Here is a 121,580-nt window from a genome sequence, read left to right as displayed (position 1 = left end):
GATGGATTACATGGAAATTTTGTACATTCATGTTCCTCAGAGGATAAATCCTACTGACTGTTCCCAGGGTTTTCATCTAGTGCCATTTAATTAGAAACCGAAAACATGCTTTTAATTCCAGGCTTTTTTAGGGCCCACCGCTGCCCCAGGTAGTTAGTTCCACTATTTCCTGCTCTCCAATGAGTGGGTTTGACTGCTGCTTCAGCTGAATGAATAAATGACACACCACTGTCTTGTCCTTTATACATTCCAAAGACATTACACTGAGAGTATGTTTGAGTTGTATTTGTTTTGACGCATAAACAGTACAACATCATATCTGCTTATCGCTGAGACACACATACATGGACACACACATACGCTCACTCAAACATGCTGACAGTCATGACGTCAGTGTTATAAATAGGTTAATGATGAATGTGGAGAAGCATTTGACTTGGAAATGGAGCTTAACATAAATAGACTAAACCACAGACTCAAATTCATCAAAGAACTGTGGCTTTCTTTAGAAATATGTCTTTTGATTCTGCTTATCGTCCATGAAAAGAAATCATGCTGTGGCTGGTTAACATGCATCAACACCTAAAACATAAGCAATACAACAAAATGTAAAAGTATGAAAATAAAGTCATGCAATGGAGGAAGTGTGACAGGACAACAGCATAATGTGTGAATTCAGTGCTTTAGCACCTGATGTTTCATTTTCACATTTCACAATTATCAAGGCCACTGCGCTCATGGGAACACTCAAAGCCTTATAAATGATTTTATACCCTTGCATTGAACTATGCCTCACCACAACTTTATTGCAGAGGTCTCCAGAGAATTCTTTGGATTTCATAGCTTGGTTCCTGTCCCGAGATGTGTGGGATCTTATATACAGGTACGTGCCTTTCTAAATTACATCCTGTCAGTTCAGTTTGTTATTGGTGGACTCCATTCAAGTTATAGACACATCCGAAGGACAATTAAAGTAACAGGATGCAAGGGGTCTGAATACTTTTGTAAATGGGATATTTCAGTTATTGGTTTTTAAAAATAAATGTTTTCACTCTGTCATTATGGATTATTGAGTGTAGATTAATAGGCAGTTTTATTAATTTACAATTCAAATTACAACACAGTAAAGCTGTGGGAAAAGCAGAAAGATCTGAAGCCACTGTATAGAGTATATCATCATCATCATCTCTGTTGGAGGCACTTCCGTTTTATATGTCTTAATCTTTTTCCTATTTCACACTGAGCAGGCAGCATATACACATAAATGTCTTGTTAAAGCTTGTGACCTGATTGGTTGTCACAGTTGTATACTGTATAACAGTTTGTGAGAGCTGAAAAATGAAATGAAAAAAAAAATCAACTGATCTGTTATTTATTTGGGATGGTTTCTCTGTATTCAACTGGTTTTAAGTGGAGACAAGCCAAATCTGAACGCAGACGCTTTGTTTGCCATCTCAGTGGTTTTGAATGAGGGAGGTGACTCTCTGTCTGCTTGTCAGCTCTGCTGCTAACTGTGTCAACTTGAACATGAGTCACATTGGTTCCACTGGCCTACATTTAGCTCTCATCTCTGAACAGCACTTCTTATTAAAATAAACTGAATCCAGCATACAGACACAGATAAAAGAGATCAGATGAGAGACGATCATGGTGGCTACTGTTGACAACACATAATGGCTTTCTGTAACAGAAGCATAATTCTGAATTCATGAAGATGGATTCTAGTTCTATTTTCAGATTCACATTAGATTTTAAATTGTGTCCAGTGCTCCAAGTGGGCCAGTACTTATGTACATACAGGTAGTTTATATTTACTCTTATTACATTTTACTACATTAGTCAAGAAAAGCTGCCCAAAAAAGTTTCAATTTGACAAATCCACCACAATCAGTAACAAGCCTGTGCTGCTGGGTTGTTTGATTGCAGCTATTGCTAAGGCAGAGTGAAACACTATACTTCTTGAGCTGATCAAATTGGACTGGATGACTGCTGATGCTGATGATCACAGTGACGTTACTAGTATGTTTTCATCAATGTGACCTCATGAGTGTTTTGTGTCCTTTGCCTGTGATGAGGTATCAGTAGAGAGGAACAAGCCAACATGAGTTATATGGCAGAAAGTTGCTGGTGAATCAGGTCTTAATGTCCCTAAGGCATTTTTTAAGTTTAGCTAACTGGTTTCATCAGGCTTCTTTGATAATGCTTCTCCACATTCATCATTGATCTAAGGCTTCTTTGACAAGTATAGTAGAGTATCATCTGCATAAAAGTGGAAGTTTATGTGTTATGTGTGTCCTAATAACATTGCCTAAAGGAAGCATATACAAAATGATAAATTGGACATAAATTGGTAAATTGATAAATTGGGCATAAACCAGTTTAGTGTGGTTCCTTTAATGCCAATAAAATAGTCCATGTAACAGGATGTGATGGTGAATAGTATCAAATGCAGCACTAGATCTAACAAGACAAATACGGAGACAAGTTCAATGTGCAATGCCATTTGAAGGTCATTTGTAACTTTCACCTGTGCTGTCTCTGTGCTGTGATCCACTTTAAATCCTGACTGAAAATCCTCAAATAAACTGTTGTTCCATAGGAAGTCACACAGTCTGATTTTGAAGAGGACGGGAAGGTTAGATATGAGTATATAGTTGGCTAATATGGCTGGATAGAGAGTAGAGAGAAGAGGTTTAATTACAACTGTTTCGACTGTGGTACATAGCCTGATATTAAAGACAAACTGATCATATCTAGTAAAAAAGTGCTGACTAAGTGTAAAACTTCCTTAAGCAATGTGGCTGGGATGGGGTCTAAGAGATAGGTTGATGGTGTAGCTGAAGGATTTTGTTAAATCAGTCCTGGTTGAGAGCAGGAGGTGGTAAATTTTGTCCCCAGTGGTTAAAATTTTATTGTTAAAGAAGCTCATGAAGTTGTTACTACTGAGAGTTATAGGAATACAAGGATCAATAGAGCTGTGACTCTCTGTCAGCCTGGCTACAGTACTGAAAAGAAACCTGGGGGTGTTTTTATTTTATCCTGTTAATGATGACTAACAGGCAGGCTGGTATTACAGAGGGCCTGTTTATATGGTTTAAGACCATCTTGCCAGTCTAAGTGGATTTTTTACAGTTTGGTGGAATGCCATATCCTTTTAGGTTTTAGAACTTCTGGAATCTTGGAGTTAACCATTTGTTTATAACTGTATTTTTTTTAGAGGGGCAGTGGCATTGAGTGTTGTTTGCATTGAGTGTGCAGCACTATCTACAAGATAATTAATTTGGGAGGGACTAAAGTTTGTGTAGGAGTCCTCTGTTATACTGAGACAAGACATTGAATTAAATGCTGATGGAATCATTTCCTTAAATTTAGCTACAACACAATCAGATAGATAATGAGTAAGCACTTTTTTTGCCTAAAGGCACGTAGTCCAGTAATAGGAATTCAAAAGTAACTAAACAGTGGTCTGATAGAAGAAGGTTCTGTGGGAAGACTATTCGAGGACTATTCGACAAGGTCGAGAGTAATATTTCAATAACAATACTTACTAAAATGGCTTTATCTGTATCACAGACTAAGCTTGATAGATTCAGATAAAATCACAGAATGGACCAGGAGCATCCAGAATCAGAATCCTTTATTCATCCCTCCCGGGAAATTGTATGGTCCAAATAGAATTCGTCACTTTGGATGTGACAGACTAAGAATAAGGCTTTCAAAAGCATTGTAATTTAGGTTAAATTTAAGGTTCGATTAATAAACTGGAGTTGAAAATGGCCACAAATCTACCTCCTTAGCAGCTACTGAATTTGCTTCCATGGTGTGGAAATGGGTCTCTAATTCACTAAGCCTTGCCTTGAACAGAGCAAATCAACTGCATTTATTACACATATCATTATCACTAAACTGAGCAGTAGAGAATGATCCAATGGGGTCTTACCTTTAAAAAAAGTTTTAAAGCCCCTGAAAACCTGGTTTCCAATCTTAAATATTTCTTCACAGTATTTTTACTATTTATTTTAAGATTTAAGTTGACAAAGTTACGGTTTGAAAATAATTTTTTTTAAGGTTTTAAAAACTCTGGGAATCTGCTTAATTAGGACTATATGGGTGTAATTTCATCACAAGTGAGTGACAGTTTTTGCCAGAAAAGCAAACAACCCACAGGGCACATAGAAAAATACATTTACTGAAACAATTTTAACTGTTTTAGTTCTCCCTGTGCCTGTGTGGGTTCTCTCTGGGTACTCCAGCTTCCTCCCACTGTCCAAAGACATGCAGATTAACTGGTGACTCTTAATTCCCCTTGGGTGTTAATGTGAGTGTGAGTTGTTTGTCTGTACATGTAAGCCTCCTTATTGGCTCCAGCCTCCTCACACCCCTTCAAGGATAAGCAGTATAGATAATGGATGGATGGAAGTTTTAACTGTATTTAACTTTGGCTCAAAATTATGAGTTCGTGTAAGACCATTTCACTCATGGTGAGAAGCTGATTGAGAAAATAAATTTTTAACTAATGTTGGGTGTTGGACACGTGGCTTACACTCAGCTTGTCTACCGTTTTATATGAGGGTTGATGAGATTTGTGAGACTCATTCATCTATGTACAGGCAAGGAAACAACAAGAAAATCAAAACAGTGAGCTGAAATTGCCCATAGGTGTGAATGCAAGTGTGAATGGTTGCTTGTTTATATATGTTGGCCCTGCAATGGACTGATGATCTGCCCAGGGCGTACCCCACCTCTTGCCTAATGTTAGCTGGGATAGGCTCAAGCCCCCCCACGACCCTTAAGGATAAGCAGTATAGATAATGGATGGATGGCAACAGTGAGCTATAATAGACCAATTCTGCACAGAACTGGTGAATGAGTTGGTGAAGGTTAAATTTATGCCACATTAATTAACCATGTAGATTGACCAATGCAGTGTACTATGAGTACAGCCATATCAGGCTGATTAGATCCAAGCTTCTCAGAGCTGTGGACCTTAAATATGGCTCCCATTAGTAAAGAAATTATTGAATTGAGGAAAAAGCTCTGAAACACACTGGTTGATAATCCAATGTTTATTTTAAGAATAATACACAGTGCTGAGTTAGAGTCTTGGAGTTGTTATAAGAGTGCTGTCTAGGATCATTTACCCAACAGTTATCACATATATTGTCTGAGACAATATCTAAAAAGGCGTTCTGCTCAACTGCACATTGAAAATTACAATTATACTACTTAAAGTAACATGTTATATGTCAGTGGCTTAAACTTCAAAACAGTTATGATCATAAAATACCTCAGATACAGAGACCATCCACACCTAGCTCTGATCTGAACATTTGACAGAGAGAAAATGTTCCTGTCAGTGTGTATACTCATATCTTTGTGTGTGTGTTAGTGTTTGTGTGCTCTGTATGATTACATCTCTATGTGTATATGGGTACACCTCTTGTGCATGACATCTGGTATGTGGGTATTACTTTAAATTATCTGCTCTCATATATTGTTGTCACATACTGCTCTGAACTGCATAACTCATAAGAAATATATATACTTCATCTAGTATGTAAGGTGTATGTACCATTACAGACAATGACATATTTTCTTAATAAATTTAAGCAATGGGTGGTACTTTTACAATTCTATGGATGATCATAAGCAGGTGTGTGTGCATGTTTCTGTTCTGTTTCTGTATACTGTATGTGTGAGGATATGCTTTATCTAAACAAGGACTTTATATACTGTAAGAGCAAAAGCTAGCAGCACAGCACTGATCTGGATACTCCATGGTGCTCCACATGTGACCTTGTGGTTAAAACCAAACAGGGCTGTCATAGCAATCGGGTTGCTGCAGATGTTTCTGGATATACAGCCAAGCTGCAACACATCTGTAGAGTTTGATGTAGCTGAGGAAAAAAGACACAAGGAAGGAGAGAAGAGAAATAACACATATTAGAAACAGAATGACAGGTGTGTTTGGTCAAACTGGGGATATGACTGTAGCGTGATGATAAGTAGCATGTTAGCTGATATACAGCATGCAACTACAAGGTGCATTTGGCTTGTCAGATATGTCATTAATAATTGCTTCACTGAATTATGATAATCACTGGAACAATATGGCAGCAAATAAATGAATAATAAGCTGAAAATAAATTGAATCTTTTTATCTTTTTAACACCATTCTAGACAGCACAAGGGTGGTCCACAATGGTGGTCTTAGCACTGTCACCTCACAGCAAGAAGGTTCTAGATTCTAACCACGACTTTTCTATGTGGAGTCTGTTTGTTGTCTCTGGGTACTCCGCCTCCCTCCCACGGTCCAGGCATGTGTGAATGGGTGTTTGTCTATATATGTCAGCCCTGTGATAGCCCGGTGATGTGTCCAGAGCGTACCCTGCCTCTTGCCTAATGACACCTTATAAATTAGAATTATTACTCCAATCATAAATTAAGGACAATCATAAAACGACTAAATGGGTAATTATTTTTATAATCAGTATTAACATCACTTGCTGTGAGGCACACTGAGTTGCTCGTGTATGAAATGTGCTTCAGTGGTAAAGTTTGCTGTGCTAGCATGAACATCAGTGCCCACTGTACTTAGGACCAACTGAATCATTGCACATCATTCCACTGCACAAACTCACTGTTGCCACTGAAACAACTGTCCTCAACTCCAACACAGGACAAAGTGGCATTGCAGGTCCCTGCTAAGCTGTCATCTGAGCTCGCACACGCAGGACACAGCTTTCCATTCATTAAAGAACTGGGAGCTGGAAACAAAAAAGAAGGCAATAGAAATTGAGACAGGCTTATTTGAAATGCAGGTCTTCACTACATGAATGAATCTTTAACTGCAGCTGTTAGCATTGGATCTCCCCTCATTGGTTACTGAAACCTCCATTGTTATGATGTGACTGCTGGTTTAAAGTAACAGTTTAACATTTATATATTTGTATATAATATGCTTATTCTCTTTTTCTTGAAAACTTAGACGAGAAGATGGATGCCACTCAAACCTCTTAATGGATGAGCATAAAGATTGGAAACAAGAAAACAGATAGCCTGCCACTGTCCACTGATAAAATCCATCCACTAGTGACAAAAAAGCTCTAGTAAGTAACTTCCTGGAGTATTTGCTAAACTAGCTGTTGTTTTTAAGACTGCCAATCCAGATCAGTGAGGAGCCTTATCAGTGTGATGTGATGTTTTTGGCTGAGGTGTATTTTTGAGCAGTGGTGAAGGTATTAGCTATTTCCTCTTACTTCCAGCCTTAATGCAGAACTAGGCTAACCACATCCTGACACCAGTTAAAATTGGTATCAAGCTTCTCTTAGTCTCAGATAAAAAGAAAATAAGTGTATTTCTCAATATACACTCAAGTGAAATTTAAGATTAGAATGAAATGTGACATGCAAGTACAAAAGGTTTTACAGATACCCCACAATAAAATTACTGTAGCAGTAGCTCTTACTGGCCAGTGTTTGAAAGTTGCAGTTGTCAGTAATGCAGCAAATCTGAGTTAGGGCCACCCGTATGAAACCTTGGTTCACAGACCATTCAGTCTCAGTGTTGATAGGAGTGATGCAGGACAACAGTGATGAACAGTTTTTATTCACTGTCACACTAGAGGATGAACCAGTCCCAACCACTGAGAGAGAAAAAAACAAAACAAACAAACAAAAAAAAAAAACAGGAATGACAACACAAACAAAAGAAAAATTAATTGTTAAAGGATTCACTTTCTCCTTATCTTGAAGCAAATACCCACTCTATCTCATCATAACAAGATAGAATTGTTCATTTACTTCATTAACATGGTTGAGGTAAAAGCATTGAATTTATATAGTATAGTATAGTATAGTATAGTATAATAAATTACTGGCACCCACCTGCAGTGACAGTCATGCATGCTGTACTCAGGGCAGGACACTCGACTGAGGTTGAGTTGGAACACATTTCATTGGCACACGTATGGCAGCGCAGCAACTCAGCTGAAATGTGAACAAAATCATTTACAGTGATCAATTCATGCCTGAGGTGGCACGGTAGTGCAGTGGTTAGCACTGCCTCACAGCAAGAAGATTCTGGGTTCGAATTTGCATGTTCTCCCTGTGCCTGTGTGGGTTCTCTCTGGGTACTCTGGGTTCTTCCCACAATCCAAAGACATGCAGGTTAACTGGTGACTCTAAATTGCCCGTGGGTGTGAATGGCCGTTTGTCTATATGTGTTGGCCCTGTGACAGACAGCTGGATCACAACTGATGTCTCAAACACATAGAGAAGGTAAGAAATTCAACAAATTAACCTTTGACAAGGCACACCTGTTAACTGAAAACTATTCCAGGTGATTACCTCATTAATCTGACTGAGAGAATGTCAGAAGCTGTCATCAAAGCAAAAGGTGGCTGCTTTGAAGAATCTAATAGAAAACATATTCTGGTTTCTTTAACACTTTTTGTTTACTACATAATTCCAAATATGTTCTGTCATAGTTTTATGTCCTCAGTATCAATCTACAATGTATAAAAGCACTTAAGCACAGTAATATATGTGATTTGATCCCCCCCGCATTTAACATTTGCAGTTGCAAATGTCAATTGCTAATACAGAGATGAAAAAGCATGCAAATAAAAAAAAAGATTCAAGGTTGAGAATTGTGCAAGGCTCCTGCTTTGTGCAAAAAAAAAATATCTGTTCCTCTAAAAATGCAGATAAATCAAATAAAATAAATATAGACAGACATATGCAATATTTTCTGTTTTGATACAGAAGTAAATATCAGGCAAATCTGTTGCTCAGAGAAAGTTAGTTACCTTTGTAGAGCAGAGCTGAGGTCAAGCAGACAGTCAGCAACAGTTTCATGTTTGATGGATGTTGGCAAGCATTTGATGTTCTGAGGCAGAAACACTACTGCTTATATACAGTTGTGCAGTGCTTTCTGGTAGGTTAGAAAAATCCAATATCCTTATCATTTTCTTCTGATCCAACAGGAGGCGGAAAAGGGCAGAAATGTCTCTGGGTGGCACCTGAACACAACTTGATGTCAACTCTTTCAGTTCTGGAACTAGTTTTACTGCTGTTTATCTGATCATTGTCTAGTTCATTTCTCTCTCAGGCCCATGAGCTACAGCTTTTCTGTTTGTTAGTGTAGAGGCAGCTAAAGTTTCAGTAGTTAGCCAAACACAAGGTTTCTTTGAAAGGAAGACAATGGCCAAGCAAGGTGTTTCTGGACAGTCCATTCATTTCCTCAGTTATTTATGGTTTTCTTAAGTGCTTTTGAGATTGAGATAGATTTTTTGAGAAAATGTGACTGAGAGATGTACTGATAGACCTGTCTGAGGCAGATATCAAATCAGGTATACTATGCCTGTGCCCTGCACATACCCATCACATCTTTGACTATCATCCTCTGACGCACATGTGCAATCCAAAAATGAATCTGAGTTTCAGTCAGGATTCCTTTTAAAACCATCTTCAGATCTTGGTGTTCAGCAAATACAGGCAACACATAGACCTGCTCTGCAAACTCCTATCCATTCCAGACTGACAGAACGGCATGTATTCAAGCTTGGTCTTAACAGATCATGATACATCTATTTTCTGCTGTTAATGTTGACCAGGTTTACAGTGAACGTATGCAAAGCAAGGTAGCACAAATGTGGTGGTCCCAAGATGTAATCAGATGTCTGAACAACAGGGTCTTTTCAGTACAAAAGAGCAGTGTCTATACTCCAAGCCCCTCCCCTGATCCTGAAGGTTGAGTCCAGCCATCTTGGAATGGTAACTTTCCTCTGCTTATCTCTTTACACTTCCCAAAGCTCATGACTTGGTGAGGAGTGGAAAGGCCTCCACACACTGCGCATCTATGCAGTCAGTCTGATGACCAACAACAGAACTACATTCATGCTGCAAAATATATCATGAAAAAAAATATCATGCTATAATATGCTATACCCATTCTATTCAGGACAAAAATGAGGTACACCAAATTGACAAGATACAACCACGGTTGAACCCAGTGGCCACAGAGAATGCGCTTGAGATCAACTATACAATATTAGTCTGACAATGGCCAAAACAGACAGATGTGGGCCAGTGGAAACAAAGATGAGTGTTGGATGTGGCAAATACTTGTTTTATCCCATATACTGTGACAAAATGTTTGCCTTCTCTCGCTAGATTGACAACTTCTTCAATGTGTTTTGTGACACTGACTCATTGGAGTACCATTGTTTAACTAAGTAATGAAATACTGGAGAGCCCAGATGAACTAAACAGACCATGCTGAAAATTAGAAACACTTAAATCATCTTGTACAAATAATAGTACAAGGGAAATGCACACTATGTGCTAAGACAGTACAAACATATCATAAAACAAACATAGTACACACTACAGATCTCTAACAGTATCACTTACCAATGAATGAAGTGAAGACAATAAATGATAAAGAAGCAACAGATCTGATGCAGTTAGGTGGTGAAACCACATTCCACTGTGGCAATCCCTGTACACACATGTTGCAAATTGTACACAGTAGCCTTTCACGAGAGGGTTCATGAATACTTTCCATGCTTAAAGGATATTTAAATGAATTTTACTGTTTTTTCTGCTTAGCCAGATCAAGATTTATGTTGCTTTCATTATGCCTATATATGTGGATTGAAACTAGTTATCACAATTCATTGATTTCTATGGGATCATGTCTGGTGTGTGTTCATCTCTTCAGTTGAAGCTTACTGTCTGAGAAATGGGAATGAAATCAACCAGTGTAATAAACCATTAAATGTTTTAACAAACATGAAAATTAAGCAAAAAGTGAAGTAGTTTGAGTACTAAGTTTAGTGTTAAGAAGAGTATTTACTTAAAACGTATACTATTTTGAATTTAGCATAACTATAGTTACTATAGTCAAGTCATCTTGTTGGTGTTTCTGTTCTTGTTGATACACTGACATATTGTTTACCAACCTACTTGGTAAGCTGTCATCCACATGTTGAAATAAAATGCCACAACTTCTGTCCAACAGTTTACTATTAGACAGAAGTACAAAATTCAGCATTCAAAACTCATACATTGCATGGAGTTTGATACAATGGCTGTGATCCAATAGTATTTAAACCATGGATCACATGTTCAAATCAATAGATCAGACTGAGTAGAGATAGAGGATGACTAACTCCTCCTGTACTGATCTCACGGAGGTGTGTCAAAAAGAGATTGATAGAGATAGTGTGATGTTAACATGGCATAATAATATGAAAACAACGTCAGAGTCGTTCAGGTTGGAGGACTTTAAGAGAGGAGTTGATAAAACCTGATAACATTACCCAGGGCTGAGAGAGTACTTACACTTCCTCCCTGTGCCTGCGTGGGTTCTCTCCAGGTACTCCCTCCATCCAAAGACATGCAGCTTAGGTTAATTGGTGACTCTAAATTGCCCATAGGTGTGAATGGGAGTATGAATGGTTGTTTGTCTGTATGTGTTGGCCCTGTGATGGACTGGCATCCGTACAGGGTGTACCCTGCCTCTCGGCCAGTGACAGCTGGGATAGGCTCCAGCCCTCTGTGATGAATAAGCAGTATAGATAATGGATGGATGGATGGATGATTCATCCAACAAACCTGTACACTCAACTACAGGCTATATTACAAAGTGGTACCCAATACTTTAATGTAGTAATGTATTATTGGAGCTATACAATAATGACAAATAAATCTCATTAAATCTCTCATTGAATGACATTTTTCAAACAAAGCTCTTGTAGTGTGGCTCAAAAAACAAGACAGGACTGAGCTTAGTCTCAGTGTAGGAAAGGGTTCCTGCACCGACACCTGTTCATCACCATTAATACTGAGGGAAACTGATCTTTCCTACCTAAACGCCAACACTCACAGACCTTTTGGTTGTTTTTGTGAATGAAAGTGCTTTTTGGCTTACAGCAACATCATAAAGCCCTTGTGGATATCAGGTTATGGGACAACTGTAAAACAGGGAATAAAAGTGATCGAGTCAGAATGCTATCTCAGTCTCCCAACAAAGATGTGCAGTGAGCACCTGGATGCTGTGAGTGCAGAGGAGGGTAGGAGGAGATGAGGTCTATATGAGTAAATGACATCAGGCATTAATGTAATAAAAATAGAATTTGTGTACGTCTGCACAGTGTAAATAAATAAGTAGGACAATACAATTTTCCCCAGATATTATTTCAGCAGTGAAACCTGAATCATTGTACTAAATGTAGAGGGAAAAACTGACTCATCTGCTGCAGTGTAGACTGTTGAATGTTTCTTCACTGATTAAAAACAGAGTTCACTGTTGAAGTTAAGCAGAAAGTTTTTATTATGTTTATGAAATGAGTCCATGAATACCTGGTTTCCTTAGCAACTAGCACACCAGAGTCTACTAATTGGGCTTTATGTGAAAGTCATGGGTTGAGACTTTAGATTAGACTGTGTTCGTTCATTGATTTCCAATCAGTTGTGGGTGCAGCAGCAAATAAGTTACTTATTAGTTGTAGAAATAATAATAACAATCATAAAATACTGAGAAAGAAATCTATGTCTCAAGCAATACAGTGAACACATCTGAAAATCTTTGGTTCTTGTTGATATCTTAATTTCATGTCAGCAAATAAGTTTGACCATGGGTCACTTTTTTTCAGAGGCCAACATAGTTTTAGTGAAGTATTTTATTTCAATTAAGAATAAAGCTGATTTAGAGAGCTTGTTGTTGTAGGTTTGTATCCAGGGGCAGGGGGTCTCTCTAATGATTGTATGATTACAGAAACCATTCAATTATAAAGGGTCTTGAACCCAAAATATCAGTGTGATTCCTACTGTCACCTCACACATTAAATAATCTCCTAATACTACTACCATTATTACAGTATATTGTTATTACTGTAAGAACTATTGAATTAGGCTAAATTTTTGCTTGAAACCTCCAGAGCACATACACTAGTGCATTTTTCAGTGAAGTAGGAGACATCTTGTACACAGCAGTTAACCATTTTAAATATATATGTATTCATTTATATCTGCATAGGGAGCCCTCTTCCACAGAGCTTGCCATGTTTCTACAGAAACCCAGAATAGATTTTCATGTTGATGCCTCAGCCTCAGTATAAAGAAGACAAAGAGGACAAAGAGGAAGAAAGGAGAGAGCACATGCACTTGTTTTACAGACCAACGACTAAATGCAAACTCTAAATATAGCTATATAAACAAACCTCTTCACTTGACAGACTAGCTGATGCGGTAGTTGACACCATTTTGCCAACTGACAGCCACTGTAGACTCTTGGACACAAGGAGGGGTGAGGGGACAGGTATTCAACGGGTTGCAATCTGCATTCTCACCACTAGATGTCTACAAACTGGTCCATCAAGTAAAAACAGCTCTTCATTAAATGTAGCGTGCAGCTTAATTTTTGGCACTGAAAGGTTGGTGGGCCCTGCACTCTTGTGGCTGGAGAGGTGCACAACATCCATTAAGTCAAGTCAATTTTTGTTCATATAGCACCAAATCACAATAGGCATGGTGCACCTGGGAACTCTCTCAAAGCTTTAGAAATGGGTTTATACCCTTGCCCTGAACTATGCCTTGCCTCAGTATTTGTTGCAGAGCTCAGAGAGTTCCTTTGACTTCATGGCTTGGTTTTTGTCCTGACATGCAGAGTGAAACAGCATCATGCATTAGGTCAATGGCAGGTCCCCACAAAGGTAGTTGTACAACTGTATAAGTGTGTGTATGTGTGTGTGTGTGTGTGTGTGTGTGTGTGTGTGTGTGTGTGGTTTCACTGAGAGGGGAAAGGTTCTATTATATTATAATGAGCCTTCCATTCATTTGCTATGATGCATTCATTCTAGAACTGACTGCTTCTCCACAGAACACTCACCTAACCAGAGCCTGGACTGAATAACACTTATCTTCAGTGGAAATTTACATCCATCTATTGTCTAGCCATATGTTTCTTAATTGTCTACAGTGTCTTTGTTCATTTGACTTGGAGAGCCGACGCAGAGGAAGAGGCTATGTAAGATTTTCTAATTTGACCAAAGCAAACCTTATGACAAAGATGTTGTTTAGCTTTACATGTATCTAGACCAACTAACTACTTTCATTTATTTAATTTTATCTTCAAATCAACGACATCCGCTCTGTATTAATTTTCAACATAATAAGTTAGTGTTTCACATATATTATTATTATATTATTTCACATCCAGCTGGTCAGTCTGTGTAAGTACCTGCTTACAACATAAAAAACAAAATCAAGAAATAACTTGGAAATATTTGGATTAACATACAATACAGGACTGATTTTATGACAGCAATGAGGTTTTTCTTTATAATTAAGGCATTTACTTTGTCTTAGTATCCTGGGAAGGTGGACAGGAGATCAGATGTGTGATGGTACAATACGTCCATCACAAGCTCATCCCAGAAATGAAGAAACAAAGGAGGTTGTGGAGCCTCAGAGAGAAGGTTAAGTCAGACAGTGACAGCAGGCACTGTGATGCTACTGTTTGACTGGCTCCAACAGGAAGTAGGAAATTATTTTTTGCTACCCCTTCTTTTTTTCCTCTCCTTCATCTTCCTCCTGTGACCTAACCTCACTTCATCTCTGTTAAACTTTTCTCTCCTTCATTTACGCCATCCATTCTTTCCATCTTTTATTGCCTGACCTTTTTATTTATTCTTTACCTCTCCAGATTTCTTCTCATTCCATCTTTCTTCTGCTATCTCTCCATCCTTCTGTCCTTCATCTTCAATTAGTCGACATAATCAAAAACACCTGATTATAAAAATTTGTTGTCATGGAATAAAACCAGAGACTTTGTAAGAGAAACCATTACTGCAGTGCACTACAGGAGGTGCTGGGGGCATTATTGCTTCCGTTGAATGTAATGATAGCATTACTAATGAAACGTGACCCCCCACCCTCCCACGAAAAACAAAGAAAAAATGTAAAAATCAAGAGATCGTTGAAGTTTGTGTTTCTCTCCCCACTTCCTGTTTCTCATGCATCTCTGTGTGTGTGTGTGTGTCCACACACAAAAGTGAAAGAGCTGCAGAGGAGACGGGTTGACAACTCCTACACGTTAAAAGCAAGAAAAGCTCCAACAAGTGTTGGTCTCTGCAAAACTGTAGATGAACAGATGTTGACTCTAGATGTCGGAAATGTCAGATCAAAATATCAGTGTTTTTTTTTTCTTTTTCATACATGCTATCTGCTAGCGGCTAGCTCTACTCCTCTCTTTAGACACCCATATGTAACAGTATAGATATCTAACAACCCCCCCACACACCGCAATACTCTGCACTTGGGCGTAAAGTAACCTTGGAGCCATCCTGAAGTGAACTGAGTACACAAGGGATGTATATATACAGATACCCTTCTTCTTCTCTCTCTCTTCCTTCTTTTGCTGCTCTGCCCTTCCTGACCTTTATCTTCCTCCTTATCCCCTTCTACTTCCCTTCATTTATATTCCCTCTTTTCCATTCAAAACAGACAAACATCAAGAAGCCCACAACTGACTTTTTATTCTCCTCTTGTACCAACCTTTGGGGCAGTTTTGTGTCAGTTGGCCAACTTTACCACATGTAACACCATTGTCGCTGTGGGTGCTGTAGCAGGCTTTGTTAATACACTGATGAGGACACGCAGTCTACACAACACCTCCCACCATCAGGCTGAACTCCCTACAAAATTCAGAATTGGGATTATCAGGTTTCAAAGACAGACGCTCTGACAATGCATAACATCTTTCCTCTGCTGTAACTGAAACTCATCCCACTCTGATATTATTGCTATTGATGGCTTGAAATGATCCTTTCATATTGATAGGATATGTTGATGTTGTCATGTTTTCATGTTGTCTTCTTGTGCAGTTCCTCCACTGGGGCACTGGTAGGTGGTAGTGCATAAGGGAGAGGAACACTGTTCTCAAATGAGAAGAAGTAGAAGTAGGAAGTGCAGGGGGAAGACCATTTTTTCTCTCAGGCTTTGAAGGGCAGCTAGGACAGCTAGGGCCCCATCCCTCACGGCCCACTCCTTTATAGGGAGGTTCCATAGTGCACACTTGGCCTTTAACAGATGCTAAACTGCTATAAACATCTGCATACTTCTGGAATATTCCTTCCCTAGTCACCCTAACCCCTCTAGTTTGCATAACCTAATGTAATACTGTAACCTACTGCAACCTAACCCATCCAGCAACTTAAATATGTCTTCTTCTTTTTCTTTCAGTTACTAACATTGAGCTATAACTGTGTCTTCAGACTTTAAACCTTTTTGTGTTTTTAAAAAAATCATTTGTTTCGAGCCTTCTTTCTCTTTCTTCTCCTGTAGTGTTTCACACATACTCTTGGACATTTTCTTTCCCTTTTTTTCTTTTTTGATGTCTGAAGTGTTTCTCACCCTGTTCAGATTTATATAGCAGCACTATCAATAGACAGATAAAATCTGTAACATACTCAGGTATGCATACATTACAAAGACAACTCATACAAACTACTACATACAACTTTCATCCCTTATTTCAACAACAGCTGTAAGCCCTAAATCCTTCTTTGGAATTCAGCCCACATAATAACTTCACTATCTCAGGTATGTCAGTGGTCACTATGTAGGATCAAATTTTTAAATATGGTTTCTAATCCAACCTGGTAAACTTGTCACATCAGGCTATCATAGTTATTGCTGCTATGTTTTCATCACCACTGAAAACTGTGCAAATGGTATATGGACTGCATTTATTTACCACTTTTCTAGTCACATCGACAACTCAAAGCACTTTACAATACAGATCACATTGACCCATCCACACATATTTATACAGCACTTCTCTAGCACATACAGACACATACACACTGATGGAGGCAATTTGATGTTTATTATCATGCCAGGGGTCAAATGTGGTATAATGTATGATTTTTTTTGAGTGGATGACCCATTTTACCTCCTGAACCATATGATCAATTACAATCTCTAAGACTAAGCTGGGTTTTCCCCTTCTAAAGCAGTCTTCCACCATGCAAAGATACTCCTCTCCTTCTCCCTGCCACTCTCTCGCAAGCCAACTCTCAACAGCATGAACTTTATTCAATTCAATTCAATTCAGTTTTATTTATATAGCACCATATCACAACAAAAGTCATCTCAAGGCACTTTTCATATAGAGCAGGTCTAGACCGTACTCTTTAAAATAGGTATTTACAGAGAGAGACCCAACAAATCCACCATGAGCAGCACTAGGCGACAGTGACAAGGAAAAACTTCCTTTTAAGAGGCAGAAACCTCGAGCAGAACCAGGACTCAGGGTGGGCGGCCATCTGCCTCGACCAGTTGGGTTAAGAAGGAGTGGGGGGGGGTATAAGTAATTTACTTAACTTAGCAGTATATATAATTTCTATTTATCTATATATCTAATTTCTAATTATAACAGCAGGTGTTGAGTGGAGTTGTAGGGGCAGCAGGAGACTTGTCATCACAGATCAACTTTATCACCTCTAAGATAATAAATGCATTTCAGTGCCCACCAATTTCTGATTTAGCTCACTTGCAACGTGGGTTAATCATTTATAATTGTAAGAAGTATTTTATTTTACAAGATATCCATTAACAACCATAGTGCAACTAGACATTACATTTTTGGTTAGTGGTGTCAGTCAGTGTGGCAAAACAAGGTTGTCATTGTGATTTACATGTGGACAAAGTCATAGTCATAACAATGATTTCAATTCAATTCAATTCAGTTCAATTTTATTTATATAGCGCCGAATCACAACAAAAGTCATCTCTTAAGTCTTGGTAAGAAAAAGGTTAGGTGGGTGGTACATGTCAAAGTAACATCCAGAGGAATTCCAGGACCCAAGGTTTCCGAGCAGAAAACAGTGGCCTCAGTGTATGGTAGAAACTGTTGGGTTTCTCTCTATATGTTGTAAGGTCTTGACACTCTATAAAGTGCCTTCATTTATCTTCTGTTTTTTTGTGAATTGTGAACTTTTATCAGCTCAGATGTGAAATTTGACTTTTTTGTGAAAATAGCATAAGTCAAAAATGTTTTTGGTGATCTGGTAGATACATATAGGCCTATTTGTGAACCATTATGTGATAACCACAAAATTTAAGCTATCTTTTTATTCTCCACCTCCCTTTGAACAGTTATTTCCATCAGATTCAGGTTGTGATGTACTTAGCTCATATTTCTGAGAAACATGTCGTGTGTGTGTGTGTGTGTGTGTGTGTGTGTGTGTAGTGTACCTGGCAGTAATCTAAACTGTAATGCATTGCCCCTGTTGTCACCCTCTCAAGTGAACTGTAAACAAGCTATATATGGGGATGCTGAAAGGGGCTGGCTGTCTGACACAGGAACAAGCTCAGAGGGTCACAAATAGATGTACTGATTACATTTACAATAACAAGAGGTAGTATGATATTATTGAGAGGGGAAAAGTTCCCATTATTCTAAAACCACAAAAACACTGAAATTCACTAGAATAAAATAAACAGACCTTTATTGTCTCACAGATATTTGGACAGATATTTGTTTTTGGTTCAACAATAAAAATAATGATGGTATGCCTGTTTTAGAAAGAAAGCAGATATTGTCTTAATGACAAACCACAGACTAACATTCCTTGTGTTGAAGTTAGGAAAGAGTTTGGACTATTATCATAACTAGCTGTCTTCCCCATGTTCAGCACTGTACTGTGCTTTTCTACCTCTCTCAAAAACTTGGTGAATTGTTGAAAATAATGTAAACTGATCTTTAACACTGGCATATTCATTATGTATGTTTACAACTGTCATGAGTTCAGTATTGCTTATTTTGTCATTGACTGTAATTTGTATATATACTGACAGGAAGTGAAAGTCCATAGCCTTTATTTGTATGGTGTTATATTGCTCGTATGAATTTTGCCTAACGAGGGTCTGAAGACTAAATATCACCTAAATAAATTGAGCTCTAGAGATGGAGAGTATGTGGAATCTTTTTGGTTTTCTTTCAAGAAGAAGAAAATGGAACTGCTTCTGTCATATTGCCTGCACATTCACAAACTACCAGGTGCTCATTTTAGACACACACTTTCTGACAGTAACTAAGCATTGGAATAAATGTGCATACAGCACCATACCATGCAGAAAAAAACTGAACCTAATTTCAGTGCCGCCCTAGAGTGAGTACTGGCCTTGACCTGGCCACCCCTATGAAAATGATGTCACTTCGACCACTGACATGCAGGACACAGAGTGTACGGATGCCCACAGTCGCCACCCAAGTGTGTGCGTGTGTGTGTTTTAAACAACAACATGGTGATAACCTGGTCGGTTAGATGACAAATCACGTACAGTCTTAAGTGACAGAGTGAACCTTAGATAGGTGGTGGTGGTAGGAAAGTAAGAAATTTGTAGTCTGGTATGCCAACACAACAAGGACCAGCATCAAATCGGAGCGTGGTCATTGACAATCAAATCCACACACAATGTGATTATACACAGACACTGAAACGAAAAGAAGCAACACACAGTCTTTAGAAAAACATCACACCACATGTTCACATCATCATATTGCACTGCCATGAGGAATAATATATCTCCCTGCTTGTTCTGCACAACCTAAAACCAAACCAAAAGTCTATCACCAGTTATATTTGTATATATTAATGTTGCTCCCCAATATTTTATACTTTAACACAAAACCTGTTAATATCTTGCTTCTGTATCACAAGAGAAGCAATGATATATATTATTTCTGGCTACCTAGACTAGGTAATAGGAATCTTTTTAACATGCAACAGATGGACTATATTTCTATCATTAAACTGACAGTAGGCTAAATAACAGAAATACCTCTTTGTATAATGCAATACAATTCAACAGCACCACAAACTGCACAAAATTCTCATCCAGTTGAAAAAGGACCTCTCCACAGCATTAGTTTTAGCTGGGTGTGGTGTACCTTATCAACGGCCAGTTGAATGTATTTGATAAAGCTGAAGTTGTTATTGTAACATGAGCATTGTACATGTTGTGGAAATAGTGTTTCTGTTTTTATGGTATGTGTTACTGTGATGACGGCACACACTCTTCTCTGTCCAAGCTGTTTATCAGACAGAGGAAACGTTATGTAAAACACAATGTGACCAGGTCACTCACACACACACACACACACTCACTCACACACACACACACACACACACACACACATACACACACACATACACACTTCCTTGTTTACTATCTTCCTAGAGTAGGCAGGTGGGATTCCTGGCTCCCGATTGGCTGCCTGCCGCTCACTGCGCTGTGCCGTTAGCTGACGTCGTCTATTAAATAACTCTCATGTGCAGCAATGCAGACTCCAAACGCGAGCATCCTTTGGGCTACTCAGCTACACAGCCATTTGTTGTTGCCAACGAACTCTTTTAACGCCAGAGGATCTTATAGATTGTCTCCATGTGCTGTTTGTCTTAAATTCTGCATTCGGACCTTTGAGGATGACGAGTAAGATGAAGTTTGTTCGGTCGCTGATGAAGACCTGCAGCGCTGGCCAACGTGCCCAAACACATAGATCATTTCTCCAAGTTCTCCCCGTCTCCTCTGTCAATGAAGCAGTTCTTGGACTTCGGTGAGTGCTCCTCATCTGTGAACAGTCTGATTATAATTTTCTTTCATTTCTTTATTTCTTGATTTTACTATTATTTTATTGACTATATTTGTTTCAAATTGAAGTTCAAACGCATTGTTTATGATAGACATATTCCATTCAGTTATTTCATATAAACCACTGAGGTTGATTTGTATCTTTGAGCCTCGGTCTCTGTACTCGGTGTATGCATTGTGCAGTAAACCGTTCAGGACTTCAGAGACCAACAGCACATCAACAGGAAGGAGCTAAAACCAAGAAAGGGCAGTTCTGTTAAAGTTTCCCAACATGTCTCATTGGCTTGATTTCACCATCTGACCCCATCACTGAAGCAAAACAACGTGTCAGCTGTGACCTCTCAGATCTCAGTGATGATGTTTGTGGTAGTAACTTTGCTGTTGCTCATGTTATTCCTTTTGAGTGATGATAATAAATACAGTGAAAGCAACCAATGACTTTTGTTTAGAGACTGCAGTGTAGTGTGTAGAGGAAGATCATTTTTCATATTTAGTTCCCCCCTGAATTTACAATATAATTAATAATTACATAAATAGTTACATCAAAAAGACAAGAACTTACAGCTTCGTGGCTTTCCAGAGCTTCATAATGATTTTTAATGTCTGGCCTTCAAACATATTGTTAACAGATAAGCATTTAGCAGGTTAAGAGCCAGATATTTCCCTCAAGAGTTAGTAGAGCCCAAAAACAAAAACAAACAAAAAAACAAAAAACAACAAAAAAAAGAAAACCATAGATTTCTGGTCCTAAGTGACAAGAAAACAGACAAACAAACAAACAAACAAAATTAATTAATTACACGAAGAGAGGCTTTACTTTTTTTTTTTAAAAACAAAGTGAAGGCTAAGACTCAGCACCCCTCACCATCCCAATCATTTTTGTACAGTTGCACAATTTGCTCTAATTATCTAAAATAAAATTCTCATGAGTCAATCAATTAATTCTTGAGAGTACCATAAAAAGCTGTAGGTTATAGTTAGATTACATAAACCCATATTAACTTGTTTGTAACCTCGTACACTGAATTATAATGCTATTCTGTCTTCCAGGATCAACCAACGCCTGTGAGCGCACATCATTTGCCTTCCTTCGTCAGGAGCTTCCTGTCCGTTTGTCCAACATCATGAAGGAGATCAACCTGCTGCCGGACCGGCTGCTGGCCACATCCTCTGTCCAGCTGCTCCAGACCTGGTAAGACCTGAATACTCACTGAATGATTGACGGAATGATTAGCAGAGTATGTGATTGATTGGTGACTGATTTACCGACTGGTTTCCTAACTGACCTCACAAATCACTGCTGTCCAGCAAAGAACTCCACCTCACAGAACATCTTAAAAATATAAAATATCATAAAAATACTGTCACTTTTATTTTTCCAAAAGGAGCTGATTACAAAATAGCCTTGACATAGAAACTAAGTGGCATTTGATTTACTTGATTTTATAATGTACAAGTAACAAAATTATGTGTAACTTTGTACCCTTGGAAATTTCCCCGTTTTTATTTCTGGTACAACTGTTGGAGTACAGGAAACATTTTCAACACTCTTTAAAATCCTTCATTTTTAGCTCCTCATTTTTAAGCATTGAAAGCTTTTTAATCCAGCTGCTATGAATAGCAGGCCAACAGTGCACTGTAGGCTCACATGTAATCCAGTGTTACATTACAAAGTGAGGGAGGAGAGAGAGAGTGTGGCTGAACTTTGTCCCAGTTCCTCCTTTAACCCCCGCCTTTCTTCTTCATTTTCCTCGTCCTGCCTGCTTGTTGTTGCAGCTGAAAGGAACGGCATGTTCAGATCAGCAGCTTCACCACTGAGTGACAGCGATAAAGTCAAACTTGAGCGTCATGTAGAAGAAGGTGCTAAAAGATTGAGCTTCAGTTAATTAAATTAGACACTGACCACTGGGATTTTTTGAAAGTAGTGTTTTAGACATAAACTTCTGAACTCAAAAAAGTTTGTCACATACAGAGAGAAAGGTAATTTAAGGACTTTAAAACTGACATGATCTCATAACAAGATAAGCGCAAATAAATCTCTGTAGTGGACTGATCTGCTCTGGTCTTTTCAACACTTTCAGTGTTTTTCAAAATCCTGACATCATGCTGTTATGTCTCTGAGGACTTTCTAGGAACTGCTTAAATTACAGATGGTCTATTAGTGTCATGGAACGTGCTAGACACAGGGAGTTTTCCAGAATAGCAGCTGAGATGTTTCACTTGTTGGATCACACTCAGATCGCATTTCCTAAACATGGTTAACTTCTAGACAGTCAACTGACGCAGACTGAGAATCCATGCTGTTGCTGTTTGGATCTTAACAACACTTTTTACAGTGTGTACACTACAGGTACATTTTATTTCACCTTATCAAAGATAAGAGGTAAAGCAAATCTCAATATAAAACAAATGCAAACAAACAAACAATGCAACAATTTCCATGCTTTTCTAACCTTTTACAATGAAGCTGACATATGCAGTGGTTCAGAGTCTTCAGTTTTTGTTTCTGGTTAGAAAGAAAACCAACATTGTTCTCACTGACTAATACACAGACACTGGGCATTGTTATGAAAGCAAAAAATCTAAAATACAAAGATCTCCCCTTCACTTACAGATTTAGTTTTTAGAGGAGATAACCCAGAGCAGATATGTACACTCTAACAGGAAAAGCATGGTACTGCCTGTCAATTAGACTCTAATAACAAACAGCACGCAGCAATAATTGAATATCAGGCGGCTGACTGCTCGTGATCTGCTGGGAGGTGGGTCATCTACGGGAACAGGAGACATATTGGAGTTGCATCAGAACCACCTACATGCTACATGTCAGGTCTGGTGATGGATGGCAGTGTTTACATGTGACTGCACGTGACCCTGCGGCTGCAAGTGTGCTATATAGTCAAGGATTCTCTTGTGTTTGTGTTCTCCCAGGTACATCCAGAGCCTGATGGAGATCCTTGAGTTTCTGCACAAGGACCCTGAAGATCAGAGAGTCCTTGAGATGTGAGTGCAACACAGGGCAGGACAGAACTGGACAGGAGAGCGTTACTTTCACTTTCTTTTTCTTTAACATAATATCTGCCTTCTTCTTCACCTCCTCCTGTCCTTTCCCTTCCTCCCTTTTCTGTTGCCCTCCTCCGTCCCTCCAATTCCAGGTTTGTGGAGGTCCTGGAGGCCATCAGGAACCGACACAATGAGGTGGTACCCACCATGGCTCAGGGAATCATCGAGTACAAAGATGCCTTTGGCCAGCAGGATGCCGTCACTGACCACAACATCCAATACTTCCTTGACCGCTTCTATACCAGCCGCATCTCTATCCGCATGCTCATCAACCAGCACAGTGAGCTGCCCCACACACACACACACACAAAATACAAGCCTCTGCCTCCAACCTGTACTGTAGTTGCTACTGTAGTAGTTCAGCTGACCTCATGACTAGAGATCAATCATCACACATTCTGATAACACACTAATAATCTACTAAAGCTCATAAACTACAGAAACTAGTGGTAGTCGTGGTAGGAAGAGTAATAACTGATTCCTCTTCCTCTACTCTCTTGCAGCTCTAGTCTTCAACGGAAACACAAACCCCGCCCACCCCAACACCATTGGCTGTATTGATTCCATGTGTGATGTAACAGAAGTTGCACGAGGTAGAGGAGAAAGAGGAGAGAGGCTATCACAGTGTGGTTTGACAGGTGGTGATTAGGTTTAGATGGCAGTTCAGAAGATTCATACCCTTAATTTCATTATGTTGTCCTGCAATCACTTCATCAATGATTATTATGTATGTAGACTGTTTTTAGAGTGGTATACAGTGTATATCTGGAGGTTTCTAATATGCTCGCTGCCAAAATAATGCAGTGAATTTTAAAACTTTGTATTTTTACAGTCTGCATTTTATTGAAGCAACCAAGCACTACATTTCACCATGGTCATTTCATAGTTAAGTGTCTGTTTCACTTTTTGTAACTCTCATAGAGGAACAAATCTCCTCACGACATCAAATGAAGCAGGTCTATATGTGGGACAGAACTGGCAGGGGTTTACTTCGGGCTGCTTGTACTTAATACTGATGATAACCTTGTATTTATCACATCTGTTTATCTTTATGTCTGTTTTATCTTGTCAATACAGGGCAAAGAATAGAGTTGTTTTCTCTCTCTCTCTCTCTAGATGCCTATGAGAGTGCTAAGTTGCTGTGTGAGCAGTATTACCTGGGAGCACCAGAGCTGGAGCTGAGGCAGACGAATGGTGAGACACACACAGGCATAACACTGTGGCAAAACACACAGTTTTTATCAGTTGTTGATGTGTGCTGACAGTGCTTTTTTTCCCTCCCTTAGCCAACAACATCAGAGAGCCTATTCAGATATCATACATCCCATCTCACCTGTACCATATGCTCTTTGAACTCTTCAAGGTAATAAATCATATTGCATCTGCATATAAAAAACTTTAAATCATCATCAGGTCTAAAACTAACAATTAAATTCATGATAATTGAGATGATAAATTTTGGGGACTTAGCAGTGATAGATTAAAAAAAAAAGAGGTTAGAGAACTTAAAACTGAAGCAGGAGAAACTGGAATACCCTGCCTGTTTTTCTGCATTACCTCCCAAACACTAAAATAACACAGTACCTATGAATACCTGTTGCCATGGAGAGGCAAAAAACTCAATTAAAGCACTGAGGCATTTTTAACAAACCCTTTATTTTTGTGCTAAGGATATAAATACCACATCATAGTTGCTAAATACATTCAAAATAACTTCAAATCGTAATGAATAATAACATGTATTGACATGTTAATAACATATCTATATTAGCCTGAATGTGCAGTTTGGGTCCCACTCTCTTTGCGAACTACTAAACCTCACTGTGTTCTTTCTGTAGAATGCGATGAGGGCAACCATTGAGAACCATGAGGCCAGCAGGACCCTCCCACCTATCAAAGTTATGATTGCTCTTGGTGGGGAGGACCTGTCAATCAAGGTGAGTAACTCATCTGCCAAACTCAGAAACTCTTGAAACATCATATATTTAATTACTGTGAAAAACTAATCTTCGTCATAGTGAGCAAACAAGACATGTTTCTATCCTGTCTATTTTCTTCAAACTACAAGCAATGCATGCTGGGTACTTTTGTTCAATTTTATCTTTTTAATAACTTAATTAAGGAGTTCACTTCTCTGCAATGCATTCATTCAACTCAAAATTTAAAGTCCAAAAGATGTACATTTTTTTAAAGATTGAATTGATTTGAAATGAATAAAACATACAGTTACAATGCTGTTGTGCTTGCTTTGCAAAGGAACATTGGCAAACAAATATACCATTCTTTGTTATGCTGGTAGAAGTGGCTATAAATTGCCACAATGCTTCAGCAAACATATGTAACACAACTTTAAGTAAGCTTTGTAGCTTGTCACAATTAGAAAAGTAAGCATGTTATCCGAATGCCTCAAATTCTCAAACCAAGATAGAACCAGATTTGCAGTAATCCATCCTGTACTAAAGCCATACTGAAGTATGTTACATATACATCATGTAAGACACTAAGGCGATAACTGTATGTAGGGATTGTTAGAAAACTTGTGAAAAGAAAGAGAATATTTTCTTTCCTGTCCCCATTCTGAAATGACGTGTTTTCACCCTTTGCCCCATTGTTCATGTTACCCAGACTTACCTCTGTTGAGCTGAGTAATTAGGTTATATAAACCTCATAAACTCTCATTATCATCAAAGAATCATAATCCACCCTTATACCAAGCCCATTCAGTAACGTCATCAGCCCCTGGCACACCATGCATCCATATTTAGACAGGATTAACTCAGCACACCATTAGCTGATACCTGCAACCCTTGCTCTGCTCCTTAATTGGAGACATGCACACACACACACACACACAAACACACACACACACACACACACAGTCACTGTATGTCTATTTAGTGGTTGCTTTGCCTCCATCAGTGCTGCTGAGCCCTCACTGCTGTGTTAAACTCTCCATAATCTCCATCTCTCTCTCTCTCTCCAGATGAGTGACAGAGGAGGTGGAGTTCCCTTCAGGAAGACAGAGCGTCTGTTCAGCTACATGTACTCCACAGCGCCCAGACCCTCCATAGGAGATAAACACAGAGCCCCACTGGTGAACAAATAACACAAAAAAACCCCAATTCAAACACAATATTAATACACAAGGGGAGTTAACGTGTGTTTGTGTTTGTGTTTGTGTGTAGGCTGGGTTTGGCTATGGTCTGCCCATCTCTCGGCTCTACGCTCGCTACTTCCAGGGAGACTTGCAGCTCTACTCTATGGAAGGTTACGGCACTGATGCTGTCATTCACCTAAAGGTAATATACAGTTAGAATATACTGTATGACTTAATTAATTATAGCATATTAGCCAGATAAAGATATCCAGCTACATCTTTAGTCAGCTAATTTAATTCTAACTTCAAACGTAACAGGATCAGGATCACAGTTAAAGGCTCTCTAAAATCAGATTAAACTGACAGATGTTGTTCAGTAATCATCTCAAAATATCTGTGATTCACTTAAAATATCTGTGATTCATAAAAATATTTCAGCATTTTATTTGCCCTCTTGCTGAGAGTTATGTGAGAGGACTGATACCACTCTTATGTGTGTACAGTAAATATCTCCTATCTCATTGTACTTTTAGTATAATGACATTAAAGGGCATTCTATTCTAATATGTAGCTAGAGTCAGTTGCCTTACCTTAGGAGGAGTCTTTGCTGTTTGCCTGACAACCAGAAAGTCACTTCTGCCTAACCCCCCTAAAACCATCTAATTCTTGATAGGAAAAAAATAAAGGTATTTAGTAACATGGGACTGTTCACTCAACAAATACTTCCTGTTTCTGTAAAGCTGTACCTGTGATTGACATAAATTTCAAAGATTTTAACATTTAAATTATAAATCATCATCAAAATGTCATAATTGAATGGCTTATTGTTCCACTGGTCTTAGGTGCTATGTCAGATATTTGAAATATTTGCAACATTTTCCTCATAGTACTCCAAACTAAATTTGAATTGGCCATTTTTATTGTGTACTGATAGTATTTTATTATAATCACCTATATCATTGATTAAAATAGCCTTGCTGAAACTGGAACATCTAATTAGGTAAAATCAAACTAATTAGGTTAATTGTGTACAAAGAAGAGGGCCCAAGTCCAGAGTGAGTCAGATCAAAAACGCATAGTGAGTAAACCTTGCATTTAAGTCCATGCTCTGTGTCTGTCTCTAGGCATTGTCTACAGACTCTGTGGAGAGGCTGCCAGTTTTTAACAAGTCTGCTCTGCGTCACTACAAGCTGAGTTTGGAGGCAGACGATTGGTGCATTCCCTCAAAGGAGCCTTTGGACCTGGCTGTTTACCGTGCTGCCAAGTGATTGAGTCAAGACCTGATGTGACATCTTACACAAACATTTACAAGATGACCATAAAATGTCCCTTAAAAGCAGGGCATTGTGGGACCAGAATTGTTAGCCCAGCAAGGAACAGGGGCTGAACTGATCAAAAGTGGCCAAGAATGAAAGAGAAGGCCCGGCATTGATGTCCTGATTGTCTAGGAATTTTCTTGATTAGAGCAAGTTCCTTCCTCCTGTATCTCCTCCTGCTTTCGTTACATGCACCTTAGAAAAAGGAAGAGAAAAAGTCAAATATGAACCCAGACAGAGAGAGACATAGAGACAGAGAAAGAGAGGGACAGAAAGAGACAGAGAGAGAGAGAAAGGAAAAGAGATGGTGAGATGAACTGGTAGCAAAGCTAAACAATTTCTAGAAAATATCTAAGTGGATATTTTCTGACCAATATCCAGATTGTGGATAAAATACCAGCAATCATCAGTTGTAGTAGTAATTGTAGTAAGCAATAATTTGTTGTTAGGAGCTGCACAGCTGTCCCTCTGCACCCAATAATGACAAACTGCTGGGAAGAGAGGCAGCTCTTCTCTGCAGCTCCTAATGTTAGCTTCACATACTAACTTCACACAACATTGCTTCACAGCCTTGAATGCTAGAAGCTTAAAACAACAGTATGATGTACTTACAACAGCAAGTGTTTCACTACCTGACATCTTTCTGTTGTTTAAACTCAAGAGCTTTGCTAGTTAGTGGCACCAGGTCCAAACATTCCTCAGCTATCTAGATTGTTTATGTCCATAAAGACACAAAACATCAAAATGATACTTACAGTGCAGTTACTGTTGCACGGAGAGCAGATTAACCAAACAATAGCCAGAGTTCCACTTTGTAGTTTGACTGAATTCATGTCATTTGGGCCAGCTGGCCAAGTTGTCTTTATGGTTGGTGAATTTGATGGTTACTGTAACTTTTTTACTGATTCTTAAGATGTTGAAGTAAGCTAGATTGAAAATGGTCTGTGAGGGTTGGAAGTTGTTTGTGACTGGCCAGTGAGCCTGGTCCCATAACATGCACACAGCACACGACTTTTTGAAGGGCCACTGGGCCACAGCTGGGATTCTTCCTGGTAATTGTTGGTGAGAACAGAAAAAGAATGTGTGAGAGTTTGAGTGAGTTTTTAGATGGCATCAGCGGGAAGGAATACCAGGCTGCAGCACACAAAAAATAAACTTGCTTGAACATGATTATGTATGAAACTGTCAGATTTATTAATCGAAGGTTTTAATCCTCGGTAATAACATCTGATGACATGGATCCAAGTGGCTTTTATATTTCTTGGCAGCAAAGAAGTTCAAATGAAAGAGACTGTGGTGTGATTTGAAGGATTTCAAATGCATCGTCTAGCTTTATATTCCAAGTCTTACCTCTCAAGAAAAAAGTTCAATAAGTGCCTGTGCATATTGACGGAGAAGTGCTTTTTTTTTTTTTTTCTACAAGAAACATAACATTCTTTCTTTGTGTGACTGGTCTGCTTTTGTGTGAATCACTCAGGGGGAATGCTATGCAGACTTGTGTTGTTTTTAAATGTTAAGTTTGTCTTGATCAAATTGACTTAAGTAAATTCTTTCTTGAATTCTCGCTTTTTGGCAGAACAGATGTTCACCTGCCCAGTTACTGACAGTACACAAGGATTAGGGGTCATTTAGCAGAATGGTGTCACACTGTCAGAGAGTTATGTAAGCATGTCTCCTGTTGACAGTCATGGTTATCCATTAATTAGCTGAACTGAAAGTATGGAAAGCACCTCAGTCAGTGTGTTGTTAAAGACCTGTAATGAGTCCTAACTGAAATGTGTGTATGAAAATAGTAACTCTGTTATACTGTGTTATATTGTGATTGAACAGTGTGTATAATATTTACAGATACAAAATGTGTGTTATCCATTGTGTTTTGTGGCCTTTGGAGTGCCTGTATTCTATTGTAAATTTGAATTGAACTGTTCATATTGGAGGACTTTTATTTTTTATAAAGAAAGGTTTGAAAAATAAATTGTTACTGGATTACATGTTGTATGATGAATGTGTGTGTTCAGCAGCAGGTAGACTGTGTGTCTCACAGACCAAGAACTGTGCAGAAGGAAGCAATAAACCTGAACACATGCTGAATTATATAACACGAGTGGAAATATGTACAGTAATGTGTGTACATACGTGCTTGACTTCGTGTGTCTCTTTGTGTGGATGACTTGGAACAGCTCACAACACTGCCAGTGTCAGTGCAGGGACTTTGGCCACCATACAGGGTGTGTTGGCTGGGACTTAACACGCAGTGAGGTTCTCTCTGTGTGTGTGTGTGTGTGTGTGTGTGTGTGATTGATTGATTGGACTGATAGACTGCTGGGCTGTAACTACGATCCTGTTACACAGCTGTAAAGATTACAGGTCTGGGGTCAACATCTACTATAATCATAAACTAAGGCCTCAATCTAGGCAGAAGAAACTGGTATTATTCTCCAGTTTTCTCACTGCCCAACGTCCAAAAGCAACAATGTGTTATTTAGCCTAAATGACTGTAGAGTTGTCAAATGAGAGGAGCTATCTCAGGCATCCCTGGTTCATAAAGTAAAAATATCTGTCATCTGTCAGTTTTTATAATTTGTCAACTGTGGCTCTCGACTATAAAAACCATGTGTTCTAAATTTCTTACCTCTGTGGTTTGCATTTCTGACTGGCACAAAACAAGTTCAAAACGAGTTAAATCTCTCTGGAGTATAACTGACCCCAAACATAAGTGACATGACTGAACCATTTCGTACAGGAAGTTGGGTTCAGTATGAGACTTCCTTGGTTTAGTGTGGAGCACCTAAACAATTACTATCTTAGCCATTCACGTTTCCTTTAAGATGAATAGCAACTGATTTCAGTGTACTGCCATCAACAGGTCAAATTATATTTTATCCAGAACTTTGAGTTATTAACAAATACCTGCAAGTATGGAGACATTCCCATCAGAAATGTCAGCACGATAACATGCTAAACAAAGACGGTGACCGTGGTAAACATTATATCTGCTACACGACAACATGTTGTTGCTGTGTTAGTATGCTAATGTTGCATTTAGCTCAAAGCACCATTGTGCCTATCCACCTTATTCCTTGCCCCCCATGATACTTTACTTATCCTGTCACTGCAATGAAACCAGCATTTGCTGGGCTAACAGGATGCTAATCCTCTTTCCCTGTGCTTTTGGGAAATAAAACAATGCTAATTGGTTAGTGTTACACCTTAAACGGGATAATGAGGTCATATATCAGTCCTATACTAACGTGGGATGGGGAGATGACCTAGAGGAAATGGACTAAGACAACATACACTTGTATTTAGCTTATTTATTGACTCTGCTGCTACAGACGGTAAAGTGATGAGAAATCTGAAAAGCTCTCAGGCACATCAGGACTTCCACAGTAATATGGTCAGTTGTGTTTTGTTAAAGAAAGTGGGACATAGCTTTATCTTAAAGCAGTTTCCATGTCAGGTGAAACAGAAACAGCTGTGTGCTCATGTGTTGCAAGAATAGAGTGATCTTTGAGCCATGCAGCAGCAACACTGTGAAAGGTCAAAAATAGTGACTATTCTGTTAGTTTTATTATTGTTTTTTCCAAAACAGTTTGCAGCTGCTGATTGTATTTTACAATGGACAGTTTTCCAGTGTAGCTGAGAATGCAGTCAGACAGGGAAAGACATGTACTGGAAGGGATATGAACTGATGTGCAGATGAAGTGAAATTCATGGACAAGGAAGTAGTTCTCTCTTGCAAAACAAGATTCATTCAGACTCATTCAAGATGCTCATTTGAAGGCAAATTACTATCAAAAGAACTGCTGCTGGCAAGCAGGCACTGTGGTTAGTCGCTGAGATGAACTAGCTTACTGCTTCTTTCGCTATTGCACCAGAAGCTGAGAGCATTTCTACAGTAGTGAAATAAAATAGCAGGATAAGGTGCACAGGTGCAGCCTCACAGAGCTTCTAGCTCGACAGGTGACAGTAAATTTGATTAACAGCTCGACTGAACTACTTGCGTTATTAGAAAACAGGATTAAAAAAGCATTTCAATGGGACTATTTTCAATGTATAGTTGGTGCTCTAGTTCTGTGTGACAACAAATTCTGTGGGGTCACCAAAACAAAGGTTCTTCCTTGGAAGGAAGATGCACATATTTTTTTCCTTTGGTAGAAGTAATTTGATATCAGTTTCTAATATGGCATACATAATGAACAATTTCATAAACTATAGGTAATGATCATAGCTCATTTGTGTGTTTTGTAAATCAGTAATAGGACTTCAGTTTGCAGTTGTTGCAGATGCATGTTCACATGTTGTTAATAAATGAATTTGGTCAGGCTGCTGTGGTCAAATCGTTTATTTCCCTGAAAGGTTTCCTATAACTAGCCAAGGCAGCACAAAATTATTCTTAAAAATGGCAATTGATTTATCAGCATGGCCAATCTGCAACATTACCAGCAATGCCTCAGGATCCCACTGGAGGAGCTGGAAAGTGTTTCTGGGGAGAGGGTTGTCTGGAATATCCTGCCCAGCCTGCTGCCACAGAGACCTGACTCCAGATAAGCAGAAGAAAATGGATGGATAGACGATTTATCAGCCATTAATTAATTTGTAATATAGAACTTCACTGAGGTGCTCCGCCCTAATAACATCAATTTATTCCATAACGTCTTTGACCTGACTGTGCACACAGCTTATGATAAAATGTGGTACAAGGTTTTATAATGATGAAGTCAAAATGTCCAAATGTCCTGTGAGGAGACTCCTGAGAGATCAGGCTGAATATCCAACCATGAACAAGATTAAAACCCCAAACCACACAAGCAAAGCACATGATACATTACAGGTATGTGTCAGCAGGAAAGTGCTAATGACCTCAGCCTGATACATATTGACTGTACACACACAAACACAGAAATGTACCCAGTGTATTTGACTAAGACAGGTTCATGGCAGAAAGCATGAAGACTGGCTTGAACCAGTTATGCTGGTGGTGGATGAGCAAGAACCTGGTCACTGCTGCAGTAGAAAGTTACACTGTTCTGCATTTCTCCTGCGTGTACTGTATGATACCGGACACATCAAGATACCTTACACACACACACACAGACACACACATACACACAAAACTCTCTCTCACAAACTCTCTTTAGTTTGAGTTTGAAGTGACGACATGTTTTAGATGTCAGCTACAGGAAATGATGCATTACATTGTAAAACCAGTTTAAAGACAAAGGACTGCCATTGCTCTGTATATGTGATTGATATAAACAGTTTGCATGTTCTCCCTGTGCCAGCATGGGTTCTCTCAGGGTATTCCAGCTTCCCTACACAGTCCAAAGACATGCAGGTTAATTGGTGACTCTAAATTGGTTGTGTGTCTCTCTATGCCCTGTGACAGACTGGTGAACCCTGCCTCTTTCCCAGTGTCACCTGAGACTGGCTCCCAGCCCCCTGCAACCCCACCTAACCCTCAAAGGATAGATAACAGATGAATGGAATTAATCCTGGAGTTTTCAACAGCTTGGTCATAAGAACATGACTCTGTATGATGAGAAACTGTACACTTACAGTTTAGGGGTCCAATGATACATGCATTTATCCTGGACCATCCATCCTGCAATACCCAGAAACTGCATCTTCTCTGCTCAATTGACTGGCCATGATGTGGAGCTCACACTGAACTAAGTAAAAAGGCCTCAGTTGGTTTTGTCCAGTGACAATTCCGGAATTCCAGAGTTCTTGCCATTTATTTCTTCTTACTTACAATATGTTACCGTTTAACTGTAACAGTTAAGGTTTTACACTGGAAGGTTTCAAAATGAGCCTTTCTTCAAATGATACTTTTCATTCAATGAACCAGAAAATCAAATCAGTATTTAGTAACAAGCAGGACATTTGTTTCCAGAATATGCTGACATTTAGTGGAATCTGTTCTTTTCATTCTCTGTAATATTTCCTGTACCATTGGCTTCCACACAGCCCCAGTGGCCTTAGATCACTGCAAGGTCGCTTTACTGGACGTTTGTGCTGTTTGTTCAACAGGTGTTTGATAAATTGCTCATATTGTCTCAGTTTCTGATAGATGTTGTTACACATTTGGTTACATTGTCCACTTGCGTAAATGCCTCTCTGCTCTGCTGTCTGCTCAGCTCAGCCCTGTCCTCCTGTCAACACTCACTGACAGAGACGTAGAATATTTCATATTAACTTTTTTGAGCACCCTTCACATGACTCCCCCCAGAACCACCTTATGACTCCTCTTATTTGTTTAATATTAAACCTGCAAACTTACACAGTCACGTTTAGTTTTTTCTTTCCATAGCAGTCTGTTGTAGGTGTGATTACAGACTGAGCAGTGACACCATGTGGTGAGGTTTACAAATGACCATTATTACATGATTACGTGTATATACACAATTATTTAGTGCAGTTTTATATTCATATTGCATCAGTTAAATAATAAACTAATCCCTCCCTCCACTCAGAAATTTATCTTGTTTATTGTCACATCATTGTTATGCCACTCTATCATCTTAATGCCGAATTTGGATATACCAGAAGAATCTATAACATCAAACTACTTTGGAGCCAATCATTGTGCCGTATGCAACTCACAAGTGTGATTACACCTGAAGCCTCTATGTTACATAGACTAAACAGACATGTGTCCAGCAGTTAAACTTTTTAAACTAAACATATTTTCATATTCATGCGAGTGAGAAGGAGAATTTTTAAGAATTAAAAGGTTATGTCATTGAATTTTTTTTTAAAGGCAAGTCAGACACAAATACTTTCATGTCCTAAAACCTGTCTGGATGGGACCTTTAATCAAATGACCAAAACCATTGACATGCAGTCATCCAGGGTCTGGGGACCTGGAGCAGATGCTTGATTTGCACGGTAAATATTCCAGCCTTGTGTGACGTTCCTCTCCACGGGAGCTGTAATAGTCAAGGACAGCTGACAGAGTGAAGGGTTGTACCTGAGCTACCTTCCTGTCTCTCTCTTCAGCTGGCATCCATCCTGCACCAACCTCTTTTACATTTGCAGCTTTCAACCCCAGCATAACATGTACCCCACCCATGTTTCTACGTGGCTCATCACATTGTTTAACTCAGTTCATGATAGTTCTAATAAATGATGTTTGTGAGGTGTACGTCTTCCATGTCACATTCCTTGAACCAGCTTGTGACAGTTACATACTTCAAACATTGTGTGTGTGTGTGTGTGTGTGTGTGTGTGTGTGTGTGTGTGTGTGTGTGTCCACTAGAGGGTGTTGTAGTGATGCAATATTAGCCTAGAATGTGATGTGAGAATGTGTGTGAGAATAGAAGACACAAAGAAGTAAAAACAAACAAACACAAACAAGCAACAAAAAAGGCTCAAGACACAAATGGAAAATTTTGGCATAAGCTTTTAATGTTTTTATTAAGTTTTTTAAGGTTTTCTCTTTAAATTTAATTTGTTTGCTTTTTCCCAGTGGTTTTGTGTGTTTTTTTTTATTATTTAATATTCATCTGTTTTTTATTTATCCTATCAGTAAATGAGGAGAGTTGCTCAGGTAAATCAGCATTCACAGTCAAACCTTCATACATTTTAACAACAGAACTGTTTTTTTTATAAGTCTCTATTTCACAAATGCTGTTGAATTACTACAGTTTCACCTTTTTTGTTCTTTTACATTTTTCAAAAATAGAAAAGGTAAATAATAAACATTCCATTGAAATATATTTTATACAGTTCTTTATTCTCTTTATTTTTGTTGTTTTTATTTTTCTCTCTCCAGAGTAGTGACAATAAAATTATATCCAGCATCGGTTTTTATAGCATCATCCCCATTTATTATGGAGGGAAGCCTCTCATCTTTCTGCACGTCATCCCTCTTTTTTCTCTGTTTCTTTCCAGTGGACACATACCAACAATTTATCCCTGTTGTGGGAGAATCAATTAATCAGCTGATCAACCGACTAATCAGTCAATCAGTCCACAGTGATATGAACCCCAGAGTGTTAAAAATCCAACTCAGTAAATAGCTGCATCTGGAACTTGTGGCATGATGTATTTTTCTGATTATGAAAATCTGCAGCATTAGGAAGATGAGTAAGAGAAGGCACAGCAAAATGAAGAAACCTGAACAGACAGGTAGAGAGGCAGCTAACGAGTGGGCAGCTTGCTTGACAATGAATAAGAAAAATAGTTTCCATGGTGTCAGCATCCATGATTCAATGAAAAGGTGTGAAAGCAGCGTCAAAAGTAGAGTGAAAAATTACCCAAGAATATATGTTCTGAAATGGTTACATGGATTTCCCAAACAAGCATCAAAGCCTTGACGCCAGGTGTTGGGAAGCTTGATTGGAAACCATGACAAGACTCATGAAACTGAGTCTGTTTTGCCCCCAGACAGTGATCGTGTCTCACTCTGCTGCTCTGTGAAAAGTGTTGATACCAGTGAAAAATGTCCATGCCTGAATTATAGAGTGAAAAGCAGCACAGGGATTTTTAAAAAAATTAATTAAAGAAAAAAATTTATGTCCCACAATGTATCGTCTAACCTGACAAAGAAAGTAAGAAGGGAGGACAAGAATCTTTGCTTTTTTTCAATGGAGGAGAGGCTTCCCTTCACATGGCCATTCACAATTAAGTTAAAGTCATCATTTTTAAAGTTTCCCATGCATGCATTTAGAATTCATCTTGAAAAATTTGGATAGAAAAACACAAGAACAAGGGATGCAAAAAGAAGCTTCTTCCTCAAAATAACTGAAGGAGGAGGTGGGAAAAGAGGAAGAGAAGGAAAGGCTGGAGAGAGAGAGAGGAAATGTGAGGAGCATGGGATGAAGAGGAGAAGAGGTTGCTGCAAGATACGCAGACTGGAGGTTTAGAGCCTAACTTGCTAGATACAAAACATTATCTAGACTGAGTATGAAAGCTCATTCTTTACCCTGGGAACAGTATTTTGACAAAATACTCTTATTAGTTGTACTAGTGAGAGTTTATATATGATTTTAGGTTAACTAACTTCTTTATCCAGACAACGTAGGCTAATAGAACTAGGCTATAACTGAAGCGCCACCCATTAGCTGTATACTGTCACATATTATTCATGATTTTAGGCCAGATAACTAGTTTATTCAGACCTCATACATAAGTAGAATTAAGCCACAACCAGCTAGCCAAGACAATTTTAACATAAGCTTTTAAGAAGATTTGGCTGAATTAACTTGAGTTAATTATTTTGTCAAAAGTCCAGCTTACCTAGTTTTGGCCTAACTCCACTAGTCTATAGTGTCTGGTTAGACTAGTTTGCTTGCTTAAAATTGTAAAATGCAAAGTAAAACTTGAGTGACGCTCCTCTGCATCTTGTCCTGATATGTTTGGTTGTCAGTCAGGTTTCAAGTAAAGTTGCACTATTGGTTAGCTCAGATGTCTGTCTACTCACATGGATGTTGCTTAGCTCAGACTGCACACCATTCTTCCACTCTTACACACATGTCATTTAAACAGACAAACACACACATTGTTACACACACTCTTATATACACATAACCAAAAGCAGAGACCCTAAAAGAGAGCTTTTTTCATTATTGCTCTATCCTGACTACACTGCAGAGGACTAATCAAGGTCTTTCTAGAACTGTGCAACAATCACTACTTCTCCTACTGCCCAGCAAGACTTCATTATGTCTTAGTTAGGCTGGTTTCTGAAGCAATGTGACTTCCAGAATATATGGAGGGAGAGGGGTGAAGGCAGGAGAGGGTGGATCCTGAAATTGTACCCATATTCTATGAACTCTTAAAGCATTTCTTTTTCATACATTCAAGTACCAAACAAGAAACTGGAGACACAGAAAACCTTTGCTCTGACAGCTTGGTGTTCTCAAACTGAGGATGAAATAAAAATCATTTCTGTAGGATGCCAGAGGATTGAAAATAAAAAATAAAATAAATAATAAAAAAAATCAACTTTTCAATAATCCAGTATGTCATTCTTACTTGTGTGCTTTTTTGTTGTGAAATATAATGACAAACACCATGAAGTTGCTGTATGGGATTTGTAGGATCCAGTGTTTCTGAAGGTAGACATGATAGCTATTGGTTACAAGTCAGGATACCTGGATATGAGCCTCTGCTGCTTTGAGTTTGACCACTTTTAAAAAATCTGTCTTACACAAATATCCAAACTTTATGGATGACCAGAGGCTTACTAAATGAATGGAGTACCCCTTTAATGCTACATTACATTTGAGAATATTTATTTGTGTTTATGTAAAACCCCTCACCTGTGTGGACTGCAGGCAAAACACAGAACACAGGAGAGTTCTGATGTGAATAATACTGTCAATATGATCACCACCTGTGAGATCATCTTATCATTATTGTTGTAATTATGCTGGAAAACCTTTACGTTTTACATCTGCAGTGAAGGTTGAGGGCCTTTGTATCCATTCACTTTGCACTGACAGGTGTATAATCAGGTTAAAAGTCATGATGGCCACGTTCACTCTGTGACCCCCACCCCCAATTCTCCCCCTGACTAAAGCCTGCAAAGCCCATCTGAGACACACAACAAACTTTTTCCAGCAGCATAGTGACATGAAGCCTGTAGCCCAACTGGTGCATGGCTCTCTTTATGTTCACTGTATGCTTGTATACAAAATCAGTCTTTTATATGTATTGTTAGAATCTTCATGACCATAATTTCATGTGTTAAATTAAAAACCAAATTATATATTAAAGCAAAAATCTGTTTTAGCAACAACAAAAAAAGATGAAAGCAATACAGACAAAATTAATGACACTGTTAATAACAGAAGAAGTTGTTTACCTTGGTGTAGATACAATACAGTACATGGTCAGCTATTATTATTTTTGATATTTCTGGAAGCTGCACTGTATATTTTAGGAAGACAAATAATACAAGAAAAAAAAAAAAGAACAACTGGATGCAGTTTGGAGCAAAAGGCCAGAAAAATCTTTTCCAGGGTTCAAGTAGTGTTGTAGAGATTCACATTTACTCACTGAAATGAAAAGATCAGAATGTTCATTTGAAACTACTGTTTGAAACTTGAAACTTTCTTAAGAGTACATACTGCAGCATCACAACAGCTTGATGTTCTACCTCTCAGATTTTTGATTGAGTGTATTCCTGAGAAAGGCCCCTTTTGCCTCTTTGTTAAGATTCCCCCAGAATGATAGAGAAAATATCAAAAAAAAATCACAATGAAGAAAAACACAACAAGCAGTAATTTGAGTATTGATACCAAATAGTTGATTTTTTGGTCTACACAGTGTAGTGCAAACCAACCTTCACATATGAGGGGATTAATTCTTTGTTCCTGCCATGGCCCTTCATGTTATTGGATTCAGTTACCATGGCTGTATATGCTCCGATTTATATTTATAATCTTCATTAATCCTGATTATGATTATGTGTCTTGCATAAATTGCCAATGCCAACATTAAGAAAAGTTTAGAAACATATTTTGATATATGTTAAGGGTTCAAAAATATTAACATTAATATTTTATTAGTTATTAATATTTGTATTAATAATATTAATAATTTGGTCTTGAGTTCCATCTTATAGCAGTTATTTTCCTTGCAGCCCGACAAAGTGACAATTATTGAAAATATCAAGGCTCAGATGAGTAAATTTTTTGAGGTTCCAGTTTACAAGTCCCAAGGGTAGATCTTTGAGCATGTATGTCTGTCTGTCTATCACTCTGGGAGTGCCATTGTGATGTTTCCAGAAAAAGCTCTTTTAGCTTTATAGCCCTTATTGAAAAGCATGCAGTTCAGAAAAGTACAGCTGATGAACTTCTCTGGCTGGTGAGTTTGGCAAAAGCAGTGACAACAGGAGAGAACAGAGTTGTCTCCAAATAGCTGGACAGTTGTCAAAATGTTTGTTTTCTCTAATTTGGAAGCATTTACAAGACATTTTAATAGGGAACAAGCTATCAGGAATATTTTGGATTGTCATTTGACATAGCCTAGAATCGTTTGTTTTGCATCTCTTTCTGGTTGTTTGAGTACAGAATGTGAAAGCAGAACAATTACCATAAATAAAACAGAATCAAAAATGAAATGAACATTAATGCACAGGAGATGCATTAAAAAATATGAGAGGATAAGAAGTGGGAAGTACAAGCACAATCCAAATCCAGATATTCTAACAATCTACAGCTTTTTTTGGTAATGAGAAATTTGTCCTGTGACTCTTAGTTTTCACTCACAGTGCATCTGCTACCTTTATGTGTATTTCACTGTTAATCTCATCTATCAAAATCTGTCCACAGATTGTGCAAAAATAGTTTGCCCACAGCTCAGCAGCACTTCCTGACTTCTGCTGTTCCTAACAGTAGGGGTACTTGGCCAACCCTAAACATGGAGCCAAGATGGCTGCTTCTCACCCTGGGGGAACAACCACCACCACACAAGAGCTGCTGTTCATCATTAATGCTGGTCTGACCAACACTGCACACTAAACATTTGTGCCTCTTCTGCTGTCTCACTGAGGGAAATGATACTGACCAGATCATATTTGAACATGACAGACCCCTGTTGCACTCCAACAACAGGATGCTGATTACTATACTAGCCCTTTAGTTATGGTGATCATATTTTTTAGCAGCAGTTTTATGGATCTTTTTCCCTAAATATATATCATTATTACTGGAAGGAGAAAGTTGTGCCAATTTTATCAGTGTATGTACAAGTTATGTGTTTTCAAATGTAACCGGGTTGCGACCCTGATAAGATGTGGTTTGCTGTGGCTACATTACAGCTAACTCAAACAGAGTAAATAAATCATCAGTCCCATCATCACATAAGTTACAAGAGATTATTCAAGATGAAGAAGTAATCATACATGGCTGTCATTCACCATGGAACTGTGTGATTCTTTGGCAAATCTACACCATGAAAAAGCTACTGGATCAAACATTTGCAGATGACATCCTTCACTGCCTGTTTATTTTTTGGCCAAGAGAAAAAAAAAAAAATAAATAAATTAAATTTAATGTAACTGAAAAGTGAAAATGTAGGATCTGAATGCTTGGAAAATCTCCCAGAATATCTGGTGGCCAACCATTAATTTTCTTTGGTAGGTGAAGTTGAGCTGGGTGAATTTGGTAAATCTGAAAACCTGGCTATGGCCTTGTTTGTTTTGTTTTGTTTTTCATACTTTAAATGTCAGTCCCTATACCTGACTTATAACACTGAAAGGAATGACAAAAAGCAAATTGCTGCTCGGGATAAGATCATTCATTCTTATCAGCCATACACTCAGTTGGCAGTTTTTGTTTTTCTTTTTCTTTTTTTGTTTGTTTTTTTGGCTCCACCTAGCTAACACTAATGCAATCTAATACAACAGTCCTACAATAAATCCTCCCCTCATGAAAGTTGTAATGTTTAGTTTCTCTGTATCAGTGAGGTTAGGCTAAATAACAGAAATACTTTCCCCTATAATGAAATACAGCTCAACAGCAGCATACATATATACTCAGTTGAATCAATACCTCTCTAAAACAATTTCAATACAAACTGTACATTATATCTATTATGCTGATATCATGAAGGAAGGGTTTCTTGCAGGACTGTTGCAATAGACTACATTAGTTTTAGTGGTAAAACGAATAAACTGCTAACTGAGTGTAAATCTCAGGTAGTGGTATAACAGCCCTGGGTGATGAGGCAGCCATCTTGTATCTTTTCACCTGAGGAAGGAAACTGACTTGTCTGGATCACTGTGTGGATAAAAAAAACTCCACCTGTTCCTTTTCCTGTTGTATTCTTGACCCAGACTTCAGATTACATGTTTAACCTTGAAGGTGTGGTGATGCCTTGGACATCAAGGTCAAGACCAGGGACAAGACCAAGACATTTTCAATTCAAATACATGGAATCAGTGACATCTCAGAGCAGACAGAACAGTTCAGTTCAGACAGTTTGATAGTCCTGGGTCCAGATAGTGACGCAGATACACACAGCTGCCATTGGAGAGAGTTATGTATAACGATTCTGGTAAAAGGCTACAAGAAGAAGAGGAAAGAGAAGAGGAAGAGGAGGAAGAAGAAGAAGCAGAGTAGCAGTCAGGTGAGAAGTTGAAGTTGTAGTAGTAGACAAACTTGCAGTAGCATAATAAATACTTGTAGAAGTTGGGAGGAGTCTTCTCGGATTTTAGAGAGCTGGGGTGGGAGTCCCCTAAGATTTCTTAAAGAAAACAAAATAGGGCAGATGTTGCAACCCTTTTTTTCTTAATTATATGCGTTTTATCATTAAAACAAAAATTGTGAAAATCTTTTTTAAACATAATCCTACTTTTTTAAAAACTTTTTTTTTTTTGCAAATAACATCATTTTGTTATATTTTCACTTTAAATTCTCAATTTCTAGCCCTGTTATTCATGGGGGAGATCAGAATGGCTTGCAGAAGTCATGCACAATATTCATGCTGGTAAACAATGTCATAAAAATGCATTTCTAATCATTGCCATTTCCCCCCTAAAATAGTTTCTCAAAGATGTTCTCCCGCTGCTGCTGAATACCTGTTTTCCTTAAAAAGCCTGTATCTTCTTGCCCCATCCCCAGAGGTATAGAGTGTATGGTCTGCAGAATCTCCTTCCCCCCTCCCTCTTTCTCATAGAGGAGCGTGCTCCTCCTTATCCATCATGCCTTCTGAGAGAGCTTTTTGCTGCAGGAGATGCTGTTTTGCACATATTAGCAGCCAGTTTTAGGATTAAAAAGTAGCTTGGATGATGGTGATCATAATGACTTTGCATTGACATTGCTAGGAGAGAAAAAAAAAGAAATCTACTGTCTCTCTCCCCCTTTCTCATGGACTCCCTCCCTTCTCTCTCCCCCCTTTTTTAATCCATCCATTGTGTCTTTTTCTGTCTTTCTTCGGGATTTAATTAGTTTCATTCATGCCATGCAAATTTGCTAAAGAGGAGCTGCAGCAGCAATGCTGAGATGGGGCAGGGCAGGCAAGGGGGTGGTGGTCAAGATACTCGGGAGGGAAAGAGAGAGTGAGAAAGAGAGAAAGAGGGTCAATCACATCTTCCTTTTCAGTGACACCTCCTTTTTTTTTTAGCAGATGTTATGGCCAGTTTTGTGTCTTTGAGGGTTTCTGTTCACCCCAGTTGGTACGTCCATCCACATGTCTGTCTTTGGGTTAAATTCCATCTCAAAGTGGATCAAAACTGGCTCTTTGATGTCTATGGAGATCTCAGTGTTTAAAATGATCAGCTGAACTTGAAGTCCCAAGATGTCAACTGTCTTGGAAGGTCCAGATGATATCAAATAGAGAGAATCATGTCAAATATACATATGATATGGCTGATGTTTTCTGATATGTATGAATAGATTTCCACCTGCTGGTAGAGGTCCTGTAGTTCAGCAGAGATTAACAGGACAACCCAGACTCTGCAGCCCAGCGGCAAAACTGGATCAGACTCTGCTGGAGTCTTTCGACATCATGATGGACCACCCTGGACCACCTTGCATAGTGCTTGAATGCCAAAATAATGCAACATTCACTGGAAAGCAATAGTTACGCGTGCAGCTTCTTGAAATAAAAAGTGATCATTAAAGGAATAACACAACCAAAGCACAGACAGCTGTGGAAATCGAGGGTATCCTTGTTGCATGGTTTTCAAATCCATGTCTGTCATAGGTTATGGCCCTCTTGCTGCTGAGCTGGGAGCATCCATGCTGTGGGTCTCTATGAAAATCAGTTCAAAAGAGGTGGAAATGTTTTGTCACTCCCATCTTAAAATGTTACATGTGGTCACAAGCATTTTCGTCACTGGGTTGCATATCAGTGTGTCACATAGATGATGAAAATGTTAAGGTCAGAGGGTCAGTGATGGTGGTGGTTTCTCCCTCTCATCTTCTTTTGTTTCTCTTTCTCTCTGTCTCCCTCCCATTTTCTACAGTGAATTCCATTGGGGGAGATGGAGGAGCAGTGCTATAAAGTTTACTGTTTTCCTCTTGTTGTGAGGAGGGGAGGGTTTAGAAACTCAGCACTGAAAGGGAAAAAGAAAAGAGAATTTAGTGAGAATTTGAATGAATGAATGTATTCACTTTAAATTGACCATGCCCTGATGAAGCATGGTCGAGAAGTTTACATCATAAGTTAACATCATAATTTAAGTCCTAACACTATGAAACAGGTGATAAAGGCTTTAGATGTTTCAGATGCAGCCTTTTGGTAACCACCTGATTTAACTGCATACCAGTGAGATCTAGTATCCAGGTCTGGTGCAGTTCAAGGTCAAAGTCCATTTTATACATACTGTCAGTCAGTGGAATGATGCTGGTGGGTAAAGTAATATTTTCTTTGCTTTATAAGAATGGCATCAGTACAGGTCCAGAGTGCTGGAGCCAGCAGCACTTATCTTAGTTCTTGAAGTTTCATGCATGACTTAATTAAAACAGGTTGCATTTTTCAATCTACTTTTTATTTATATATAGGTTGTGACTTCCTGTTTACATTGTGTTTGAGTGAATGGTACTACAGATGCTTTCCTAACAACAGACTCACACATCACTAAAATCTTTACAAGCTGATACATCATTAACACAAGTGTCAATGATGCAACATGATTTCACTCACTTGAAACTAGCTAGTAGTTAGCTTAGATCTTAGGAAAGACTTTATGAATAACTGATGCAACCCGGTCTTCTCAGATGGGTACTAGCCAATGACATGGTTCTATCAAAGATTCACATTTTGCAACTAACAGTTGATGAAGAACCAATTTTACCTACATGTCAACAGAGAGCCACTCATCAGGACATTTCATATATATAGATACAATAACCAAAACTGATAATTATTTTACCCACCATCACAGAAAAATGACATTTTGGCTTTAATTTCCATTTCCTCTGCTCAAAATGATTTGGTGTCTTTCTGAGGTGTGGTGTGAAACCACAGTAGTTATGGGCCTGTTTCCCAAAGGCATCAAAATGGGTTAAGATCATTTATTTGTTGGTATACATCTTATAATTTGGCCTTTAATGCAAAAGAGGGTAATAACTTTTGAGAAGTTTAACAAAACAATCTTATCTAAAGTTCATTTACTATCTTTTTATGTCCCCCACATTTTTCATAATCTTATTTTTGTCACTCTCACTTTTAGTGTCAGTTTGAGTAACTGACTAAATCCAACTGCCAAAATCCAGTTGGAAGAAGGTCTGAGTTGATGAGAACATTACAATGCACCTGAGTTGGCTTTAGCAGCTGCCCTCGTGCTTCCAGCAGTGAGGACATTTTGTGCAAGCTGCCCCAACGTTTTGGTGGAGGTTGCTGTTGGTCATATGGAGAAGACTGAAGACACTACTCACTACACTAAAGTTCATTAACTCTTTTGTATTTTCATGTAAAAAACAAAAAAAAAAAAAAAAAAAAAATTTAGCTGTTTTTTTCTGAAGACAATGCATTAAAAAGCATTCCTCTTTGTAGTAAAGATAAAAAATAAAACACATCTTATTGAATGGTAGTTTGAATTTTTGTCACTTTTAATATAATATATGAGCAATATTTATCAAAAAGTAGGGTTTTTAAAGTAAATTATAGGCAGTGATTGATAACCAGTCATAATTGTTAGATAATATTAATTTATATAAATCAAGAAAAATATTAACTGCATATGCTTTTTAAAAAATCATGTATTTATTTTAAAGAATCTCTAACCCCATTGTGCTGTCTGATGAAACCAAACTGATGCCCTTGACTGTAGCAACTATTACTATGTCTAATTCATGACACTAAATACAAACATATTGCTGTAAGTTTTACCACTGTCTATATTAATACAGAGAATGCTGACAGCTATTTTGTGTATAGCTATGACATCAGCACATTTAATCCCAATGATGCTGTTGGCAAAGAGGCTGTGGGATTCCTGTGATGCTATAAATGAGATATATAGTATTAGCCATTATAGAAAGCCTTCTTTCTTTAATGCAACTGCACAACTTTCCAAACAAAATCCTCTCAGGTTGAAGCAACAATGTAGAGATTGAAAGACTTCTACAATGGCAGACTAAGTGTTGATAATCTAATCTGTAGTTTCCAGTGGTGCTCAGTATGACAGAGTTGTTTGTATTAATGGAAACTGCGGCAACAAAATACTGTACACCAGTATTTTGAGTGAATGGTGCTCAAAGGCCAGGAAATGGTAGACCAACCACACCACTAAAGCAAAAACAAACAAACAAAAAAGACATCAAGACTACAAAGCTCGCCCAGCCCAGGCCAGCCGACATGCAAATACACCAAGAACACAGAGCTTGAATGTAACACACACTAACATTTCTTTCTGTGCCTGTAACTCACACACACAGACTGCAGAGGTCCTCGGGGGGCTGCTTAGTCCTCTGATATAACAAATGGTAACTGGATAGTAATTAAGAAGCTGATGAGACCAAAAGACATCAAGGTCAAAGACAATGATATCAAAAAGATGTCAGAGGTCAAAGTTCAAACCAGAGGACTGCAGCCAACCAGGACTGAGCTGAAATTCAGACCAAGAGCTGAGAGTGGAATATCTCAGATGGTTTGTCAGACCTTGGCCAAATATCAACAAATTGTAGCTTTTTGTTTCATCCCACTTTAGCTGTCAGGTAGGCAGGGTTTGCTGTATCAGGTCAGGTCTTCTCTAATTCAGTTAAATCTGATGCGGTTTGTGTTTGCTCAAATGACAAACTATAATTCTCCTGTACCTGTGTGGGATAAAACAAGCCATAGACAGTGTTTGTGAAGGCTGTTTGACCCAGGTGTGGTACACACAAAGGCTACATGAAAGAAAAAGGTGAGGAAATAGAGTGCAGCACACAACACGAAAAACACAGAACATAAAATGTCACACTAACACATAACCACACACAGGTGAGAAACGACAACACAAGAAGCAAACGGTGCACAGGAACAACAGTGAGGTACACATTCTTACATGGAGAAGCGATTTTTGCTTCTTTCTTTCTTCCTCCTCCTCATCATCACCACACTTTTCTGACTTGCCCAAACTTTTCCTCCTCCATCTCCTCCCTCTGATGCTGCTTGGCTGACAATCCACTCAGAACACATCATTTTACAGCACATTTTCCCCTCTTCCCCATCTACAACATATCATTCCAGTCTTTTTTATGTCCATTCCTGTCCTCCTCCCCGGAGAAATCCAGTGGGACAATCTTTTTTTTTTTTTTTTTTTTTCAATTAGGTGTGAAGGTGCTCCAATTTCACTCAGTTTCTTTTTGGTTTTGCTGTGAGAAATTTCAGGTGGGAGAATGAATGGTGGGGGACAAAGTCTCACAGAAAGAGGGTTAAAGTTGTTGGGAAAGGGCAGAAAGGTGAGGGGATGGCACAAGGGGAAGACAGGAAGCACATGTGGACAAGGAAAGCAAAATAGCATTTCTGAATGAGGGGGCAAGAGCCACAAAACAGAGCACAGAAGAGGCAACTTTTTTTCTAGTGTCTCCATTTTCCATACATACAGTACATCATTGAAGAAACATGGTTGGACATGAACACAGGGGCACAAAGGAGAGATTGAGAAAGAGATACCTGAGTTGTGAATGGATGGAAAGGAGAGAAATGCTGGCAACAAGGGGCATCATGTAAGAACCAGTAATCATTAAAAATCCTTAGACTTTGACTTTTGAAGGGCACCTCTGCAGTGTGGTTCCTCACTGGGAGTTAACTTCTTCACAGATATTTGCGTGTTAAATCCATTTTGACCATTTATGAAGCAAAGGTGAGAGATTTAAATCCTGACCATCTTCACATTACAACATATTGTACATAGCATGCAGTAGACCAGCATACATTCTCCACCATTTTGGAAAGAAGTCATCATGGCCAACTGATTTGAATAGTCTGATGTGCTACAGCATTCTAACATACATTATGTTAGAAAAGCAGGTGGTCATAGTATATTCAAGAACTAAACATTTACATTCACAACATCAGATATGTTTCTGTATGGAGAAAATAATGGTGTAATGCTGTTACCTATGTGGAGTGTTGCATTATGGGTTGTTTGTAGACTTAATGCTGTTGGACTAGGGAGTTTCTTAAAGTTAATGTCTTTTAGAGTTGAGTGGTTCTGCAGAGCCCCCAAGCAGGTTAAATTGGCCTTAATTCTCATCCTTTGTAGAAGGTTAGATTCTCACATTGCAGAGGCATCCTTCTGAAATTATTGTGGTGCACAAAGTGTATAGAGTACACGACAGGACAGATGGAAAGGAAAAATAACGTGGACAGGTAATGAAGAAGCAGATGAACGAAAAGGATGGAAGAGGATCTCTTAGGAGGCGAAGGGTCTCTCCTCTCTCTAGCAGAAGAGGAGTTGAGACAATGATGGAAGAAGCTGGATTTGTTTGTTTAGTTTTTGTTTTTTTCATTTCTTAGCATTAGTTCACAGTTACTGCTTCTTTTTGCATATATCTGAGAAGCGCAGGGCTTTCAGAACAGTTCGCTGTGAAAAGAGAAGCAAAAAAAGAAAAGAAAAAAAATCAGAAGCTACGATTGTTAATATGTTTCTCTTATCATAAGTCTCTCAAGATCGATAAGAAAGCAGCTATACAAGACCTATCAGAAATGTAACCCTTCCCCATCCTGCAAAAATAAACTTTCCCATCCCCACCCAGCCCTGTTACAGTACCTAACTTGGTCTGTTTTGACCAATAGCATCATAGCATTTTGGCATGCATAATGTCAGCCCATCCCACCTCTTCTTGCATCCAAAGAGGTGAAGATTTTTTGTCCTGCATGCTTTGTTAGTGCATATGTATGCTTCTAAACACATACATCCATACACACTCTTAGTAATCTAAATGTTATATACACATTCATTAAACTTGAGACTAAAATCTTATAAACCTCCTCACATTATTAGTCATATCAGTATCCTTATTGCTTGCGCTGGAAACCCATGCAGATTCATCTACAACGCAAACTTAACATATGTACATCATCATGACAAAGCGACCAATCAGCAATGGCCTGAAGGAAAGTGACAGACATACTAAAAACAAGTTGACGTTGGGAGAGCTGAATAAGGAAAGGATGAAATGGTGAGAAACAATAGACAGGTTCAGTAGAGACTGGAACGCATGTTTACATCTATGTAAGTGTGTGAGCGTGTGTGTATGCGTGCGTATGTGTGCCTGGTGTGCATGTCTAGTAGGACTGGGGGTTAAAATGATTTTCCAACTGGGAAATTAATCTTGAACTTCCAGTAGATTAAAAACTCAAAATCATTCATTTGCACTTCACACTTCTGAAGCCAAATGGAAAAGGATGTTCAGTTTGAGAATGAGGGCTAAACAGGGAACAGAAAACCCTGCATGGCCCCAAATCATGGTCACACACAATTAACAGAATAGCTTGACACTTTGGGAAAAAAAAAAAAAACAAAAACAAAAAAACAACCTCTTATTCACTCTCTTGCTGAGAGTGAAATTAGGAATCAATAAAAATCTGAAGAGCCAGGAGGCAACAAATGACCTTAGCTTAGCATTAAGACTGAGAGCAGGGTGGAATGGCTAACCTGGGCCCAGGATGTCCAAAAAATCTGCATTCCAACAACACTGAAGCTCACTAATTAACACACTGTATCTCTTTTGTTTAATCTGTGTACAAAAGTAAATTTGTAAAAATGACAAATAGGTGACCAAAGGCCAGGAGCTGTGACTTCCTGAAGACTCACTGTGAGGTTGATCACTTTTACATCTCTGTTCATGTATGTGTCAAAGAAATGAGATATAATGTGTTAATTTGGGAGTCTTAGAGATGTCGACATAGTAATTTTGCATTTGGACTAGCCATTTCTCCCTGCTTCACATCTTACATCTAAGCTAGGCTAATCACAAGCTAGGCTAGTCTGTTTGGAGCAAGCCAGAGCTCCAAACAGACATAAAATTGATATAGATGTTTTTCATCTCACTGTTGGCAAGAAACAGAATAACTGTATTTCCCAAAATGCCAAACTTGATCTTTAAATTTTAACTTATCTCCTCAGTTGGTGCCCTCACTTTCCAACATTCCCCAGTTTGAATGTAAAAAAAGTAACAGGAAGGAGATACCTCAGAGCACAGAAACATTCCTCTGAAAAAGGAAATACATACCTCACTTTTTTTTCATCATTTTTTAAAGTCCTATCTTTAGGCAATGATCTCATCTAAGATCCTGGCCAAGATTTTGGCAGGATTTTGTCCAAGCAAATTCTAATCCAAATCAAAAGGAAAGTTTTTTTGTTTTTGTTTTTTTTTTGCTGAAAGCTCTCTGTTACTTTTTGCAGGGAGAGAAAGAAGGTGAGAGCGAGAGTTGAGGACAAGGGAATTAAACAGACATGAAACTTAACCAACGGAACATAATTACTATCTACAACAATGACAAAGTGTGACATTGTAGTTCTGAAGTCAAGTACATTTCTGCAACATCAGAAAAACCCAGTGTGAAACAAAAAAGTAACAACATTTAAGTCAAAAATTAGATCAATATATATTATAATATATATAATATACTCTGACAGAAAGATGATAAACTGTTAATTATAAATATCAAGACTAAACTGAAATAATTATTTCTTCTTTTCTTTCTTGTAGAAGCAAAAATAAAAGATGCATTTTTCCTAGTTGACATTTGTGCATCTTAGTACAGAGGTAGGTGGAGGTCTGGGCACACACACATACACACACACACACACACATACACAGCCATATGCACATTCGTCATGTGTGCCGCAAATACGACATATCTAAACACACAGATCCAACCACCACTATCTCATTTATCTACATTGCATATTTCTATGTTTGTATGCTGTCTCTGATGTCATGTTCTCTCTCTTCTTCCCATGTGGTGCTTGTCATCTGCTCCTCTTTTACCATGGGCTGTCACTCCAGTAGCCGTTCACGGTGCCTCCTACTGACCATTGAAAACAAAGAAGAGATGGACGGACAGAAGAGGAAGGAGGGGGGTGGGGGCAGAGGGTTTGGAAGGGGGGGGGGGGGGGGGGGGCAAAAACAGGGAAAGAAAGAGAAGCCAAAAAGGGAGAAAACTAAAAATATTGCCACTGGCTGCTTGGTCACACTGGTGTCAGTGCAAGTAGTAACGCTGTTGGCGGCGGTGGTAGTGGTGGTGGCTGAGGTGGTGGGATGAACTCAGACCTAAGGAAAACCACGCTTCTCACACTCAGGCTGAGCTGCAAAGTCTGAAACCTTTCCACATTAAGAGAATGCCTTAATTCCCTGTCTTTCCAGGAATGGTGTGAGAAGATGAATACCAATATCATGTCTGTGTGTCAAGCTCAGAGCTGGAATCAGGACATGGTTAGCCTAGCTTACATTACAGACGGGAAAGCAGGGAGAAACAGCTGGACTCACTAATTAACACATTGTAACTTTTTGCTTAATCTATACACAAATAAAAATGTTTAAAAATACACTTTGTGGTTTTAAAGTGAGTTATGTGTTAGAGCCATGTCTCTGATGAACAATAGTTATCCACCCGCTCAGCACAGTGAGCAGTTTGCTGGGTGATAAGATCAGTGAGTGTGTTATGATGATAGTAAACCTGACAACCTAAATGTGACAACAAGATTCCAGGAGACAGGGACAGTTGCCACACCCAGCTGTTGTTTGTCAAGAAATACTTCCAGCCCATAACACCACCTACAACCAACCACAAACTGTCTTTACATTTCTGTTTATGCACCAGTTTGAAAAACAACATATCCCATGTTAATTAGTCAGCTTCACTTATTTATTTTGGACAGAGTCAGAGTAGCTGTTTCTCCCTGCCTCCCGGCTTTATGCTAAGCTAGCCTAACCACATCCTGATGTCAGCAATGTATTTAACACAGAGATGTGAGAGTGCTTCCCATCTTACTCTCAGAAAACAAATAAGCTTTCTTTGTGCGGTTCCTAATAACTGAATGAAAGCGCAACAAAGAAGTGAGAAGTAATCACCCTTTTTTCGGGCTTTGCAGCTCAGCCCTTTGCTGAGAGCCCAGGTTAGAGTGTATGGACAGGAGGGGAGGATTGATGATGTGGGTAGATCAAACCAGATCAGATCCTACTAAGAGTCAAAGTACAGTATGTATGTAAAGTTTTTTTTTTTTTCATGTTACCATAGCTACTTTTGTGTTATGTGCACCAGCTCTGCAGTGTTGATCCCCCTTGACTGTGATTCCCAACCTTTTCAACTTAAAATAATATATTTCTAAAATCCCGTTCATGGCCCTGTCTCAAAAAATAACAAGTTTGCATTTTTCTTTTGCAGATTTTCAGAAAATTCAATAAGATTTGCTTTACAATGAAAAGGAAGTCCATATAAATATGTACTTATGCTTTTATTAGCCTGATTCACATAATGGGCTGGGTATATCTGCAGCTGATGTAACTAAAGACCCAAAACTGAGAAGTCACAGTATATATCACCTCCCCCAAAGAGGGATTTTTCCTTTTCAAACTGCTATATCTGTGGTCTGAAGAGATAAAATTATCCAGTATACTCATGAGCAAAAAGCAAAGGAAAAAAAAAAAACAGCGATGGATTTAACCTAATTTCATATGGTTTTAATCATCTCACACCTGCTTCAGGTTTATCTTATGATTCCTGAGGGGGCCCCAGGTTGGGAACACATGTCGCATAACCTGCATCCCACCCTGACAGAGATATCCACGCATCTTCACACCTGTTCCCCTGCTGGGAAGCCTGAGGAAGAAGTAGGAGAAAGAGGAGGAGGGAGGAGGAAGGGACGCTACTATTTTCATAAGCTGGTTATGGAAGTGATCTAATGAATCTCATGGAAGTCCCTCTCCCCTCTTTTCCAATGCTAAAGGAATACTCTGAGAACAAAATATGCATGTGTGTGTGTTGATGTTTGCACAAAAGGGGTTGTATTTCTGAACTATATCTATAGCCTACATGGCTTTTTTCAAAGGTGCAGAGGTGCTACAGCTTGGAGTGCGTCCTTTTCAGAGATATGCTTTTGACTTTTAAGTGTATAAAATGTTACTGTTTTTTTTTTTGTTTTTTTTTGTTTTGTTTCAATCTACTTGTAGCCATAGTGTATTTTCTTATTCTGGAGATTCTCATGAGTAAAAACATGCATGCTGCAGTAATACGTTAGCATCTACGTGTGTGTGAATGTGTGCATTCTGAGGCTTAATATTAGAAAAAGTCTCTTATTCATAGCTACTCTTAAGTATCAGTCTTAAAGCATTGAAGTGCAAGTGCAGTCAAGATACAGGCAAGAAGTAGCACAGGGAAAGCTAGAGGTAAACTAACTCAACTATCTTATCAGTCTAAACTAACCTAGACTCTATCCCTGTTAGTAAGGCAGGTGTGTTAGTGTGTGTTTGTGTATTTTAAAATACTGTTGCTTAAGCATCTATCTCAGCTTAATCATTACGGTTTTGCTATCTGTGGTTTTAAAATAGGACCCTCGAATGGCTAGAAGAATGCTAATTTATAATGCAACGGTGAGTAAAAACAAAAACAAAAAAAACAAAAAACTAAAAGAAACTAAAAACTATATATTCATATTATTGTTGCTGCTGTTGTTGACATTTTGTTGTTTGTGTTTCTCTGTAGGCTATGCTACAAGATGGAGGGAATGGGGGAGTGGCATCGCCTGAGGCCAGGTGGTTCAAATGGCTCAAAGGTGGAGTTGGTGATGGGGGTGAGGCGCAGTGGGGCGCCTGTCATCCCGGAGATGTTATTGAGACTGCGTGACTTCTCATAACCCGTGGCTAGATGAAAATGACATGCACAGGTCAAAGGGCAAAGGTCAGAGCAGGGTTATGAAGAGTCATTCCCAGCAGTTATGAGCATAAGTAAGTTTTCATGATATGGTAAAAAGTTGTGATTTAAGGAATGGGTGTTATGGGATGGAAATGCAAATGTTCATGACAGAAAATAATGCCATGATGTATTAGTGTATGTTTTATTATGACAGCATTGCACATCAGAAATAGCAAATATAAACCATTTGTTACAGTTACAAGCATTTGTAAATGAAACAAAGTTGAAAAAAGGTAAATAATTCAAAACAAAACCAGCCCAAACCAAGTAAAATATTTCAGACCAAAGGAGGAAGTTGGAAAAAGACAGACAGACAGATAGATGGACGGAGGGACAAACAGATGGACAGACAGATACAGACAGACAGGGACAGGACAAAACAGGAATATGGGTTACGAAAATCAGCTATCAGTTTCCCATAGTTCCATTCCAATATCCCATAGACACCTAGAGGTGGTGCTCTGAAGCACCAACATGAACCGTGTGGGTGGGGGTGGGGTGGGGGGGTTGGTTGCACTAGTCCAGTGGATGTACACAAAGCCCTTGATCTGAAGACATCCTGTAAGATTACTGTACTTGTACATCCACTGTACTACCTGCTCTGGGATTCCCAAAAGCACATCAGTGGTGCTACATTTTGTTCAGAAAGAAACATAGACAGACCTGATGATCAAATGATTTTTGGGAAACTCAGAGCAACGCAGGTGGGTAAATCATCTGGAACTGAGCACAGTTACAAATAGACACAATCTTGCACATTACCACTCCAATCTTAAAAAAGCTTCACTTCACTAAAGACAGTTGGTTCTCAGAGCCCAGGTGTTTTAGCCAGTCTACCAATAGCAACAACAGGCTGCTGTTAACAGGGAAACAGTCAGTTAGACAGACAGACAGACAGACAGACAGGCTGACTGACTGAAGACAAACCCCTCTCCAATGTCTGGGTTTCTCCTCATTTAAGGGGAATAAATTTAAAAAGTTATGAATATACAGCCACACTAGCTGCTCTGTGAGGCTGTGTTTGGCTACAGCTGTACTTCAAACCAAACGCTAACATTAGCATGCTAATATATTCACAATGATAATTCTAACATGCAGAAGTTTAGCAGGTATAATGTCTATGCTCAACCCATTTGCTTAGTGTGTTAGCATGCTAATATTGGCAAATTAGCTCAAACACAAAGTACAGATGAAGACTGGGAATTTGCTTTGACTTTAATAGGTTGAAGTAGCAAGAAGTGGCCAAGATAGGTGAGCTTTTAACGTGTTGGATGGATTTTATTCTTGAAGAATGTGGTTTAACTTTATAGAAATCATTAACACCTGGCTGACATCTGAGCACAAAACTCTTATGTAATTTATGGAATACTTTGAAATATGTTCAACCAGAATTTTTATTACAACCTGATGGATATTTGAGGGAAATATGACAGAGATTTGAAAGTATACCATTATGAAATACACACTGATGATATTTCATAAACCACTGTTTTTTTTTTCTTTTTAGGAAGCAAAGTGCATGTTCTTGCATGGTCTCTCTGTGCCTGAAAGGGTTCTCTCTGGGTACTCCAGCTTCCTCCCATAGTCCAAAGAGGCAGGTTAATTGGTGACTCTAAATTGCCCATAGGTGTAAATGTGTGTGTGAATGGTTGTTGTGAATGTCAGCCCTGTCCAGAGTGAACCCTGCCTCTCACCCAATGTCAGCTGGGATTGGCAACAGCCCTCGTGATCCTCAGAGGATAAGCAGTATAGATAATGGAATTGATAATGCACTTAAAACACTTTGATCTGAAGACATTCTATAAGACCTTTATACTTGGGGGACCGATGAAAAATAAATGATCAAATCTGAAGCAGCAGAGGCAGAGATATTCTGACTTTTAGTCTCTAACCCTAAACCCCAATCCCACAGTTTGTAATGCAGGCTTTCTAAGCTGCCACCAGGATTTGGACAATGTCATTTACTCATTTGGTAGACAGTTTTTTCCAAACCTATTTACAAGTTAAGGACAACACTGAAGCTTCTGTGTAGTAAGAGGCCTTGAAATAAGTACTGAGTCTGTAAGATAAGACAAAGTGCAATGAGATCATGAAAAGAAGTACACTGAGAGTGTTATTTATGTTAGAGTGTTGAGGTGTCAGGAGAAGAGGGGCTCTTCAAAGAGATTAGTCTTCAAGAGATTCTTAAAGATAGAGTGATGCCTCTGCTCTGACAGTGTTTGGGAGCTCATTCCATTCCATTTCTTTGGTTACTTCCACTGATTTTATTACTGTCAGGGATTTGAACTGTTAAAAATGCAACCTTTATAATGCCATTATAAATGAATTTGGGAAGCCAGTTAACCAGTCAAGAACTTGTTGCTGGATTTCCTAAAGATACTCTACATTGAGATACTTTTGAATTTCTCATTACTTTACAATGGCATCCAAATTTCCTCCAATTTCCATCCAAAGAGAATAATATCTTAATTGACTGCTTCGAATTTGAATAGAAAGTGACATTCCCCACTTATCAACTTCCTGCCTGAACTCCATCCACTGACTCAACGTTTACAGTCATCAGTACTGTAACCCACTAACACGTGACGTAATTTAAAAACAAGTGGTCATGCTAAATTCTTTTTCTCTCTGTAGGGCCATTGCAGAGTGGTAAGAGAGATACCCCTATTCTGCAGAAAAAAGGACTAAGAACACAGGACCATGTTTACCACTAGCCTGGTTTCATTTTAAGACTACCTAATTTTAGCAATTTTTCATCTGCTAATTAGGTGCTGTAAAAAGTTTTTTTTTCCTGCAAACCACACAGATTCAAAGATTTTTTTTTTAAAAAAATCCCTTTTATTTCATGTTGGTGACTCTCTGGATCCCCTCATCACTTTACATATATTGGACCTGACTGGAGACACAAGACCCAATTTAGCTGGTGAGCTGGGAAAAACCGGACTGCACACCTCCGCCATCTGCTGGATTTGCTCAGTGCTATTCAGTGGAAAAGAGGGACAGTCACACATCTGGTCACTTGCAAGCACAATCATCAAGTAAGGCTGATATCTGGGCAAAGTTAGTTACAAGATGGTGTTTACAGATGCTAAATGGTTGTATAATAATGTTGTAAAGTTTTGTGAAGTCTGTGTCATTAATATCAATAATTTTTTTTCTTATTCTGATTCAGATCAGATAGGTCTTGCATCAAGGATTTACCATCTGTACCTTGTACCTGTGGTGTGTAATAACACCTTTTATATTTTATATTTAAATACATGGCTGTGACTGTTGTTGCTGTAATAACTATAGCCACCCTCTACCAACAAAGTTATCCAACTGCCTGCCTTACATTATAATATAAAAATAATTACATTTGTAGATAACTTCTCTAGATTTTCTATTTATTATTTATTTTAAAATTTTTGATCATTTATTTCATCAATCAAAATTCCCAAAGTTGTGGTTAATCATTTGAGACTGATCTGCATACATCAGTTGCACCTATAAAAGTGTTTATTTAAAGGTCCTGTATGGAGAAATCTGAAAACCCTTGTTATAACCTGTGGCTGCTGAAGTGCAGCCCATGACTTGTTGCTTGCGCTCACGCTCACGCACCCACACTCTGTAAGCAGGCAAGTGCTAGCATTCAAAAAGTTGTCACCCTGTCAGTCTCTTTACTAGCCCTCACTTTGTGCTTCAAATTCTTCCGTACAGTATCTTTAAGTCAAAGACTTAAAAGAATTTTTTTTTTAGTTAACCTGCTTCAGTGTCTACTTCAGTGACCAGGTACAAAAGTATCCTTGGAACTACATTATGGTCAACTGAGGATACAGTCTGCCTCTATCATGATGGATTTTTATTGTTGAATATTGACACAAATTTCAACTTTAGGGATTTTGTCATTCTGACAAGAACCTGACACATTTTTGGAGAGATTTTGGAGCTGGCATGTTTTGATTGTGGCTTCATCACAATGGCTACAATAAGAAATAAGCACAAATCAGTGGTTATAACACCAATACATGAACACCTCTCAGGAGGGATATGCTCTTGAGAGATTAGGTGGACAGTTGAAGTCGTAAAGTTTTACTTCCCCTTTTAAGTGTCAAATCTCACCACCTGTAGGCCTGGAAGATGATAGTTATCAAGCATCAGTTCATGGAAAACTGTGGCAGTGGACAACTTGAATTTATGTCACTTAGAATAGATTCCAGTAGAAAACAGTCACTGTAAATAGGTATCAAATTATAAATGAAACATGTTTACAGGTTTGCATTAAAAACTCTCTCCCATCCTTCCTAAAACTTTAATGTCAGACTAGCCACTTTACTTTGGTTTTACAGTATTTGCTCAGAATGGGGATTCAATATTTGTGTCCCCATTTTGACAACATGCACTGTAGTACACTGTACACTACAACAGCATGAGGTCTGTGGTGCTAGATTTAGCTGAATTGGCCAATAAAAATCTCTCTGTGCGATACTGCTTAAACCTCAGGAGGCTTTATGGGTAATGGATACCACAGTGACAGATCTGGGTCACAATGTTCTAAGGACCTGGCTATTGAATACACTATATTTGTGTGAGTGCATGTGTGTGTGTGTGTGTATGCAGCACGTGGGTTAATATGGACAAATGCTGAAATCTTAAGTGAGGCATCTTATATGTGAGAATGGCAAATACTAAAACTGGTTTTCGAGCATGTGCACTGTGTGTAAGTAGTGAACAGTGTGTGTGCATGTGTGTGTGCTATGATTCTAGAATGTCACTTTGAAATTAATGACCAATATCTTTGTGTAAATTACAGCTTCATATATGCTTTGTCTGAGCACGTGTGTGTATTTGTGTGTGTTTACTGTGTAACTGCACACATTCTGCTCTGTTTAAATAGCTGTGTTTGCAACGTTAAGTCCTGTAACCACAGGAATAAATCAGCAACACTGTGGCTCTTAGCTGATTGGGACACACACACACACACAAACAGCAGTAGTGGTAGATTGATTGAGATCAATGAAATACAGCATCTAACAAACAGCAGCAATTTATAGTGACCTGTAATCCCTGCCCAGCAATGCTATCATCAAAGATCTTGTGAATATGATTCTAATTATGATCTGCCTCTGTAACATTTACTACTAATAGAAAAACAAAGGAAAACACATTATTGATCAGCACTTACATGTCTCAGTTCTTTAAAGATGCAAATGCAGTGACTGCCTCTGGTGCGGCTCTCACTGTATACAAAGTCGAGTTGAAAGGTGCTTAGCATCCATAATGAGTGCCTCTCTGCAGTTTGCTCTGCAGCAGATGCAGCATGAGGCAGCTTCAACTATGATCTGCTAATGCACATGGTGCCATGCGCATGGCCTTTGAAGCCATTTCATACTATATTATTTTGTTCTACAACTGATGAAACATCTTCATTGACCAAATGGCTTTAGTAATGTAGTGTGCTAGGCAGCACTGCATCAGTGAGAAATGTGTTAGCCTGTGTCACCCAATCCAGATCCTTTACTTTGGTAAAGGTAGTTAGGTAGAGGTTCAACGTTTGGATAGTTTAATCTAAAGCAATCATATGTTATAAACCTGTCGTAGGTCTTGAACATAAGATCTTTATCTGCAAAGTAAGTGTAGTAGGTATAGCTAAAGTAAAGTAAGCAGCTATAGCTGTCAGAGAGAGTTAAAATAGGACACTGAACTTAGACACTGAATTATAAAGGAGTATGTATAAATTAGCATGAATATGAAAGTACACATGCATCAAAGGTGTATTACTGCGTACTCATTTCAAACAGCATTTTTCAACACTGCTTAGTAGATATATGGTATGGTTATAGATATACATTTAAGGTAAATTCTACCAAGATAATACTTGGTTACATAAACACAATCAGTTTGTTTGCTCTCAACAGGAACTGGATGGGAGGGTAATATATTGTATATTTACTATGTATATCCAGAGACCACTTTGGGATGTGTTAGCTTGATGTGGCATTGAACTTCCTCCAAAAGAGGAGGAATACACCTGCCAGTCATTTTTTAGCCAGTAGTTTTCTTATTAACATGTTGCGTCCTCTGAGCTGGCTGGCTAGCCACTGGTAAGCGTCCATGCAGGAATGGTGCAGCTGGTTTTTGTTCGGTACAATAAAGCCATAATACCACTTAGCTAAGTGATACATACACACACTCCAAGTTCAAACTATGCCTGCAAGCTGTAGCTATTTAGCTGAGCTAGCTTGAGAGCTCATGGATGCCATGTCCATGGATGAGTAAAATAATAATAATAATAATAATTTCAGTCGTTCTTCTTCTGCTCTGCCTGTTCTGGTTGAAATCAGCTGCTTATATCTCAACAGGTTATATCTGGGCCCAGAACAGTTTGATGTTTTAAAAAGTCAAACTTTGATTTCTTATTGATTGTCTTGAAAGCCAAAGCATGAAGCTAAGCAAGTGCTCACAGTGTAGCAGCATATCTGTTAGCGTGGGCTGTGATGGTGACTTGTACATACCTCCACTCAGTCAGACTTTAGTAACACAACGAAGGGGTAGAGACTGAGGAGGGTAGCCTGAGGATGGGATGGATACACCAGTATTAGAATGGGATGGAGAAACATGAGGGAGGAGGGGAAGGAAAGGGAAAGAAGGGAGGATCAAGGGATGATGGGAAAAGGAGGAAGGGGAAAATCGGGGAAGAGAGAATTGGATGTAAAGAGCTAACTGAGTGCTGTTATTTTCCCTTTTCTATGACTCTGCAGAGGAAGGAAGTATATAACTATACAATACTCAAAAATAACTGCTATATCAGCTAAATCTGTTTGCAATACACAATGTACTTCATACAATAGTGTGATCTTGTGTCAAACTTCCAAAACTTCTCAGTAAGTGAAAATGAAGTAATACAATATATAAAAATAGTACTGACACAGATACCATTCATATGTGATGTTTTTACATTCCAGACCAATATTATCAAATGTAAAGAACTTGTCAGCATTTACAGCATATTTGCATGAGTAATTAGAGATCTCTTTACTGTGTGTTATATATTGAACATTAGTTTGTTAAAGGATAAGGGCCTGATGGTGCTGCTAGAGGAAAGATCAAGAAAGTATTATTTCAACATTGGTCACTTTTATACAGACTGAGTCACTCAATGCTTCAAACTGTCCAGCATCTAATTGTTTGAATTCTTGAATTAAATTTTTTAATAATAATTAATTGAAAAAAAAAAAAAATTCTCACATACCCACATATGTAATTTAACATAATGCTGCTTGCCTCTTTCTTCATTTGAAAGTAGGGCTGAGTATGGGAATGAGGAGACAGAGCTGCTGAGATTGACGCATCTGTCGGGCCTGGCACCAGGCAGAGGCAGGGACAACTGATTTAGTATGAATAGCTTGATAAAAGTTTTCCTGCATTGATTAAATGTCGGCTAAAAGCGGAGCAAAATGCAAACACTGAAGATATAAAGTAAGTGATGTTGGGGGAGCAAAAGTTAATTAGATTAATTTCTAACTCTCATGGACTACACCCAACTTTCTTTCTCTGTGAAAAACTGGGAGGCCAAATTTTTCTTTAGGAGGCTGAGACATGATGCTCTCCTCACTAGCATGTCTATTACCATTAGTATCTGTGGGGCCAGGACTTAGCTATTCCATATAAACAGAGGGGGGTTGGGCAATACAGAAGCTCTCTGGATATCTGGATATAACATATCCTGTTAATGATGATGTGAGAAATGTGAGTTAGCTGAAGGTTGAATAGGTCGTTCAAAGTAATTTTCTAAGTTTTGAAAATGTAAAACTAACTTCCCTGAACTTGAGAAAACGAGTCCAATAAACTTAAGACATTGAAGTGACTTAAACAGAAAGGCTGTGACAGAGACAGCAGGTCAGTAGTGTTTTGTCTTATTTGTTCCTGGTGTAATGTTAATTAGACAAAGGGGAGAGCTGTAAGTATTGCTGTCTGCAGCTACTGTGCTAGCTCTTTCTCCAGGATGCCTTACTCTGCCTTTCAGTCTCTTTGTGTCAGTTATTATAACTGAATTATTGCTTATTAATTAAGCCAGCTCTCAACTGTAGTATAATGATTGATTGTTCAGAGTTTTAACTATGATCATCTGTGAACACTGTAATGGATTAAAATACTTCTTGCAGGGAAAGGGAGAATAGAGAAATATGAGAAAGGAAGGAGGTGATGAAAGAGTTGTGGTGGAACAAGGAGTGGAGGGAGGCCAGGAATTAGGAAAGGGGAGGGTGGGAAGAAGGAAGGGAAAGAAAAGGATTGGGGGACAGGAGTACATAGACGGGCACAACCAGTGCAAATATCATCCCAACCACAATCTGCATGCAAAGAACATATCAAATCAACATGTGTTTCCATTTACAGCAAAGGCTCATTATTTTAGCTATTTTGGATACACAATTAGTATGAGTACACTAATTGTACTCACACACACTCACCTATATTATTTTGTCATTTGAAACCACATGTGGATTGGAGATTGTCAAGAAATAATATTTGCATCAAATACATACATATAAAAATGCAAAACAGATTAAAAAGTACATACAAACATCCATTTAACGTGTATGTATGTGACATATGGCATAGCTCATTCACAAGTGAGATAAGTAGAGGTCAGAAAAAAGAGGAAAGACACAGACACAGAGGAGTAGAACATGGGAAAGAAAACAGAGAGTCTCTAGAAAGTTTCAGTGCTATGTCATATATATGAGCACAGAGACACACATTAAAGATAACAGTATAAAAACAAAGATGAATACACAAACCATAAAAAACACTATGGTTCTACAGAGGAAGATGGACATGCAGAACATTTGTAAGGATGACGGTTATATAAATGATCTAATAACAAAGGTCCTGTTTACTGGTCAAACAAACAAAATTCTGTTTGTTTGTGGAAATGGATTTGTATTTCACTGAATAAAGAACAAGGAAAAGTCATGACATTAGTGCAATGCCAGGGGAAGTGAAATTAAAGACGGCTGAGTATAAAATTCTATAAAGACATTTTTTCCTCATTAAATTTCATGTACTCAAGTTGCATCTAGCTTAGACTGAAACAGTTAATGAGTGCAGAGGTTTATGGTGGCTGAGAGAGCTCAACGCACACAACTTAAGAAAGCACAAGTAAATACACATTAGACAAGCACATGAAGAAAGAAACATCTTAGCAACCATAACTAGGCACAACAGTCTCTCAGGCTTTGGATTTCTTGACATGTTGAAGCATTGTGCATAGGACTGTAATAAGAGAGATTCTTAGCATTTAAAGAGTTTGGAGAGTGGCATTTTTTTTACCTTATTAAAAGTTTACTCTAACCCCAAAATCAAAAACACAAGAGGAAAAGTGTAAGGACAGGAATGCTCTGATATAAACTGTGAATGTTAGCATGTCTACCTACAGTAGTAATGTGTTTCTTCCAAGATTCAGCATATCATTAACTAACTACATGAGTTTATACGATTAAAAAGAATTTAAATTAAAAAAGCTCTAGCCCACACCTCCTATCTGTTTTCATTGATTGGAATCCAGGTTTGCTAACTCCTCATGCCAATTAGCTTTTATTGACATTGTTAGCCTTCAATACAGCCAAGAACAATACAATGATTTGTGTGTTATCAGTTAAAATAGGTTGTATTTGTTCACTATTGTAACTTAGATCTCACCATATTCCAAAACAAATGTATACATAAATGCAGATCATTCCAAATGAGACACTTAGTTTTTCCTGTCACTGTATAACGAGAGTATAATATCATTTTCTAACATTACTGTTGACTGGGTGCTTTTGGGGCGGCATGTGGTGCAGTGGTGAGAACCAGTCCCCCCACAACCCTTAAGGATAAGCGGTACAGATAATGGATGGATGATTGCTTTTGACCGCCAGAGCATAGTCATCAGTTTAACTTTACAGCTTGTGCTATTTCTGTGTTTGCTTGTGTTTACCTATACACTTGACAAAGGTAAAGTTTCGGCTCCATAATCATAATCCACATAACCGATAAGTTTACACTTCCCTTAGTCAACATGATACTCCCCCAGACACCATTGTGTCTCAACTGTTGTACTGGCACTTAGGAAATAAAATAATGTTAGTGCAATCCAATAGGCCTCAGGGGATTCTGACCACCAATAATGATTAAACACAAGCTTGAAGGCTATTGATCATGGGTGGAGAAAAAGAAAATGAAAAACAGACCGTGTGTGAATGAGAGAGAGATAAACAGTGGAATCTGGTGAGGAAAAAATATATTTCAGATGAAACTGCATCTTGGTGGGAAAAATCAAGGACAAGGGAATGAAAGAGAGAGAGAAGGAGAGCTCTTAGACTCTGTTACAGCACAGCATATCTGCTTACATTAATAAGCCTCTAAGTAAGACTCAAGAGTCAGTTCAGGCCAGTGGTATCTGTCTGTCAATGAAATGAATCAATACTATTCCTACTGAGAACAAGGAGGAGGAGGACAGAGAGAAATAGACAGGGAGAGAGGGAATTATGGGAGGAAAAAAACAAGGGGAGACAGGACAGCAGTCAGAGACAGCATGAAATACAAAGCAAGAGAGTTAATGCAACATTTCATTCCCTTATTCAGCCTCCGCCCACTCACTGATTAGATTTCCAAATGAAAGGGGAGATAGACGTGCACAGTATCATAATGCAGAGTGTGTCTTCTGCTTTTGAAACTCATGCAGTTAAGAGGAGAGTGTAATGTGCAGTCTTGGCCTTTGGAGGCAGTAGCAGCACTGCACCAACATTCACTCTCCAGCTACCTTTCTGCAGATTTTTTTTTTCTTTTTTTTGCAGCGTTCTCCTCTTTTCAGAGGCACTCTCCCTGATCATTTATCCTGTTTGAGACAGTCAGAAAGCTTAACAGTTTGAAGAGTCGCAGGAATTCCTTCTTGGAGCAGCAGGACAGTAATGTGATTAAAGGCCTCAGTCTGACCACATCTAAGACAAAAGGTTTCGTACCCGTTCTGAATGATCATGCTCAAAGTCCAAACCTACTGCCAGACAAAAATATACTGATATTGGGTGAATCTGCAAACATTTTTTTTCATATACAATGGCAATGTTTTCAAAATTGTTGCTTTCCAAGGTTGGGGAGAGGTTGTGGCTAAAGGCCGATTTCGATACTGCATAATACAACGTAGCTACAGTGTCAATTCAGCACAGACAAATAAATCAAGCATTAATCTCATGACAAAAATGGACATATGTTATCCTAGTTTTAGTCAAATTTTAGTCATTTGTGCAGAGAAGCCAGTGATTCTGAAGATACATTTAATCACTTTTTCAATGAACTACTGTTCACTGTCTGTGTTTAGCCTAAAAGGAGAAACAGATAACCTTAAAGATATACTATAAAGGATTTTCCTAAAAGACAATGTCTAGACTCATACAAATAATAATCCCACTCAATCATCACTTACGACCCATTAGAAGTGTGCTGCAGTGTATTTATCTGCAGAGACCCTGCTCTCTGCCTGTATTTTCTTATTTCATTCTGATGTGATGTGTGTTTCCAGCAAATAACAGTACACAGGGTGTGAGGGACTATAAAAATGTAGTGACCAGATTACATTGCTGTGTCTGTCTCTCTTCTTGCTCTCCATCACTGTCATGGATGTATAAAGACCTGCAGGTCTGTTTGAGGGAGTGGAGATGTGGGCATGTTTATTTGTACTTAAGAGTGTAACTGCTGTGAAACAATCAGAAAAATAACATCTTATTTCTCTGATTTACCACTTTGTTCTCACTTATGCCGCTTCCTCTCTTCATTCACTCCTAGGCTCGCTCGGCCAGCATTACTCACCCTCTCTCTCGGCTCATCTAGCCGTGGAGGAGGGGCAAACTTTGAAAGCTGTGTTTACAAACAGTAACCGACAAATCCTGCATTACACCTTTAACACAGTTATATTTCTTTAGCAAATATCTATCCATCTGAAAGTAACATTAACTTTACATTCACATCCACAGCACTCAATAATGTTACAGTAACTTATTTTTTTACAACTGTCAGCGTGCTGCCTCATGTTTTTGTAGCATGTGTCTGCTGCTTTGTTGCTTTGTTTGGTGTAATTCTAAATGGACTATAGATAAATTCGGTCCATTAATCTGCATCTTCCAAAGAGTGGTAACGCCTTATAACATCACCGAGAGAGACAGAAAGTTACTACATGCAAGATAATTGTTATTATCCTTAATCCAACAGATCAAACTGCTGAATAACAATTTGAACAAGAGATGGGCTTTGGAGGATACTGTTCTACTAATCACAAGCTAGTGTTGTATTCTGTAGATGCATACATTCTTGAACAATTAAACAATAATTCTAAAAAAAATACATTAAAACAGTAGTTAATTTGTTTGTTTTTCACATTGATTTATTTTTTACTAATTGATGGAAAATGTATAACAGTTCCTGCGTAGGTCTCATGTTCAGAGGTTACTTTTAATTTCATTTTAGTTTTGTGTTTGTCATGGAAAATACATAGTCGACAAATGTATTTCATCATAGTTAGGATTAGGCTAGGCTCAGGCTGGTGGAGCACAAACCACTTATCAAATTGGCCACATGCCCAAATTACTACTTTTCTTACAGTGGTTTACTTAGATTAATTTTGCCTGATTGAAAGGGCAAAAAGGGACTGAATGAAAAAAAAGAATGATGAAATAGCTGAATATGAATATCAGTCAATATTACTGGTTTACTTATTATGTAGGCACTATGCAGGTTCTCCTATATTACCTACAGTTCATATGCTGAGGCATGCCTTGAATAATACCAGCTTACTCCTTATACCCATAACATTTTGTTTGGCACTTTCTTTTCTTCTTTGGTTTGAATTATGTTCCTGCACTTTGTACATTGGCATCATTTACCTCACAAAAGGTTATAATTTATCTCACCATTTGTTTCCCCTGGCTTCACTGGATGGTGCATATCAATATGAATCAATAATGCAATCAAACACCAAGCTTTGACCCAAAATGCTTTGCTGCACAAAGTCCCAGAATTCCCCTGTCCACTGTTTCCGTAGCAACAAGGGTAAGGAGAAAGTGAGGAGAACAAGGAGAAACAGAGCAAGAGAGAGGGGGAGAGAGAGAGAGAGATGGTGGGGAGATGATCAAAGGAGTGGAGAGTAAGACAGAATGATTAGGACTGATAAACTTAAAATATCAAAAATAATATAGGCTACTAAACCAAAAAATGCTTTTTCAATGAGCTAAAAAAAAAATCTAAAACATGGGCACATTTCCAACACTAACATAAATAAATAAGTAAATAGATAGATAGATAGATAGATAGATAGATAGATCAAGCATAAAGATAAGAGCAAGCAAAGATGAAAGCAAAGGCCTCAGCCTCAAAGGACAGATAATCAGACAAGCTGACAAGGAGAGAAACAAAGAAAGCATGTGAAAGGTCTTCTCAATTGTTTGACCTCATGTGACTTGTGCCCTTGAGCCAGAATCATCAAAAGGTCAAAGCACTGCATTTCATAAAATAAAACCATGACCAAGCAACAACAGGAATCCCTCTGGCAGGGGCGAAGCAAAAGTGGATGTTAAAGAGTTTTGCACTGATAGGGATTTTTATAACATTGCTGTCATTTTTCAGTCTTATCTCAGTTTTTTTGGAGCAGAAGTAGCTTGCGCCCCTGCCCTATTGCTCACTCACACAAAGGAACACTAGGAAAAGAGCCAAAACAAGAAGAGAAAAAAAGTTACATAGCAGGGAAAAGGAGTGTTTCAATGCGCTGTTGCCCTTTCAGAATGAATCCAAAATGCTCAAGTCTTCCGTTCTTCCCGCTCTCTGCAACCACAGATCTGATGGTGTTGAATTATAGTGACAGCAGTGATATTAAGATCTGTAATGAATTCCATCGAAGTACAGCACGATCTGTAATGTCAGCGAGAGAGAGGCAGGGAGGAAGGAAAGAGGAGTGTTGTAGACGGATTGGAAGAGAGCCCTGGTGGCACTTTTAAAGCAAAAGCCTAGCGACCATTTTGAAATGTATGTGAATTTGCAAACTGTGAAATGTTCAGATGTGCTTGATTTATCTTGCCAAGAAACTTGACCAGCTACAAATGTAAGAACTAAAGAAAAGATAAATAAAGCACTTTTTTTCCAGAGGTAGTCAGCTAATAGTTTCTTTGTTTGTGCCCCTCCCCACCCCCCCACCCCAAGGATTTGAAGCTTTTGGAGTGCAGAGAGAGAAAGCTAAGAGGCCATCGCAGCACAGCCAACAGTGCCACCGCTATGCTAGTCACCACAGCCCTTCGAAGTTGTTCTTATACTTACCTGAATGTGTGTGAGTGTGTGTGTGTTTGTTTTTAGGATAAGAGTTTTGTCTGTTCTTTCTTTCTGCCTGCCTGCTCATCTATCTGTTGGTCTGTCTGGATTTTTCGTGTCTTTGTCCTTGAAATAAAAACATAAGCTTTCTTGTTAGCTAACGTAGACCTTCGAAGCACTACTACAGCAGTCAGTGTTCCAGCCCAGCCTGACAGAGAGTTAGACGCAGCTCAACTACAAAAGGCATTGTACTCATTTGAAAGTACAATGGGAGCTTTTTAAAAACCTTTTTGTAAATCAAATATACAAAATTGTTTCTTGAAATATCATATCAATCTGAGCCCCTTATGCAATGCAATGGTTGGAGCCAAGTCTGTTGTTAAACAAAACAGTGCTCTCTGTGGGCTGCGCTGTAAAAACTGACCTGAGCTCAGTTCCAGAGAAGAAGACAGAGGAAACCAACCAACCAACCAATCAGCAACCAACTCTCACTCTCCTGGTGGGGCAACAACCCGACCAGTGTGCAGTAGTCGCTGTCACTCTGGCACCCATCCCAAAACAAACAGGTTTAAACAAATTCCCATTTATTGCTTTATTTTGGTTGATTTTCAGACTTTTTTGGAGAAAAACTCAGTACAAAATACTTTTCATTTTGATTTTGATTCCCAGTAATATATTATTGATCCCATTAGGACAGTGTGTCCTAAATACACTGTACAATCTGCAAACCAAGTCACTTGTATCATAAAGTTTTGTCCATAAAGCAAAGTATGGAAAGACCAGGCAACATCCCCCCAAAAGACGTTTGGGAATAAGACCTCCCTGGCCCATTTGAAACCAGGTTGACCCAAAGTGCTTTCAGGGTGGGGATATATGACAGTGAGTGTTTTCATGGCACCCCACCACCCCCTCAGCCCCAACCCCTATCTGTAAGTACCAGAGTGAGAGGAGACCGGGTGAGAGGAGGAGAAGGAGGAGGAAGAGGAGGAGCAGGAGGAGGGGAAAACAGCTACACACAAAATACAGACACACAGAGGACGGACGTACAGACAGAAACAAACAAAGAAAAAAATGGAGAAACAGACAAACAGACAGATGGATAGTGTAACACAGACCAACAAGAGCCAACGTACAAACGCATGACCTGATACAACCTGGGGAAGGAGACAGTAACACAACAACAACAAAATAATAATAACAACAGCAACAGCAAGCATCAGACATGGACCCGGACTTTAACCTTTAGACCAACTTTGACCCCATGACCTGTTTTCCCTGGTGGTTATAACATACTGTAGATGTAAAGAGGAAATGCATATCGCTCTCACACATGAATAGGCTAATAAACAGTACAGAGTCATGCATTTACTCATACAGCCAGTCATACAGCCATGCTCGCAGTCACACAGTTTGTTCAGTGAAGTGCTGCAAGGATGTGTGTGTGTGTGTGTGTGTGTGTGTGTGTGTGTACAACTGTGAGTGCTGATTCTTTTTTCAGGGATTTGGTTTTCTCCTTTACATTAGGTCCATTAACACTGTTTTTACAGTATATTCGGCCTTTACAGAGGAACTTATGTGTAACTGGGGCATTTTATATTATTAATCAATGGCATTATCAATATTTTTGGCAACCACATAAGCAATTTAATTTGAACAACTAAATCTGCCTCTTGTGCCACTTAATGTTTGTGCACATTTGCTATTATCCACATAAGTGCAAGCTGGTTAGCTCGGTTGCTTACTGAACAACAAGTTCTCACAGTTTGTTCTAGAGATGTATTTGTACCTGTCTCATAACTGCAACCTTTTTGTGAATTAGCTTAGACTCCTCCATCTACTCTAATGCTGTGCTCCCTAAATAGTCCATGTCAAGACAACTTCCTCTAAGAGCTCAGATTTGATTATCAAACTTAAACTTCACACAAAAAATATGTGCACAGTTTTACTTCACCCCTGTGAGTAAATCTACTAACAATCTGCAACAATTCCAAAGGAATACATTGATTTTGATTTTGCCATAAAATTTAGCTTGTAGGGAAGCACTGATAGAGTAATACTATGAACCTTTGCAAAAGATTTGATTTCTCTAAAATTGCAAAAGATTTGATTTCTCTACAAAATATAACTTATGTGCTGGCAAAAAATCATTTTCTGACTTTTCTCTTCTCTCAAAATGTCAAAAACTATGTGCACAAAATTGAGGCACAAATATAACTCTGTGTGTGTGTGTGTGTGTGTGTGTGTGATCTAAGACTGATCTAGACGTTATTTCTGTGGGTGGAACTCATCCCAACTTTGTCACTTCATTGTGTTTTTTTTCTCTATAGTGTAGAAACTCTGTATTTGTGTCTCTCTGCTGTACTCTAATAGACTCCACTTCTACTCTACAAGTTTACCTTACTACTTTGCATGCACTGAATCCTTTTTTTTATTTTTCTGTCAATTTCATCTTCAGTTGTTTTCTGTTTCCTGTTTTGCTGAAATGTGATGCAAATGCACATTAACATATTTAATTGAACACAGTTAATTTAATAAATAAAGATATAATGCAATAATATATTCTAATCTAATTTAGTCTAGAGTAGTCTAATCCATCCCTATCTAATCGCATCTATGGTAATCTATTTTACTAAAATCTAATCTAATGTAGTCTAGTGTAATCTAAATCACTCTAACCTGACCTAGTCCACTGTAGTCAGTATTTTCTATTATTTTAATATAATCAGGTTTGACCCAGTCAAGCCTAATCTAGTCTAGTGTTATCTGATCAAGTTTAGTCTAGTCTAATTTAACCTAGTCTAGTGTCTTAATCTTTTCTAAATTACACTAATCCAATGTGATATAATTTCCTTTTATTTATTATATTCTTTTTATTTATTTATCATCTAGTCCAGAGTAGTCTCATAAAATCTACTTTAGTCTAATTAAATTGATCTGGTCTGGTCTAATCTATGCAAAGTATTAGTTTAGTCTAGTTTAATTTAACAAATTTTACTGCTGTGTAGTCTAGTCCAATATGAGCTGGTTAAATTTAACCTAAATTACTCTGGTCTAACTGAATCAAGTTTAGCATGTTTCAATCTATTCTTTTCTAATTTACTCTTATCTGGTAAAACTCTAATCTAATCTAATATAATCTAGTTTTGTCTGGTCTAGTCTAATCTAATATAATCTAATTTAAATCTAGATTTTCATGTTTCATGCACTGTGTGGAAGTGTTACCGTTGTGCTTCTATGGTTTGATCCAAGAGGAGGTGGAATGAACACTGAGGTCCTGCTGTAGCAGAGGCCCCTCTGGCCTGAACCACTCCTCTCCCAGGGAGGATGTCACACTGCTGGACTCTGAGACGTCTGTGTGTGTGGGCGTGTATTTATGTGAATCCAGGTAAATAGCATGTGGGGAGTGTGTAGAGGGGTGCATAGTGTGTTGTGAAAGGTGAAGAGAGTTATTTTAGTGTTAGTATGTTGAGGTAACAGTAGGAAGTAGCAAGATGGTAGCAGGAAATATAAAGACAAATTGAATGGAAGATGAGGGAAATAAGAGAGGAAAGACCAGCAGGGAAATCGGGATGAAATAGAGAGGGAAAACAGGGAGAAAACGAGGCAATGTGAGAACAGGGCAAAGAAAGGAGACAGAAAATGAGAAAGAATTGAATATGGGGAGAGAGAGAGAGAGAGAGAGAGAGAAAGAATGAACAGTTAATGAATTGTAGCTTTAAAAGATGTGAAAAATAAACTATATAGTGAGTTACAGGGTGAGGAAGAGACAGCGGACAATGACAATGAAGAAATCTGATGTGATGAAAGAGAACAGAAAGACATTCATCTGATCTGTCTGTGCCAGATTAGATTAAAAAAAAAAAACATGATTTACACATGAAGAGTTTCATTTCAAAACAAGACACCCAGAAAACAAATCTAAATATTAAAATATTGCAAGAAAGTTCCAGTGAGTGCATGATGTTAGCACTTTAAAGGATGAGGCTCGAGATATTTTCTATTTTTCTTACTGTCAACAAATCAAATCCCATTAATTGTCCATAATTAACAATGAATTGATTCTACTAACAAAAACTGTGTGTGTATCCAAAGCATGATATATAACACATTGGTGAAGCTCACTACTAAACGTCTTTTGTTTTTTTCATGGGATTTGTTGACAGTAAAAAAGTAGAATAGCACCAATGTTACCTGTATCCTAATACCTCTCGGTATCAACAATTACAGGTAATATTATAATCCTAATAACGGACAGTGTTTTGAAATGAAATTGTTTAGCTGTATGAACAGAGCTTAACACAAAGAACTGTATCAGCTGTGATGAACACAGAATACAGCATACACAGAAAACCAGCATTATTCTGCATTTAGTGTTGCTGGGTGACTGTTGATCCACCTCAGTGCAGAATTTAAATATTACATTCTTTGACCACAATTCACAGAAAAACTGTCACGAATAGTTTTGTGTTCCACTACAGTAAATCCAGTCACAGTCAACATCAGTGCAGATGATCGTGCTGCAGCAACCTCTGCAGTACCTCTGCAGTACAGATGCAGGATAAATGCATGAAGGGGACTTATTTTACTACAGATGTAGTTTGAAGGTGGAAATGCGCAGAACCACTGGCTTAAATATCAATGGCATTCAGTGCACATTGATATATTATTGTGCCACAGGAGATAGGTCTGAAGGGAGTGAGCCTTTTGGGGAAGGTGAGTTGACAGCCTAAAATGATGGAGGGGAGTGAGGGGAAATGTGATATGTTGGGTGTTTGTGTGTGTTGTAACTTAGAAGAAACTGGGCTTCTTGAGTACTTGAAATACAATTATATATATATGTGTGTGTGTGTGTGCACGTGTGTGTATATATATATACACACACATATACATAGATAGCTAGATAGATAATTGTGAGAGACACATTCTGCAGATAAAGAGCATTATCGGAACATTATCAAAATGCATTTTACTATATATTCTTGAGTGTTCCTATTATTTTGTCCTTGTATGTATGTAATTAAGTATGTGTGCTATGTGTCTGCTATGTGTGTGTTGATGAATTTGCACACTACACACACTGTCAGTATCAATCATGACCATGCATTGAGCGACAGCCCACTGCTGTCACTGTAGTTCAGCCCTCCCTCCACCCCTCCTCCTCCTCCTCCCCCCCTCTCAATCCTCCTTGTCCACCCCTCCGCCCTCCTACCTTTCCGAACGTTCCCGTCTGTCGTGCGCTGGAACTCCCCAGCACTCAGCAGGAAGCAGGCCCGGTCATGCGGGTAACGCTCACGGCTAGTGGTTGAGCCGAGGCCCCCTGTGGCTGGGCTCCGCTCATCCCCAAGGACCTGGTCAATGGTGGGACAGTCCTCATTGGCCAGGGCTGCTGCATTGGCTGCTGTGTCGCCATTCTGCTTAGAGTCTGGGAGAGGGGAGGAGAGGTGGAGAGATGGGCAGCAGTGGAGGTAAAGAAAAGTGGCAGAAATAAAAGGAGAAATAATAAATAATAAATAAATAAGTTGAGAGAGGGTGAGGTAGAGGGGAAGTGAGGATAGAGAAGATTAATGGTCAGGAGAGAGGTGGGGGGCATAGAAGCGATAAAAATGGAGAAGAGAGATAAGACCAGAGGTGGTGAGGAGTGACATAGAGGAGGACAAGGAGAAGGGATTAGGAGATGAAAACCAGAAGCAGGAGGAAGGGGATGGGGTGGAGAAAAACGGTTAGAAGGCAAAATAAAATCAAACAGGGAAAAGAAAGGATGGAGAAATGACAGACAAGAGACGAAAAGAGGAGGGTGTTAGAGCGTTAGTGCCTTGTTATAGTTATCCTGATCACATGACCGACACACTGCACCAAAGCAGGTTATACACACACACAGACTTCATGCCCTTACACACAGCATTTAACAGCACTGAATGAGAGGGACTGCACAAAGAGAAGGAGAGAAAAAAAAAAATGGCAGCACACAATAAACAGAGACAAGTTTTGCTGAAAAACTGTTGAACTCAGTTGTTAACATGAAAAGTGGGTAGTTGTGCAGGGAATTTAAAAAAAGAGAGCTTGAAAGTATAGTTGGACATAGTTGACCAACAACAGTATTAAGTGACTGTGAATGTTTGAAAGTTTTGAAAATGGTCGGACACAGCCCCCAACCTCCTAGTTTCAACATCAAATGATGGTGAGATTAGGGAAGGGGTTTCTAAAGCTATGACCATCTGACAAGCAATTCTGATGGATTACACTGACAGCTTTATGGATGTTTTATGGTCTGTCAGAACTAGTTTGTAAGACATGCTGTTTAACCACATCTAAAATCAACCTGTGGCTCAACATCTCACCGCATCAGAGATGGGGGAGACATGCTATTGTTTAAATATGGGAATAATGGCCCACATTTTCACAGTCTCTCCAGGAAGACATTCATTTGTTTTGCACTCAGTTGTTCACATGAAAAGTGACACAAATAGTTATGTAAAGAATGAAAAAGAGAGCTAGGGAGATAAGTACAATCATTGGCTCCTTCCTCACCTCTACACAGCTGACGGTGCAAGGAGATGTGAATCTGACACTGGAGAGGAGAATGGGGGATGGGGGTTTCTGAAGCTATTCAATTATCTACCAAGTACTTTGGATGGAGTTTAGTCACACTGACAGTTCTCAGACTATATTCAGCAGGTATTATGTTTGCCATTGTCATCACCTTATGCTGAGTAGACACTGTGCATTTCTTTAATTGGCCTTTCTGCACAGTTAGAACCTGCAGCTCTTAGGCTCACACTGATGCAAACATAGAACCCCTGCTGGTTTTGTCCATTGACAATTCCATTGAAGTTTATTCAAACACGATGGTTGTATTGTCAGCAAATTAAACAAAATGAGAGAAAGGAAGTTACAAGGTTACTTTGTGAAATTGTAGTATGAACTCACTAAGGGATCTTCTTGCAGCAGTCATGGGGGGAGACACACCAAGTCCAAGGCAGCTGAAAAAATTCTGACTTGTCAAGACTCCAAACGATTGTCCGTGAGCCAGATTTTTGATGGTTCAGGCAATTAATCTGGAACCATGACCCCCCTCAAATGACAATCAATCCAATAGAAATTCATCCTTCTATAAGTAGTTGGTGCCACTAATTTGGGTTTAAAAGTGGGCCAAATCCACTTGTCACATTAAAATGTAGACCTTATGGTGGAACTAGATGAGAAGAGACCAACAAAGTTTCGACAATTCATCCAGAGGGGAACACGAATGTCAGAAACGTCAGGGCAATTTATCCAGTAGTTGTTGGGACATCACCCAAAACCAAACCACAAAGTGGTGCTGGAGGAAAAATCAGGGTATCACCAGTCATTAGGGTTCAAACTCTGGGAACTAGGGCCAGGTGAGTAAAGGATCTCCACAATCATTATGAAAACATTCCAACAGTGACCATGATAAACTGATGAATAATTTATATGTAATTAAGGAATGTATTCGCTCTTCATTTGGGTCAACCATCATCTGCACAGTTACCCTGTTGGGCTACAGCAATAGCGTGTAGCCAACACGTGTAGGGCCAAAAAAAGGGAAAAAAAACATGCTGATGCAAAAATGAGTCACAGTGAGAAGAGTCAAATATTGGTTACTACACACACACACACACACACACACTGATTACATGTTAGTTTGCTGCCAAACACTGTGGTGGACAGCCAATCTCAAACTTATTCATAGTTCTAAACCTTAAATCATGCAAAGGCACACACAACAACTCTACCACAAGCATCAAGCCACCACACACACACACAGCACTGGCAGTACAGCATCTGGCTGGGAGAAGAAAGAGAAAGATTTGTCAAAAGAAAGTAATAAGCTTTTTTCCCAGCTCTTTTGTCCCATCGTAAATTAAAATCTATTTTAGTGTATTCCAGTCCAGGAAGAACGAGGACATCGGTAAGTTATTTACGGCTTCAAACCCTGTTAGAGTTCACACTTCTCACATCAGTTCAGTGCTTGAAATCTGACCTATGGTTGATAGGAAAATAAGAAACTGACAGTTTTATATAATCATTTTTGTTAAGGCCATTCCAGTGATTAACTTGGAAATCTCTAAGTATCAAAGACAAACCATACTAAAGCATGTCCAAAATAAAATCAAAGTCCACACACATAAATACACAAATCCATGACCTATATTGCTCAATAACAGCCACATTTCAATGCTTACATCCAATTAAAGCCATTTACTGTATAGAGACTTTACCAATGAAATTCAAGGACTGTAAATTTTGGTGTTTCATGGTAAGACATGATATTAGAAAAAATCTAATACATGTTTCAAAGAGCTATTTTTTATTGACACAGTTTTCAAATGAGTGTTTAGACAATTAGCCAATTATCCCACAAGTAAGGAAAGAACTATCTTGATAATGCTTGATAATGATTATTCATTTAAATCAGTTGGTGCTGACTGGTTTAAAAATATTAAGCTTCAGAGTTTTGATATTATAGATAGGAAAATCAATACACAACAAGGCTCTCTTATCTGTCAAAATAACAGGCATCCCATGCACAATCTAAATATATCATATCAAAATCTTTTTTTTTTTTGAATACCTTTGGGTTTTGAGCAATTGGCAGTTAAGTAAATGAAAAAAAATCAATTAATCTAAAAAACAATCAGATCAACAGATGATCAGAAATCTCCATTGCAAGGTTTGATCCTGGGATTAAGAGACATATGGGTATAAAAATTGAACTAAGGTGAACGATTCCCCCCCATGAGCAGATCTCAGCAAATTTATTTCATTCAGTCCCAAACTGCTATGTGGGCCATGCATGTGACAATATGATACTATCAAGGCTGCTTTTCAATTTCTCCTTCATAGCAACACACTCTCAAATCCAACTGGAATTCATACATGCATGAACATCAGCTCTGTTCAACTACTCACCTGCCCTGTTGATCTCAATGATCTCCTCCTGCGCCAGTGGGCAGTCTCCGGTACCCATCATGCTGCCTGATCCCACCATGCCTGGCCCAAGCACATTGCCCATCAGCCTGTGGGGTGAGGCAGTTGCCATGGCCAGGGCGTCTGGCTTGCAGTAGTTGGGGCTGCCTGGCTGTGGTGCACGGGGGATGTGCTTGTTCCTCTTCTTGGGGAGCTTCTGCTTGGCCATGGCCAGGGAATAATACATGCCAAAGTTGTTGACAATGACGGGCACAGGCATGGCAATGGTCAGCACACCAGCCAAGGCGCAGAGGGCACCCACCAGCATTCCTGACCACGTCTCAGGGTACATATCCCCATAGCCCAGCGTGGTCATGGTCACCACAGCCCACCAGAAGCCAATGGGGATGTTCTTGAAATTGGTGTGGGCTGCAGCCGTTGGATCATCTGGGTCAGCACCAATGCGTTCAGCGTAATAGATCATGGTAGCAAAGATGAGGACGCCCAGCGCCAGAAAGATGATGAGCAGCAGGAACTCGTTGGTGCTCGCCCGCAGAGTGTGGCCCAGGACCCGTAAACCAACAAAGTGGCGGGTAAGCTTGAATATACGCAGGATACGAACAAAGCGCACCACACGCAGGAAGCTCAGCACATCTTTGGCTGTTTTGGAGGAGAGGCCACTCAGCGCCACCTCCAGGTAAAAGGGCACAATGGCCACGAAGTCTATGATGTTAAGGGCGCTGCGGAAGAACTCTGCCTTGTCAGGACAGAAGATGACGCGCAGCATCACCTCAATGGTGAACCAGATGACACAGACACCCTCCACATATGTCAGCCAGCCATCTGTTACCACTTCATACACTACCTGTAGGGTGGAGAAAAAATAAAGCATTAGTTGAATTTATCAGACCTTTAGTCATTCATTTATTAATTCATTACAAGGTATATGCCTGGAGGCACAATACCATGTTTCCTTGGCATATTGTTCCACCATTTATCTGTTCTTGGCCTTTAGCACCACTCTTTTCTCACTTCCTGTCACAAGTAAAATTTTCTCTGGCAATTCCTCTTTGGGTGTATAGACCATAGATCATATTAGGGCAGTTCTAACTAAATTCGACCTAAACCTTTCGATCACTTCTGCATCTGGTACAGTACATTCAATTCAATTCAATTCAATTTTATTTATAAAACGCCAAATCACAACAAAAGTCATCTCAAGGCACTTTTCATATAGAGCAGGTCTAGATCATACTCCTTAAAATAGGTATTTACCTAGAGAGACCCAACAATTCCCACCATGAGCAGCGTTAGGCGACAGTGGCAAGGAAAGATTTCCTTGAGCAGAACCGGATTCAGGGTGGGCAGCCATCTGCCTCGACTGGTTTGGTTGAGAAACAGTACAGTATATAATTGCTCTTTGCATGAGGTTAATGTTTTTTTTACATGGTCCCTAAAATAAAATGTAACAAACTAAACTATAAACTATACTAAATGTCAGTTCACTATTTGATGAGCAGTATAACTATGAAAACAAATGCGTAATCCCATCTGTGGATCTGGAGGAGCATTGTCAGGTCCGACAAAGCCAAAACCTGCCATCAGGGTTATCTCGGCGTGGGCTTCAAGACTACTCATTTGGTAGTCATTTGGCAAGGTGGGTCTAACGAATGGATGCGATTAGTTGCATCATGGGAAATGTAGGATTGAGCATTGAGGCTGTCCCATCATAGAGACTAAAAAATGGGATATCTCTGCTTCTGCTGCTTCAGTTCAGTTTTTAATCTGTCTCTCACATATTTCCAAACTTTTTCAGAGAGCAATAGTGAACTGCCAGAGTATCCCTTTAAGGGTTGCATTACCATCTCTAAGAGTAACAAAGCAATCCTCACCTCCTCATGCGTCACATTGCCGATGGTGACATTCTCCGTTTTGTTGTAGATGGTGTTGAAGGCTTCATGGGTCTCCAGGCAGAAGGTGGAGATGGAAAGGAGGATGAAGAAGAGTGAGCCAAATGCCACATACTGCAGAAAGAGACAGAGGGAAGGGTTAGGGAAATGTAACAGTTTGTACGTGAAGCTTAAATCTTCTTTTACTTAAATATAGCTACAGGAAACCATCACACCTGCACACCAACTTTTTTCTGGCAAGTTTAAGCATTTGTCATTACTATTTAGGTGTTCATGTGATTGCTGGTGGAGGAGGAGGGGTTTGGGCCATTGCAGTATGTGGAAAGCAGTGGCTGTGCCAACAGGCTGCAGATAGGGGGTGCCAATAACACACTGAAAAAGAGTGGAGCAATGCTGTTAATGCAGCGCAAATTCACTGCTGCAATCCCATTGATAATGGCACAGTCAGAGAGGTAGAGGGAGGGAGGAAAGGATGATGGATGAAGACTGTGAAAGAAATTAGGTACACAGAATATTTGTGTGTGTGTGTGTGTGTGTGTGTGTGTGCGTGTGCGCGCGTGCAGTGTATGTAAAGAGAAAATAAGAGCATACATAAACAATGGAGGAATAAGGAGAGTTATGCATTATGGTCTGAGCCATTATGAAAACATATGTTGTGTAGGACCATCTTAGAACTCAGGTAAATGTCAGCTGATGATGTGTGTGTGGTTTGTGTGTGTGTGTGTGTGGTGAAAGATATGTGTAGATTTTTTATATGGATAAAAACTGTTCCTTGTCCCACGTCTTTACCTATGCATTGTCCAAAACCCCTTTCTTTCCATTTAACCCAGGTGTTCATTCTCAGCAATGCCCTGCCTCACAATGATGCAGATACTGAGCTGTCCATTCTGAGACACCTCACTTTTTCACTGTCAAAACATTTGCATATTTGGCATCCTCTGCCTAAAAGAAACTGATTAGAACTTTGCAGCAAAGGTTGATCAGACACTACATGCTGAGAAACAACTGATCAAAGAGAATTTGTGGCTATAGCTGGAAAAGACTGAAGTCAGCAGAACAAGCTGTAAGCCAAAAATTGTCATATTGTACTATTATAAAGCAGTTGCCTATTTACACATCCAGCACATCTAGCAGGGATGGGTTTATCAGTGCTTTTTCAGTGAAAACAGCTGCCTGCTGCTGCTGGAAACCAGGTTAATGAAAGTGTGGTGACTGAACCAGAACAGTAAAGTCGTGCTGGAAAACCAAAACACTGAGCTAGAGAGCTCTAAAATGTTCTGCAGAGCTATGAGGAAGTGACACTTCAAATTACCACTAAGTATCTCATAAACAGATATGGCTGTGTTCTCCTTCATGATCCTTTCCAAGGGTTTGAAATGATTGATTTGGGTTTAAGATGTTATAACAGCAGTGTTGAATGAAACACCAATAAAACTATAAAAACACCTCTTCAACAAGCATAAAGCTGCAGAAAAGCAAACAGCAAACTCCACAGTCTACCACAGGCTACAGCTTATTAGACTAATAGCAAATTACTACAAATGAGCTAAAATTTAAGACTGACTGTGTGTAGCCTAGTTTGCTACATATCATCAGATTGAATAAATTCTTGTAGACTTTCTATTGGCAGTCCATAATGACTTTAAAGCTTTTTGGCCCCCCTATAAAAGAGCACTATGATGCCTTTAAACAATTCTGACTGTGTGTGTGTGTGTGTGTGTGTGTGTGTGCCTGCTAACATGCTGTGCACATGCAGTATTTTTGTGCCTCTATGTTGAAGTGCATGCATGTATGCATGCATATGTGTACAATTATATATATACTGTGTGTGTGTGTGTGTGTGTGTGTGTGTGTGTGTGTGTGTTTGTGTATCCAGGGCAGCTCTAGATAGCAGTGTTAAATTAGACCATGATAATAAGCTGTGGGACTTGATTTGCTCCCTGAGGATTAGAGGAAGACTTCATCTGTCTGTCTTCATCTCTGAGCCTACACACACACACACACACACACACACTCATTATTATTAAAAGCAGAAACATTTAACTTCTCAACTTGCCTTGGCCAGCTCTTTCTTTAACTGGATATTGCCCCTTGTTAAAAAATCTCAATCAATTTTTGGTCAGTATCAAACGGAGTACATGCTGCATATGTGATATTGCTGCAGTATCACTCACTTTTATTTTTGTATTTTTACAGTTTATTGATGCAGGGAAATTACCTCTGCAGCCATTTGTCTGTCAGATATGTGAATAACACAGCTCCTTCAGAGTTATGAAGAGACAGGAGAGATGGACAAATAACCACATTTACATTTCATTTACATGTATTCATTTAGCAATCAATTTTATCCAAACAACGCACAAATAAGGTACAATCCAAGCCTCTTGTCTCCACGTGGTGTATGTAATTTTATAGAAACTGTTTCGAGATGTAATACTCAGGTTTTGGTCAATCTACTAAATACCTGACAAATCAAGGGACATGATAATACAAAATTATATAAAAATTTATTACTAGAAGTCAATGAAATAAGTGTGTTTTCAGCCTTTAACCAGTGATTAAGATTTTTAAAAATCTGTGAGGCTGAAGGGAGAGAGACGCTGTGAGCTAAATGCTGACATCAGCATGCGAACAGGCCAACAATGACAATACTAGCACACTATTTTTAGCCTTTAATAGAGAGAGCTATAGAGCAGCTTTTTTATGAGTGGGTCCTGGTTTTCTTTGTACACACAATGTACAGACATGTCTATGTGCATGCAGGTGCCAAGACATTTCTGCAAAACAATGTAGACTTTGACCTTATTTAATAACAACGCCTTAGTTCACAGTAATTACTATGGCTGCTTGAGGGCTTTATCCCTTGAACATAAGCTCAAATCAAGAAAAGTACCTCACTAATATTGTTGCTCTCTTTGAGAGGACAGTGTCTTCCTGCCAAAGATTTCACACTATTCCACTGATCTACAGTTGGCAGGAACACACCAAGAAACACAGCAATGTACAAACAAAGGGCAGGAGGAAAGTGACTGCTAATACACATGGATGTCAACAATACACTATTTAAAATATCGTAAAATTTGCTTTCATAAACGTTATTTTTTCGGGGGACAGATATGCTGTCAACATGTTTATTAGGCCTTATAGATATGCACTATGTGTGTTAGTGAGTAACACTTGAATCTAAACAGAACTTTGCTTGTTTACAAGAAAACATGCTACCATGCTAACATTTGCTCACTTAGCACTTTAAGGTAGGATTGGCAGTTATAATCTAATGCACTTTTATTCATGGAATATCTCGTCATAGTCCGCTAGCTGCCCCTTCTGTGTGTCAGCTGAAAAATAAATTCAGTGTTTCTACGCAGCCCTGGCTGTAGAATTGGGATATAAATTGAGTCGATTGGTGCGATCCATTACATTCGTGAAAACAATGGAAATTCTGGTGTATGCTAACCATACAAAACAGAGACAGGGTAATGGCAGACAAACAGCCTAAGTCGAATATAATTTTAAAAAGAAAGGCTATGACAGAGACAGTAAGGCAGTATTATTTGTCCTGTTTGTTCTTGGTATAATGTTAGTTAGGCTAGGAGGAGAGTTGTAAGTATCACCATCTGCAGCTACTGAGAAACTGTCTCATCCATTCTGCATGTTAGCTTTGCTGGAGCTAATGTTCCACACAGTGGAATAAGTGCTCTATCGTTCACTTTGTATTGTGATATTTGTCCCTTGCAATGTTTGTGAAGGCTTTTACAGAAACAAAAACCTGAAAACTAAAATTTGCAAGCAGAGTGGGATTGATGCATAATTTACAATGCTATGGCATGTGAAGTTACCTTCCTTGTTAGCTAAACTACAAATCTATGGGACTGTCTTGGGTCACAGTAGTCCTGTAAAAACAATCTAAACCACTAACTCTTGCTAGTTTTTACTCTGTTATGTTACAGATGCTGTGTTTGTGTGCATGTCATTTCCTTTGACTATGTTTTATATTTTGTTTTGGATCAGCTTGAAAAAGGAGACACATTCGATTCTGCCATTTTGTTAGTGCAGGTTTCCATGGAGATGCATATCTGTGAGTTTGGGGGATAAAGCTTCTAAAGGGAGAGGTGTGTTTGTTTTGCTGCTGAATTTGAATATCAACAGGCCTTACTCTGCCTTTAAACAGAAAGTACAACTAAGGCTGATGGGAATATCATTAGTTTTGTAGATATTATATAGGAGTTGTGACACATTTTTTGCAATTGTTGCAATTTTGTCTTTAAACACAGCATATCAAACATTGCAGCTGAGAATTGGTGTGTTAGCTTTCTGTGTTTGTTGTCAGATCGCAGCCTACATATGAGTTCTGTCAGTGGGAAACACCTTCTACCAGCCAAATGCTTTCCAAATGTGTCTGGCTGGTGAGTCTGTCTGCTCTGCCAGAAACCCTGGCAGATAACCAGCAATCATTTTGTGTCATAGTTGGCTGGTTAAATGACATGATTGTGTGACTGGTTGATATTAGGGCTTTAGCCACCACTGTGGCCAGCTAACTGTGCTGTTTTGACTTTCACAAACTCTTCATGGAGACTGATCCATCTATCCATTCATCCATCCATCCATCCATATTGTTGTTCACACTGCTACAGCCCTTCCAGAGCTGGGTTAAACCAACTGATTACATTAGGTAATGCTAAGCCATTATTTCCTTATGCTGCTGCATCCTTTTATGCGTTCAATTTCCCTGATGTTTTGTTGTGAAGCAGTCACAGGAAATATATTTGTCACAATGGGTAGGGCTGACTGCAATTATTCATCAAAAATGTGTTAATCAACTTCTTTTAGTGTGTCCTGCTGCTGTGTGGAAAACTACTTGCAGCATGAGGTGAGATCACTGTTGCAATGACTAAAAAAAAAGAAAAAAGCAAGATATTTTTAATAAAACGACATATTTGTTTGGCTGTACTGTACACAGATTTCCCATCTGTTTCTCTGTTGTATTTCTGACAAAGTAGCTGCTCAACAAGTGTTTGATGTGGTGTTAAATCCATGCTGTTACCACAGTGACCACAAGAATTGAGACTTCTTTAATTACAACTTTAACCTTTGAGTTTTTCTTATTCATAACGTTAGTGATTAAGCTTCATTAAAAGTCAATGATACAATGCATCTGTTGGGAAGACCCTGATTCAAATCACAAAATGTCAGTCGAGAACTCAGTGATTTCTTATTTTTATTTTAGCAGATTTAACCAACTAACAATAAGTTAGATATTTACTAATCAATGATATTCTATTCTGATATAACTTTTGTTGATTATTTACCAAACTCTGTCTATATAAAGATGCAAAGGTAAAGTCTGCACAGTTCTGGAACAAACTGTATTACTACACCATTTAAAGCTTTAATTGGTAAATGCAGTTCTGGAGGAACTACTGTATATAGCTATCATAATAGTGAGAAAAAAAGACCACAAAGAAGGGAGGCTAGTTGGTCAGGGGTTCATCCTAATCTTTCTCTTCTTCCCTCTAACTTCTTTCCTCCATACCCTGCTTTGTCCTTTTCCTCATATTCCCTCGCTTCCATCAGTCATACAGAGTGACCTAAATCTTGTTCCTTACCTCCTCCCCTGGACAATCTCCACTGATTCTTTAGCTTTCCCTCTTTATCTTCTTCATCACTGACTTTAGCCTCCTCCCTCCCATCTCGGCTATTTTCCCTTCTATTTCTGTCACTCTTTTTATACCTTTCTCCTTCATTTGTGTTCTTCCCTTTCCTGCCATCTCTTGGTATCCTTAGATCTCCCCATGCTAAACCTTTTTTGGTGTTTGTCTGTCCTGTCCTGTTCTTTCTTTCTTTCTTTTTTCTTTCTTTCAACCTTTCTTCTTTGGTTTTTCATCTCACAAATTTTGCTCTGAGCAACCCTGTTTCCAGCTTCACAAGGCAGCTATTTTCAGCAAAAAAGCTGCCTTGCACCAACCAGCAGACAGACAATGTTTGCAATTAGCTGGTGAACATAGTGGAACATTTAGCAGCTAAACAGCAAGATATTTTTTTCGTAGGAGTTGGTACAGACTAAAACTAATAGTTAAAGGAGAGGGAATATTTGAATCATCATCTTTGAATCATCAGGAAAACAGAAACATGACTCACAATGAATGCTAATGTTGAACCATGTGTGCTGGTTTTTCAAATAGTCATTTTTTTACGAACATATTAGCCAGTTAATGCGTTTATAAGATAATAATAAACTGATGAGCCAAAACATTATGACCACCCTTGCTCTTGGTCCTTCACATGTCACCAAAGCAGCTCAAATGTGCCAAAGCATGGACTTTCTGAAGGTGGCCTGTGGTATCTGGCATCAAGTAATTAGCAGCATACTAAGTCCTGTAAATTGTGAAGAGGAACAGCCACACTTGTTCCAGCACAGCCCCCAACACCCAGTTTCTGATCCATTGTTGTCCCCTTCTCAGACCACTGTTGGTAGGTACTCGCCACTGCTGACCAAGTCATCTAGCCAAAACAATTTGGCCCTTGTCAGAGTTGCTTAGGTTTTTACACCTGCACATTTTTCCCACCTACAAGACACTTACACTAGAACTGACTGTTCACTGTCCAATATAAAAACTAAAGTATCACCTCAAGTGCCTCACATTTCTCTGAATCATCTCTTGAGATGTACCACATCTGGATTGGAATCCACCTGTGCTTATTTCACTTGATTGGACATGATTTGGAAGGGCACCCACCTGTCTATATAAGGTCTCACAGCTGACGATTCATGTCAGAGCAAAAACCAAGCCATGAGGTCAAAGGAACTATCTGCAGAGATCAGAGACAGGCTTGTGTTGAGGCACAGATCTGGGGAAGGCTACAAAAAACTATGTGCTGTATTGAAGGTTCCCAAAAGCACAGGGGCCTCCATAATTCTTAAATGAAAGAAGCCTGGAATAACCAGGACTCTTCCTAGAAGTGGCTGTCTGACCTAACTATGGGTAGAAGGATCTTGGTAACCTGAGATCCTGTGTGGAGATGGGAGAAACTTCTAACATGGCAACCATCGCTGCAGCATTCCACCAATCTGAGCTTAATGGTAGAGTGGCCAGATACAAATCTCAGTGAAAGACACATGAAAGCACCTGAAGGACTCTCAGACCATGAGAACCAAGACTGAATGAACTGGATGAATGAAATGTGTATACCAAGATACACTGTGATATCCCACCTGTCACTATTGTTGCCACCAACATGTTTATTAATTCTATGGTCACACTGAACAAAGTTGAGTAATTGCAAATGTGTGTATTATCAATACTAGACATCTTATAGATGGTGTGCACCAAAAATCATTGTTTTATCTTTATGTTAACATACTTTAGCAACAATTTGTTGGAGGCCTTGATGCAGCCTTCCTCTTCCAATGGTACAAACAGGAAGTAAACAGCTCCGGTCATGTGACAATTTACACTGAACATGAACATTATTTCAATGTTTAATAGAAATGCATTGATACATCATTCAGGAACATTTTTAGAGCCTTACAATTGAAAACATTTTTTGTAGTCACTATGGTGATGCAGCAAACATTCATAAAAAAAATACCTGCCCACCAAGAAACTGCAGACACACAAGTGAATAGCTGATGGAGAAAGCTGAATAGATATGAGTTTTTTAGAGAACAAGCCAAAGCCAAAAAAGTGAATACTGGGCTTACATTCAACAGATGGACAGACAATAACAGTGAGATAATGTTGCCCTGTGTCTGCTAGATGTTTAAATAGGCACTTGCTTATATGATAGCTATAATTAAATCTGCTTAAAAGATGCGAGGGCAGTGTGTCTGACAGTTTTTTTTCCTCCTAGTGGCCAAAAACGCAGGTATAACACTAAAACATTTTGCTGACACGAAACCACTCAGCTTTTAGCTAAACTAGACAAGAGTCAGAGCAAACACTTGACCGAGAAAATATAAGGTTGTTAAAAGCCTCAAAGTGGTCTTATACAGGTTTGCTTATGTGAGCACATTAGAAGGAACAACACTAAAACATCATCCGGTGTCACAGAAAATAATCATTACCTAAGTACTTAGCCTATAGTGTCAGTACTGAGAGATGAGGGCGGGTAGGGGTGGGGGTGCAACCCAGCAAGGAAGATGGATGTTAAGAAAGTGAGGGGGAATGATGGGGGGGGAATACATTTCTTCTGGACAAAAAGAAAACCAATAAGAAGGAAAACAACTGAAAGAAGGGGATGAAGCAAGAAAACACTGCTCTCAGCCTGGGACAGAGGATCAAAAGCTTCTAATTAGAGTCATTTAGCCGGGTCAGCCTACCTAAACTCATCACACAGATCCCACACTGACCTATATGTCAGTGGAGAGAGGGAGAGAAAGAAAATAGGAGAGGAGACAACTAACAGAACTACAGAAAGAGAAAGCTATGGTACACTAAATGAAAGCTGTGTCTACCTTCAGCATTCAAAGGAAAACACTATCGTCGCCTTCATTAATATTAAAGCTAATATAGTTGTTATTTTTATAGTTTGTGAGTAAATTAGAGGACCTGTCCTCCTCTGTGTTGGCATGTTTTTGCTATGAGCACGACTGAGCTCCTACAGTAGTGACACACACACACACACACACACACACACATAGAGCTGGCCATATGTTTGTGGACATATTTTACAGACATGTATGTTACCTTTGAAGCAACGTTAAAAACAAACAAACAAAAAAAAAGATAATTTAGCAGAAGCAGTTCACCAGTCAAATTTCACTGTTATGTCCATTTGACTTGCACCACTTTTCATTAGTTAATTCAATAACAGTTAAGTGCTTCATATTTGATGCAATGCATGCACCCAGGTCACCTTTTCTTAAAAGTTGGCTACGTAATTTATGCCGTTTCCATCAAGATCAAAGCCATTTCCTGTGTCCTGTAGACTTTTGTTTTTAAATCTAGATTTTCTGCCACTAGATTTTCTACTTTGCTACTAAGGATATTTATTTATTTTTTTGCACATAATAGAAAATGTGATGCATTTTAAAAAGACTTCACAATAAATATATACACTAATTCAACTCAATATCTGTAGTCACAAGACATTAGGTCAGAACAAGTCATGTTTATAAGTTTTGAAATGGTCTGAAAATTAAAACTAGAAATTTAAAGTTAACCACATAACAGACATACTGCATGCTTACAAACAACATTAAGTATAAGCAGTATATGTCCACAAGCTTCACAAAAACCATTTTGTACTTTTTATACTGATTTTTTTGTACTGATTTATATTCACTCAATATTTTACGCTCTGGATCTGGATCTGATACTGAATTACTGAATTTTCATAAAATACTGTTCTTTTACTTGCTTTCATCAAGTTTCAGGAACAAGCAGTAGTAGTAAGGAAGTTCATCATTTTCATAACCTGGTAGAATAAATTAAGGTTAGTGTGTTCATAGGCAAACAAATTACATAAATGCACTGTGTGAAATAAAATAATCAAAAAATATAATTCAAGTTGCCTATTGTACCTAATGACATATGTCCAGTGCCACATTGTATCTCATCTGCTGCTGTAGAAGATGCTCACTGACACTCTCTGTTTCAACAAACATGTTAAGGTTATTTGTCTTTACAGTTTCAGAGCACACTTTCAGATATAACTGCTTAAAAATGACTCAACTAGATTCAAATTCAAAAGCAAATTATCAGACCTTTAGAATACACAATGTAGGAGACAGCTAGATTAAATAATAAAAACGTAACTGGTTTCTATAAGTAAAGTTAAAGGAGCAGTGAGTAGGATTTAGTGACATCTAGTGGTGAGAACGCAGATGGCAAACAACTGAGTACTTGTCCCCTCACCCCTGCCTTTCCAAGCACGTCTGAGAGTCTACGGTAGTTTTCAAATACTGCATTGACTAGTCTGTCAGGTGAAGAGATAAACCTCTTATATAACTATATTTGGATATAGCTGACATGTTCTCTTTTTTCCTTTCTTCCTCCTCTTCTTCTTCCGTATACAAGCTGCGGTGTCAACGTAATAACACAAAAGACCCTGTACGTAGCCATTGTTTGGTTCAGTCTTTCCATTCTGGGCTACTATAGGAACATGACGGGGTAAAATGGAAGACCCTCTCTCTATGTAGATATAAATGGTTCATTCCAAGCCAACAAAAACGCAGGAATTATTAGTTTTAGGTGATTATAAACTGGTAAAAACTTACTTATGTATATAATATTCAATTTCTGCCACTAGATCTGTGTAAATTTTGCACACTGGTGCAAAGTTTCCATCAACATTTAAAGATGTAACTTAATGTCTCTAATAACTGTTACAGGGAGACCATACACAATAGATGATTCTCTGGACATTAGAAATAGTTTGAAAATGAGATGATGATGACACTTACATTAAATGTTTTTATAAAACAGGGGTTAAAAATTTCAAATACTAAGAGGACAATACTCAACACAACACACACCTGCACACTGAGGTGAAGTGGTTTGAGATTGCTGTCTTGAATTATGTAGTGAGAGTACTGATCTTGTGTTGTAGGTAATTCCATATGTTTGGCACACAAAAACTAAACGCAGATTTTGTGAAGTTCTGAATAACTCATGGGACTTGAAGCATAAGACAGCTAGTAGATTGAGTTTGGTAGAGTAAAGCCTGGTTCAGTTCTACTTTTCTTACAATTCAAAGGGAAGCTGCTTCAAAAATCTGAGTTTTTGCTCCAGTTTGGTGATGAGATTTTCAATACAGTGTTTAAATGTAAATGCATGTCTGTTGCTCTAAAAAAGAAAAGCATGAACTGTGTTTTGCTTGCATTAAATACTAGTTTATGGTTGATGAGTGCATCTTCAAGAACACTAAAAGGAAGCTGTAGGCTCTCAATAGCAAGCTGTACAAAGACAGCAAGACAATAAAGAGCAGTCAGATGGTATAATAGTTACATAGTGTCTAAATAAGCAGACAACAAACAAATGTAGCAAAGGTTTTTGAGAAGTCAATGAAAACAGCAGCACAATGCTGCCTTTTGTCAATACAGAAAAACAATATGTGTGTCCATATTTAATTCTAGGCATGAGAGGGAACTCCACACTCATCAAATAAAGACTGAAAAACATTGACTCATCAAACAAATTTCATCTAACTAAAAACCCTGATCTCCAGTGTCCAAGCACTGCCCATCACATGTTGCCTGAGAATGTAAATCAGGGACCAATTACATTACCTCCAAACTCTACGAAAAAGAAAAATTTGTTGGCTAGAGATGGATTTAAGGATCAGATAGATATAAAGATAATCTGCAGAAAACTATGCAAAAATATTGACACTGTTTCAAAGAGGATCATTAAAATAAAGAGACTGTACTAAAGCCCAGAGTCTGCACGGGAAGGTAGTTGGGTGGATGGATGGGACAACAAAACACGAGCATCAGATCAGAAAATGCCTCTGTGCTGGACAGCTACAAATGATGCATTATGATGTTTCATTTGAAAGTAAGAAAAGGCTGGGAACTGCTAGACCCTAATGTCCTGTGTGAGCATCACCTAATATAACAAAGAACAGTAACACAAGTGAATGAGTGAATAACTTCACATGCTGCATGTGTCTCATACTTAGACCACTGTTTTTTTGGTTAAAAATATGAGCACAGCCAAAAGAGTTTACATCATATTTTCTCTCTTGTTGCAATGACGCAGCAATTGGGATGTCCTCCCTTACACTGCAGAAAAGACACCACACACACACACAAACACATACACATGTCCCTTGTAAAGGTGACTTCACTACAAATAGTCCTGCTGAAGATTTGCATTCTGTTTACTCCCCAGGAGGAAGATGCAGCAGTATATGGGGTGCTGGAATAGTTCAGTGCACACACGCACACATACATGCACACATTCATTTGGAATGTGAGTTCTACCAGGTCAGTGTGAATCCAAGTGGACAGGCTGTGTGAATATGTGTGTGCACGAGTATATGTGAGGAAATGACATATGACAGAAAGACATAACAATAGAGGTTTAGGTGACAGATAATATGTGGTCTTGTACCGGTGTGTTGTCTCCAGTACAAGTGGTGCAGTGTATTACTCCTCAGTGTACTAGAGTAACTAGCATACCTCTCCTGTGTGGATTTCTTTTTCTTCCAGTCTTGTTCTAAGTCATTTTTCCTGTTTAAAGTAATTTATCTACTTCTCTTCATCCTAGTCGTCTGTCTGGCTGCCTTCATCCTCACTGCAGTTCATGTTTTTTTTTTTCTGCATCCTTCAACCTGTTTGTTTTCTCATTTCTCTATCTTTCCCTGTCATTCTCAGGTGGTGACATGAAGGAGGTGTCAAAGATCAGCTTCAACACAAACTAGTCACCAGTCCAGACAGTATTATAATGGATATTATGATGGATTAAAGTTCATAGAGAGAGCTCAGGAAGAAAGTGGATGCAGCTAGAAGGAAGATATGACTGCAGGCTTTCACCCCACCTTCAAGTTTGGCCAATGGAAACACATTTAAACACTTTTGCTTTTAGATGTAACCGGACAAGAGGTCATGTAGTTTGAAGCATACTGAGAAGGGTGCCAACTCAGTGCATTATTTTCATTATTTTCTCATTCAATGAAACATTTCATCAAGTAAATGAAAATTATGAAAAATGTGCATCACAGTTTCCTCAGGCCCAAGCTTCAAATTGCTTGTTTTGTCCAGGTAACAGACTTAAACCCAAAGATATTCAGTCCACCATCATAGAGGAGTATAAAAGTAGCAAATCCTCACATTTGAGAAGCTGGATCCAGAGACATTTTTGCATTTTTACTTAAAAAAAAAGACTTTGACTTTAATGGGTTAATCAACTACAGACAGGATAATGAATTCAAGGAAGCACACTGAAAAATGAGTGGAGATACAGGGTGGCAGAGCCCCCCTCTATAGGGCTTGAGGAATTTGAGGACATTAACCAATAGAAACTCCCTGGCAACTATCATAAGGCCCTGGACCCTCAGGGACCCTGAGCCTCATCAGTGCGTCAGTTGTTTTATAAGAATTTATGGCATACTCTTCACTAAATTTGTGTTTTAAAAAAAAAACAAAGCGTGGCCCCATGGAATCTATTACATGACACTCAAAAAGGCACCAGCAGACAACAAAACACAGTTTACACTGAAAATCAGTTTTCACCGTAGTGTATTACATAAAGATGTGCTCAAGTCCAACCCACAGTTCAAATAGAACAAAAGAGTCCACGTCTCAGTTAAAACGAAGCAGTTTCTTGACAGAAAACCTCCTTTCTCAACAACCAACTATCAGTTTTAACTCAAATGAAACTGTTGGCTAACAAAAACAGAACTGAGTGAACTATCTGGCCGTCCCTAGATAAATACTTTCACAGAACACATGTGGCACATACCAAAGGAAAAGAACATCTCAGCACTAGAGCTGCGCAGTAGAGGAAGCTGTGGCTCAGGTGGTAGAACAAGTTAGCCGTTGATCCCTGGGTATGCATATTTCCCAAAATGTTAGTACTTTACACTTTGTAATTCTAACTCATCTATTTCTTAATCAGTTTCTTAAAATATACGTAGATAAGCTCTAAATTAACAGATGTAACCTCTAAGCATATATGCACTCGTTATATATTACACATTGTACATCACAGAAATGACCCCAGACAGGTTTCTGGCTAAAGCCCACCCTACCTCTGTTCTTAATTCCTCTAATGCCTCTTTTCTCCCCTCCCTTCTTTGACCCTCTCTCCTCCCCTCTTCAGACAGATGGACAGAACAGCCCACTATAGCCAACCAGCCTTAGCCTTGCATAAACCTCCCAAAGCACTTTGATAGTAATTGCCATCCAGCCTTCACTAGACGTATGCGTAAGCAAGGCTAGACCACACTGAATCAGCAAGGGTGGTGGTGGTGGAGGGACGAGGATCGATGGGATTCTTTTGGATGAAAAACAAAAGAGCTTTGATGTCTTTTCATTATAAATCAATAGATTAAATCCCATCAATCACAACACATCTCCATAAGTCATAAATAGAGCCAGTCAGCAATGGAGTTTGGATCTTGTTTCCCATGCACCGTAACAAGGTATGCCCATGTGGTGTGCACTTGAAGAACAACTAGTTTGTTTGGGAGCTCATTTAGGAGAGAAAAGACATATTTTCTTGGCTAATTTAATCTGCTAAGCATGGCAGTTTGTGCTTGAAAAGATTGGGCAGGGGGAGAGGGCGCAGGATGGGTAGAGGGAGAGTGGACAAGTTACAAGCTAATGTAATGCCTGAAGCTCCCACTGCGCTATAATGACACGGACCAACGAATAACCAAGGTAGAACAATGAGACAGGAAGGCAGGAGGAGGAGGAGGAGGAGGAGGAGAGGAACTGTCACAAAGCGACGGGGCTCTGGCACTGAGAGAGCCACCCATCCGTACACTAGCTACAGCACTAAAACAGCCTCAAGTCACATTTCAAAACCTGCTGCATCTAAGTGTGTGTGTGCATTGAGATTGAGTCCACTTGGTCGGTTTAACAAGCCAAGAGGGCTTTTTTAAAGTGTGTATATTTGTAAGACGTCCAAAAAAGAACATTTCGAAAGCAGGAGTCAAAAGAGGAAGAACAGTATTCCTAATCTAGAAACAAAGCAAAAACTCATTACGTGAATGGTTTTCTTCCTCCTTCCTCTCTTGTTATGCTGTAGCACTGCTGCAAGCCACAGATTGCTGCAGTGCTTCGCTCAGTGCAGAGGGAGCTCCAATACACTAAGAAGGAATGACGGAGCTCTGCCAAATAGTGCCCCAGGCTGCCAAATATTCAGGGCCAGAAGTAGCTTTTGCCAGAAAATGATCACGGCACATACCTGGGTGATAGAACAGACCAATAGGGGCACTGTTGGACAGTTTCTGTTAATTTGGTAGCCATAGTACAGACCCCACTTCTCCCACACCACTACCACTTCAACAGTTTAAAATTCAGAGGTTTCTAATCACAAAGACGTTGTTCCAACTTTTTTTTAAAAAAGGTCTTATCAAAACTGTTTTTCTTAATGCTGCTACTTTCAGATTTAGTTGTGTTGCCTTTTAAGAGACAATCACCATAGTACAGATTGAGGATAGCTGCATGAAGGAAAAAAAAGACTGGATGACTGGATGAAGCTTCCTACCGTCAACTGCAATGATTGACAGCTTGGACCTGCCTGCCTGCCCTGCATTGATGTTTTAACTGGCCAGTTAGATGAGGTCATCAACAGAGGAGGGCACTTTGTTAAGGTCATATATTGATCTTTCAGTGTGTGTGTGTTTGTGTGTGTTAGTAATATGACTGTGGGCATTCTTGTGCCTGTAAAAAATAGAAGCAGTTGAATTACGAATGAGGCAGTGACATACGTGAGATCTCTGCAGATCTCAGCACAAATACACAGTAATTGTATCAGTGTGTATGTGAATGGACATGACTGAAAAACTTAAGACTTAAAGTGAAGAAGTCCCTCTGTTTTCCTTTTGTCTTAAAACAGCAAAGACATAAGTGGTGCAGCTATGACTGGAGATGTAGCTCAACCACCAACCCACTGACCCACACACACACATACACATGTACAGAATACTGCAGAGCCCCAGAGACCAAGCAGCTGGTTGTGTTCTGAGGATGAATGGACAAGCAATGAATAGAGAGCAGAGTCAGCTATCCAGTTAACAGAGATTTCCCAGAAAAATTACAGTACTGATTGTATGTTGATGAGGACCCCTTACAGTTGTTTAAATAATGACAGCTGTCTCTCAGATGCAATGGTATGGGTAGCAGTAGGATGCTTGGAAAGTGTCTAACCTTGACACCCAAGACCACTGTTAATATCCCCTAGCAATAGTCAGTGTTGCTTTCTTTTAATCATGAGAACAACCTGACGTTAACTAACAGAAGGAGCAGACTACATAACATCAGTCAAATAAGGCCTGACCTTGCAGACATTGGGCACAAAAATGAGCTTGTTTTGTCCCCGTGTAGTCTTTCACAAAGGAATACAACCAGTGTGCCATCTGGGAAAGGTGACTGTGTCAGGTTTCCAATGTATTAGTTTAGCAGGGGTGATGATGCAGACAGTTTCTAGTCCAAAAAATCAGGGTTGTCTATCATTACTGGGTTGTCATATTAGATTGGATTTCCACAAATGTTAGGGGTATTAAGTATGAACTTTGGCCAGACCACCCAAGGACCATCAGAGACTTGTCCTGAAGTCACCTCAGCATTATCTTGGCTGTATGCTTGGGTCATTGTTGTGCTAAACAGTCTCAAGTCACCTGCATTCTGAAGCAGGTTTTCTTCAAGGACCTCGCTGTATGTGGCTGTATCCTTCCCTCAATTCTGACCAGTCCAAGCTGTCCAAGCTGCTGCAAAGCACCCCCATAGCATGATGCTGCCACCGCTATGCTTTACTGTAGGGATGGTACTTGCCAGGTGATGAGCAGTGCCTGATGTTTATCAGACATAGCGCTTGGAGTTCTGCCCATTCTGCCTCAATTTTTGTCTCATCAGACCAGAGAATCTTTTTGCTCATGCTCTCAGAATCCTTTAAACCAACCAGGCTGTCATATGCCCTTTACTCATCTGGCCACTCTACCATAAAGGTCTGATTGATGGAGTACAGTTGAGATGGTTGTCCTTCTGTCTGTTTCTCCCAGTTCTGCAGAGGACCTCTGAAGCTCTGAGTGACTGTTGGGTGTTTGGTCACCTGAGTTTGGCCAGAATCCTGTTAGTTACAGACTTTGTAATAATTTCACAATTGTTAATACCACTGTGCTCCTTGAAACAGCCAAAGCTTTCAGATGCACCTAACCACAATTTGCAGTGGTACTGCAAAGGGTCTGAATACATTTGTAAATAAGAGATTCAGGTTTTGATATGGATTTAGTAGTAAGTCTGTATTTATTTTTTATTAAACACTTTCTTCAATTCCAACACCACATTTTAACAAGGTGACTTTTTCCAAGCTAAAAGATTTTCTTCTGCACAGCACCTGCAATATGACAATTACCTCTGTATTTCATCAGCTCCACCCAGACACGTCAGGGAATATGCTTGTGTGTTTGTGTGCGCTCACATCCTCCTCATTTCTATCCCTCTATCTATTTTCACGTGTCCTCGCATATTACCTTGTGTCTTTCCCTCTCTTTCTCTTGCTCTTGTTAGTGTACATTGACCTTCCTGTGGTCTCATGTTTAGGTTCATTGTGTCTGGCATCTAGACATTTTTTTAGCCAATGATCGTAATTTCGGTCGGTCCACCACCACCACACCACTGAAACATCTCAACAGTTTCTGGATGAGTCTAATGTATAGATATTCACTATCTCCAGGGGACTAGAGGACTTGATTTTGTTGATCCCCATGCCTGTGGACCAAAAGCCAGGAATAACAGTACACACTTTGTGGCATTCCATGCCTCAAACTAATTTTGAGTCTAGTGGCAATGGGTGCTCGCTTAAAATGTGACTGAAACTGTTGTAGCAGTCTAAGGTTTGTGTTTGACCATTGAGCAATATGCAGTACCACAAAGACCCTGGTGAAGTTCCTAAAACATTCCTGGGTTGCTAATAAAAAAATCTGCCATTATAGACAGGCTATGTGTCTTGTTAAAATGACATCAGGAAACACATACAAAAACAAACTCACATGAGACAGAAATACACACAGAAAGTAAAAAATGGAGGGAAGGGTAGAGGTTTGATTTAACCCCATGTTCAGGCAGGATTCTCTACAAATGGAGGAAGATGTCAGTTGTCTGCCACAGCAGAAAAAAAAACAACTGCTTCGAGGTTCCTGAAGGACACAGCTGATTTGCATCAGTGACAGAGGAGGAAGTGAATTGCATGACTTTTTCTGCTCACAATGTTTCTGGTACACGTAGCCTTTCTGATGTAGTACTTTACAGCAGCATCTTTGGTGATGTACAGAAATGCCTGGAGGTACATTAACTAGCTGGCTTTCTGTCTTTGACTTGATCTGGCTACATGCTTCCATCCCAGCTTCTTTCCATTTTTTTCTTTATTTATGAATTTTTCTCTCTTTCTTTCTTTTCTTAAACATTTTTTTCCTCTCAAAAATAGGGTATAGTGTATATGTGTACGCTCATGTATTTCTGAGTCTGTGTGTGCCTGTGTGTGTGTCTTCACACACAGCTATAGGTCCCTTGAGTAATTTAAGAACAGCACAAGACCTTAGGGACCATAAGAATGAGAGCAGGATAATGGAATATGATATTATGCAGAGGGATGAGGGAGGGAAAGAAAGAAAGAAAGAAAGAGAGAAAGAAAAGAAAAGAAAGAACCACCCAGCACAGCTTGCTGAGGTGAGGCAGACAAACAGACGGCAGTGCACTTTTTCTGCTTAATTCTCCTTTTCTCCCTGATCTCTGCAGTGCTCCACAATACTGTTCACATTTGTCCTTGCAAAACTGTTCCCCACTTTTGCTGCATCGTCTCCTCTCCTCTTCTCCGAAATAAAAGTGCCTTTCTTCCAGTCAAAACTTTGGGACATCACCAATATCAACCCCTGTAGGAAGCCAGGTCCAGTAAAAAAAAGGCTCCAGATGAACATGGTTTGTGAGCATATTCAAACATCTGATGAGCTAAAGACATTTTTTCAAGAACCTACACAAAACCAGAGCTAAGAGGACAGTCAGTATGGTCTACCACAGTGAAATGAATAGGCTACTCAGTTGAACTCACTTGAATATTCCAATGTTTGGTTTCTTGTCTATATGTTTAGGATGATTGTCCTGCTGCAGTGTCCTTAATAAAAGGGCAACGAGTCCCACTCTGTTCACCCAGTATGCATATAAACACCCTCAACCACCCTTAAAGCTGAAAGTGAGCACTTCATAGTCAATGTTACATTTTGAGACTATCCTCACCAGGACATGGCTTTGACTGTTTTCATACTCTTCTCTCAACAGCAAGGCACTGTGGTGGCCAATCACATGCATATATTACTTACTGTAATGTGAATGCTGTATTTCTGCTGTTTACCTCAAGATCATTACTAAGATAGAACAGTTGCTGCTGTGAAAACTTTCCAGAGTTGTAAATTCCTGTCTATGAGTATTACAAACCACTGTGCTGTGTTTTGACATCTATTAAGCTAAATCTGTTCCTCTAGTTGGACTTTCCAGATCTTCTTTCTTTGTCTCACTGATATGTTGAAACAACATGCCATTTTCATTGTTTCAAATGTCTAAGCAGCCTAAGAGTCTACAGCCATGGTAGCAGCTCTGTGAGGCTGTACATAGGCACTGTAGTGCTTTGATCTAAAGGTCATCATGCTAACATGCTTACAATAACAATGATAACATGCTAATGTTGAAAAGATAATGGTTTCTTCAGTTTTTGTATATGTAACAACATTTACAATAAAACAAAGAGCCATTCCCGTTCAGTCTACTCAACACTAAAATAGACATTTTTCAGCAATTACTTAGCTCAGCCATACTTTATTTTCAGTGTGAATTAGCAAATGCTTTTAGCACAGAACACTACTGCAGCTAAATGCATATGTTTCCATCATCAAATGACACACACATGCACACACTCCCCCTGCCTCCATACACACACTCATGCACACACCTGCAGTGATTTCTCAGCATATTACTTAAGTGGGAATATTAATTCCGATGGATTTATAGAAGGCAAAATGGAACATCACCAGATATCAGGAGAGAGAAAAAAGACAACAAAATAGGGAACAAATAGGATAAATGTAGATTGGGGAAACAGAAGCAGTGAAAAACAAGTATAAAATAAGGATAGATTCCTTTCTCTTACAGAATTCCCGGCTGATGCTTATGCCTCCTTTGTCACCTCACGGGCAACTGGAAAAGTACCCATCTGATCCTTTCATTAAAACTTCTGTGGCACATTTGTGTAGAAACTTACTTACTTTAAAAACTGCCAGGCTCCACTCTATTTTGCCTTTACAAGCGTTGTAAAGGTTTTTGATTCTACTCCTTCTAGGGGCTTTATAATCCATCATGGAAACTGGTGTCATTTTTTGGTATTTCCAGGAAAAAAATAAGACAATAAATCCGTGTTTTGCATCTTTATTAATGCATTCTTTATCATCAAAATAATTTTTACCGTGTTCTGATTAATGAAATTCATGGCAGCCATATTGACTGTGTAAACCAATCATAAGCTGTGTTGTTGAACCGTGCGAAAACAGCTGATCCAATGAGAGTCACAATATGGCGGATCCCCGATTTACAGACATTACTTGCTACGTTTATCCTTAGCATTTAGAGATCTAATTTAACATGCATTCACACTTCAGCGATAAAACGGTTTGCCAAGATAGTAATCTGAAAGCAGCTGATCAGTCCGTGTGCTTGTAGAGTGCTGTAGCGCGTGCAATAAAAATGACGCTCACAAGGGATACGGCCGCCAATGTGGAGATAGTGGTGACCATATTTTGAACAGTTTTGTGCTCTGGGAGTGCAGTGTGAGCGTGATGTAGCTCTCTGCCTGATCCTGGTCAGAAACAATGGGGCAGAATGGCCCAAGTGAAAAAAAAAAAACAAGTGGATGCACAGACATTTCTGCCTGTGTGTGCACTAGAGACTTCATTTTTCTTTTGTTTGTTACTTGAGACCTTGGGTTAAACCCCAAACACTTGCACATAGCTTTGTTCTGTTGAAAAATGAATACAATTTTTAAAAACGTAGTTCCATTTTATTTCTTCATTTGGGTTTATGGTCTTAGAATTACTTATAATGTCATGTGGCATTATAGAAACTTACATATTCAAATAGCCCAGGTTGTGCTGAAAAAAAAAATGATATTAGTTACTTGCTTATATCTTGCAGTACTGGATTTATACAGTTCTTTAAATAGTAAGAGGTCCAGTGCACAAGTACACTGACAAAAGTGTCTTAGAACTCACAGGTCTCCAAGCACTGCAGCCACAGCTGAGCCACACACATCATCTCCAGCAGAAGCATCAATATTTACTAATAAACTGACAAAAACATAAACAATAAAATATAGGTAAAATGCATTTTACTCACTGAAACTGCTGATTATTTGTAGACAAATAAAAAAACTGCTTCTATCGAGCGGACATTCTCAGCCCTAAAGTGAATTAAAACTTATCTGAGAAATACGACTGGGCAGACTCGACTTTCAGCATTAGTTTCAACAATAAGTCCTTTTCTATCGCTATGGAGGCTGAGACGCACAGATAAGCTCTACAGCAGAGCCACTGAACTCTTCCTCCTTCAGCCATTGTGGGTTAAAAAAACAGCTATTAAATCTATACTGACATGTTTGCGCTAGTAGCTATAGATGCAGTTTGCTAGCTCTGACCAGTACACTATGACCATCCAATCAAATGACTGGCAACATCATGGTAGGCCTGCTAGAAGGCCCTGGTCTCGTCAGCTTGAAATCTGATTGGTTAAAGGATCCACGAGGCAACAGTTTCATTGCCATTCATTTTAAATTACCGGGGCCTACACTGTTGATTCTGAAGTGAATGTCAAGGCAGATTTCTTTTAGCTTGGCAATGCAGGGTTGAAATCTGATTGGATAAAAACTCTAACATAACAGACTGTATTGGAAGCAGCACAACCAAAAGGAAAGCTATGAGATGAAGAAAATAGACTATTGGGAACAATTTAATACATATAGTATTAATGGCGAAAATATAAAAATATAAATATAAATCAGTGATTGTGACAATATTTGTGCCAGCAGAGAAGGCCTTACTGGCCCTGACAGCCCACCACTGACAGATGCTGTATACACACAACCAATCAGTCAAGATTGTGTGTGAAACACACAGGAAGGCTTTACAGAAATCATCATATTATCAATGTGGAGCAGCAGGACTGAAGAGAACCGTGTGTGTGTGCATGTGTGTGTGCATGTGTGTGTCTGTGTGTGTGTGTGTGTGCGTGCATCTGCGCAGGAGCACAGGCGAGAAACAGCAGACTCTGCATTAATGTTAAAAGACTGGAGGTAAAATGGACTAACATCTCTGTTCTTCATTCCTTCAAACCTGCCTACCCACTGCTTTATGTCTTCCTCTTATTCAGACTATTCAGATGGCTGCGAATTCCCTTGTAGCGCACGATTCCTGAGCTCCCCAATGATCTTGGTTGGTTGGTTGGTTGGTTTTGCTTATTAGGCATATACTCTTATCTATCTACACCTTTTTCTGAGAGTAAAAAGACAGCACTGGCAATAAAGCACAGAATAAAAGGCTGCTATAAATGTGTTTATCTACAGGCCTGTTTTTTTTCCCCCAAAGTGAGTTGTTATTCATCCTGCTTGTTTCTTCTGCATTTTCCTCTCTGTTCTTATTGTGCCACTATACATGTAAAGAGTTAGGTGAGAACCTAAGTATCTGAGAAATCATCACATATTTTCCGTGTCCTTACATCTCATATTACAGATTAAGAACCCAGAGAACATGTGACCAGTCTCCCTGTCTTTGTTGGTTTTACATTGTGTTGTTAGAGTCTCTTTAAATTACTCACAAAGCAACAGAATTAACGTGTGCTCTTCATCTGAGAGATACGGTGCACGTCCGTTTTATGCACGCGCACTAACTCTGATTAAGTTAACACCGACTCAACTTACCGACATCTGAACCACCGTCTAACACAGATGGAGGCAGTCAGGGTTTGTCAACCCCGACTTTCCTTGATAACCTGAGTTAAATCAGAGGAGGTTAAAGTCCCTTCGTAGTACTGGCCTCAGGTAGTGGACAGTAACTTTATCAGAGCTCTTTCACTGAAAACAGCTTCCTGCTCCTGCTGGAAACAAGGATGTTTAGAGCTGTGAGATAGAACAAAAACAGACAAAATGGCCATAGGACCAAAACAACGAGCTAAAAGATAAGCTTAAAAAAAGGTTAGCAGAGTCCATGGGGAGGTGAGTAGGTGATAATTTGATTTGTTGTGTGGATTATGTTGTCTCTGGAAGCATCCACACTCAGCTGATCCATTGTTAACTGTGATTCTGAGACTGCTCTTTAGTTTCATTTTCTATTTTTCTACTAAACAATATTATTTTTAAACGGACGAAAACCTTTTTTGAAATGAAATTCATCGTATACGTTCCCTAAAAAGCAATACTGTTTTCTTTGAAGTGGCTCTGAAAACCCTGAGGCCCCTGTATGCCTGCTGTTTGCTACAGTACGCCACGCAGAGCGCCGCCATCGATACTGCCGCAGGGTGTTCCTCCTCATAGAAAGAGCTAAGGTATGTGTGTGTGTGTGTGTGTGTGAGACTGCACCAGGGGCTCGTCTTCATGAGCGTGCTTTAGAGGCGCTGTAACACCTCCACCCCCACTGGGGGGACGAGGTGAGCATGTGTGAGTATCAAAATGACGGAGTGAAAGAAGGCTATATTTAGAGGGGAAGAAAGGAGTAGAGGAAGAGGAATGGGAGGGAGAAAGGGAACCTCTAATGGGTTTTTGGCTACTTGAGGAGGATTTCTAGAGAATGCGTGAGTATGTCTCTGTTTGGTGCATTCAGCGCTGTACATTCATGCAGCCTGAGTAAAAGCTATACTTTTATTTCTCCTCCCAGGCTGTGGCACTACTGCTCCCCCCAATCCCCCTAAGGAGGAACTGTTTGCAAAATCCTAAGATTACACCAATTAAATTCAGCTTACACAGCTTTTCATGACACACAATAAGAATATTTGCAATACTCTATTTGTATCTGAATATAGAAAAACATAATACAGTTGTCACAGATATGTGTCATTTAACTTTTAACAAAGTGCCAGTCATTATTTTTTAATGGCACCCAGAGAATGAGTGTGGATTGGAATGGGAAGTGCCCTCTGTATGGCTTGTAATTCTACAATGTGGTATATATATGGCCTGAGGCTTTGTAGTGAGTGTTACAGCGATATCGTTGGTTTGGTCAAACGACCATGAAAGGTTTCCTTGGCTCGATGTCTTCCCCTGAGAGAGCTCTTCAAATGTCATGTTTATCATGAATAAATAAAGTCACGCTGACCGCAGTGCATATGTGTGTGTGTGTGTGCATGTGTGTGTGTGAGTTGATACATAAGTACAGCTTTGCCTATTATGTGTATTTGTGTGCTTAAATAAAATTTGGGATGACACTTTTTTTGCTGTTACAGCTGTGGTTGTTCAGCCTGGCCGTAAAGCAGAGGTTTACCACGCTGCTCTCTTATTCCAAGTTGCTAACCATTCCCAAGTTATGTACTTTGAATTTAAGCAGATAATATGTTGGAGTTCTCTCAGTGCAATAGTTGGTCTCTACCTGCCTGCAAGAGACAAAAAGTGTGAAAGAGCTTTTGTAGTCAAGATTTGACCATTCTAGTCAAAGTGTACTGAGTGATTTTGGTGTGTGTAAGGATTACGTCCTGTCTCTTTGCATTTACCTTTTAATTTCAAATATAGTGTATATTTTAACATAAAACAAGATCATTCTACATAATGAACAGTGATGGAAGAAGTATTCACATAAGTAAAAATAGCAATACCTCACTGAAGCAGTGGTACCCAACCTTTTTCAACCTGACACCCGATAAAGCCAAACAATGCCTATTTACACTTCATCATAAGCAGGTTGCATGTTTATGAGCTGTGAACATCAACCAAAGAATCGTGTTTTGGGAATATTTAGGACTATTCTACATGTAATGTTGTCAACTGAAATAATAAGTCTTTGATACAGGGCCATAAAGCCACCTTAAGGCTCTCATAACTTCAGTTAATACTGTGCTTAATACCATCAAACAAATTTGCAGTTCATATTATCACTAACTAATTGCTACACAGTGGCACTGGGGCCTCTGGGGATCCTGGGGGTTTGAGGTAATCCAGCCTTGGACAAGGCAAGCTCCACCTCATCGTCAGGTAGGATGATGACAGCGCTGAAACATTTCATCCTGCTACTTTCAACAAGCTGATTTACTTTCTAAAAGCAGTTCAAGCCTTAAGGTAAATTGCCTTCTGTACACTGTTTCAGCACTTCAGTGCCACTATCTGAAAGTGGCACCAAACTATTGCCAGCAAAACAAGCTCTCTCAAATTTAAATTGTGTTGTGAGGTTGATTCAGCACTTCTTCACCTCCAGCTATGCTTCTATTTCAGTGTCACTACTTAGTGCCAGTGACCCACATTAGCCACTTCAGCACTGGAGAGCACCACAGGGGAACAAACAGCACATGTAAAGCATTTCATTTTTCATAGGACAGCTCTGTTAGCTGAAACCTACACCCAGTATCAGCGTTTTCAGCAGTGGACAGCTCAGTGGCTCAGCATACTGACAGGATTCATGCACTGTGAGCACTCTAAACATCAGGAATTCATCCAGGATCCTCCAATACCTAAAGGGATTGAACAGCACCACAAAGACTGAACAACACTTGGTGGATATTTCGAAGATAAAGGATTTTTAGGGCTGATGGTTTAAAAATTTACAATATTCATTTTTTAACAGGAAGACATAAAAAGTGCTCACTATCACTTACTGTGCAGACATTTATTTCTAATGTATTAGTATTAGTGTATCTCTCTAATATTAGCAGTCCTAGCCGGCTGTTTTGGAGTGTGATGGTCAGACATTGAGGGGGTTACTGTTAACTCTGAAACGGCACTATGTCTCAGCTTTAAAATGGACAAAAACAGGCTGGATGTTACCAGCCATGATGACCTCATCAAAACAACAACTTCTGTTTACCTTTACCTGACAAGCAACCTCTTGTAATAATGACTGTGACACTTTTTCTGACATTATGCAGCCACAAACTCTCATATGGAATAGGTAGGCGAGGGCAGTTGGGTGTAACCCAGGTCTGCCTGTGACTCCAGAGAAAGCATTTCACATCTTGTTTCCTTCTTCTTTTACCCATCACCATCTTTCCTTAATCTTAACCACAAAGCATAAGTTGTCTAAACTTAGCAAGAGATTAATGGCAACAAACAGCCATTTTATTGTTGAGGTGTCAGAGCTTGTTATAAAAGTTGCATGTGTTCTTGTTTATTTGCAATGTTCCACAAAATGTAGTTCCTAACGCAGCCCAGTGTCCTAGAAGGTATCTGCAGCACATCATTTACATCCAGTATCAAGATTCAGTGCCAATGCAGGAAGTAGTGTCCCAAGCAGAAAACAAGGGTGTGGAGGTCATGAAGGTGGTGGATACACATCCAGCTTTCATATGGGAAACCAAATATGCCATTGATGTCAGCTTTTTATTTTTACCAAAATCCTGAGATTTTTTTTGTGTGTTTTAGATGTATAACTCTAACCTAACCATACCTTAACCACAACACGTATGTGTCCAAGGTTGACATGCTTAAGCATCACCAACAACAGTTTTCCGGATTACAAAGCAACACAAGTGCAGAACATATGCAGAAGCCTGACAAGTGAAACTGGAAGTGTGGCTGCATGGCTCGGAGCAAAAGACAAAGTCTGTTACAAAGTACAGACACACTCATGAAGGTAGAGCATATATGGCAATCACTTCCAGTTTCTGATCAACCTCCTTGTTTTGGGTCTGTTCTGCACCTTCACTTGGAATGTGATGTTGTAGAAAGAATTTTTAAAATACTGATATTCAAAATGTTGTCATTTACTGTGTTTCCCAGAATCATCCCATAATTAGCTCTGGTGAAAAGGTTGCTGAAGTCATGGCATTATTGATTTTTCAACCTCAAATGTCTCAAAATGTTCACATCTGTCATCTAGAAATCACTTCTTGCGGTGACTTGAGAAGAACGTTCATCACACAGACAGAGTCCCATGTTGATAACATGAACTTATGAGCTGTCAGAAATGGCCATCAAGCAAGGTTCCTCTGAGATTTGAAGTTAGGTACTTGGATTTGTTGAGCCATTTGGCGATACAGTGAACATCTGGGGAATGGTTTCAGTTAGCTTTTTTGTCTGAGCAGCTCCTTTTAGTGTCCTTGAAGGTAAATCAGGCTCTAAAACAGTGAGGAGGCAAAGCTGTTCAAATGCAGCCAGTATGGTAGCAGGAGATCAGCTGCATTTCTCACCTTCCTCACATAGACACACATACACAGACACACACACAAACACTGCACAGCACGTCACAGCAGATCATTCTGCAGTAATCTGCTGCATGTGTGAGTGTACTGTATATATCAAGGGTAGGAGCTTACTGCACATGCGATTTTCTACGTTCAGTTAACTGCTTTTGCGCAAGGATGTGTCTCTGCATGTACCCAGTGCGTGTGGGGGTATGTGTTCGTTGACTGTTATTGACCCCCTGCACAGCGAGAGGATAGTAGAGATCACTCAGAGGTTAAATGCTTTATTTCTTGACATGTCATCAAATACAGTATGGTCTCCCCCCTTTCTCTCTCTGTACCCTCTCCTCTTACATTCACCCTTCTCTCTCTCTCTATCTCACTCTCTCTCTGTCTCTCTCCTGCAATGGGCGACACATAGAGAAAGAAAGCTCTGTCGCAGCATTATCCACAGAGGGGGAAGGGGGACCCTGGTGGATATAATGCCTATAGCGCAACAAAACCACCAGAGAGGGAGGGGGAGAGAGTGGTGCTAAAGATTTTAAAACCAGGAAGAAAAAACACTGATAATGTCAGGAGAGAATATGATAGGAGGAGAGATTCTGAAAACAGCTAAAGTGTGTGTGTGTGACTTAATATTATCATCTGATTGTCATTGGTTTGGTGCAGAAGTACTGAGATCCTGCTGTGACGTTATGATCCAGCACCATGCTCCATACTAAAGGTCGGAAGCAATGTACCTGCTCTATAAATAACACTGGCTAAGTCATTGCTTTTAGGTGAATCGGTTAATAAATGAGGCCAGTTCCACCCACTGACCACCTGTCTCACCTTAGCTCTTAAAGGAATAGTTCAGCATTTTGGGCAATGGGCCTGTTTTCTTTCCTCTCAAGATTAACATAAAAATATGGAAAATATGGCAGCAGGAATTCACCTACTGCAGTCTTTTTTCTTTCTTTTTTTGTTGGTTGAGCCCACAAACCCTCATCATTCATCACATTCCAAATATGTTCACTTCAATTGATTTTAAAGTGGGATGTTATTCAACACTATTAATTATATAAAATCGATATTGTTACAGTTTTTTCATGCTATTGATTAGGTCAATTTGGTCAGGTTTGTGGTAGGAACTGAACAATTCAACCATTTATCCAGAGCAACCTATTTTCTCCATTTCCTTTAGTTACAGTATGTAACAACACCCCTGTGTAATATAAGTATTACATGATTCAAAATTGTACCATCTTAAAACAGATGTATTAATTTTAGGCTGAAGTGTAGAGTAGTCGATCTAATGTATAAATAAAAACAAAGAGGTTAGATTCTGTCTAATGCAATATGTTGCACATAGTAAGAAACTGGCCTGAACAATTAAGAAACCAGATTGTGACAGTTGATGAGAGAGATGATGAAAGATGAGAGAGGATAGAAGAGCATCAGCTGCAGCTGCAGCAGTGGTTAGGATGTTCAGAAAGAGTCATATTACCCACAACAAAAGGTGCAGGGGTCATCCTCAGCTTCACTATTTACACAGCCTTGTACTGAAAACATATCTGCGGAAACTGGTGTTTCAGTGTCAGATCAGATAGTGTGAAGAACTTGCATGAAGTCAACTTGCATGGATGGCATCCAACAAGAAAACCACTGCTCTCAAAACAACACAAAACGACAAGATTAAAGTTTGTTAAAGAGCATGGAATGATGCCTGGTGAATACTGCAGCACAATCTTTGGTCACAAACCAAAATAAATGTGTTTGGATCAGATGGGGGTCAGATGGGGGGGGTGCTGACTGTGAGACATGGAGGTTGGAGTATGCTGATATGGGGCTGCATGAGTGTAAAAGGTGGAAGAGGAGTTAAACTGTTTAAGTTTGTATGGCCAAATATTAAATGAAAAATGACTCCCACTCCTGAGAAATTTAGCAGGGGAGGAATTTTCCAACATGACGGTGACTCCAAAGACATCATAAAAAAAATGAAGAAGAGTTCTTAAAGAGGGACAAAAGTGAAAACTATGACCTGGCCAAGTATGCTGCCTGACTTAAATCCAATAAAAAAAACTCCAGCAAAGACGTGTTTGTGCATTCATTCCAATACAGACAGACATACAACATACTGAGAAAACATATGAATGGAATCTCAGTAATGAAGTGTGTACTCACTTCTGTTACAGTTGGACCTTTCATTCATAAGATGGTACTTTAATTGATCAAACATTTCTGTTTTTCAAATTAATTGTCTTCATTCTTCTGGCTTTGGCTAAAATCAAATCAAACTGTATTAAATGGACAGGATTTTATTTTTTATTTTTTTTACCATTTTTTTACTTTTAACTATTTTCATTCATTCATTCATTCATTCACTTAACTTTCACCTATTTCATGTTTAGAAATTTTACTTTTACTTTAGTTTACTGTTTGCCATTTCAACTGTTTACTAATCACAAGTGATTTTTGTTTATTAATTAGTTATTGTTTATTATTTCAACTATTAATCTATTACTTCGAGCAAACTGTCTCTAGTCGTTTGGTGAGAGGTGTGTATGTACTGTGCAGTCATCTTATCATAGCTGGAAGATAGTTATTGATTCTGGAAGGACTCGAGAGTCCAGACCTGGGGACCAGTCCACTGCTAAACTCAGCCTGGACTGTCTATAGACCCTTTGGGGAAGGTTTCTTTCATTTTTCCATCCAGCAGAAACAGCACTCAGAGGCTGCTAAATGCTCTGTGTGTTCACCAGCTAGTCTCTCACTGTGTCTGTCTGCTGTTTGGTGAGGCTGAGAACAGCTGCTTGCTGCTGTTGAAAACCAGGTTAATGAGAAGAGAGTTTGTGGGTTGTAAAACCAAAACAATAAGCCAAAAGAGGCTAAAACATTCTAGCACTGAGGGAAATGGCAGAGTTGGTTATTATTACCTCTAGGTTTGTCACTACCAATGAAATATATCTACCACTGCAACACACTGACACCCCTAAATCTCTTACATATTCACTTTAAGGAATGAAACAGAATTTTGACTGTTTGGTACTTTCTGCATACATGTCTGCTTTGTGAATTTGTTCTTTGATCCAATATATTAATAAAGATATAATAGACTACCTAAGCAGTCTGCCAACATGGCAGCTGTTAGAGGCTGTTTCATTACCTGCAGAACCTCATTTGTTACACTCCAGCATGGCATTAGAGTATAATATTGATGAACCCAAATAACTGTCATGCGCAACCTCTGAAAATGAAGTCAAAATGGCGTTAACAGTGCCACCATGGACTTGTGTGTAGCAGTACAGTAAGAACATTTAAGTGTAGAGTCTAGGTGTGTATGTGTGTTTGCTATTGTGTCGGTATTTGTTTCTCTCCATGAGGGACTGGGAATTGCCATTACACCACGCTGCAAGAAGGAGGGAGACAGGGAGGGAGAAAGAAAGGAGGAATGTGTGTGTGGGACGGTTTTGCTTACAAAGGAACACCATTCAGCTGAGACGTCCGCCTGAATGAGGCAAGCTGAGACGTACGACCTGATCGATAAACGGATACGAGCATCCCAGCCTGCCGAGCTCAGCAGAAAAAAAAAAAAGAGGGGCAGCGGGAACAAAAACAAGGGGGTGCAAAAAGTGACCCCCATCCTGTTCTCCTTCTTCTACCACTTCTTACTCTGAATTCATCTCCCCACACTTCCCCCCCTGACCAAAAACACCTCTCATCCTGTCACCCCCTCCCCTCTCCCTGTGTCTCTATCCCTCCTTCTCTGCAGCAGACTAGAGCGCAGTCAGCTACTACGGGGACTGCAGTGTTACGCTATAGCACAAGCAGAGAGTTGGGGGGTGGGGGGGTAGATGGATAGAGGGAGAGGATGTGGAGGGGGTTGGGGGGACTCGCTGAATAGCGATAATAAGCAATCCAGCACTCAGCTCTGAAATCGTGGTAATAAAGCAGCACGAGCTGTCAGTGGTGACGACAGGGAGAAAAGAAACAGTGGAAGGACTGTACAGACTGTAGAGTAGAGCAGGAGAGGATGTGAGGAGAGAGAAAGATGGTTAAGAAATGGAAAACCTGCTACCTCTGCAAAGATGTTCCATATACCTGATGCACAAACTCACAAAGTGAGTGATTCAGTCCTTCATTTTCCATTGCCCTCTTCAAACACCCAGCATTTCTGTTTTCTTTGATCAAGACGTTGGCAGGGACGTTCTCCACCAAGCAAAAACCGAGCCGTTTGCCTGTTCTCGGCCTAACTGCTGCTGCTGCTGCTGCACTGGCCGTCCCCCTCCACCCCTTCCAACCTATCTTTATGTCACCGCGTTGGCACCAAAACTATTGACTGCAACATTTTCAAAGTCACCTCAGCTGTCATACTGATGCTGCCCCAACCCCCCCACTCTGACACCACCCCGGCATTCAGTTTGTCTTTTTTTTACCGTCACCCTTTGGTTCTTCGATCACTTGTTTGGCTGCCATTTAATTTTCTGACCTGTCCAGTTTTATGCATGAAAAAGCTGCACAAGACCAGAAACTGTGGTCAAAGAACATCCACCCTAAGGTGAATGAAGCTGCAGCAAAGCAGGGTGTCTGAAATACTGTCGATTCAGATCTTTTAATTCTCTTATTTAGTATCATTTGGCATAAACCAGAGGTCTCAGCTTTTTGAGCACCTCACCCCTTATAATGAACTGACATGCCTCAGGGATCCACTGGAAACTACCAGCATCCCCAGCTGCACATCTGTGACTCCGTCTGTACATGACAAGTATGTGTGCAAAGACATTCAAGTCAGTTAGCTTGCTAAGAACATCAGCAAGCCAGCTGTAGTTCTTCACTTTTGCTGTAAGAGAATCTAAGTGCTCAGAGGAACATGTTGCAAACTTTGTTTATTGAGTGTCACATTATCACCAGGCTCAATGGACATCATGGGACCCATTTCAGCTGTATTCTACAGCTGTTTGTCTCAGTTCAGTGACGTGCTTCTCCATACTGCATAGTTTTACACCTGTATGTATTTGGAGTCTTACATTTACATGTCTTTAGTTTTTTGTTACAATCCCATCCTACAGAAGTTGGATCAACCATCAACTTGGTTGACTCTTAGCTCCACATGATGCATTTTGGTGATTTGGGTTCTGAGGACTGTGATCTATAGTTACATACAATACCTTTCATTATACAGACTAACTAAAATGTTCACATGTACTTTGTATATAATTCCAGCCTCATGTGCATTTGATGGAACAGATGTAACCGTACTGATCTGATTTTGCCTGTAAATTCTGAAAAGAATACAGCCAAACCATTAATAAGCATGACACTGACAGAGGACTCCTGATGCTCCTAGCCTGCTCTTTCATTATGCTGCCAGTGTAGACAAGGTGTAAGGTTAGTTCCTTTTACTATAAAATATATGCAGACTTTCCATGTGTGCAATCTGCCTGGTTACAAATTTTAGGCCTCTATGGATATTAGTGGATATTAGTTGTAATTATGCTTCTCTGGGCAGCACCTAGGCGAACAAGGGTCACTCACACATGTTCATGAGTCTGTTTTATATGTTTATGTAGTAAAGTTTTTTATCTCCAGACCAGAATCGGCTGGTTAATTTGTTTGAAATGCCACAAGACATGCTGTTGAGATTTTGGAGGTGCGTGTGTCAGTTCCTCTGCGTTACCAATAAAATCTGTCTTTACATAAGTTTGCAGAGATGTTTGCGTGCATCTCTGAAAAAGAATAACACCAGCTTCAGGCAGATGGTGAAATTTACAATACATGGATTCACATGGCCATGCAGAGCCTGAAACATAATTTCCTTGCTTAACTGTTGTGTGCTTGTCTTAAGAAATATATTTTAATCAAATAACAATAATTTTATTAAGAAAGGATTTGTTTATATAAATCAACCAACCAGAAAATCTTTATGTCCAGATATTTATTTCAAAATTTTTGAAATTGTATGTGCTTGTGTGTATCTGCATAGCTGTGTATGGTTTTTTTTTATTTATGTTTTTTATGTTTTTTATGTGTATCTCCTTGATCTACAGTTTAACATGTGCATACATTTGTGTATTTGCCCATGTGTATTCATGCCCCCCTAAATTACATGTGCATACATCTGACTGTGTGCATGCATGTCAGTGTGTGTCTATAAGTTTGTGCGTGTGTGTGTGTGTGTGTGTGTTTGTGTGTGTGTCTGATTGTGTTTCCATCCTAAGTCACAGAGAGTGACTGAGTCAATATGCTGTCTCAATAAGCTGTGCGTATAGCAGAGTCCACAGAAAATACGCCTCAACACACAATGACCCAGGTCAGCACTGGCCTCTGGCTCTGCAAATGACCATAGATTTTTAGAGACAATTAAGCAGAGGAAGGCAGAGGGAGATGCAGGTGAGAGGTGGGGGACTGACCACGCAGGGAAAGCAGAGGGATGAAACTGAAATCTAAGAACCCTAGAAATTTTTTGTGTCCTTCCCTCTGATTGCCAGAAAGTGTTCATATGAATTCTTTGAGCAACAGCAGTTAATACCATCAGCACAAAACCATGAATTCAAGCTCAGCACCAGTCTTCTTCCTGTGCAAAGAAAAGTGGCGTGGCTAAAAACAGTGGAAGAGGTTCAGATGATTTCCAACCAGCTGTGCATATGGTATTGCAACTCTTATCAAACTACTGCATGGTCAGGATTAGGACAAGATCATGGTAACAGTGCAAGTAACATTAAAAGGAATTCTTCTTTGCACTGAATACATACACACATAGATTCTTGTTGGTGTATTATATTAATATAATTGATTTTTCTAGCAAACACATATTGTGATCAAAAACTGTATTGGCTGCTCAAAAAAGTTCATATTTTCTATTGACTGATCCCCCAACTATGGTTGAAGTTTCCATACTAAGTATAGAAAGCACTGGCTGATCTGATCTTTTTCAGATGGGATATAATGACAGTTGTCAGGTTAGCTAATACCAAAATATTTTTGTTGGCAAAAATTCAGTGGCGAATGATTCCACCATGAGCGGACTCTGCACCTAGAAGGCCAGCTGCAGCCTCAGGTCCAGGAGGTTTGGGCCTCACCAGAGGTTCATACTGGTAAGGCCTGGGACCTCCATGATCCCCCTTCGATTGTCAGGGAGGTGGGGACTTTGGTTGAGAAACTCCACCTTGTATGATCCTAAGAGTTACTATCATTGCTATCCAAAAAGTGGTCAATTAGCTAGTGATGTCACTGCATAAATCTATCTCTTTCCCTTGACCTCCTGAACCCCATCATCACATAATACATTGGTAAGCTACTGCACAACTCTGCACACCTTATCACCACACACTGGATGTTTTAAATATCCTGGCTACAAGGAAAGTGTGTAAACCATACCCCCCAACCACCAGGAGACACAAACTCCTGTGAGACATACCCATTAACCACCCCAACCTCCTCACCTTTACTTTCGCTTTGCTACCTGCAAGGTACACTATACTGTGCATTTGTAAATGTGCAGAATTACCTAACATTGTCTCATTTCTAGGGGTGCTGGTCTGTAGAAAGACAAGACCTGTGCACTTTGTGTTCAGCTTCAGTGGACCTGGACATTTCTCAAAAAACCTTCTCCTCATGTTGCAAACAAGAGACTGCTATGTGCTTTTTGTAATGAGAGAACAGTTCTCTCTTCTTTTATGAGCATTATATGCTACTTATGTTTTGTAAAGCAGTGCAGGATAAGTCAAGCCAAATTCAAAGCAGTAGCACATTAGACACAATACAGAGACTAACAGTGACATTTTGATTCATTGGTGTTTTTATTCCAATCTAAACTAGAGGCATGTGTATTCACCAGAAGACTAAAACAGAAAACAGATAAACTGATACCAACTGGTTTCGATGGATGCTGGAGGAACAGCAGTGTTTCATGGTGCAACAATGTTTACTCCATCATCTGCCTAAACACACACATCCACGCACACACATGGCTTCTTGAAACCTCATGTACACACATGCCAGCACACCTAAGGCACACACTCACAAGTAAACATGAATACATTCATGTGCCTTAATACACGCATTCATCTCCACACACAGGAAAAACCCCAGCAACCTGAAGTGTGAGGTTGCTGCTGCCTCCAGGATTTTATATCTGATTCACAAATGGTGCAGAGAGAAACCAGATGAATGGATGCAGGACCACCTGCTACCGTTTGGATTTTCATTTTCAACTGTCTTGGTAATTATGTTGATTATTGGATTGCAGCACCCTTTACACTGAATATAACCTGAATTCCACTTTAGGTTCATGTTAAAACAGTTGAGTATTTTGTTGGAGAAAGAATTTGGCACGCACACGTAGACACAGGAGTGAGAGGCAGAAAGAGAAGGAGAGAAGGATGGACTGATGCACACTGCAACAGCAGCGGCCAAATTTTTACACAACGATTTCAGTGGAAGAGATTAATTAAGGGGATGAACAGTGGCGGGTAAAAAAAAAGCGCAGATGAGAGGAACAAAGTGACGAGCATTGCATTGTCGTTTGCTGAATACTGCAGTGAACTTGTCAAGCGTCCACTCCTCCAGAACAGTTTAAGGAATAACTTTACGCGCAACAATGCGCAGTGTCCAAAACAGTGCCAAGCGTGGATGCGCTGGCAGACAAATAACAGAGAAGGACAGTGGAAACAAAAGAAAGGCATGTTTAGATGTATAGATTGTAGAACATAATAGACTAGACACCTGTCTGACCACTCACCCGAGCGTATTTGGAGGAGTAGGGGTCCTCGAACAGCGCCCACATCTTGGGCTGCCACACCTCCCACCACGTCGCCCTGCGGCCGTCCTCCTGCATGCACAGCCGCTTCAGGTCGCCATCAGCTCCGCCGGTGAGTGCAGGGTCATCCTCGGGTGCATCCGGCTCTGGGGTCTCGAAGCTGTCCAGGGCTTCCTCGGCGTCGCGGTGCTGCCGGTAGTTCATCCAGCAGCACGCCTCCACGTCCGTCTCGTCGATGCCCCAGAAGGCGAGCTCCTCCTCGAAGAGCGGCCCACATACATCATTGGGGCAGTGGAGCTTACCGGTGCGGTAATAGTTGAGGATGAAGGCGAAGGTGGCCGGGTGGCGGTCGAAAAAGAACTCGTCGGACTTGGGGTCGTAGTCGAAGTTACTGTAGGCGTCGGGCTCAGTCAGCCAAGACAAGCGCGTCCCCGGCAGCGTCTTCAGGGTGCTCCGGTAGGTCTCGTGTCGGATCCCGCCGCAGTTGATCACGATCTTCTCGCTATCTGACGCCGAGCAAGTCATGGCTGCGCTGGAGCATGCTTCGGACGATGCGCCCGACTCCTGCTGCTGTTGCGGCTACTGCACTTCCCCATCCACCACCGGTCCCCGCTCTGTAGGCTTCTGTTATACCGTCCCGGCAAGGAGTCACAGGACCAACTGAGAGGAGGAGAGAGGAGGAGAGGAAGGAGGAGTCTGCCTATGTGTGTGAGAGAGAGGCAGATGGAGAGAGAGAGAGAGAGAGAGAGAGAGATTCTGCAAGTGTGCCTATGACAGAGAGAGAGAATATGTGGGATGCGGATTTTATGAATCAATAGATTTGCTTGCTGAATGACTGACTGAATTCATAGAAGTAGATCATTTGATGTTATTAAGGTCAAAAACTGCCATTTCTGCTAAACGAAAGCATTTGGCTTCTGCTATTTTTGAGCTGTTGCCTTTGATTTTGCTGCATCCTTAACTGCAAATAAATAGGATTTATTGAACTGAGAAGCAGAGAGAGAGAGAAAGTAGGTGCTTCTGTTTTTCACTGCTAATGCTGGAATATAGAAGTAACAGCAAAGTACACGGTCAAAAGCATCACACCCATGTTAAACCAAACCATCAGCATCAATGTGGAGCTCCAAAAGCCTTTGGTTTGGACCCAGCCACAGGGATTCCAGTTCATTCCAAAGATGTTGGATGGGGTTGAGGTCAGGGCTCTGTCCAGGCCAGTCAAGTTCCTCCACAGCAAACTGGGAAACCTGTTTCTTCATGGAGTTGACATGAGGGCATTGTCATGTTGAAACAGGAAAGTGACAAACAAAAACTGTAAACACAAGGTAGGAAAAACTTTATTGTCTAAATCCCTATTTGGAAGGGGTGAACATTACAATTCAGTTCAACTCAAGTTTATTTATGTAGCTCAAGGCACTTTTCACATAGAGCAGGTCTAGATTATTATATTTACAGAGAGAGACCCAATAGATCCCACCATGAGCAGCACTAGGCGACAGTGGCAAGGAAAAACTGAGCAGAACCAGACTCAGGGTGGGCGGCCATCTGCCTCGACCGGTTGCATTGAGAAGCAGAGAGAGAGGGAGAGAGAGAGAGAGGGGAAGTGGGAGAGATGGGGTGGAGGTGGGGGGTAGAGAATAGGGACGCGAGAACATAGCATCCATATAAAAATATAAACTGGTAACAGTAATACAATAGTAGTAATAATAGTAATTACAGTTAACATAGTGATTACAAGTAACAGTAATACTAGAAGCAGCACTAATAATTTCTAAGTATAACAGCAGGTGTTGAGCATTACAGGGTGAAGTAAAATATAAAATATTCACTGTGCTCCTCTGTAATTTAACTCACTGCTCAGATGGGATTTACAGTGGATTCAGGAAGGATTCACTTAACTTTTTTCACAATTTCTTATATTATGCTAAAATTCTTTAAACTAATTATTCCTTCATCAATCTGCTCAATACCCTGTAATCACAAAGTAAAAACTGAATTTGAAAGAAAAAATACCCTATGACAAATTTAGCTCCATTACCTCCCATTTCTCTGAATCATCTTTGAAATGTTTCTACACTTTGACTTGAGTGTCTTTGTATAGCACTTAGAAAAACCTGTCTATATAGGCTTTCCAATGCATATCAGAGCAAAAACCAAGCCACAAAGTTGAAAATGTCTGCAGAGCTGAGAGACGAGATTGTGTCAAGGTATAGATCTGGGGAAGGCTACATAAAAATGCTGCATTGAAGGTCCCCAAGAGCACAGTGTCCTCAGACACCTAGCCTAACTGAGTGATCAGGGGAGAAAGGCTTTGGTAACAGAGGTGGCCAAGGGCAACCATCACTGCAACACTCCTGCAACACAAACAAAGCAGCAAATCCCCTACAAAGGACAACCATTAATGGACATAGACAACCACCCTACAACCCAGCAACGCAGCACTGTAAGTGAAGAGCCAATCTTGGCAATCGCCATAGAAGAGTAACACTGCACAATTAAGACCACTCCAGACTGTAGGTGGGTCAGAACCATTTGTGCTAATAGTCCCTAATAGTGTCCGATTGCTACAGTGATTTTGAAGCGTGGTGGCTCAGAAAACTATGTTGATCACTTTATAGGTTTTTCTTTTATAAGGCTGTGAATGGGGGAAAAAAAGTCTTTTTGGGCCAGTGGATGCCATGTGACCTGCAATTCCATCTGTGGCCACAAAACCCGCTAAGAGTCCAATGATCAATCTTAGAATTTAGAGGTGTTTATTTTTTACACACATTTCATGTCATCAGCTATGAATGGTTCTGAAGATGATGCTAAGTGCATGTTATATACATACAAGTAACACAGTGTATTTAACTGTATGCCGTACATTACAAATAAACCTAACCCTAACACTGAGCTTCATGAATAGGTACAGTGAATACGCTGCTTATAGGGAAAAGCTTCAGCGTGTTGTTCTGGGGGCGTGGGCAAAAAGCATATTTTGCTATTTAATTTGGGAGATTTGACCTGCGGATGCCATTCTGTCATCATTTCTGTATTAGACTCTTATCTACACAGAGAGGAGATGAAGAGACTGTAGGTAAAGATCATTTACTTTGATGTTGCAAGACGCCTAAGCTGTGTTTTCAGCATGTTTTGTGGTCATTTGTGTCTCTTTGAGGTGGTTTTGCATCTCTTTATGGTGATTTCTGTGCATCTTTGTCGTCCTTCGAATTAAATGTTAAAAGTCATTTCAAACCTGTAAGAGACTCTGGCACATGGGTCTGTTCAGTAATCCCTCCATGTCTTAGCCTCCTACAAGTGGGTAGGAAATGCTTGGTAGTCTACAGTCATTTTTGAGAGCATCTTAAATTACAGTGCTTTTGGGAATTGCCTCTTAAGAGGCGAGGGTTTGTAATGGATGGATACATTTTACCTGGGTTAAAACATACTAACATTAAAGCGCATCCAGAGTTGCTCATTCTGTCAAAACAGTTCCTTTCTTAGAGTTAAATTATTGATGTGATTATGTGTCAGCAGGTTTTTTTTTTTTTTTTTTTTTTTTTGATGTAGTAGGTGATAAAAATATCCATCACATACATGAGGTAAACACACATGTAAAAAATCTTAAAAGAAATAAAATACTTGTGCCAGTGGCTCAACACTGTATTTAAGATTTGGCATGGTGTCCTGAATGAAAATGAGTCTCCTTTACTAAAGCTCTCATCTGTCCTCTGTCTCTCTCTCTCTCCCTCTCTCTCTCCACTGCATCATTCCCTTCCTCTGCACTGTCTTTCAATCTACTAAAACACTTGGCTCAATTAGAGCGGAGCGGGAGGGATATGATAGAGTGTTTCACGCCCACCGCCCATTCTCTCTCTCTCTTTTCCTTTCCAAGAAAGTCCCTCCACCACCAGCAAGAGAGAGAGAAAGAGAGAGAGGGAGGCCAGAAGCAGAATGAGTATTGCTGAGCTCCACAAAATGGGGAGAAAAGACTGCAGACCATCAGATCATTAGTGCTCTCCCATTTCCACTCTCTCTCTCTCTCTCTCTCTCTCCCCCTCTTTTTCTCACACAGTGTATTCTCTCCATCTCTTTCCCCACCTCTCCTTATCATCTCCGCTGCTTGTCCTCCCTCTCTCTCTCTAGTGCAGACCTAATGTGCTGTGTTGGTCTGTTGAGAACAGTCTGCAGCACTGTGCTGCGCTGTATAGGGTCCACTCCGACGTCACAGGAACACACACATACACACACACACACACACAAAATGCAAGGTGCTATGTCCACAGTCAGTGGAATACCCTTAATCAACCATATGCATCCAAACTCATGCGTAGTCTGATGGTAAGCTCTGTTTGGAGCGAGGACTTCTACAACAGCCTGGCCTGTATCAGAGTCAAGGCTTCTATTAGTACATGCAGTAAGAGAACAAGCCTGATTCAGACAGGATTGACATCAGGAAGGGGGGTGGGGAGTGAAATCTCCACCATGCAAATTGGTAATTTTAACTTATCTTTTCAGACAGCATTTAACCCTTTAATGCTCTGTGCAGCTGTTTGGTAGAGCACATTATATCATTGCTGAACTTAACTAAACCTGACTGAGCCATCTCTACCTCTCAGTTAGTTGTGTTATGCAAAAAAAAAAAATAATAATAAAAAATAAAATAAAATCCACTAGATGTCATTGTGTTTGTCAGTAGCATGCCTTTCCACTTTACCTCCAAACAAGAAGCCAGAAAGAGAAAATTTACGTTTTGGTGGAATTTTCGAGGTAAAGGAAATTTTTTCAAAATGCTATAGTTTCAGAGGTCTCACTGAACATCATGTGAGACAAATAGAAGTCTATTAATGGTCAAATAATTTGACAGTTGAATTGTCATTTTATGGTACAGGCAGATAAGCTAGCTAATGTAATTAGAACTGACTATTTACATTACAAATAATAATAATAATAATAATAATAATAAAATTCTGATCATTCATAGCTGTTAAAAGATACATTTAATGATATTCCATTATATATATATGTTGAATTTTTTTTTAACTTTAACTTTTAACTGTTATTTTTTTCTATTTGAAAAACATGCTTGACTAAAGCATTGAGTTGGAGTGATAAAAGTATGCCAAGAAAATAAATGTACTATTTTTATTAAATTAAAAAAAATAATAATATCATATATTTAATGCTTCTCCATATAATATTTGATTAAAACTATATATCATCATGATTTTTCACCATTTTTGAGATGGAAGTACTGTAAACATGGTAAATATCCAGAATAAATTTGGAGGAAACACTAGTACTGATAATACTATTAATTCCATGGTAACAAATTGACATATGTTTGTGTACTAACATATGACTAGCACTGTAACAGCACATGGATTGTGATTTAGATTTTTCTTTCTTTCTGTCGTGCGTATAATAGATAGACACTAAAACACTATACTGCGAGACTATGCACTTCTCTGGCCCTTGTACCAGAAAATCCTAGAGAATCTGATTCTGATCTGAGTGATGATGATGATCAGATATGTTTGAATGCAAAGCAGGACTACTTCACAGCAGACCATCAGAAATAGATCTAGAAATGGATCTAATAACCAAGAAAATGTTAGTGCTGTTGAACCACCAGTCAAAAAACATTTGTGTTGTAGTACTGCCGCAGAAATGAGCAAGTTCAATTCATTTCTTGAGGAAGTTAGCACTTTATTTGACTTTTTCTACATGTTTTTGGTATTTGTAAATGTTTTTCATACATTTACCATGAAAGGACTTCTCAATTGTTTGGTAGAGGCTTAAATCTTAAAAACTATGGGGTCTGTTTAAAAAAACAATTAATTATTGTTAGTATTGACCCAAGTAAAGGTAAGGCAAAGATTGTTTGTAAGGTGTAAGTCAAGAATCATACTCCCTCTCAGAGTCATAACAACACATATATTGACATCATTCATTGTGGCTTATTCTTCTGGAGGATAACATTATCTCTGATGCCACAAGCAGCTCCCCACATTGTGTCAGTGCCATCAGTTCTGCAAAGTATGTGGTCATAAACCAACAGTTCTGTATCACAGAAGATGCATTCCACATTGGACAATTTGCACTTCACAGATTCAGTCCAGTACCAACAAACAGTGCCAACGCAGGAAGCTGTGTGCCCTTTATTTATCAAAGTGGAAAGTAAAGGTGTGGAGGTCAGGGTAGTGGAAGAACATGTAGCATGTCAGAGTTTGATGAAGGAGGCTGGAGTTTGCTGGAGCCTATCCACCTACCTGTCAGAACCCAGAACCTTATTGCTGTGAGGCAACGGTGCTGCACCACTCTGCCACCCTGTTTTACCATCAATTTTGCCATAATAATAATCTTTCCCTGACATTGAAAAATTTGAAATTTTGAGAAAATGTTTATTCTCTTTCTCACAGCGGCAGATAAGAAGATTGATGCCACTCTTATATACTACAGTAAATATGAAGCTACAGCCAGCAGATGGTTAGCTTGGGTTCAGCCAAGAACTAGTCTTGCACAACCAAAACATGTCATTGTTACACTTTAGTTTGTGCACAGATTAAACAAGTTCTGAAGTTTTTCAGTGAGCTTTAGAGATGGTAGGTGAATTTTGTTTTACCTTTGGACTGAACCACACAAGCTGTTTCCGATTTCCATTTTTTGTGCTAAGCTAAGCTAACCAGCCAGGTAGTGGTTGTAGCTTTATATTGAGAATTACTTTGCTCCAGCACCATCATCAG

At 39.3% G+C, this 121,580-nt stretch overlaps 2 protein-coding genes and 1 pseudogene across 4 annotated transcripts; 1 reads left to right on the top strand and 2 right to left on the bottom strand.

Annotated features, from left to right (window-relative positions):
* Positions 1-5,000: 5,000 nt before the first annotated feature.
* On the bottom strand, positions 5,001-8,953 carry LOC127142978 (phospholipase A2 inhibitor PIP). The gene is made up of 5 exons (XM_051073924.1): positions 8,810-8,953; positions 7,887-7,988; positions 7,469-7,645; positions 6,642-6,767; positions 5,001-5,897 (listed from the first exon to the last, which is right to left on the bottom strand). The coding sequence occupies exons 1-5, from the start codon at positions 8,856-8,858 to the stop codon at positions 5,713-5,715; spliced, it is 639 nt and encodes a 212-aa protein (XP_050929881.1). The 5' UTR covers positions 8,859-8,953; the 3' UTR covers positions 5,001-5,712.
* Positions 8,954-20,328: 11,375 nt separating this feature from the next.
* On the top strand, positions 20,329-30,241 carry LOC108898542 (pyruvate dehydrogenase (acetyl-transferring) kinase isozyme 2, mitochondrial-like; annotated as a pseudogene).
* An 11,461-nt stretch (positions 30,242-41,702) lies between these two features.
* On the bottom strand, positions 41,703-115,948 carry LOC108898540 (potassium voltage-gated channel subfamily C member 1). 3 transcript variants are annotated; one of them, XM_018698443.2, is made up of 5 exons: positions 114,841-115,948; positions 79,082-79,213; positions 77,193-78,054; positions 73,471-73,683; positions 41,703-44,154 (listed from the first exon to the last, which is right to left on the bottom strand). In XM_018698443.2, exons 1-5 carry the CDS (start codon positions 115,381-115,383, stop codon positions 44,141-44,143), a joined length of 1,764 nt encoding a protein of 587 aa, XP_018553959.1. In that variant the 5' UTR covers positions 115,384-115,948; the 3' UTR covers positions 41,703-44,140. The 3 variants fall into 3 exon arrangements, with proteins under 3 accessions (XP_018553959.1, XP_018553960.1, XP_018553958.1); XM_018698444.2 differs by lacking the exon at positions 41,703-44,154 and adding an exon at positions 50,593-51,065; XM_018698442.2 differs by lacking the exon at positions 41,703-44,154 and adding an exon at positions 50,593-51,062.
* Between the last annotated feature and the right edge of the window lie 5,632 nt (positions 115,949-121,580).

Source organism: Lates calcarifer, linkage group LG11, assembly GCF_001640805.2.
Source record: "Lates calcarifer isolate ASB-BC8 linkage group LG11, TLL_Latcal_v3, whole genome shotgun sequence".
Lineage (NCBI taxonomy): Eukaryota > Metazoa > Chordata > Actinopteri > Centropomidae > Lates > Lates calcarifer.
This window is presented reverse-complemented; position numbering and strand designations above follow the sequence as displayed.

What these genes read in the sequence shown, in the direction of transcription:
- LOC127142978 (XM_051073924.1), bottom strand. Translation starts at nt 8,858, where the DNA reads ATGAAACTGTTGCTGACTGTCTGCTTGACCTCAGCTCTGCTCTACAAA. An exon ending in ATGCATGACTGTCACTGCAG is followed by an intron (nt 7,646 to 7,886) that starts GTGGGTGCCAGT and finishes TTTCTCTCTCAG; the next exon opens with TGGTTGGGACTGGTTCATCC. An exon ending in CAGTTGTTTCAGTGGCAACA is followed by an intron (nt 5,898 to 6,641) that starts GTGAGTTTGTGC and finishes TTTTTTCCTCAG; the next exon opens with CTACATCAAACTCTACAGAT.
- LOC108898540 (XM_018698444.2), bottom strand. Translation starts at nt 115,383, where the DNA reads ATGACTTGCTCGGCGTCAGATAGCGAGAAGATCGTGATCAACTGCGGC. An exon ending in CATTGAGATCAACAGGGCAG is followed by an intron (nt 73,684 to 77,192) that starts GTGAGTAGTTGA and finishes CCCCTCTCCCAG; the next exon opens with ACTCTAAGCAGAATGGCGAC. An exon ending in AGACGGGAACGTTCGGAAAG is followed by an intron (nt 51,066 to 73,470) that starts GTAGGAGGGCGG and finishes TTCAATGGTCAG; the next exon opens with TAGGAGGCACCGTGAACGGC.